The sequence below is a fragment of the Amphiura filiformis genome, chromosome 17 (genome assembly GCF_039555335.1).
Source record: "Amphiura filiformis chromosome 17, Afil_fr2py, whole genome shotgun sequence".
NCBI lineage: Eukaryota > Metazoa > Echinodermata > Ophiuroidea > Amphilepidida > Amphiuridae > Amphiura > Amphiura filiformis.
Window position 1 is genome coordinate 52,295,726 of NC_092644.1, and position 144,179 is coordinate 52,439,904.

The following is a 144,179-nucleotide window of genomic DNA, read 5'->3' on the forward strand; positions in this document are numbered from 1 at the left end:
GTTGTCCGATCATCTGTCCTCAGTGTTCCCAGGATTAAGTTCCCAATAAGATCTTGAACAACTCTGAAAGGTTTTTCTCAAAATTAAAACATAAAAGTAATTGTAGCCAATTTTGTTTGACACAACTTGTCCAATTTACAATGTAACCCATTGTTGCGTTTGGTTCACAGCCGTTTTTGCCAAACGTTTGTCAAACAATTGCCGAGCACAAGCGTTTGTGAAACATTTTAAATGGCGCCCGTAAGCGTTTGTAAGCGTTTTGATCGCTAAATGTTTGTCAAACGTTTGGCGAAAGCAGCTATGTTACACTGGCTCATTGTTTAAGAAAAGATGTAGTATTGAAAGCTTAGGTTCATTCAACTCTCAGACAATACAGTATGCCTGATCACCTGTACATTACATTCTGCATGCCCACTTTGTGAGATTTTACCAAAGTGCAAATACCAAAGTGCAACTTTCAAACTGCATCTTTTCTTAAGTAATGAGCCATTGTGACCAAACGCAATGCGTAACTTTTCCAAATTATTTGAAAATAGTCTTAGGGAAAAACTGTATAACTTTGAAACTAGTGATCGAAATAAGGTGGGCCCTCGGACCCATTTTACTAATAGATGGCACATGTTGCATGTCCTTTACCCATTGTAAGTACAAGCCCTTCATAACGCAGCATATAAATCCTATTGAAGAGTTACTATGGGTTTGGATAGGGGTGAGGTACTCGGTGCAAATGACCATACATGTATGGGTATGTGCCGCAAACATGGGTCTCATTTCCGGCCATTTGGTGTATCAATGACCATGATGACCCCCTTTTCAAGGCCAATTTTGGTATATGGATGGTAGGTTTTCAAAACTTTCCCATTTGTTCTTGAAAAATAGCCCAATTTTGCTTAACTGTGGCCAAAATTTCAAAACTTGCTGAAAATTGCGACAATTTGCATTACATTTGGCCGAAAAATGGACTCAATGGGACCAAATTTCTTGGAAAATAGGTATTTATGGATGGGGCTTCGGTTAAATTCTCAGCGGCACATCCCTACCAACTAAACTTGAGTACATGTACCCCCCTGGGTTTGGACTTGCGATGGGTTTAGATACATCTTGACTATACAGTATGTAAATATGTATAGTTACTGTTCTTTTCACAAGAAGAGTTTACATTTGGAGACCAAAGGGGGCATATACATTTATAGCTTATTTTATGCTCAGTGCCAGAAGTGGGTAAGTGCAATAGCTGCCCTGGGAACATTTGGCAATTTACACACAGTATACAGGGCTGTCAACTCTCACGCATTGGTAGACTGCGCTGCATTCCTTTTTTTTTTTTGATAAACAATTCATACGTTTCCATGCATGAAACCATTTTAAATCTATGACGAAACACATCACATTTCCAGTGACTGCCCTGCCCAGAGAAAAAAGGACTGCGGTAGTTGGATATGACCTGTGTGACCCACCATATCTTAACACATAGACTCAACCTCTTTCATCTCGAATCTGAGATGAATGTTAATGAAGTAAAAATCAATGTGGGTGGTAAATCTTAACCAATAACAGACAGGCAAGCATATATGTTTATGCATTAGCCCAACCCACTGTGTTCACTGAACCTAACCCACGTGGGGTAGCTCTATCTGGGTGAGGTAAAGTTTTATTCAGATTTCATTTGACTGCTTAACCATCGCGTATACGTGCGCGACGTCAAGCGTATACATAGGACCTTGTGCAAATAATATGCGCTGGATGGCTATTCAAACGGCTTAATTTGTAAAAACCACAGGATATGTGCATAAACAGCCAAGACTGCATTTTGAATGAGGTAACATTACACCCACTATAGAGTGCATAGTTCATTGTATATTCGAAATACAGTAGACCAGTTTTCTCATGGATAGGATAGGAATGATGAGTTTTCCATGGTCAGGTCAGAGAGATTAATTTAGGGAATGATAAATTAAACTGGTCTACTACAGTAGACTAATGCATTGGCCGTGAGTCTCACGCATTGGGTCACTTTCTCACGCCAAGGTAGTATAATCTCACGCCTAGGTAGTAAATCTCACGCAAAAAGCTGGAAAATGAGTAAAATCTCACGCATCGTCATGAATAATTTGTTGCTCCTACCATCCCCCCCGCTTTTCACATTCGGCGCCGTGGCTCAAATATTCATGGTACAGAATGAACATTGGAGTCGGCAAATTCCGGTACGCCTCTGTCTCACGCCAATCAATTCCAAAAGTTGACAGCCCTGAGTATATTGTACTTATAAACACATGGCAGCTATAGCACTTATCCCCTTCTGGCACTGAGCAGTTGATACATGATTCTTAGTCAGTGGGAGTGGTCTAGTTCGTAGACACATTTCTGATTGGACAATCGCATGATTTCGGGTGCCGTCTATCAGGCCGTAGAGCGACCCCACGTCATCATGCGTCTTGATAATGCGTAACTGCAGCGTGGAGAGGTCTTGGCGTATGTATCGCGCTGGATCGTGAGACTACTGTGAAATCTGTGAAGCGCTAGCAGTACGCGCAACAGAATACGTGAAGTTGTAAACAAGTTTCGTTCATTTTATAATGAGGGAGTTTTATGGCGGAAACTTAGTTTTTGCTTTAAAAATAGTTTACTTTATTAAAATAATATTTAACTGACTAAGAATGAGAATAAACGATAGGAATTTTATTTTGCCTATCCTCTACCGTGTGATAGACGACAGGCAGGTCCAATATTTGCCTGAGTAGTGGATACCGGCTGCGCCGGCATCCACTACTCAAAATATTGGACCTGCCTGTCGTCTATCACGGGGTGGGGGATAGGCAAAATAAAAATTCCTATCGTTTATTCTCTAAATTTACAACATTGTTCCAATTTGATCAATATTTTTGAAAATAGCACACAGCAGTATGATCGTCAAGACACAAGTCTTATTTCAATCAGAATTACAAGCATGTATGAAATTAGGGGTGTACACAGCAACTATCAACCCTGGCAGGGTGAGTGAGTAAACTAAAATGTATCCCAAATAGGCTGATTTGTCATGCTTTTGTCATAAACCTGGGGGGATTGAGCCCCAAAGCCACCCCATAGGGGACACACCTGAAAGTAGATCCATTCTGCAGAAGGCATGATGTAAAACTTGTTTGATCACAATACCTGCCTAACCTGATATTGTGCGATTTGGCTTCTTAAACTTCCTTTCTAGGGCTTGGAACCAGAACTGCTTATAAAGTGACCCATATCTAAATTGACTTTCCCCAGCTTAGCCCCTAATTCACTGGAGCTCACATTGTGGCTGCACTAAGCTGCAGCCTAGCTGGGGAAGGTGGCGCACTGGTAAATATATAGGTATGGCCCTAAAAGGGAATCTGTTTTGGGTTCACCATTGGCATGGTCACTGCAGTATCATATTATTGTTTTTGTGCTGGGATTTGAATCAAATATTCAAACTCCAAACATCCATTTTGGACAGCTATTTCTGGTTTCAAGCCCTGCATTATTATTTTATTGATTGTTCCTACAACTAGGTGCACACACAGCAAACCAGACTCAAAATTTTGGTATACTTATCAAGTGCTTTTACATACATTAAATTGCACAAAATTCCATTCTATATAAGATGTATAAAAATCTGAACTTTTTTGGAGGCTGTGGATCATGAGGTGCCCCTTTAAGGCCTTTCATACACATGCTTTTATTCTTAAATACTACTTATTTGGATACTTGCAATTTTTGTGAAACAAAACAAACAAAATACAAATTTACCCCCCCAAATAAACATACCACAATAACATAGTGGCTTAAAATTAGAATAGATGCTTCTTCCAACAAGATGTGATTATACTCAGTACATTATTTTGTAGGGGAAAACATTTTATTCATGCATAAATGTTCAGTAGTATTGCTCATTAAGACAGGCATGAGACTGCACTTTCCTAAAAAACTGAAAATACTGAAAATGTGTGTGAAATTGGGCAAAAAGTACCAAAACCAGGCTGAAATTAAATCAAGTTGCTGAAATTCAGTTTTAAACCTGAAAACTCTCATGCTAAATAAGACTTGACCAGGTCCGCCAACAAGGGGCTAAAAAGAGTACCGTAGTCATAGTTAACCCATTTCATAGCATTTTGGATGACTATTAATTGATAAAAATATCATGTGTACTTTGTATGCATTACCTATACAAATGCATTATTTCGATATACATGCCTTGATAAGTTGATATTATTACATGTATTATGCTGACTCGGGCCTGCTGGTCTATTGGCTTTCGACTTACTTCAGACTGGATGAAACATCACCCTAAAGAAATTTTGTTAGTACTTTTGTGATCCTGGCATGCGCTGGTGATCGGCGATCGCGTAGAAGCGATCTCCTCCCATTGTACGCGCCAGAACCCAATGGGTCAACCATCTTGTTATCAAGACCGTTGATCAATCAATCAGCCGATTGTTTATCACTTCTATGCTCAATGCACAGGACAGACCACAAAAGCATTAACAAATTTACTTTAGATCACATGTGCTTTCAAAAAACGTGCATATCATTATTCTCTCAAACCATAAATTCATAATTATAAATTATCTTCTTATATTAAGTTAATTCCTGCTATGTACATATTTTAAAAATCCAGCTGCTATTATCTGATCATAAAATCAGCTCATGTTCTCCCAGGCCTGCTTATGTCTATCCGTCTCATGTCTCCGCAATATCGAAGGCCTCACAAATCCTTTCCCGCAGAGTTTGCAATGGTACGGGTATTGCCCGCTATGTCTGAACATGTGATCACGCAATTGTCTTTGTCTTGAGAAGGCCTGGTTACAAATCTTGCAAGAAAACAGTGGTGTTTGTGCATGGGTTAGTCTGTGTTCTTTAAGTGTGCAATTATACTTATATGAATTTCCGCAGATGTCGCAGGTGAATCGCCCATCTTGGGAGACCATGGGAGGAAAGCCTTCTGACTGGGCGATGCTTGCAGCTGCATGAGCCATGGGTAGTTGTGTCGGATTGGACAGTAAAGAGATCCCTGGGAGTAACCCTGGTAAAGCTTGTTCTAAGACTGATGTGATGTTAGAGTTTGGGTTGAGCAGTGGTCCTGCTGGAGGGAAAGGTAGGGACTGAGATTGGTGTAAACCAAAACTAGTATTATCTAATGCGCTAAAAGGTGGGAAGGACATTGCATGTGGCCCAGATGGCATGAAAGAGCTTTCACTTGTGCCAGGTTGGTCAAATGATTGCGAAGATAGTGGTGGTGGTGTTGGGGATTTCGCTTCTTCTTTTATAAGACTTTCTGATTGCCTGTTAGTGTCTTGTTGTTGATCACTGTTATCACCAACATCATCACTTTCTGGTGGTAACTTTCCAGCAGATTTGTCTGGTGCTTGTGGTTCATCAGATTGCATATGCTTCCTCATCACATGTTCCTCCAGCTGCTCCCCTTCCTCAAACGCCATTCCACAAACTAAACAATGATATTGCTTTGGCTCATGATAGCTGTTGTCTTTGGTTTCTTCTTTCTCTTCTGATGGGGAGCTTGGTTTAAACCGTTTTGCTTCTGTAGGTGACTGCTCGACTGGTCGGCTTGATTTAAGGCTACTTGATGATGTCGGTATTGGTTTTGGTCCTGAAATAGAGCTAGTTTGGGATAGCTGCAGGCGTGGATTGGGTTTGCTATGTACTTGCACATCTGGAGGACTGCTAACCGTATGAACAGGTTCGGATGGAATGGAAGGCGTGCTGTGTGTAAGCTCATGTTGCTTGAGGGCAGCATCGCTATAATAACCCATGCCGCAAACTTTGCACAAGACAGGTGATACGGTAACCGTATCGTGCATTTTCACATGAGCTTGTAGATATTGGGCGAGCTTATAGCTTTGTCCGCATATGTTACAGTAATACCTCATTCCTCTGTTCATACCGTGGAATGTCTGAGCATGTCTGCTCAGAACCTGTATGCTACCAAATGTCTTCTGGCATACACCACATTGATAAGGTCTAATAGAAGGAGACATTGCTGGCATTGGCTGCGAAGACGTCCCAACATCAGGTGAAGTCTTATTTGCTGCTTGGTTCATTGAAGAAGTACTTTTTTCATCAGGTGGTGGGATTTGGGGCTCCCTTTCTTTCTCCATGGTACTACCAGGATTAAAGCTATTTACACTTAGAGAAATCTGTTTGGGCATGGACTCTACTGGCTCTACAGATCCTTCTAATGCACAAGTTGTTTCCTGTGCTTCATCTTTAATATCCTTATCATTAACATCAGTCTCAGGAAGATCATCACTCTTAGAATTCACCCCATTATAAGCTACCTGAGTAGGTAGAAACTGACTATCATCATCATCTCTGTACATCTCCTCTTCCTCATCATCATAGTCATCTGCATCATCCATATCATCTTCCTCTGATAGTTCACCCTTCACTTGAGATTGATGGGTGACACTCTCTTCACTTGTTGATGTAGAGGATCTGATACCACCTGGCAAGGATTCCTTACGATTAGAAGCTGATGCTTTTTGATTACGATGTCCCTCTTCATCACCCTCCTCATCATCACCATCATCACTCGAGTTCTGACTACCTTGGTCAACCATTTTGGTTACAGGTAATCCTGTTTCTCCTGACACTTCCACCTCACTGGTAGACTTCTTCAGCTGGTTGCTGTTATAGGTCTTTTGAAGGGCACCAGTAGCATAGTACTGACACTCAGCTGTATCCTTCACATCATCGAGTTTGATGAGAACTTCACATCCAGTTTGAACTGCAAGTGCATGGGCCTGAAACATTAACAGAAAGCAAATTAGATGGTATTCATTACATCTTTACCATCTCTGCTGCTAATATATCGATTCACTTAATTTCAAATACTGACAGTGCATGTACCTGACACGAATGTGATATTGTATGTCCGTCGTAGAGCGCATGTACCTGACACTGATGTGACATTGTTTGTCCATCGGTCGGACATACAATGTCACACCAGTTTCAAGTACATGTACTGTCAGTATTGAAACTCAATCAAATCGCTTGTAATGTTATATGATTCACATACAAAAAGACACAGGTTTTTGATATCTATCTATCATCATATCACTCATACATAAATTCTTAATTGATCAGTTCATTACCATTTGATATTGTTACATCAACGAACACCATTAACCATTTGATAGTTCCAACAAGGGCATAGCCAGCTTTTTTGGTCTGGGTGCAAAATATAAATTTTGGGGCAAAGACAAAAACAATTGAATACCTGAGTGGAAGAAGGGCCCAACTCCATCAAAATTGTTTTTGAGATATTAAGGAAAAACTTAATAGTTGGAAAAGTTTTATAGGCAGAATGTTTTCATCTTCAGTGGACCTTCAATACATGAATATACAATATTACATACATTCAAAATTAAATATGATGTTTCCATGGCAACGATACAGGTCTTAATACGAACTGGAGTTGGGCCCTTCTTCCACTAATATACTGCAAGTGCCAGTTTCATAAGCAGATGTGTTATAAATAGAATAGAAATTTGGTAATTATCCATTAAGGTGGTTATGGAGGCATTATAAAAGTGCTCTAAGCATGTTTTAAACAGATTAATTGAGTAGAGCAAAGTACACTGATCAATATGCCTTTTGTTTGGAGTCAATCGGACATACGGTTGTCAAAATATATCAATTTATATTTTCTTTGTATCTTATTGTTTTTATCAATAATCAATAAAGTTAATGAGCTAAAATGACTGGAGAAGCTCATTAACATATAATTTTTGCCAATATTTTGCGAAAAATCCATGCATAAATGTTCAGGGTACTTTTATTTTGCATATTTTTTTGCCCTGAAACTTGGTCAAAGTGTTTCTAATATGTTCTAATGTATTATATAGTGAAGCCGCCCCTAATTTGCATATTTGCATAATTAATTAGCATTTATGCAAATTAGCTCATTAATTATGCAAATATGCAAATTAGAGGCTGCTTCATTATATAATACATTAGACATATTAGAAACTTTTGACCAAGTTTCAGGCAAATTATGTAAAATAAAAGTACCTGAACATTTATGCATTGATTTTAGCAGAATATTGGCTAAAATTATATATTCCTGAAACGTGGCAGTAATATTATAAAATTAACGAGATTAATTATTGACTAAACAAGAGGATACAAAGAAAATATAAATTGATGTATTATGGAAACCGTATGTCCGATTTGCGCCAAACAAAAGGCATATTGATCAGTGTACTTTACCCTACTCAATTAATTTGTTTAAAACATGCTCAAAGCATTTTCTAATTTCTAGAAAATGCATCCAATACCACCTTAATTGCACAAGTAGAAGCATGTCAAGAAAGTTTATTGTAGTAAAAAGCAGATTTCATGGATGAACAAAATTCCTGTTTAACCCAATATTTGTGGAAGAAGGTCCCAACTCCATGGAGTTGGGCCTTTCTTCCATGAAAACCATGATTAAGTGTACTTGAAAGACTATTTGGAGAGTTGATTTTGGCTCATCTTTCACACACAAGGAAGAACAATCTGCTGGCAATAAAATGCTGGGTCTAACTCATTTTTGTAAAAAAATTGGAGTTGGGCCCTTCTTCCACTCAGGTATTCAATTCTTGGTTGCATCATTTTGGCCCAGTATTAAATAGGATAAACACTTAAATAGCAAAATGGTTTTGCAAAATGCTCCAAATAACATAGACTCCTGCACAAAAGAAGACTTTATAATGCCATTACTGTTGGGACTCTTAGATTCTTGATCATATTACATGTAGGAAAAAAATAGGTTTTTAATGTTCTCTTTTCTAATTTTGAAAAATGGGAATTATCCACAGTTATTGGAAACAATAACCAATGGCATCCATCGATTTTCCAATTCATGCCATTCATTCGTGTCATTAGTTCAAATCCTCCAGACACGCTCCTGAGAAGACATGCAAATCATGCATGGAGTACATGTACGTACAATGCAATGGAGTACAAAGTTTAACTGGTATTGATGGAAGTAATTCTTTTGTACACTATGCATTTGCATGTCTTGTAGAGCATGTCTGGAAGATGATTTGAACTAATGTGCTACAGGAGTAACTATGGTAGCGGCCATCATTTGGTACACTATGGCAAGATTTTTGCAACATTTTGCTTATTGATCATTTTGATAAGGTATTGATTAAAGGAAGCCCAGAATGCATTGTGGACAAAATACTTTTTGTCACACTATGCATTTTGGGGTTGTGTGAAAATCTTCTTTGGCCTTCCAGCTTCCAAAAAGAACTTTGTTGGAACAATGTGCACTCGTATCACACAAAAATTTGGTATTTTACTCTATTTTGGGCCCATAATCAGGGTGAATTTTGGTCGAAAGCAGGTTACTTGTAAGAGGAGCACTTTTCTCTTTCATTTTTTGTTGGGGGGAGGGCACTCGAAAGTTTGTCCGAAGCACTCCCGGTAAGCAAAATAAACAATTAATGTTGAAGTCTAATTTTATAACCACTACATGTATAAATACAATTCTATAAAATATATAAGTTTAATATTGTATGAATATCTATACCTTTTGGAATATTGCTTTTCGTAGACTCTCTTTCACCCACTCACGGAGCTCTGAGTTTTTAATGAATCGCATGGTGACCAGGGTTGAAGGTGGATGTCCAACCAGATGATGTATCACAAACTTTCAACTGGAGACGCCAAATGACAAATTCCCTAGAAATGAGATAAAATGTTTAATGTCAGATGGTGATATCATGTGATTAATGCAATACAGCAAAATGAATCATTTGTCAAGCAATACCAAAATTCAGTTGTCAATTTCATTATGCCATTTTTAGAGCTTTATGTTGATGAAAATCCCATCACAATTTAACTTGTGGTTTCAGAGTTCATTTTCACAAAGGAAGTTGAATATTATTAATGGTCGCATCATGAATTGGTCATCTTTTGTGCAACATAATGTAAAATGAGAAAAATATCACCAATTTTGATTAATTTCATACATTTTAGACCATTATAAGTACATATTTCTGGAAAGCTTATATTACTTTACAAGGATGCCAAATCAACAAAGTACAAACAAAAATGTATAACATCATAATACTGGGTGGGTAAGAAATATATACAGAGTGGAACAACAACAAAATTAGCATCTTTCTTGTCATGGTGAACCCCATATTTCCTTTTCTGAAAGCTATGTAGCTCATAATAAATATGGATTCAGAAAGAAATTGCAGGGGCCCTTCGAAAAAAAGAGTGAGTATCCTTTGCATTACACACACAGGGTGGTCAAAAATTGTAAAATAGTTTTAAAATTTTTATGACACTAACAACTGAAACTTTTTTCCTCCATTTCTGGCACTAAACACTAGTAGCATTTAAGGGTTTTATTCGATCAAATTTTTTTAAATTGACATATTTCGTGTATTAACATGTGTAGATAATAAATCAGTAAAAAAACAGGGGGTGCCGGACCTCATTTTTGAGCTACAGCCGTTTTAGGTGTACATTTCCAAAAATCTCTGTACACTTCAATGGCAAAATCAGCAATTTTCTCAAAATAGACAACCTTTTGCGTTGTAGAAAAAAATTGTATCGATAAAATTTTATATATAATGTTATGAAAAATAAAAAGCTCTGTAAATCGCGCAAAAAAAAAAAAATTGGGGTACCGGACCTTGTTTTCGCATAAATTGACCAAAATAGGTCAAAAATGCATTTTTTCTGCGACACCATGCGTAGTTAATTGCGTACATGGATATTTTAGTGCGTACCAACGCGCTGGTATACACACGCGATCTGATGCCGGATAAGCGTTCGTTTACGCATATGGCCACAAAAAAGGAATTGTCTGTTTACGCAGGAAAGTTTTCATGTAAAAAAAGTTACCTAAGAAGTTACCATAATAGGATCAATTATTCTAATTTGGTGTATTTTGGTTAAACGGGTGTAAGAAAGACTCCCATTCTGCAATCTGCAAAGATATTGGACCAAAGAGTTATCAAGTTACACAAAGTGAGGAATTTACAGCTTTCACCATGTTCACCTCACTCGATCGACCAAAAAGAGGATTTATTAAACATGTTAAAGCGAAGCGTTTGACACCATGGCGAAAGTGTTTGACTATAACAGGCCTACAATTATTATAGGCATAGGCCTACTTAGCATGCTTAGTGCCGTTTACCGAGAGGACAACTTTTTTGGTCACAAAAACTATATACATGTAATACGGAATTATCTCGAGGTGGATTCATATCACATAGAATTCAATTAAAGCAAAGTTAAACACTGTGTTGCCTATAGCTGTAGAAAAACATTTGGCCTATTAGGCTATGATATTATTTTTGAAATTGAATAGTTTTGATGGTGTTGTCTATATCGCATGCATTATGAATTCAGTGCACGTAGTAGGCCTAGGTCTTTACACAATAACGCAAAATGCTTTAAAGATTTAAATGTTGGATTATAAACTTGCCGTGTGGTACGTTTCATTATGAAACGTTCTACAAACGTATAACCTTTAATAATAGGCCTATAATATACCGGTAGTGGTTACCCAACATTTAGGCCAAAATATTATTAAAACGAATTAACCAATTTATCTAACACTCGTTTAGGCCTAATGTTAAAAAACAAACTTGATTCTGTGTTTGTTGGGTAGGCCTATAACTTCATACCATCTATTGGACCCTACTGTCGTAAGCCTACTTTGGAGGAGGGGTCCAGGTCCATTATCAGTGGAAGCACGCTGGCAAAATTTGGTTTGTACATGTAGGCCTACATGTTATATTTAAGCGGCCACTTTTCTTGCGCTCAGCAAACATTGTTTTCTTTATTTTGTGGCCCTGCTTATCACCGGTGCGCAAAAAATGCATTGACACGCACAACACGCATCGTTCTCTGCGATGTCTGCAACGCAACGCCAAGCACGACGCGGAGTACGCACACGTTGAAAAGAGTCGCAATAGTCGAGTCGAATCGGGTGACGACGGAAAACCCTTAATTGAATTCCTCATCAAATTTCCATAAACGTGTGTACTTTTGAATAAACAGGGTGACTCAGGTAAGATATATAGGACATTTAGAAATGTCGGAGCATTATATGTCATGTGCACATTTTGTACAGTAACTTATAGGGAAAACTGTTGTAATTAGCATCTAATTAGGCAATTTCTTAGTTAAAGTTTCTTAGGTGATCTATTATGAGATAGATAGCTACAATCCAGGATGATATTTGCAATTTGTGGTCCATGCTATTTGCACTTTTAAAGATACAATTAAAGGTTTGAAGTTTGCCATATTTTCAGTATTTTGTGTACAACTCTATGGGCTGTTCCGGTACTGATTCCCCCATTGACATCTCTTATATTGAAGTCTATATCTTACAATACTTAAATCCTATTGACTTGGGAGTTTTTGTATTTGATAAAGGACATAATTATCTACAAAATGACACCAAACTGTCTACAATTTATTATAAACCAAACTTGAAGTGTGAATAAAGCATTTTCATGTAACGATTCCCCCATTTTTTCCTAATGCAGCCTTAATATTAATATGGGCTGTATCTCAAAATCAATATTACTGGTGACAAATGAAAAAAAAAATATGTCGCCCAGCGATCGAGTATAAATTATAGTTGTGTAAATTGTAGTAGTTTGTATGCGAGTCAATGTTCATGATATTCAATCGAAAATAATTAATTAAAAAAATAATTGAAATTGATTGTTTTTAACAATTGTCCAAGGCCAAGCCTATTCCGGTTCTGTATTCACAATAATTTAGCCTTAAAATTTAAATCCCAGGGCTATATTTTGCAGACATAATTTAAAATAACAGAACATCAACATGAAAAATCTGACTGTCATGATGACCGTCCATACTCCATGTCTCTTTAATTACCATACCACAATTTATACTATTATGGTGATCTTTTACTTTTAATCTATAGACCACACTCGCTATATGGACTAAATTATTGCTTTTTCATCAAGGTTTACTTAAATTGCATCAAAGTTAAATAGTTGCCAAAAACTTTGAAGTCAAGGTTTAATGTAGGCCTAGTATTGGAAGGAGGGCAGGGCTTTGATAAATGAGGGAAATTATGGGGTAAATAATAAGGTTAAATTAAAAACAACTTTTTGAAAACGGCTATTTTGTCTCAAGTTTCTGTCTCAAAAAAAAAACAATTTTAAAATTATCGGAAAAGCAAGAAACATACCTTCATAAAATCGACATCACCTCCATCACATAAAAAGATGATCAGATGAGTGGAAAGTGGCAAAGAATTTGTGAAATGAGGAAATTTTTTAAAAAGAAAAATACTGTACATCATGTTTTTCGAGAAATTTAATGCCAAAAGCCACCCAATAAATGCAAAATTGTGCCACACAGTAAAATATTGTCAAACACGCTTGAAAATGCTTGATACGTGAGTGTAAATCATGTCAAACAAGTTAAAAATAAGCGCTCGCTGCTCGAGTGCTACGCAAAAGTTTTAGTTTCAGAGTTTGCTTCACCGATTTTGCATTCAGCTCTTTTACGTCAAAAAATGCGATAAAAATGGATTTTGGAACAAAATAAAACTTGTCCGACGAAATAAAAGGTACCATACTATACATTTGTATAGAACATGTTTAACCTTGTGAACAATGCAAAAGTTTAATTTGATAAATTCGTAATTTTAACATTATTCGCAATTCCAGAATCATGATACGTTGTGGGTAATATTTGCCAATTTTTTTGGAGATAAACACGAGGAGGCTGCAGTGCATTTCCAATGGCGGCGAACTTTGCACTTCCTTCAAAAACATATTTTGTAAAACATTTTTTATTCATTCCTACAAAAGTACATATCGGTAATTAATACAAATTCAGATTTCCTGTGAAGACCAAACTCAAACTGTCAGCGAAATTCCAGTGCAAAACGTTTGTATGCAAACGTCAAAGTACACCCCACTGAAAATGTACAGTAGCCTCGTCGTTATCTCTAATTCTATTTGGCGACTTTGTTTCTGCACATGCGCAGCTGAGTTGTAATTGCGAAAGGGCATGCCATATATGATAGCCTATAGCTCGGCATCAAGTTCTTATCTAGCCAACCGTCTGGCCGTCATTTTACATGGCCAGTTTGCTCCTGGGATGGGCAAAATTAATGCCTTTGACTAGAGTTGGGCGACTAAGTCGCCAATAGTCGTTAGTCGCGACTATTACTGATAGTCGCGACTACGACTATTGAAAACCAAAAGTCGACTAATGCAAGTATATTTTTGTGTTAAAAAATTACTTTAAAAGTGCCAGTTATTCGCACCAAAACCAACCAAATACTAATACATATACATTAAACTGCGAAAAATGTGAAAAAATGTTAGTCATTGTCTTACCAATAGTAACACTAACCAACAAGTAATCATAATGTCCATAAATCATCATTAAATTGGTGTTATTGACTTGTTGTCGAACTACTTTCCCACAAGATAAAAGCCGTTAAAAAACTTAAGTTACTTAGAACTGTCGAACATCTCATTATGATTATAATTTATGCAGCGATAACAGGTGTAGCAGCGTCATAGCGTGCATGTACAGACCCAGGTTGGGTGTTTGTACCAACTACTGAAGGTATGAGATTATTTCAACTTTGGAAAGAAACAGCGAGAACTTCCGAGAAGTGTTTTCCAAAAAGGAAAAATTTAGGAAAATATTATTAGATTAGAAGTACTTTTCACGTAATTTCAAAAAGCTATGCTTATTGTGGTAACAGAATATTTAGAAAGCAACAGGAAAATAAACAAATTAGCTGACAAACAGTCGTAATGTTGCAATGCCACCCCTGTAGCGACAAATGCAGTAGTCTAGATGAGGTCAGGTGGCGTAGGTCGGAGGTGAAAGTTAATCGTACATGCACGATGCAACACGTTCATGAGCATACCATGGAAAATATGCACTGCCGTGCCGGCATGTTTACATATTTTCATGCACAGCAAAACATGGAAACGAACGAAGATCGCTATTGGAATATTGAAGGTTTGAGAAATTATATGAAGTTTCTTGTGCTGTTGCTGGAAAGTGGCAAGTGAATTTAATTGAACAGAAAAGTTAGGCCTATATTACAGCATTTTACAGTCAAATATTTGCATCGCAAACGTGCGATACAGTGTAGCAATTTGTATCGCAACAGTGCTGGTTTGTGTAGCAAACTGTGATGCGATGCCGGCAATCACGGGTCCTGTAATCATGCATTATAAATACTATATGGTCATTTTCACAGTAAAGGGTGTAACTTTTGATTTTTAGGGTCAAAATTTCAAACCACTTAAATATGTTTCTGTTTACTGTAATCATGCATAGAAGCAACTTAAATTCCAGTAAAATAGTGTTTCAAGGCTTAAACCTTTTGATTTCTGATAAAAATTTGACATTTCCATAACATTTTGGTTAAAATCTAAGAAAAATGTATTTTACATAAGCTCAGAAAATTATGACATGAAAGCTGGAATACATGTGAAATCCCATTTCAAAGTAAGTCAACAGATATAAGTTAAATTTTATACCATGTTTTGCTATGTTTGTAATTGCAATTTTGAAAATTTTTAACATCAAGGGTCATTTGCAATGGAAATTTCCCAACCTTAAACATATTTTTTAAGTTTTAATTGGGTTCCTAAAATAATTTAAATGTCTAACTTCATGTACAAATACTACTTGATGAAAGGAACCTCCCAGCCAAGTTTCACAGAAATTGGAGTTATTTTTTAGAATTGGCAATTCAAGCGATTTGTGTTTCGGAGGCTTCAGTTAACAACACAGGTGATCATAAAAGTAAAATATTTGGCTAACTACTACAAGTTGACATGAAAAAATAGGTAAAAAATATCACAATTACCAATTTTCATGCTTTGCTTCTAAGTATTGAATTTCAGTTGTGACAAAAATTAAATTATCACAGCAAGTCAGTTTTTTTGTTTCGGAGGCTTCATGTTTACAATGGTTAAACATGGCAGAAGTAGTTTTTTTGAAAACAACACTGTTGGGATCATCTAAGCTGTTGTTTTCTTGTGTGTATTGAATCAATGATTCTATGCGGCAGATATTGCAGATTTATAACATGATAATTTTTTCACCCATTTGTTAAGTATGGTGTTATTTGCATGTGAAGCCTCCAAGCGGGCTTTCTTGGATATCAGTATATTTTTCAAGCATTAACCATAATATCGATTTTTTTTTAAATTTATGACATTCTGCACATATCATGCAACAATTACAATGCAGATATCAATATGGAACATACCAATTTAGATATGCATAGATGATAATTAAGTTTACTGTTGTTTGGAGGCTTCATTTGTTTGGAGGCTTCAATTGTTAACGGAAAGTTTGTATTGGGTCCCATTTTCAAGCGGTGATATATATCTCCATGATTTAAAAACAAGTGACTTGAGGATCTACTTTGCTACATTTTGATAAATAGATTGGATGAGCTCTTTTATTTATATTTGCCCAAGCTTGCTGAACAGTTTGTTTCGGAGGCTTCAAAAAAGTTAACGGAAAATCGGCTCTTTGAAGTCAAGATTTTATAAAAATTTTAAAAGCTTGCAAATCAACTAATTTTTGTTACCCATTTCAAGTTAAGATATCAACTGTTATGAATCAAGAAGAAGTGAAGAAATAACCAAGAATTATGAACCAAAGCTATACCCACAAAGTTTGTTAACAATTGTTAACGGAAAATGAAGCCTCGAAACGACAAATATCGAAGTCCGGTTCTCAAAAATACAGGGCTGTTCACAATTAAATCTAATGTGGCAGTGTTTACTGAACATATGACCGTACTTTCAGGATAAGAAAAATTATCCATGAACTAACTGAAGAAAACACAGGGTTTTACAAAAATGTTACTGTTTTTTACAGTTTTTCAAAATGGCAATATTAGGTACATTTAAGCCTGCTAAAACTGAGCGCAGTAACTCCGAAGATGATTATGCTACCCAAGGTAGCTGCTAACTAGATGACTTATGTGGCCAAAAATCATGGAATTCTGTGGCTTTATTAGAAAACTACGGATCAAAATGTTAAAAATCCAAAGTTACACCCTTTACCGTGAAAATGACCATATTGCCACCAATCTTTCACCCGATTTTTCAGTCCAATTTTAACCACATATAGTCGCGACTATAGTCGTAGTCGCGACTATTTGCTGCCGACTAGTCGACTAGGAAAAAAGTGATAGTCGCCCAACTCTACCTTTGACAGATGTTATCATAAATTGTATGTTTAGAAAAGCTAATTGCCTAGTAGACCCAAATTATAGAACAATTAAGGCCATCCCTTACCATAAGTCGAGGCTAAATAAGCCTTACCTTAGCCTCAACTTAGCCTCGATATCTTTTGAGGCTAAAAATTAACCTCAACTTAGCCATCGAGGCTAAGAAATTAACCTTATCGGTGACAAGGCTAAGAAATTAACCTCGTCTTAGCCTGAAATGTTTTTGAGGCTAAAAATTAACCTCGTCTTGGCCTGCTTTAATTTTGAGGCTTAAATTAACCTTGACTTTTTTGAGGCTATTATTAGCTTCAAAAATATGGTCACATGATAGGTCAGAGGTCACCAACTGTCAGGGAGCAGACTACTGTATGCTGCTCAGAATTGCCAATAATTTTGAAAAATTAACAGTTTAAAGGGTATTTTTATTATAGGCACAAAATTGGGCAGGGGTGTAGTACCCCCTTAACTAATTTAAATAATTCTAAGGCTAATTTTCAGGCTAAGGTGAGGCTAAGATGAGGCTAAGACAAGGCTAATTATTATGAGGCTAATATTCCGAGGCTAATATTTTGAGGCTAAAAATGTGAGGCTAATTATACGAGGCTAATTATTTGAGGCTAATTATGCTAATTATTTGAGGCTTATCTAATTTAAATAATTAGGCTAATTTTCAGGCTAAGGTGAGGCTAAGACAAGGCTAAGACGAGGCTAAGGATATTAAGGCTATTCACGAGGCTTATTTTCCGAGGTTAAGTTGAGGCTTAGATAAGGCCTCGACCTTTGGTAAGGGATATCAGCACATAGACCTTTTTCTGATGACTTCACCTACAATGTAATCGATATTGGGGTCTCAGATGTAAACAAACAACATGTGCGTTTCCCACGTGCCCACGGTGTGAAAACACCAAATACTGCGTATTTTCTCCTGTTTTGTCATCTTTCACGATAGCTTCCATAAAAGAATTGTTTAAACGGGAACTGTACACTGGTATCTTTATTTCGGCCTGTTTTGATGCTATAAAATACAAAAGATACGGAAAACCTGCGATGCTTTTTGAAATTCAATCTTTGTTTTGTTTCACATTTTTGTTTACATTTACACCGTGGCGAACGAACGCGTACTGCATGCTGGCAATACCGCGCAGGACGCCCAGCGCGGCGCAAAGTTGATCGCGCGCGCCAGCGCGGTATTTGCGTTTGGGTGCTGATGACTCGAATGCTGGACCCTAATATCGATTGATTGGTGACGTCTGAGAAAAAGGTCTATTTGAACTCTTTGAACCCCCCAATGGGCTATAGATGTCTGGTAAATATTTTAAAGGTCAAATTAGGACAGGCAAATTTATTCAAATGACGGGCGTCGGGCAACCCTCAATTTCTAGCTAATTAGGCTAATACCCTGTCGTGTCGGATCGGGCATAAAAGAAAAGATCACCGCTATATTATAAATAGTATAATTAAAGTATTGATTTTTTTCTTGCTGTTTCCGCTTCAAACATGCAATGCCAAATACCATGAATACTAGCATGACTGAGCAATGCATGAATGGCAATGCAATATAATCAATCAATCATGATCAGATGATGGACATTCACTGACTGGTGGGCAAGGCATACAATGTAATGCTCATGTGCACAAGTACAACACAACGGCTACGTGGAATTTTACCTTGTACGTTTTAGTGATATTTACTTTGCTGTCTTATTCTGACTTCTACCTTCTTTTTAGCCCAGTACATTCACGGTTTTCATCACAACAACATCCAGGCAAACAACAGCTCCTTGCAATGACCTCGATGACCTGAGCAATAATTTTGTTTAATTTATAGAAACGCTTGTTGAAAAAAGCACTTGCCCTAAAAATTTTTAAAATTTTAAAATTTTAAAATTCAAATTATGTGATACTTTTTCTTTACGTCGCGTCACTGTGTTTCTTTTTTCTTTAAACAGATTCAATAAAATTTTATTTTTTGGTCAAAATCGTTTGAAATTTTATGATTAAACTGTGTAAATTTTTTGAATAATAGAAACATGTGACCCAACCCCACAGACGAGTACGAGGGAAAACAGGCACAACACGTCTCATCTTTCAGCCAATATTTTGTGTAAATTAGTACTCCAAAACAAGCCTGTGGGTAACATTGAGTAAGTTTTTGGTAAGTTTTGTTGGCGATCCTTTCTTTTAGACAATCATCGCTATCAAGGTTTGTTTAATTTTGCAAGTTAGCCTACTTTCAGTTTCACTCACAGTCTGCTCACAGTCAATACTCATGACACTGAGCTGACTTTTAATTATGCATGACTGCTTTCATGGCTTTCATTATGTTCATCATGCATTGTGCATGCATGGAGATGGAGCCACTGATATGCACAGTGTAATTTACCCATTAAAGTTGTTTTCTTTAAACTTCCGTGGTCCGGGTACGCGCTGGTGAACGTGAATTGCGATCACGTAGAAGTGATAGTGACAAGGTCGCCTACTACTACGCGCCGCACCGAAGACCAAATGGGTCAGCCGGCTTGTTGTCAAGTGCATTGATTCAACGCTGACAAATGCGAAGTTCTCAGAATCTCCAACAAGCGAAGTAACATCTTGGGTGCAACCCCGTACTCAATCCATGGGACTGCACTCCGAACTGTTGATGAGGCAAAGTATCTGGGTGTCACTATCCACCGTAACCTCAGCTGGAAGCCGCATGTTCAGAACATCTGCAACAAAAGCAACAGCACCCTCGGCTTTCTCCGCCGCAATCTGAGGCGGAACTGGCCTACAAGACATATGTTCGTCCCACACTGGAATATTCATCTACGGTGTGGGATCCACATACGCAGGACCTGATTGCCCAGATTGACATGGTCCAACAGGGTGCTGCTAGGTTTGTGACGGCCGACTACAACCAACAGAGCAGCGTAACCCAGATGCTACAAAGTCTACAATGGCAGACACTCTATGAACGTAGGGCCCATAGCAAAATCATCATGCTGTACAGGTCTTGCCGCCATTCCTGCTGCCCCACCATACTTGTTCCCATCTTCATCAGACCAGACTAGAGGCCACAACCAACAGTTCAAACAACAACACTGCAGAATCCTGTCTTATCAACACAGTTTCTTCCCAAGTGCCATCTGTATCTGGAATTCACTACCAATCACTGTGGTGTCAGCTCAGTCACTGGATATTCTCCGGAACCGTCTGGGACCACTCACCCTCCGATAGTCTGCCACAGGGTCATCTTTTTACTTGCACCATGTTTTAAGTTATCTGCACATTTCGTTGAAATTTGTTCCCGTGACCAAGCACCTTTTGCACCCAAGTACGACTATACTCCACTACGGAGGGATGTACTCAATGGAAGAAGAAGATCAGCCAATCAGCGTGATTGTTTATTGCTTTTGCGTTAACGCTCGTGTACGCGATACGCACAGGTACGACCACGGAAGTTTAAAAAAAACAACTTTACCAACTTCAAAGTAATGCGCCATATACATGTATATTGCCTTAGCTCCAAGCTGCAGCACCCATATTTATCCAACAGTCAAATATGTTGTAAAATCACTCATTAACTTTCATGTTCATTTATTTTTCAGATTCAAATTATTGTTAAATTATTCAAATGCTTATATTTACCCAATAATGTATTTGAGATTAAACATTGACTTGTCTTTGTTGTATATTTTACACCCTGCTACGATTGGTACACGCAGTCAGCAGTACTAGTGATTATGCATGCAGCGCGTGCATAGCTGAACCCCGTTCCCACACACACACACACAGCGGCCATGCGAAAGATGGATTTTTATATAAAAAAAATGTCACAAAAAACAAAAGATCTGCCAAATTTGCAACGGATCCGCCTCACAAGCGAACAGCGCATTCAACGCTACGATATATATATATAATACACGATGTTAATTTGAGATAGACAGTGACATTCATAAATAATTACAAAAATTAAATATTTGTAAAAATTAAAAACTTGTGTTTTTGAACGATTCTGAATTTTATCAATGAAAATGCAGCGATGACGTCATTGGGTTAACGATTTTCCAACTGCTGATTGGTTGATTGCGTAACTGTCTGTGATCTGTGCATGCACGGTACGGTCCGTACGGAATGATTTTTCGTATGGGTAAAATACACTGTGCCATGCCCATGGATACACCGTAGAAGTGACATCATAATCGGATTAACTACCATAGCAATAGACAGTCATGTAGATTAGAATTAGATAAATTTATAAATTTTTATAAATTACAATTTTTGAATTTTGAAATTTGAATAGATCGCCCTGCACCTGCAGTGCCTGCACTATACTTATTAGCCAAAATAACAATTTCTCGATCATGAGAGGATGTACCTTCTGCATCAGCGTACTTTTCATAGAATAACACAATCGCGCGACCTGCATTCACCGAACCTTGACCTTGTCCTTGCCTAGCCTAGTCTAGCAACGACCGTGTGATTGGGCAATTCACAAAAGCTGTGTTTGCGCCGTAAGCGCCGGTATTTGCGTAGTACGCTCGGCGCAAATAACTGAGCGTACCCAAGTTGGCTCTCATGATCGAGAATTTAATATTTTGGCTATAGTACACAAGCAGATTGCACTATACAATGTAGGAATTCCAAGTGAATGAACTCAGTTTCAATACAATAGCTAGGCACATACCGATCCTTCGTAGAGGGCGGTGCACTCACTCTCTAGTATTTGTCATTACGCATTTGGACAGGGTCGGCGCCATCTTGGATTTTCGTTTTCTGCACGTATTTCAATGGGCGGATGAATTTATTTTTTATTAGATATTCGGTTCGCCGGATATGCGATTTATCGATATGACCTGACCTAAGATAGTCCATACTTCATTCATAAAAACAGCTCGGGTGCCGGGCTGCCTTGTGCTGCGACGACAGATACAAGTTTCTGTGGCGTGTTACGGTAGTGATTTTTGGTCGCACTTTTCCTCATTTTTCCCGATTTTGAGTTTCCCGCGTTTACAAACTATCAAATCGCGTAAAATATATTGTTTACTGAATCGAATCATGTATAGGCCTAACACATGTTTCTACGTTGCCACTATGTCGAGGTTATCCACATGCCAAAAGATCGTTCTCAAAAATGGGCTGCCGAATTCGGCATGCAGGATTTGTTCACAGTGTATACAGCACACACTGCTATTGATATGCTCACGATTGCAGGTTATTATTTAATATTTTGATTACTTTTCATGCTTAATTCTTTTTAAATTATAATGACATGCTAAATAAATACCAGGTGACCGGGGGGGGGGGGGTTACATGTACATGGTGGGGTGATGGGGGGTCGACACCCCGCTTCTGAAGTTCTGGTACTGTTAAGGGCTGGGGTATGAGCGTTTGGACAGTATTTATTTTGGGACATCAGAGCACATCAGACATATCGAATTGCATTCTGAATACGAAGAATGTCCTTCTGATATCAAATAATTTTGATTTTTGAAATTGCAATTTAATACACATTTTATGGCAAATCATTAAAAATTGATATTTTGATATTTAACAGTACTTGAAGTAAACTTTATAAATCTGATGATTTATACTTAAAGTGTATGTAGGTGGGATGAAAAGCCGACGATCAATTGAAAAGTTTGACCTTTCGTATTGAAGATATGGATTTTTTCCCAAAACACCAAAAAAATTAGGTCTTTTGGAAAAAAATCCATATCTTCAATATGAAAGGTCAAAATTTTCAATTGACCGTCGACTTTTCCTCCTGCTACATACACTTTAAGAATATATCATTAGATTTATATTATTTACTTCGAGGACTGTTATATATCAAACATTTGAAAAGTATTAAATTTTTATAATTTGTCATAAAATTTGTATTATATTGTGATTTTCAAAAATGAAAATTATTTGATATCAGAAAGACATGCTTCGTATTCAGAATGCAATTCGATAGGTCCGAGGTGCTCTCATGTCCCACAAAAATACTGTAAAAGCATAATAAACGCTCATTTTAGATCCCTTAAAATCATTTCTTTGCTCACTCATTAATTTTGAAAGCTTTTATGAGGATTAATTTTTATTTTATTTTTATTTTTTATTTTCGTTGTTTTTATTTTCACAGATTTGTTCTAACCTTTTTTGGGGTGGGGTTTAGGGGGATGGGTGGTTTCCTCCATTCATTAATTAATTGCATTGTTTCCTCCTTACTTAATTTGATGGAAATATATTCACTAGATGTTCGCATGTCATAAGGTGACCAGTGTAATTTGTGTTACATGTTCAAAATTGACAAAAAAAGTATTTTTTGATATGTTGTAATTTACTACCCTCTAATCATTTATACCAAGTTTGAGTTCAAAATGCCTCTCGTTTTGGCTTAATTGACCAATTACCGGTAATGACTAATTAGTGCATAGGCGGCAATGTATCGTCTACAACAATTCATTTTAATTTCCGACATAAAAATGGAACAATAGTACCTTAGTTCATCAAAAACTTGTCTTAATTATTAATTTATTACTGACATTTACCTATTTGGTTTATACAGATGCTGCTAAGGTCAATACATATACGCAGTTGGATGTTCTGAAGTGTCAAAAATGAGGTACATAGATAATTTTGAGTTACGAGAGTGGGTCAAAGACAATCTTCGAAAGACCATCTTCCAAAAGGTAGGTAACTAATTTGTTTAGTTTTGTTTGATTTTACTCCTAGAGCATACACATGGTTTTTAATCATCAATTGTCAAGTTTTGCTTGCCTTTGATCAAGAATAATATTTTGACTCAGTAGTGTGGATTACTTGTGTACAATGATTTTTGTGTTAAGGTGATGAAAAAAACCTCTTTTATGGGTGGATGGACTTTTTAAGCAGGGATTTATTTATTTTTGTCTCAATGCTAAAATGACTCTTTTATTAAAATTTCACAGAAAGCTTGAATAATCTGGCAAAAAATTGATTTTTTTTTTTTTGCATGTAATTTTAAAAATGTTCTGATTTTTTTTTTCAAATATTTTCAGTCAAAATCAACATTTCCTGGTCAAATAATGGCTGATTTTACATGATATTAGCCAAATTAAAATCAAACAAAAAACTAAAAATCAAAATCTGCGTCGATGGAACCTGTTTTTGTTTCTGTTGCCTAACCTATTATTTCACTTCTTCTTTGCCACCTGTTTACTTAGGCCCATGCTCTAAGCATTCAAACAGGGTGTGAGGTTCTCATCAAGTTGAAAGATGATGCAGATGAGCTAGCGGGTCAGCAGTGTTATGCTACAGGCAGTCTACAGAAAGACTATGTCAACAAGGGGCTTAGAAAACATCCAGGTTTGTAGAACACATGAAGAGTTCAGATGTAAAATGTGATAATCGGTATCTCCAAAGGCTGCTTGTTCTTTCTATTGATGGATTAAATATTTTCATCTTTTATTGGGGATTTTTTTTATTATGAAATTTTGTGTTGAATAATTCAATAAAAACAAAACAAAAACAAGGCAGAGATGTATTATCGCTTTTGCATTTGAACTCTTCATAATACACAACAAACCAGGGTCAGAATTTCGGCGAGAATCCACGAATCGATTCTCGCAAAGATTCTTGTAAACAGGTTTGCATGAATCAGAATTGATTCTCGCAAACTTTTGTAGTTTACACAGAAGTTGATCTGCAAGAATCAAATGATTCCCACGAATGTATTCTGTAAGAATCAAGATTGATTCTTGCATCAAGATTGATTCTCGCACTGTGAAACAAAATTCTGACCCTGCGATACACTACATGTACAATGTACATCATGTCAATCCAAGGATATCTACTCACTGTATTAACCTCAATATTAGGGGCTTCTATATGATACATCTACTCTTAAGGGGGTACTACACCCCTGCCCAATTTTAAGCCTATTTTTGCATTTTTCTCAAAAATTATAGCACATTGGTGGCAAGTAAGATATGTACATTATAGGGGCAAGGACTACAACTACTGCACTGGAAATTTTATTTCGACACAGACAACAGTTGTGGAGTTACAGTCAAAAATGAGGGAAAACCAATATTTGATCAATAAATCAATAACTACTTGCCTTGAGTTGCTGAATTTTCAGTGTAGTAGTTGTAGTCCTTGCCCCTATAATATACATATCTTACTTGTCACAAATGCGCTATAATTTTTGAGAAAAATGCAAAAATAGGCACAAAATTGGCCAGGGGTGTAGTACCCCCTTAATGAAGTACTCTTAAAGGTGAACCTCATTGAAAATAAAGTTATATATCAATGAAAAGCTTATGATGTCAGGATAGTAAAAATTATTTTTTCCGATTTTTTTGATGGCCAATAAAGCTGAAAAATGAAAAAAATTAATGAATTTTTGGTCTTTTTTAAGGCGCCCAAAAAGCACCCAAATCAATCGTCTATGACCTTGGGAATGCTCATGGCGTAAGCTCAGGGTTCATGAGTCACGTGATCCTACTCGGAAACACGTAAACAAGACTTGCTTCCTGTACTTTGCAAGCTGCCCGGCAAGTCTGATTTTCACAATAAACATGATAAAGCTTGAAATTAGAGGAATCTTCAAGTTCCTGGTTCCTTCTATATATATTAGAAATAATAGAATTATTGTCAACACATAAATTTTCCGTAAATTTTTGACAAAATCAGTCATAACTGGCTGGGTATAACTGGGTAATTGAGTTTGAATTTCGCGCGGGCGCTGGGATCAATCCCATGCGCAAATGCTTGCTGCTACCGAGTACCGTTCATGTCATGGACTGAATAAACATGATCGAATAACAAATTAAATACTTGTTTGTGACATTCCGTATTCTTGATTCATTTTAAAATATCTGATTTTAAAAAATATCGTCTTGCAGTAATCAAAAAATTAATAAAGAACCGCCGATTTCGTCAAATCCAGCCCATATAAAGGTTTTCATATTTAGCGCATTGCGGTAATACATTCTTTCCACACAATCACGATTGAAAGAAACAGATACTCGGGCAGATACTTTATGATAAAATAAATACAATTTAGGCTTAGTAGACCGTTATTAAATGGAAATCTGAATAAAATTAAAACATTGTCACTTGTGTCACGATTCTTTAATGATAGTACAATCAGTGTACGGTACTGAAAAAGTGAAACATTCATGTTTTATGGATTACCGAACACGATGCGTAAATTGCTGAAGAAATTGTAGGGACGGATATGCACAAACACAGCGACTCGCTTGGGGCTTAAATCCGCCCGGCAGCACTTGCGTTGTGTGTTCCATATATCTGTGGTTTCATGGGGTGTTTCAGCAGATTTGATCAATCGTTCCCTTATATTTGGAACATTTACAGGAATCAATTTTGCTGATGAAGTAACAATAAGTTGGAAATATCAGAATGTGAATATCAAATCGGTCATTTTGTCTGCAAGTACAGTACAGTCGCGGATACTGGACACTCGGCGTAGTGAGACTCAGTCAGTCTGCAGTCACTGAGCTCATCCCGTATGTATCTATACAAGTTCGCCTATCATACATGACCGGCCATGACCGGTTGTAAAGCTAAGAAATAATTAAAAAATCCTGTACATGTACCTTATTCTATTCCTTCATTTTCTCATTGTGTTCATCTCAACTTGGTGTGACGATCTGAACTGGTAGCACTAGCAGTTATTTTTTGCAATCTGTTTTCATTCGCTGAATCTTCGCTCTTCGTGCTTTACTGTAATATTCCCTATGCATATCGTGGATGGCTTGGCCTATCCCAAATCACCCCGCCAGCACTTTTCCCATTTTAAATCCCCACACTTTATTCAGGAACTTCATTCTTGATTTGATCATGATATTTCCTTCATGTAATTCTTATTTTATTGAAGATATTTTTTCATGTAAAGTTGACAATGACTGAATTGGCCCGATGCATGCCACAGTAATACACGGACATTGTGTTTACAATCAAACCCGGAAGTAACTGTGTGTCCCTGGGCTGGCGTCATCAACTAAAGCGCCCAATTTGAACGATTTCGTTTTGTAATTTAGGGGGTGCCAATATCCAATCTTTGCATGGAGATTATGTCTAGCCTGATACGCTATGCAAATAAAAAATATTCTTTTCTGCTTCCTGACATCATAAGCTTTCCATTGATATATAACTTTATTTTCAATGAGGTTCACCTTTAATACTGATTTCTAAAACCAATGATGTCTGTAAGTCTTATTCAGAATTTGAGAAATGCCAACAACCTAGCCGAATGAAATCGCCCGAGGGAAATCGGGACAAATGTTGCCACACATCAACTGACCTGTAACAATGGAGGTCCATAGCTCTTGGTCAATGTAAGCTACAGATCACCTGACATTATGTTATAGAACATGTTATTGGTAGCCTATTCAGCAGAGCCTTATCTGCTTCACTGACCGTGGGCCAATGCAAGCAACCATGGGCCAATGCAAGTAGGATCAATATAGTACATATAACAAAGAAAGTATTAAGTACTTTTCCTTGGGTAAACATAATTATTTACTTTTCATTTATGGTGTTTGGAGGGAAACTTTCTGATCTCTTTTACTCTTTGTATAGTTATATTTTATACTTTAGCTACGTACTTGATTGATATCTTTCTTATTGTTTCCTTTTCATTATAACAGAGGAGTTTTTTGTGTCTGGTGAGACCGGGTTACCGTTGGTAGATCAGGGCATACAGAGTGACGAGACCAGTTTACCTCCTAAAACATCATCAAGAACTAACAGTGCTAGCAGTACACATCAACAAGCAGGTCATGATGATTTAGAAAGTTTTACACAACTTCGGGGACCATTAGGAAAGGGAGGGACTAGATGTGTGTCAGATCAAAGTTTCCAAACAGATGTACTCACAGCATCATCTCAGCACAGTGATACTGAGATGAAGATGAGAGCTGTTAGTCTCTCTCAGAACACAGAATTCCATTCCACAGTAGAGACAGAAGGATATGGTCCATCATGTGCCATGGATCAATCCATGCAAGAAGAGGATGATGGCGGTGGTGGTAGTGGTGATGATGACATCAGAACGTTAGTCAAAATGGAACCAGGCATAGATCTTGACCACATTCCAGCTGCACTTTCTTCCAGTGATACCCCAGCCGGGGTTATAAGTAAAACAGAACACATCTCAGGGAATATTGATGTTGATGCAGAGGATGCACAAGATATGGATGATGCAGATTTGACATCTATGTCGCTCACGGATGCTGCACTATCCCAAGAACTTGATGGCAGTGGTGCTGGAATGTTTAGTGATTTACATGTAACACCATCTCAAGATACTACCAGTAAGCCATTTCAGTGTGCCATATGTCAAAAGGCCTTTAGAAGTGTACAGGTATTACAGAAACATAGCGTGACTTTTCACAGACAAGGACAACAAGGTAAAGCCATCCGGCTTGCAGCTCCCCGTTCAAGAAGTAGAGGTGGTGGAAAACACAGTGGAGGAATGCAGTCCAGAACAAACACACAAACATTTATGTAAGTTTTAAAATATGGATGTTCATGTAATAGCAGGGTACAATGGGCTTAAAAAATTGTAAAATGGTGTTCACACATGGCACATACGCACAGTATGTGCAGCACCTACGCAAAGTGTGACTGACTGCGTGCACACTTTTTTGAAGAAAAAAAAGGAATGCTTGCATCTACTAGGTTTCACATGAAGAAGATTGACCTGCTCATGAACAAAAAACGAATAGTTCCCCCCCGATAACATGTTGAACAAAGTACATAATTGTGGTTAAGTATTGTTCACTGTTGGAATCAAGGCAGTTCAGCTAGCGTCCCACCGAACCACACGATCAGAAGAAATTGTGAAAACATTGATGGCTGGTGGCAAGAATTTTCACACCAAATAAGTCAAAGTTTACTTTTATGAAGGGCAAGCTGTACCAAAGGTGTGACCTGATGTAAAGGGATCAAGTTTTCAATTTCAAATTGTGTTCTTAATGTTTTCTAATTAATTTTGTTGTTTTTATTTCTTCACAGGCACACTTGTACAATTTGCAACCAAAGATTTCCTGAATCCATCCTTCTAAACGACCACATCGTCAAAACCCATCTAAATGTGTCTCAAATGATCCCCTCAGCTCAGAACGCACCAGGCCCATCCCAGTTACAGTATGCTAACACCCAAGGAAGCCCCCAACTGCCCCAGATAACCTCAGTGAGTTCTCTTCAGTACCAACCCCCCATGAACCCCACACCATCTGCAGCATCATCTTATGGTCAAAGCCCAGTAGCACCAAAGCCAAGTACTAGTCAACAAGGACAGGTAAGTGTGACATGAGTTTGAGCTTTTAAGTGTGTTGGGGATGGAATCAATACTCAACCTGCAGGTGTTTTCCTGTTCCGCCCCGTTTTGGGTGGTTCACTTTTTGTGCTGAGTATATTCATGCATACTAGACTAAACACTAATAACCGCCAGTTGATTTGAGCCATCAAAATAACGGGAATGCCGATCTGTTTTTTCATAGTCACAATACATTGTAGCGCATTCTTGATTGATTGATTAATTGATATTTCAAGCCTGAATATTATGGGATGCTGAGTTCAAATTATCATAAGTGAAACTAGAGCTGTATTTAAGCCCAGGAATTAGGGCAGTTTACCAAATGCTCTGTTTAAGTCGGTATGTGAAAACTGTTTCAATCTTAAATCTTAATAAATTACTTATTGAAATCACAGTCGGGTAGAAAATGTAAATGGTCAAATTATGACTTTAAATCCAGACTAGCCACAAGCCTCCTGTTGCAGCCGCCGGAGCACCAGCCATTCTGCTTCAAGAACCCTCTCAAGTTTATTACATACTTTCTGAGGATTGCGAGGATGTCATTTTCCCTATCAGGCACGAGATGGAAGGACCGCCCAATGCCTCATACGAGCCAGTTAGGATCCCAGCTGTAAAGTTGCAGGACATGAGGATAAGATGCTCGACAGCAACCAGCTTCACACGCAATCTACTCAGTTATTTTTTTGACCAGAAGACGAGGGCAACTTCAAATTTTAACGGTAAAGGGAGCGTGATGACGCCCCAAGGATCCATTAATAAACACAAACTTGATAGGAGGATTGTACTGACCATGCTGGACCAAGTTGAGTTGCAGTTCCCCGGATCTACAACAGAGCGCAGTAACTTTTCAAAACTAATTGAAGCTATCAATGACAAGTGCCGTCATTCATACACATAGTCTACTAATGTTCCTACATTTGTATTTCATCTCCTAGACTGTGTGCATCAATTGTTGAATTTTAACTTTTAAGGCCAGCAAAAAAATCCCAAAGCGGTATCAGTAATGATCCAGTATGGTTACTAAATCAGTAAGTGTGAAACGCATTATTTTAAATGGCATTTTGGCCCACCTTTTTCCCACCCGTTTGTGGCCGAATTTCTGATTTTAGCATAGAATAAATGCCAGCGGATTGAGTATTGATTTCATCCTGTATATACTCCATCAACTCAGAAGTACAAAGTAAATAGACCTCGGAAACTGGAGGTATGAGAATAATTATTTCAGTGCAATGCATGTGTAAATTTATGCTTCTTTGGGACACCAACTGCTGCGTGAATTGTACTTGCCGAGTGCACCACGCTCTTTATGTGCAACATTTTTTAACACACAGTGCGTGTGACGCAAAGCATCAACCCCCGGTGCCACGGACTTGGTTTGTACTTCTAGGTTGAAGCAGTAGGCCTATAGAAAATAAGTGCTTCATTTTCATCAGCACATAACCACATAACACATCCCACCAGAATGGCCAACAGCTACATCATTTGAATAATGTTTAGTACCAATCAGTTTTTCATGTTTATTGAAAAGCCTGCCTCTTTAGAATGCAACATTGCATCAATCAACCATTAATTATTATAGCGCCTAACACCAAGAAAACTTGAATGTACTGGAGGTTCCTGTATACATTGATTGAACAATAATCTGCAGTGTCAGAAATAAGGGGAAAATGTAGTTTGTCCTGAGGACAACCTAATAGATTCTACTTGTCCTTAAAATATTTCATTTGCCCCAAAACTGATCTTTTAGGGCATAAATCAAATTTGTTTTGATGTTTTTGGCTCTGGAAAGTCTGTAGCTAAGAAACATGACACTAGCTTCAAAATTCACCAAATCTGATATTATGGATTTTGATCACTGGCACCATCGGTTAACACAGAGAAATGGATAATTAAAATGTTCAGAACATGCTGAGCAAGCAGACATCACAGAATTCAGTATGCTAGTGTGGGGATTGGTACAAATGACATTTAAACATGGCAGCAAGTCAAAACTTTTATTCATAAATCATGATTTTGGAGGTAAAATATAGTGGTTGTTCGTCGGACAAGTGTATGGCTCATCATGGTTGTCCCCAAGGATTTTTGGACAAGCGGACAAGAGAATAGTGTTTATTTCAAACGCTGAATGATATACAAATGAATGGAAGGGAATATATAATAAATGCATGATATCATTCAATAAAGATACATAGTTTCATATAGAAAATTAGTGCTTATTCTAAACGCAGGGGTGTGATCCTTCAGGATTTAACCAGATTTCCTGGATTTTTTGTGGCCAAAATTTATGCAATTTTATTGATTTTCAGCCCAATTTCATGCTGTTTTCAGGCTTTTCTACTCCTTCCTGGATATTTCAAAAGCTTTGAAAATTGAATCACACCCCTGTAAATATCATGTTTTTTAAAGTTTCTTAAAGAATGTCAATGAATGGATCCTGCACTTCCAAATGTGATCAGTCAGCTTGTTACAGATATGAGGGCTCTGTGAATGTTGAGTTCTTTGTTCGATAAATAGCGGTGCTTATGATGTTGGTAGAGCAGACATCTGCGACCACTCCCAATTGGTTCATGGAACATACTTATGATCTTAAATTCAACTCAGCATGTTAAGCTATACATGTAACTATTGTAAGTTAGGTGTATCAACATAACAATGGTGCATTTTGGATAGCAATTTTTTCTTGGAAACTGATGGTGGGTTCCAATGATTTTGATAGCTTGTATGAGTATGAAGAATGTGCAGAAGTTTTTAACTTTCCTCTTTTCAACAATGTTCCCTTCTTATTCTAAGAACTACATGTAACTCTTTTAATCCCAACAGCTTACAACATTTGAAAAAAAACATGAATTTACCCCACATTTATATTGAAATTATAATTTTCAACAGAAATAAAGGGTTTGCAGTAGCGGTATATGCTTTATGGATTCCTTGTGATTCTTGATCGAACAGGTTTGCATTAATATTGTGGCAGCTATTGTTTTAAAGTTCCTCCAACCTCAAATTAAACATTTGTACCATAAAGTGTTTATCACTATACTTTAAGAAATAAAAGTTATAACTGTACAAAAAATATGTGAATGAATCTTGAATGAATGAATCTTTATTTCCATAATAAAAAACAACAAAATACAAAGAAATTCAACATCATATGTTTGGGAAGTTGATGCTTTCTATAGCCTTGCTAATATACAAGAAACACTTTGGTAAGGTATTGTATTCATTAGAGGGGGTCAACCCCTTAGTAAAACATAAAAAAGGCCTCCGATCCTTATTCCAAATACGGGTATTTACACAGATTTTGCAAAAAATAAAAAGGGCTCCTCTTCCTCCTCCCAGCTTCCAGAACCCATTGTGATGGCAGCTCCTGAACCAGGGAAATTCTACTTGGGTTCGGACATGGGGATGGTTCGGGACATTGCAGATTACAAGGCTATGCTACGTATTGTCATGTCTAACAAACGGAACACGGATGAGGAGAATGGGCGTTTTCTTTGTGGGGCATTGCTGCGCTTTGAGTTATCCGAGGAACAATTGGCTACGGTAAACATCACCGGATCATCCCGAGACTCCGAAACAAAGAAAAAAGAAAACTGGAAAAAAATAGATAAGAAACTGCTACATGCCATATACACCCAGGCAAAGTACCAGTTTGCAGGATTTAAGGACCTATACACAGATCATAAGAATAAAACTTTTATATATATCCAAGATAACTGTAAGAAGGCAAGAGCAAAACTTCGCAAGAAACAAAAGCAGAAGAGAGTGACAGAGGTTGATTCCAAAGCGGCCCTGATGCATGGTAATTTGGACATTTTGAGATAAATCCATATCTTGGGTAGTGTGAGGGTGCTCTTTCCATTGGTGGCATCCTCAAATCACCACCGTGCTTCATTTTGAAGATAGCAGAACCTATCTTGACACTTTTTTGTCACTTTTCGTGTATTTAATGTGGTAAACTGAGTTATCTCAAAGTTTTACCACATTAGTCAAGACCATCTAAAAACCCTAAAGCATTGATGATAACACGGCAAAACAACCTATCTCAATATAGATCATTAGGTTTAATAATTTATTTTATTCAAAAAGAAAAACGTCAAGTGTTCAAACTTAAAAGCTCTTTTTCTCAAAACAGCGATTTTCAAGTTAGATCATTTTACCAAATCAGGACCGACAAGCACTTGATAACAATTTCAGTTGTAGGCAGACCTACCTGGTGGACTTACTTGAAGATCAAAGGTTTGTCATGATTGCTATACATTTGGTCACAATAATAGTACACAATTTGCAAACTTTCTGTGTGTTTGTACATTTGCTGCAGTTATCATAATGACCATGATTTCAAGATATTTAAAATTAATGTTGAACATTTTAAATTATCTAATTATGACCAAAGGTCTAGCATAATTGGTTCTAAAGTTTTTTTTTATGTCTATTTTCTTATTATTTTATTGTTTTTTACTCCATATTTTTACCTTTATCTCAGTTTCAAATTTGCCACCTTTGGCCCCCATGGACCAGATCGTGTCACATATGTAGTAAATACTAGATAGGCTCCAACATGTAACTTCATGAACATTGAAAAAATGTCAATGTTCAAATGATTGAAAGCAGGCTGTAGGAGAAACTAGAAAGTTTGAGTAGAAACGATGTAACACTTTGCCATTTTTAGGCGAGGTTTCCAGTAATTGCATACAAACACATTTGCATCAAATGCAATGCTTTGACTCTATATCTTGAATGAACATTTTGGAACATTTTGATGTGTAACTAAATTCCAGGTCTACTGCCAAGGAATTATCACATTTGAGAATGTGTCATAAATGTATCCCACTTGAAGTATGATTTGTGAACATCACCCTATATTATAGGGCCTATAATGTGTCAAAGTTGTGTATTCACTATGTGCGGCCTCTGTTATTAAAAAGCCCATGGTAGAAAGGGATCACTTTCTTCCAAAGAGCCTTTTTCGCTGTGCACCCCAAATGGAATGTGTTTCTGGTTTATAGTTTAAATGACACACCCACTATAAATGTTCTTTATAAATGTAGCAGTCAATTAATTGACGACCAACACTTGCTTTCTGTTGCCACCATGCTTACAAGCAATATTTACTTGATATTTTCCAGATCTACACCTGGCTGTTTAACCCCTCATAAGCAATGATATTGCAGACAGAAAAATAGATGTGAATTTTCTCATTATATCATAGAGTCAAACATTTTGAATTCAACAGTTTCTTTATTTTTCCCCTATGGCTTATGGCATGTGACTTATGGTTTCTATCCTAATGGGGATGGCACACAGACTTGAATTGATACATCCCCAAGATTCATCGGTGCACTTGTTCCAGACCAAATACTGCAAGGGGAAGATACAGGTATGGGACGGTACATCAAATAGTATGTGAAGTTACTCAAGTATGTCAAATCTAGAGCAAATGTGATAGTGACCGATGACTGATTCTGTGCATGACACTTCTAAGAGCAAAATTTTTGCATGAAGAGCTAGCTATGACATTACAGGTTCGTCGCGTGATGTTAACAAAAAAACCTTTTGTTACTTTATTGTCATTTTTAATGAAAAATATAGATTTTTTTTCACAAAATAACAGAACTTCAGTTACTTCACATAGCCACATCTAGGCCTGTAGGCCCACCGTTGATTAATATAATTGATTAGCCATCATAATACTTGCATTTATTCGCTTTTCAATCGTATTCTTTGATTAAAGGCTGAAATACATGTAGCTTCATTGAAGGACGCTTTGGCATTTGAACGAAAACAAGATCGTGACCTGATGAAAAAGATATATAGCTAGCTTCAGCAGATGAGCAGCAATTATGAAGCACCAACTACGAGCAGAGCAACCGCCACACCAGACCAGACGACAAGAAAGCCCGCCACCACGCACACCCGTGACAGAATTGATATAGGCCTACCTGCTACCTCAGTTATACCTGACATTCCCGCCACACCCGCCAAACCAGCCGCGTCCACCAGACCTACTATACCAGTCACGCCTGCCACACCTGTCATGCCAGTCACAACAGAATTGGCTGCACAGAGAAATCCGTTTGAAGCTCGTTACTTCAGTGCAGCATCCGCAGGTCAGCTTTTGCTTGGTGGAGACCAAGGTTTCCCACGAAATGTCACATGGTATAAGGACATACTCCAGCAGGTAAGCTGGAAAAAGAAGACTGTGGATGACGATAATGGACGGCTTCTGTGCATGAAGCTGTTGAGAGCGGAGTTTTCTCAGGAAGAGTTGGCGTCAAAGAATGTCACCGGGGTCACTAGGAGTCGTGAGAATCTCAAACTCATGAGGATTGAACAGCTGGACACGAACATCCTCACAGCCATTTTTCTTCAGGCCAAACATCAATTCCCAGGATTCAATCAATGGTATACCAACACCAAATGTGCGACAGTTAGAGAACTTAATAATATTTGTCAGAAAGCAAGGGTCAAAGCCCATGCAGATCAACGCACAGTGCAAAGCGACAATATGGAATAGGTTCAGATTCGAATGATGACATGAACAGTAACAGAGCCTGATCCATTTTACATGGATGGACATTTTTCTAATTTTGATAGAGAATGCTTGTAAAAATGAATCCATGGACTTTTCATTTAGGTTCAGTACCTCATAGGTTAAAGTGTTCTCTTGTCCATCACTATACGTGGAAAGTTTGAGTCAATGGAAAACAAATTTTTATGCCGTGACAGCTCTTAAAGCAAACAGCCATAATCATGGTAATGTCAATACAATAGATTGATCTTACAATAGTACTTGTTTGTATGTGTAGCCAACTTGTATCGGTAATTTATTTTGCTCAAATAATTTTGTTGATAGATGGTGCGTGGATTAATTTATCTTTCATCAAAAGCACTGCATAATGCATATGCTTGTAGGCAAGGTTTATGGTATATGTAGTAATACAGTTCGATTATGAAGAGTTGAAAATGATGATGAAAAGAAAAGATTGTGTATTGTGTCATCAGTCATATTAAAATTTGAGGTTTTTCAAACCAGTTGGACTTGACTAATCTCAAGCTTTGGTTGTCTTTGCATTTGAGGGTATATGATTTGGGAGAAATTATAATTTTTGAATTATTATGCTGTTATCCTTCTGTAGCTTATATTAAACCATGGTTTTAATGTCTGTGATCTATTTATTATTGTTGCTATAGGGGCCTACTATTATTATTTTAAACATGATTTATTATTATTAGGCTGGTATGCCTACAGTGGAACATGCAAAGAATGAGATGCCACCACACCGTCCGTCTACTCAGCAAATTCCATTAGATGTATATCATCCCAGATGTATTCATTCGCCTACATCAGGGATGTACTACTTAGGAGGTGATACGGGAAAGGAACGAAATATCACAGACTATAAGAAAGTGCTTCACGAGGTAGCGCGGCATCGGAAGGATTCCAATGAAGGCCGTGGTAGACTACTGTGCTCCGCACTTTTACGCCAAGAAGTTTCTGCTGAAGAATTAGCCACTAAGAATGTCACTGGTTTATCGAGAGGAGTCGACAGGAAGCCATTTCCAGTACCCAAAATTGATCAAACAATCATTCATGCCATTTTCAGCCAGGCACGGAAGCAATTTACCGGTTTTACAGACTGGTACACAAATTCATGTTCACAAACTTTAGGTGCGATGAACAATGTATGCAAGAAAGCTCGTCTCAAAAAAATGAAAAAGAACCCTAATCAATCATAAAATTATAACTGGATCTCAAACCAAACCAATAATGTAGGCTGCAATGATCAGGTGACAACCAAAATAATGAGTTTAATAAAGACAAAAATCCTCTATGCTTATATACTGCTGAGTGGCTTTATCGGCCTACTACAAATGTACCATATTCGTTCCAATAAGCGCCCATGCTCCAATAAGCGCCCATCCAGGGTATTTTCAATTTGCTAAAGGGTAACATTAATGTTGAAGTGACAGATAGATGTTGATACAGTGAAATAGCTGCAGGACTACCGGTACAAGTCCTGCGTAAACTTTTCAAGCCTTCTATAACATACGTAAATTCGTCTCGAATGAATGCCCGTTACGAAAAAATTAGGTAAACAAGGTAAAAAAATAAGCGCCCACCCTAAATGACTTTGTTAAGCGCCTTGGGCGCTTATTGGAATGAATACGGTAATTATTATGACATGCTTTATGTGTCGGAAATTGTCATCATTTTGCCAGATCACATCACTTTGTTTGTGATGTGCACTGATTATATTGGAATGTGCTAATTTATTGTCATTTTTTTAATTGTTATTGGAATGTCGGTGTCAGTAAATGAAAATTTAGTTTTGGATGTTTAACATTGAATATTATTTTAACATGCTATCACATTAATTATATGCAATTACATGCATGTACAAGTAGGGCCCAGTGCTATTTTTGTGATTTTTTGATTCAATTGAAAAATCACAAATAATAATTGGGCCACCTTATTTCTATATTTTTGCTTTCAAACTAGAAAATAATTCCTTCAGATTTAACTATAGTGTGTGAGATCAAAGATATTTTTAAGATCATTTAGATGGATTAAACATGTTAAAAAAAGTCAAGCTTTTATATGATCATATTTGCATTAATTTGTAATTTATGTTGACCGCTGAGTGCATGTACACATACGTACGTCGTAGGCTTTTCATTTCAAATATTTTGTACACAAAGTGCATTGAAATTATTGAATGGCCATTTCATTAATTCTTTTTTAACATTAGTTTATTGACCTTTTTGGTAAAAAGCCTTTTCGAGTAGACCTGAGATGTCGTCATTTGACATCAAACCGATGCGCATATTGTTACTGCGCACTTCACAGCTTTGATATGAGCAGCAGCGATGTTCACTTAACAATGTTCGCATCGGCTTCACATCATCTCGGGTCTACTCGTAAAGGCTTATCGGATTTATCAAAAAGGTAAATTACTGTTGTAAACTTATAATATTAGGCTACACAAAAATTATAGGCTATAATGGATGACCATTAGTTTATATTCTTCTGGTTTTTTTAACGTCTTGTTAAAATATCTTTGCACCCAGCGATTGGTGGATTGCTGTAGCTAAGAGTACATATGTAAATCATTTTTACTTGCAATGAATTGTTTTTAAGTTCGAAACGGAAAAGAAAAGAAGATGGTTGAATTATCAATGCAATGCTAAGAAATGAGACAATTCACTTTGTATTATTAAAACTTTATTTGTTGTCTGAATTCATTTGTCATTGTCCTTTATTTTTCTTACTTTACCAGTTTTCGCAAATTTTGTCAAATTCAAACTTGACTTTCAAAGTTCCTTTGAGGTTATGTGGGAAGGTAGCTCATCTAATCCAAAAGTGATCTACCAAAACAGCTAGGAGAGGTGGTAGATACTTGGCTACCAAATTTTCACTGGCATCCCTGTTATTATCCATTATAGTGTTGGGCATCCTGAAGTCATTGAAATTATATTAAGTTCTTGTGAATACAGCATTTACTACTCGACTTACATGTATACCATGGTGCATCTTGATTTGGAAATGGTTTGAAAATAGATTGGGTTATACCAGCATGTGGACAAGAAGTATGGGTGTGTTTATACTCTCTCTACAAGTGAAAGGACCTATAGCAACCTAATAAGGATACAATTTGACATTTTAATAAATAATTTTTCAGTACAGTATTCCTTATAAATATGTCAATTTTCCATTTGAAAAAAATTCTTCCTCAGCTATCAAAGATTTTTCATACCCAGGGATCACTGCATGGTAGTGCCTTTAATTTGAATTTTCACCCCTTTGTCATAACATCAATGACATTTTATACCATTTTACTGTGTTTGCAGTTCTTGTACAAAGGCATTGTAATGCCTAAACTGAAGCCACAACGGAGGAGAGTAGTTCTTAAACTAGAACAGAAGCTTGAGATTATCCAAAAATTGGAGAGTGGTGCTAAGCAAGCTAGAGTGGCAGAAGAGTACAACATAGCGACATCGACCGTATCAGAAATATACAAGCAGAAGGATAGGCTAAGACAGTTTGTTGCCGGTACCACTATGTTTGATGTCTTGGGAACTAGAAAAACGATGCGATCTCCTGACTTTGAAGCCGTGGACACAGCAACATACCAGTGGCTCATACAGCAGCTAGAGCAGAATGAACCTGTCTCCTGGGATCTTGTCTGTGAGATGGCACGGAAGTTCAATGAGATGCTCCTTCATGGTGGGACAGGTGGTAGTGAGGGTTTCAAAGCATCCCAAGGATGGTTGGATAAATTTAAGAAACGCCATGGAATAAAAGCGCTGTCTGGACAAGAATGTGTCGTCTCTTCAGATCCTACACCTGTAGATTTGTTTCAAGTGGATGATAATCAATGATGGGGAAATTTACAATATCACTGAAAACCTTCATCATTCTGATTATGAAGTAACATTTTTCTTCTGATAATAGATTTATTAATACAGATTTGTTGAATGAAATTTTATACTGGAACTAATTTGATTGTTTGCAACTATATATAGCTACTTTGATGATACCATCAAATTTCTTTAGGCAACTATACTTTTCAACAGAACAATGTAAGTGTTCTCCATTAATCAAGGCAAGAGATCAAGCTTCTAGAAAATCATCTAGTTTGTTCTAATATCATTGAATGTAAAAAAAGAATATTTCTACTTTTAAATTAATTTTTTTACAGGTTTCAAAATGGTCACTGATCTGATCATCACTGTGCTTTTCAAGTCCTTAGATCTAAACACAGTCACATATATACTTTTACTTGACCATAACCTGTTTTTTCTTGGTGTATTTTCTCTGTGGGATATTACCATAAATCCAAACCAAGCATCTAATATTGTTTACACACTTGCCGAAACATATGTATTGTTCATTCTGTTTCGTGTACAGAACTGATACTGTACCCACTCCATTCATTTTTTATCCACTTTTGTTTTTAAATATATTTAATATATATCCACTATTTAAAAGAAAATATACATAACAAAGACGTTGTAGTTTCTGTACATTTACAAAGGTAGCTATAGATAACCTAATGCTATTAAATGCATGGCATAAAGAATGTAACATTTCTTTTCAATAAAAGAACAAATACTGAAAGGGAGTGCTTTAACTTTTTTATGTGCAAATTTATTGCGGTCTAGATTTAAGCACATATTCCGATTATCAAGCGGGTCTTGGTAGAAAGTTTGCATTCAGGTTGCATAAAAGAATTGTTTTGGTTCTCGTCTCCATCCACTTCAGAGTGCAGTGACCTTTTTCTTTCCTTTTTTCATTATTATTAGAAAAACATAAAAACTGTTTATGTCCAATGCTGTCTAAGGCCTCTAAGTAACTAATCTTTTACATCTCTCCAGATGAAATATGAATGAAACCGGCTTCGGAAGCGCTAGCCAATGCTAGCAGTCTCGCTCGCTATTTGATATCAATAAATGTTTGAACGCTTTTGTACATGTCAGATACATGTAAATTGCTAAATAACAAGTGGTTATGAGCGATTTTAAATAGTCTCGCATAGAATTCGAAGTAGTGTAAGCTGTCACAGTTAGTTGGCAACACTCAGCAGATGACAACATCAAGAAATTCCAAGGTAAAATTCCTTCTATTCTTAAGATTAGCAATAGTGTTTTAAGGGACTTTCAGAGATCTGTGAAGAACTAGTTTTAAAATGGTTGATAAATTGGGAAAATACTCTTGCACCATTTTCTGTTCAGAAGTATCAAAACAATATGAACAAAACTGAAAAGTTGCATCAGTCTTTGAGGTTCAAGTCCCTCCATTAGATTTGCACCCAGTTCCTTATGCTGGTATACCCATGCATATAGAATTAAGATGGGCCTCTATTGACAAGAAAACACAGTTTCTAGCTTATTCATTGCATGAGCTGGTTACTATATTACTAAATATTCTCTTTCTAAAAGTGACAAAAAAGGCAAGTGGTGAATAGTGTAGTTTGGGATTGCCGGATCTCTGAATATCCTTTTAAAGCTGAACGTTTTTTTGTGTGTGGTAACTTACATGATGATCGATTCAAAGCTTTTGAATGGTGCAGAATTTATGATCCTGAATGTATACTGACCAAATGAATCAGGAAAACAAGTTTAGGATTGAAACCAACTTAAGATCCTGTGACGGACCATGCTGTATACATGAAATAAATGAATAAGGAATTCCCTAGTTGAATATGTATGTGATAGTTGAATATATATTCTTACATTGCTACAGGTATTTTTGATTACAAATGTATCACTTTCATGACATTTTGTAAAAAGTTCCTATAAATTGGTCCCTATTTATCAGCTTTGAGAAATGATGAGCATAAATGGATGGTACGTCTCATTTTGTTGCATGATTTACCATAAATTACAGTCACTTGATGTGTGACCAATGACTGCAATGTGCGACTCTGACTAAATAATAATTAATAATAGAGCAAAGCAAAAACCTCCCTTGCTCATAAATTCATGGAAATCCCTTCAGATGAGAACCAGCAATTGTTTTATGCAGCCTATACTGCTTTAACATGTCTCACTCATATGGTTTGGTTATCATTCATATCTGAAAGTAACCAATAATAATCTTGCACAAGCCTTCATGCTTGCACTGTTGGTAACCCACACTTTCGAAAGGGTGGGTTTGAGAGGTCCACAAAATGCTTAAAAGGGTGGGTTTGAAAAATTTCTGGTTAAAATGTGTGTCCAAATATAAAGGGTGGTCACTGATAAAAAGGGTGGGTTTAGAAGTCACCAATTGCAATCTCAAAGCTTACTTTAATTTCCGACTGAATGACACTAAATGAAACACAAAAAAACATTGAAATCCCATTCTGTAGTGTTTGGTCATCTAAAACTTCAATATGTAATTCTCTTTGGATGCAAATCTGCACCTCCTGGACCACCATAACCACTTATCTATGATTAGTAACCACGCTTAGAAAGGGTGGGTTTTGGAGTTTTGGTATAAAGGGTATAAAATAAAAAGGGTGGGTTTGAAATAAAAAGGGTGGGTTTGTATCACCACTGCTAACTATGGCTTGGCTGCAATCCATGTCCTGATTTTACATGTGTCAAAAATAGTTTTTGTAACTTTTCTTTTCTTTTCCCCTAAACCTTGCTGTTTCAGAAACACCTTATTCCTATTGACCCAAATTATGCCAGTGTGCTGGTGAACCAGTATGAATTTGAAAGTATGCTTACAGAGGCTCCCAGATCTGCCAAGCCACATGAGTTCATTCTTAGAAAAACCATTGATTTGGTTTTCTCTAAGGAGGAGCTCATATCTTCAAGAGGACTGGGTTTGAGGAAAAACAAGGATTCAGAAGGAAAAGAACCTCTTAACAGTGTCAAAGTGCAAGCTGTGAAAGGTATGAAATGTTGACATCTCTTGTTACCTAAAACAATCACTTATTTTAATAATTTTTTTTAAAAAACATAATAAAAATGTCTTTCAAGTCAAATGTGTTTGATATCACCCTGGTTACCATTTAATTTTAATGAAATATTTAAGTTTTCATATTTAAGTTTTGTATGTTTCATTGGTAAAATATATATGTAAATTAGTTTTGAAGTCATGCAAAACCCATTATTAATGACTCTTAAAATTATTAGGACAATTTTTGCGACCAGTATATGGAGTTGAATTCAACCTCGCTCAATATATATATATATATATATAGTTCATAGTGATGGAGCAAATCAAAGTTGACAGCTAAACAAGTATGATCTAGAAAACAAAATTATGTATACCATATTTACGCTATTAAACACCCTGGGGACATTGCAATTTCAAAAAAGGGGTGTTTATTAGAAGTGAATTTTCTCGCAAAATACGACTTTCGGAATTCACAAAATATGACTTCTGGTTTGAAATTCAATATGGCGGCAACCATACAGGAATCACATTGGAAAATACTATCAAATTATTCTAAGTTGAATTTTTATGCAAGAATGCAATTTATTATGTGTACATTCTAAAATAATGACATTCGTCGTTCTGACTAATTTTTGTTCCTGCAGATTTTGTGACGGCATACTGCACAACTCAGAACTGGGTTATACCTGACGAGAAGTTTTTCAGGAAGAGATTTTGCAACAAGGTCACTAATTCTCGGCGCTTAGATACATGTAGATAGATAATTAACTTTCTTTATTGAGGATGAAAACAGCTTCAGTAACAAGCACTGCTTTCAATGCAGGGCCTCATATGAGTTACATATACCTTATTTGTTCCATTTACAGCCCACGTCCGTATTCACCAGCAAAGTGTTATGTGTAATCCGATTATCACTATGTCAACTGGATCACGCTTTTGAGTTCTGCACCACGATCAAAATGATCGCAACACAAATTAAGTCTATGTACTACCAATTCCAAAAGGTGCGTGATCCAGTTACTAAAGAGTTACATAACCACTTCGCTGGTGAATAAGCAGTGGCTTTACAATAAGCAAACTGATATTAGTTTATTAACTGCCCATGCAAATCTGAATCATGGGCTGAAACATATAACACACTGATGATGATAGATGAATATTTTGGGTTCACCCTAAATGATTTTGTTAGGCACCCTGGGCGGAAATGGAATGAATACGATACAAGCATTATAAATAACCAGGCATTGTGAACACCCCAAAATGCACATGATGCAGATTGTGTCACCTCATACTGTACATCTCAGAACTGGGAAATACCAGAGAGAAGCCGAGGTGTGCTGGAGGAACCTTACCTATAAGATTACTAACTCTCTGTGCGGCAAGGCCCTTGAAGATTCATAATGCACATTGGAAAACAAACAAAGAAGATGATTAAGATGATAGACTTGACTTCCACATCACCATGTTAATTGTTATTGCTTGCCAAGAACACTTTGTAGACCTTCAGCTGGATGTTGGTGCCCCTCAGCATCTATGACGTCTCCCAGGCTAGTGAAAGCACTCAAGTATTTTATAAAGTTATTACAATTTTTTAAAAAGTTTTTCATTTCTTTTTAAAATGATGTACTTGCAGGAAATTTGAAGTCACATTAAAGATCATGTAGATTCATATGTAAGACTGAGAGCAATTGGGATTTGTACTCTACCAAATTTTAAAGGTGATTATTATTACTCACCAGGAGGACTTTCGCCTAACCTGGGGTTTTCAGCTGTTGTTGATGCTCTGACCCAATATATTCTAGGTGTAATTACTGTGTGATGATGTCACATGATTAGATGACATCATCATATTCACAGAAGAACTGGCCAAAAAATCCCATTTTTTATGTAGTTACTTTCTTTTAGTTATTTTGGTTCTTGGGTTTTTTGTCTGTCCTGCTTGCTTCTTGGGCATAATTTGTGGGCGGAATTGACTTTGGGCTCGTGTTGTGTTGTTTGATTTCATTTTTTTATTAACCTATGCTTATGTTCTCTCAGCTGGCTTGAAGTTCTTTGGTTCTGCCTGTGTGAATTCATGGTTTGTAGTTTAAGGTTAAGATAGTGTTAAAATATTTTATCATGTTATGACGGTTGATATTTGACTTAATTTTTGATTATTTTTCATTTCACTGTTTAGTGTTTATATTTTTGAATTTGTTTGCTCTCTGTATTGGGAAATTTAGGATCAGTGTTCAAGATAAAGCACTGTATAAATGTTTTATACAATTATTATTTTAAAATGATGTACTTGCTTATTTGAATGTACAGTAAGATCATGTAGATTCATACATACATGTAGTAGTAATAGTAAAATTAAAAATAATTTGCACTACTGAATATGTTTACTCACTGCAATACTTTTGCCAGACCTCAGGTTGTCAGCTTTTGTTGATGCCCTGACTTAATACTCCACTTGCGGAATGCTAAGTCCCCTTGCTGATTGATGATGTTACATGGTCAGATGACTTCAATCAGAACCAAATTGGCTGGGGTAGACCAGACAGGAGCCAAAAGCTTCCCAAGATGGGTCCATGAAGCAATTCACATTCACATTTACATTGTAAGAAGGATGGCCCAAAATCTGTACAGAGACAAATGGCTAGACGTAGACCCATCTGGAACAACTTCGTTACTTCCTGAAGAGGACTCGCCACAAGATATGCAAATTTGATGTCACTTGGTCATGTTGGATATTAGGTCAAAGCATCAACAACACCTGATAAAGTACTCCCAGCAAGTAAAAAATACTCAGTAGTATGTAGTTTGTTCAGCTTAAAATTGGCGGAATTTATTTTATTTGTTTATTGTTACTGCTCACGTCAATTAAGTCTCGCCGTTGATTCACACAAGCGCACCCCAACAGTGCACACACCATTCTTTATCAAACTATAGAAGTCTACATTATTCTCAGTTTCACATTCTAATCTGTACATAAACTACTTTTAAAAATCGTGAATACATTATGTCTTATACCTTTTGTACTTTATTATTATTTTATAAGTCAAGCTGAAAAGCTTTTTAAATATATTAAATACCTAGCATCTGTAATATCAACATTGACCCTTGTTGTTGTTTGATTGTGTGAACTATGTCCTATGTGTTGATACTTATTTAGCTATGAATGCTATAATATTGTTAAACAAAGCACTGTATAAAAAAACTATGATATGACTTTCAACATAAAGGGGCCATCTTAGTACATAATATTTGTGTGCATGAACTTATAAATCATTTCACATTTCGGTTGTTTGACAAAGACATCCTCCGATTTGAAATATCTGTCTGTTGACAAATAAAAATTACAAATGCAAATGCAATGTCTGCAGGGGTAGCACTAGGTTTTAAAACCAGGGGTTCTCAGAACCCCTGAACCCCCTGAAAGTGTTAAAAATATGCGCTCAAATCCTAAAATGAGGGGTTCTCTAGTCAAGTATTGAATGCCCGTTTCAACTGAGACGAATAGGTATATTCGTCTCAGCGTTTCAATATATCAGTATCAGATTTTGTGATTTTGGTTATGATGTGTAAATAGTTAAGGCCTGGCAAAAACGCGATCTCCCTTTCACGCCCGTGATTCTCGCTATTAACCAACTATCTGGCTTTTAAAGAAAGTTCCCACGCAGTGTACTTGCTATAAAAGTGTTGCTTTATGCCATAAAAGTTAGCGAATTCCATAAAATGCAGTTCAACTTGCAAAGTGCAGAATTCAACAGCATTGCAAGTCACATGTCACGAAAGTGAAAAAGCCATGATTTACTCAATAAAAATGACATTTCATTGCAAATGAGTTCAAGTTTAGGCCAAATATCATGATATTTATTGAATTACTGGAGTATTTTGACTATAAAACATAATTCAAGGGCAAATTTTTGTCACTTTTTTCTTCTACGGCCTCAGTAAATTTCACATGCGGGCATATCTCTACACACCACCCTTGAAGCATTTCTTACAGATCCCTAGAATTAGAAATTACCAACTCACGTGACGTGTCGTCATTCAGTACTGCAATAAAACTCATCAGTGATTCTAGACAATATCACAATCTGTGTTAAATTACGCTGGCGGTGTGTATTTTATTTTATTTTTAAATTATGTTACAATGCTACTGGCGACTTCACATCAACATTTATGTTATTGCATTTTATGTTACATAATTTCTGGACAGGTCGTAAATATTGGAGATCGAAGCTTTTATTTTTCTTTCACATGTTTTCATTTTTCTGCGCGCATGAAACCCCCGAACTGGTATGCAAAAATGAATAGATGCGCTCAAACTTAAAAAAATGCGCGTGGCGCGCAAGAACGCAACTTAGCGCGACCCCTGAATGTCTGAATCAAATGCAATGTCCGAATCAAATTTTGCAATATCTATTGAAACAGACCCTAAAAAGAGGATGCTGTAATCACAAAAATGTCCATTTAAGAGGAAAAAGGGTTGGTCTGGTCAATCAATTCTAATAACATAAGATCTGATTTGTATTTATATACTTCATTAATATATTCTTGTTCATTGATTGGTTAAAAGTGGATCACATGACCAAAAATAGTTCTACCATCAGTACTCCTATCCGTAAATAGTACCTCTAAGCCGTAAATAGTATTTTCAATGTCCCGGATGAGCCGTAAATAGTACCTCCAAGCCGTAAATAGTACTTTTGACCATGCATTCCGCGTGCGCGCATTCCATGCGACGGAACAGCTCACGCACGCTTGAAACTGCCATAGCGTCATTTCGGCGCTGCTGTAATTGGTTAGCCTGATTTTAGGCTATTCGATTTTTGAAGGGTAGGTTGTGCTTAAATTGGTCGTGCTGTTCACTCAGGATAGAAGCGGGAGAGTCAAAGCGTCAAATGATTTTCTTTTAACAAATCAATGAACAAAGAACATATTAATGAAGTATATAAAACAAATATATACTGCCTTTATTCGAAGTTCTGGTTAAAACTATGGTCCCTCGTTGAGATCAATTAATACTATTGATCTCACCTCGGGCCCATAGTTTTAACCAGAACTTCTCATGGCAGTATATATTTGTATAATAGCATCTGCAAGCAATTGCAAAATGTTTGCACTGAGGTTTGCGCCAGTTGACAAGTCATGTTAACCTCATACCCATATGTACTGCTCTGGACTGAGATGCTCACTTATGTTATGCCAAATGCTATATAACAAATAAGCTTCTATTAACCCTTCATGAATGGAATGAGATTTCCTGCTTCCCCTTTAATAACCATGCATGAAATGATGTGGAAAATGTATTTACTAATCCTATAGTATATAGTATAGTAAGCAAAAGCAATCACTTCAAGCATGTATAAACTAGGGAAATATTTTATAAATGGGCTAAACAATCATTTGCTTAAATAAGGGATCACAGTCACTTTATTACAAACAATTGATCAGTGCATTTTGTAGGAATCAAATCATTAATACAAGTGATTGATTCTTTTATAGCTCATTAAAATATACACAGCCAATGTGATTGCTTATTTCAGTAATTGAAGCCTTATAAGGCATTGATTGCTAAAAACAAGGCATCAATCAATATTGATCACTTATTAAGCAATCTGTTGCTAAGCGTGTGTACAAAATGTTTCTCAGCTCCCCTTTGTATTCAGGCAATATGAACATAGCATGCAACAAATCCCTTAGGTTAGAAAATATATGATTGTGGAAATTAAATGGTTGCCCCATCCCCATTACAGATATCCAAGAATAATGTTGTCCAATTCGCAAGTCAACTTCAAGAAATCCACCAAAGTATGGCATCAAGCTTGTGTGGAGGAGACACAGGGTGGCACATTAAGGTAGAAACATCGGCTACGGTGTCATGCACAGATTTGGTTTAAAATGATACAGGATGTGTAGTTGGGTGAGAAAAACTTGCCTGCCAAGTTTTAATTTTTGCCAACAAAGCATTTTTGAGTTATGCCATTTTTTATCATTAGAAAGCCCCATTGACTTTGCACATAAAGTGGTTTTGACACTAAGCCTTGTTCACTAAAATTGGTAAAAGTTTGAAAATGGATACTATGTTTAAATATTATTTTTTCTCCTTTCTATCCCATTTATAGAACTGCTTTTTGGATCTTTTTATTACAAAAATGTTACCAAATAATATTAGTGACTTTTTTCCAATATATTGGTCAGTAATATAGGGGATATTTGAAGGTGATGTTAGTACTTGCTCAAATTTTCTTGATTTGATCTAGAAACACTGAATGACCCAATTTCATAATTATTGTCTGAGCTAACCATAGGGCCAATTATAACAAACAAGGTGTCATATGAAAGGTTATTAAATTTAGAAACTTTTCTCGCCAGCTTTTTTTAATAAAGTGTTTCTATTTTAAGTTATGGGTGTTTCTAGATTTCCCTAATTTAAAAATAGAAAAAATGATTTTTCTCAAAAAATAAACACTTTATCCAAAAAATCTGGCGAGAGAATTTAGATATTAGGCTTATTAACCACCCCACAAACTATGGAGACCATATCACATTCCCTCTAGGCTAGCAATAATTATTAGTAGAAAAAATTAGGGAATTTTCAAAAAATAAAGAAAAACATAAGAATTGTTTAAATTTTCATGAAACATTAAAAATCAGTGGAGTAAAGACTTATCTTCAATTGGTTATATATTTGAAATGGATACATAATTCTGATTTGAAATAGTGGCTATTTTCCTGCATGGGTCTATTATCCGATGCTCCTACCTTAAGGAGGAACCTATCAATTCTGACAATGATGATGTAGATACTGATGCTGAGGGCACTGTAGTGTCAATACAAGGTAGGATTTTGTTCATATAGATTTGGTATTGAGAGTTTGGAGAAATATAGATTGACTTAAATGGTAGCTTGCTGTATTTTGGCCTATACTAAATCAAACAATTTGTACTTTAAGAATTGAGATACTGCAATAAAGGGAACAAAATGTATTTACTAGTACGGGTCTGTAATATTAGAGTCATTATCAATCATTGTTTTTGTCAATCACAGATAGAGATGAGGAAACCATGACAACAACAGAGGAGGGAGTGTGTTTGGAGCAACTACTAAGTCATTCAAATCCAGCAGCATCTAGTGAGTTGGTTGAGATACTGAAACATATCAAAACTGCACAGAATAATATGAATGACTCACTCAGAGACTTATCAACAGTGCTAGGAACTCTTACAGCCACCGTTGATGACAATCTCAATAAAACTGAACTGGTGAGAGAAGCTCTGAGACTGCTTAATCAACAGCCTAGGATGGCTCAAAGTTCTACCCATCATGCTCAAGATATTCCTTCAACAAGTGGGGTAGTGCAAGAAGCAGACCATAGAGGCGCATCAACAGGTACCAGTTATCAACAGCAAGTGGGTGAACATGAAACTCCTGAAGCAGCATTATTAGAAGCCTCCACTCCAGATCTTCCTATTCCAACAACAGGTGTGTCATTCACACCTAGGTGCATGGATGGACCAACTCCAAATAGCTTCTATATGGGAGGTGTCAAGGATTTTGTTCGATCAAAGGCAGTTTACTATGAATGTATGAAAGAAATTCAGGGTTATAAAAAGACAAAGACCAAACCTGAAGATTTTGGACGATTGTTGTGTCTGGCTATGCTCAGAAAAGAATTCAGTGCGGAAGATCTCAGAACAAAGAATATTACCGGAAATTCAAAGACCGCTGATAAGAAGAAATTTGTGGTGGGAAAGCTTGATCAAAGAAGGCTTAAGGCCATTTTTGACCAAGCATCGATGCAATTCCCAGAATTTGTGGACCAGGTGATGGACACATCAAGCAAAACTACCCGTGCCATACAAGAGATTTGTAAGAGGGCCCGGAAGCATAACAAGCATCAAAATTTAAAGCTGACTTGAACCATTTATCATACAAATAATTGTTAATTTTTCCATACTACCTTCTCTTGCCTTGTTCAGTAGCATACGTAGAAGTCTGTGTTACTCCCAGTATCACATTAAACGATGAAAATGTTGTAAATCTTTTGCTCCAAGTGCATGTTTTTGTTATTTGATTCTAATCTCTACATAAAATACTTAAATAAAGTAATCTTGAATACATTTTGCATCATACCTTTGTCCTTTATTCATTTTATTTTACAAGTGAAGTTAACAGCATTTTTTTAAAGATATTATCTGGCAGGGCCTCTGATATTATGGGTAATATCGACTGCTCGGTGCCAGAAGTGGGTAAGTGCATGCAATAGCTGCCCTTGATAATTTACACACAGTATATTGTACTCATTTATGCATGGCAGTTACACATGACAGCTATTGCACTTACCTGCTTCTGGCACTGAGCAGTCGATATGTGCAATTGTGTGTAACTCGCAAATGCAATGTCCAAATCAACTGACATTATAAACCCCTCACTGAATGAATTGAGCTGTCCTGCTACCCCATGTATGTCAAATGTTCTTCATTCACAAGATCTGTGGAAAATGTATATACTAATCCTACATAATAGACAAATTGGATTGCCTCAAGAGCAATCACTTCATGTGTATACTGTAGACAAGAAATATTTAATGACTAGCAACCAATTGCTTAAATAAGGCATTGTAGTCACTTGATTACAAATAAGCAATCAGTGCATTTTTTCAGGAATCAAATCATCAATACAAGCAATTGATTCTTGAGCTCATTTAAATATACACAGCTAAGATGATTGCTTATTTGAGTAATTGAAGCCTTATATAGCATTGATTGCTAAATACAAAGTATCAATCAATATTGATCACTGATTTAAGCAATCAATTGCTAAGCTTGTGTACAAAATGTTTCTTGGCTCATGCAGTTGAGTTGCTGAGAAGTAACTGGGAAAACCCATAACTGGTACATGGCATATGCTTGTGCAAAAACCTATATATACTTTTTATTTGAGTGAGGCAATCATAGCATGCAACAAATCTCTTTCTTAGATTAGAAAATATATGACTGTAGAAATTAAATGGTTGCCCCATCACCATTACAGATATCCAAGAATAATGTTGTCCAATTCGCAAGTCAACATCAAGAAATCCACCAAGGCACGACATCGAGCTTGTGTGGAGGAGACACAGAGTGGCACATTAAGGAGGAACCCATCAATTCTGACAATGATAATGTAGATAATGATGCTGAGGGCACTGTAGTGTCAGTACAACTTGTACTACAAGGTAGGATATTGTTCATATAGATTTGTTATCAAGAGATTAGAAGGAAAAAATGAATTATTTTATCACAAATGATTTGCAATGGTATAGCTTGCTGTGTCAATCAATTTCTATTTAAATTCAAGATTCTTCAATAAAGGGAACAAAATGTATAGCTAATACTAATACTGGAAATTTTGGAGTCATTATCAATCATTGTTTTTGTCCATCACAGATAGAGATGAGGAAACCATGACAACAACAGGGGAGGAAGTGTGTTTGGAGCAACTACTAAGTCACACAAATCCAGCAGCATCTAATGAGTTGGTTGACATTCTGAAGGATATCAAGAACGCACAGAGTCACATCTCTTCAACTGTCGGTCACATGAATGACTCACTCGGAGACTTGTCAACAGTGCTAGGAACTCTTCAAGCTACCGTTGATGACAATCTCAATAAAACTGAACTGGTGAGAGAAGCTCTGAAACTGGTGAATCAACAGCCTAGGATGGCTCAAGGCTCTGCCCAACATGCTCAAGATATTCCTTCGACAAGTGGGGTAGTGCAACAAGCAGACCATAGAGGCATAACAACAGGTACCAGTTATCGACAGAAAATAGATGGACATAAAACCATAGCATCATTATTAGGAGCCCCCAATCCAGATCTTTCTATTCCAATATCAGGTGTGTCATTCACACCTAGGTGCATGGATGGACCAACTCCATATAGCTTCTATATGGGAGGTGTCAAGGATTATGTTCGACCAAAGGCAGTTTACTATGAATGTATGAAAGAAATTCAAGTTTATAAAAAGACAAACTTGACAAACACCAAACCTGAAGATTTTGGACGTTTGCTGTGTCTAGCCATCATCAGAAAAGAATTCAGTGCGGATGATCTCGGAACAAAGAATGTTACCGGAGTTTCAAAGACCTCTGATAAAAGAAGGAGAATCGATTTGGAAAAGCTTGATCAGAGAAGGCTTAAGGCCATTTTTGACCAAGCATCGATGCAATTCCCTGAATTTGTGGACCAGGTGACAGACACAGCAAGCAAAACTGTCATTGCCATACAAGACTTGTGTAAGAGGTTCCGGAGAACATATCAAACATCAAAAAAGCTGCCCTGAACCATTTGTCATTCAAATAAAGGTTATTTTGTTTCCATTCTTTTGATTGTAGGTGTGTGAAATTTTTCATGTTGGCAGACAAACAATATTGACAACAAAAGGAGTTTAAAGGCACTATCATTGATTCCCACAAATGAGTAAAAATATTTCTTTTTAAAGTTAAGGACAGGTCCATACAACCCATTCCCTCCACACATTTGACATTTGACTAAAGATTACCTAAGCAGTTGTTAAAAGATGATGTATTGTATAAATTTGATCTAATCTCTGATATGATATACTTGGTCCAAAGGGGAAATTTAACTTTTTTTTTACCATTACTATAACTTGCTCAGTACAATCGCAAGATTTGGGTGCCGTTTATCAGGCCGTAGAGCGACCCCACGTCATCATACGATGCTTGGCGTATGTATTGCGCTGTAATGCGAGACTAGTGCGGAATACGCGACGCCGCTAGCAGTCACGCGCAACAGAATACGTGAAGTTGTAAACAAGTTTCGTTCATTTTATAATGAGGGGAGTTTTTATGACGGTAACTTAGTTTTTGCATTAAATTTTGCATTAAATTTGTTTACAGTTATTAAAATAATATTTAACTGACTAAGAATGAGAATAAGCGATAGGAATTTTTATTTTGCCTATCCTCTACCTATGATAGGCGACAGGCAGGTCCAATATTTTTTATCGTAGTGGATACCGGCGCGCCGGCATCCACTACTCAAAATATTGGACCTGCCTGTCGTCTATCACACGGTAGAGGATAGGCAAAATAAAAATTCCTATCGTTATTCTCTAAATAAAGGCAGTTGATATTGAAATAGGAATTTTCTCTCTTGACTCAAATGATTGAGAATAATATTGTTCATATGATTTATTGTGAGTGGCCTTTTGTTACTTGTTCTTTATTTTCAATTCTTGTTTCTCTCTTTTCTTTCTGTAATAGGCCACCATGGTTTTATACCTTTTAACCAAACTTGAGCATTTTGCTTGAGTCTGGACCTAACAGGACTCAAGTGGGTCTCTGCACAGAGCAACCATTTAAACAAACAAATGATATGTTAAAAACAACGAAACAGGTTTTGTGTAAATTAGTCTGACATAGGATATAATCATGATAATTATTGGGCTTAGGGCTCATATTGAAATACCCTACCACGTTTTCACACAGAAAGAAGGCAGGATTCCCCTCGCTAAGCGTGCGCCTCAGGAAAGCTTGGTCATAAAACGGATGGATGATATGCATCAGTGATACACCCTGCCCAGGATTTTAACAAAAGGCTAGCACAGGAAAGCTGCAGGATGACGCACACCTTCCTGTGTAAGGGAATTTCAATATGAGCCCTTATAAATTGCATGAGGACAATAGGTTGTATTGAAAGGGTAAAGTAATTGTGATTTGGTCACCAAATATTAAATCAAAATATATAATTAGGCAAGAGTGTAAAATATCGGTATTTAAATGAAATGGTACAAGTACATATAGGTAATTTTGACTACTAATGAATGTGACACCTAGGTGGCATATTTATGAACATGTATGTTTTATATGCCAGTAGACAAATGTCAGTCCACATTAACAATGCATGATATTTTTGAATACGAGTTGCTTGATTATATGAGAAATAAACCAGCACACTATGAGATGTGGGGTGTGTTTGTTAAATTGCAGTTACTTGTGAATCGTCTGTCAATTTTGCTTCAATTTGGAGCTTGCAAGCATAATTATTCCGTGTGCACGTTGGAAACTTCATTTCATATCTTCAATAGAGTGGTCAGGGAATAGAAGAGTATCTTTCATTATACATGTAGATGGCAGGCAAGTCATATGTGGCATCCGTATTGAATGATGGTATTTATCCCTAACCCAACTGAGTCTCACTAAAGCTCACTATTAAAACCACTCTGCGTGCATGCATTCCATGTGACCTGATGATGCAATCAGCCCAAGTCAAATATACCCAGGGTATTGCTGCCCAGGGCAGCCAAACCTCGGTAGCTACATGTCGGTGATTGTGTGCGTGGCATGCGAGGGGTACTGGGTTCGAATTCCGGGGTAATAAGTGACTTCTTTCTTCACCTTCTCTCCTTTTTCGTTCCTTCTTTCCCTTCCGATAGCAAAAAAACACGGGTAGGGTTAGGGCTAATATGCATGTTTTTCCTAGATTTAGGCCTTGATCTCTACCGCTTTTCTGATTCTTTTCAAAAAGGGTTAAATCCTAGGATTTGAATATTGTGTGAACTGATGTTATGCTGCAGGATATAGTTATCCCTTACATGGGGAAGGAGTGGTGGTTTTGTGCATTCTTTCAGCTGTGCCAAATAATAATCTGGTTTCACTTTTGGTAGTTGAGGTTTGTACTACACAATGGCACAGAGTGTTGGATCTTCCTGTATGGTGAACAAGGAAAATGGTATTGGCTGGTCACAGTGGTGTCTTTTTTCACATTCTTCATGATGATGATTTGTTGTCATCTGATCCCCGGGATCTGATCATGTCATTCATTTAATTACTATGCTGCATGAAAATATAGTCTACAGGTTGGTGATAGCAATTTGGTTTATCATCCATACTGCAGGTACAAGATATTGTAGCCACAGCCTGTGAGGTGTTGAATTTGACTCCAACCCACCTGCGCATACTTCAAGTACAACACAAGGTTGCAAGCAAGATGCTTGGTGCCCTGATGCAGAGACAGTGGGGCAAATTGACCCTGTCTAACAGCAGTGTCTTTGGGTCTAGGGTTGCTGTTAATAAGAAGGACGCAGGGGCAACTACACGGCTACCACCTGTGGAATTTGGGGCCATAAAAGGTAGTTATTATGGAATGTATACCTTGTAATTTTTTATGTATAGGAGATGAATGCTTTGGACTAGTCTTGGCCTTCAAGTAAATGGTTTAAAGTTAATTCTTCTGTAATTTGGATGATTTATTTTTCTGAAGGACCATAATTCCAAAATATTGCTAGGTTTCATTACTCCAAAGTTGAAAGTTCATAGTTGAAAAGTCAAGGGGATATTTGGAAATACAAACATACTGATGTCATGACTATGTTCTTGAGGCCCCAATGGACATATGAATGTCCTTTGTGCCATCCTTACTTCAAGTTGGCGATGCTTGCTTTGTGCCCATCTGATATTGAAGACATTCTCTTGATCACTAGTGTTATTTCAAAGAAATACAGCAGTTTAGTTCTTGCCTTGTTGCCAGTCATATTCAACCATGTCAGACTATTTTGCTATAAACCTTTTGGATTAAATCATGTTATGTGGTGTTTTATTTTCAGCTCTTGTGGCTTATTTCTTCCCGGATACAAAGGAAACTGAAATGCACAGAGCCGCCAATGCAAAATGTTCAACAGCTCGAAGGAGCTTAAGGAGCTTCCAAACTAACCCAACTGGTTGACACATAAAATACTTTACCTTATAGTTGAAAACTCTATAATTTGCATCTGCCACATGTTAACTTTAAACCTGTTGGATGCACATGGTATGGGTAGGGGTGCCCTATGATAAGTAGCCTACCAATTCCAGGGAAGGCACACAAGGTGTGTGGGAGCCTGTGGGTGTGGAATTTGCTAGAGATAGTATTTATAGAATAGAAAAATTTGCCTTTTGAGAGCCAGGTTTTTATTGTTGTATAGTTTCTTACATGTACATTTAGTTCTTTAGAACCACTGGAAGCTGAACGTTTTCATCAGGACTGTTGTTGAAACATATTAAGTAGGAAAAATTTCATATTTCTAGTCCAATAATGCAGTATACTGACTGAAAGTCTTGCAGACTTCTTTATCAACACTATTGTTGTTTTGTCAATCTCTTGTTTACCGCAGATGGTACTGGTTGCTCTGCAACAGAGTTGCCAGTTCGTTTTTCCAAGAAGATCATCAAATAATACAATCTTAGTCACAGATTTGACATTTACTTGGAAAACAACCTGGCCACCACTGTCAACCAGTATCATCCCCGGGAGTATCATCTGCTGCAGACGTCACAATTACTGGTCTTGAGTAATAGAGTTACAACACTGCACTGCCTGAGTTCAAGACTTCCAGGGCTTTAGTTATTTGGAAAATATTGGCCATCAAGAAATGGGGGTTTAGGGTCCAGATTGATGTGATGTTATGAAGATATACTTAAGCAATTGAATATATGAATACAAAAGCCACCCAAGTCCATACTTTGGCCAAATTGAGTTAAGCATGGGAAAGTGTTGCTATACATAGACCTGTCATATGTGAAAAATAGCATGTATGAAAGAATCAACCCAAGTCCATGATTTGAGTCTTGTAACACATTGATTGAAATCCAGTATGTATAAAAGTCCACTTGTAACATATTCATTGCTGGAGAGTGACTTTTGAAAAAAGAATGGGTTTAATCAAGGAAAGTGTGTGGTTTATATTACATGGCAGAATGCTTATCAATATTATACATAACTGTGTGCTTTATTTTGTATTATCTTACTAGTGGTAATCTCATTCCAACATTATTGTCTTTGTATATGATTCAAAAACCACCCAAGTCCAGAAGTTAAAATGAACCCCGCGAAGTCCCTGAAATGCTAATCGTCATACCTAATACAGTTTATACCCACCCATTTGCACGTACAACTTACCATATTGACCAGGTAAATCTAAATGAAGGAATTAAAATGATACACAGGTTTTTTTCTCAAAATCACGTCCGATGGACTTAGGTGGGTTTTGGATTCATGTATTCAATTGCTCAAATATTATTGGGGAGGCCATTGCTGCCCCACTTGCTAAGGCCCAGATGAAATCACAGTTGGGAATCTCATCCAGTCATGATTGCATATACTTTCAAATATTTTTGGCATGAACTGATACAAACAATTATGCATACATGTTCTGTAAAACACTTAAATTTTGTGGGTACTTTACCAATCAAATATCCTTGCCAAGCTTGTTACTATACTAATAGCAATGGTCCAAATATGAAAGGTTTATTAATTATGCATATCAATAATGGTGAAAAAAAGGCCGAAATTAGTGTAGCTTGTCATTTGCTGAACAAGTAAAGATACCTGCAAGAGTTATGATACTATAATCGGCGAATTCGGTACTGAGACAAATATATACCTCTAGTCACAGATGCTATGTGTCTTAAAAGTGTTTCCTTTCTGTTCTTTCTTGCCTGTTACATTTTGTGCGCTTGTTCTTGTTTCATTTTGTGCTCTTATTGGTTGTAGTTTTGCTTGCACCTAAAGTTTTGTGTTCAATGTGATAACTAAGTGATACACTGCAAGCTGAAAGCATATCAATTTATTATCATCTTCGCAGAAAGCCAGTGCTCGTGACGTTGATGATGATTTCTGGAGAACAAGGCCACAGTTTGCTCCACGTGTGATAACAATGCCAGCATCATCAGGACAGTTTCTTCTGGGAGGCTTTTCAAATTTATCACGGAGCATCAAAGAATATAAACAAGTGCTGAAGAAAGTGTCATTCTACAAGAATCCAAACAACAACGAAAATGGACGACTCTTGTGCATGCAACTTCTGCGACAGGAATACTCCCTTGCCGAACTCGCTACGAAAAACGTGACTGGCTTCTCTCGAGAAAGGACAGGATATCGGAAAATCACAATGCCCAAGTTGGATGAGACTATCTTAGCTGCTATTTTCACGCAGGCAAAACATCAGTTTCCAGGTTTTACAGATTGGTTCACGCATAAAAGATGCAAAACGGTGACGTCTTTGAATGATTGTTGTAAGAAAGTCCGATACAGTTTGAATCCTGATGGGAAAAAGGAATCCTATTATAGTCTTACAAAAGATGATGCTGGGTTTTAGTACTTATGATTGATAAAAGAGACAAAGTTGCATATATATTCGAATAGGATTCATTAGATGCTTACTCGGACAGCTCATACAAAAGAAGTTAAATGCTGAAGTTGGTTTTGAGATACTAAAGTTAAAGTTGACACATTTCTTTGCTTTTAATTGCTTTGTTTGTTATTTTGATTAGTTTTTAATTATGAAATTATCTTATTTTCGGAATTACTGCATGTCACTTCAGTTTTGATGAAAATTTCCAACTATTTTTGCTTGAACAAAATTGTTTAGATTGAGAGAAATTTGTTCAATAAATCATTCATTTTGCTTGATGGCTTAATGTTTTTGCTTCTCCATAAATATAGAACATAGGTTTCTAGCCTGTTGCCACCCCAAATGTTGTCACAACCCTGAACAAAGTTACAAACAACCCTGAACAAAGTTACAAAATAATAAAACATGATATAGGGGTTCAAAGACTGCAATTTAATTTAAAATAAAGTATAATCTGTATTGGGACATGTGACACAATTTGACATTGGGTTGGAAGATATCTATATTCTAACTTCCAACTCCTGTATAGGATTTACAGATGCTATGTTAACCAAAGAATTAGAATGCAGAATACATGTTCCACTAAGGTTGCAATGGTTCAGAGTGGGTAAAATTATGTTCCTCTTGATGTAGTGTGTGCATGTGCAAATTCAAGCTCATAATTTGTGCTGACAATAAACTTATCTACAGGATGAGTATGTTTTGTTATAACCAAAGTAATAGAATCATGATGAAGAATTATATGTATACTCCACCAAGAAACTGAGGCAAGAGTCCATGTTCCTCAAGAGCTCTAGGGTAAAGTAGTGTTTCTTCTGCTGATGTACATGAAGTACAGTGGAAACTCATTAACACAAAGTTGTGCGGAATTCAAATTTTACTTCTTGTTATCAGGAGTTCGTGTTATCCAGTTCTAATAACATGTGAAATGTATGCTTGGGAATATAAAACATACTTCTTGTTATCAGGAACTTCATGTTAAGAGGGTTCGTGTTAACAGGTTGCCACTGTATATACATTTGTGTTGATGAAAGCTGCAAATACTATAAGGGAATATGCAAACTGTGGCACCTCTTTATATTTTCTTAGATATGTGTTCTTATATACATCAGACTGATCAGATTTTATTTCTTGTAAATATTGTGTCTTTGCATGGAGCAGATAACCAGCAAATACAACACTGGGAACCAATCAAGTACCGGTACTCCATCCACAGCAGATGTCTTCACACCACGTATCATAAGCATGCCAGAACCAGGAAATATTTCCTGGGTGGAAACGATTCTTTTGTCAGAAATATCAAGGATTATATAATGCTGTTAAAGAAAGTTGCAGTGTTAAGATCATATGCTGATAATGCAGAACGTGGCCGGAAACTGTGTGGACTTCTTTTGAGACAAGAATTCAGTAAAGAAGAGCTTGCTTCAAGTAATGTCACTGGGTTCTCTCGAGATCAAAACAAGAGAACCATACCTATAGCTAAATTGGATCCAGTAGTTGTAACAGCTATATTTAGTCAAGCCCAACACCAGTTTCCAGGTTTCACAGACAGATATCTGATGGAAGGAGTTAACAAAACGTTTAAATATTTGAATGATATATGTAAAAAAACAAGGCAAGAGATTGGGAGATCATATACTAATTCACTGAAATTGAAGTCACTTGAAAATTAGTTTGTAGCTCACAAACTGAAAACAGCTCTAAGGCTGATTATGGTTTACTTCTACGAATGATGCATCATTGATGCTATTAAGGTTTATGGTGTGTATTGGTCTACTGTGATCAGATAATTACAGTTAAGTGTGCTGAGGCTTGTGGATGCATTTCGCATTATTAATTACTGCTTTTTTTATCAAGTGCATACAAGTTGATTATCAGGATTTGAACAAGATTATATAATATGGCCCCGTATTTGGAGTGATAATGCTGTAGGGCTTTTATGGTGCAAGTATTTTGCTAGTCTTTGATGCAGCATGAAAAACACTGTCTAACCCAGATACATTATTACATACAAGTTGTGGGTGCATGTGGTCCAGAGAGAGTTAAATATAGTGCCCCTGCTGAATGCAAATTGTACAAGCTTATTTAATTCATTTTTGCTGATGATAAAAGCTGAAATTACCTTTTTTAAAGCCATATTGTAACATTTGAGTATAACACCCTCAACGTTTTTCAAAATTCTGATTTAACATGATTGTAAACTAACATACCCAACCAAAATCAAGGCTTTAGGTGTTGATAGTTGTGACAAAATCTGAGATTTTGAATAAAATAACAGTGTATGTTGTTGAATTACCACAACTGAAATATTAGTCAAATGGGTACACTACTACATACATGGTGTGCTGGAAGGTCATAACACAAAAGATGCCGATTTCAGTTATGATGAACATAGTGACACGCATTTGCGACACAAATGTTCGTGTATGCGCTTGTATTAAATACTGATTTTCTGTGTTTTGTCTCACTGTTCACATCAAAATTAAAAGGAGACATATCTGACAGTGAAAACTAACATTTTGTTGAAAAGAAATGCAATTCTATGCCTTATGGAAATATTACAATATGGCTTTAAGCATAAATAGAAATGTGCTACACTTTCAACATATTAGTGATTCTATTCAAAATACACACTACCCCTGTGGAAGATTTGGGAAATACCTTCCACAGGGGGAGTATGAATTTTAAATGTAAGGGTCATTATTCACAATTTTCAAAGTGTATCAATGTTGACGGAAGTAAATGAATTTTGATGATACATATACTTAAATGTATGGAATGATTCTGTGGTCAGAGGAAATTTAGGGTGGTGCTTGTATTGAAGATGGGGACAAATTTGGGCAACGAGGGAAGTTGGCTCATGATTGATTTACATGTAGGGTGCCCGAACTGATTTGATCAATTCCCTCACATTATTCAAGGCCTTCGTTTATGGGACCCTATTGGAAATAAGCTTACACAGGTAGCCATGCTTTATGGGTCATCTTGCCATCACAGTTAGTTTGATGTATGTAACAATGGGATATATTTTTATGTTGTGTGGCATTGAGGAAAATTATTATAATATTTTTTTGTGTTGTGTGGCATTAAGGAAAATTTATAAGCCTTTTCTAGTGTTTTGTGGTTTTTTTTCTTTTCTATTTCACATGTATACTCATTTATCTTTGTATCAGTTAATACCGAAAAATAAAATATATATCTAGATATCAATGTGTCAAAGATTTTCTCTGGTCTCATTATTTGAGATAAATATTACACAAACTAAATTTGAGTTGTTCTTTATGTCAGCTATTAGCCATTCATAGTACATACATGCATGCACACGTATGTATGTAATCAGATAAATCAGAATGATAATATATTATTTCTTGTAAATATTGTGTCTTTGCATGGAGCAGATAATCAGCAACTACAAAACCTGGAACCAATCAAGTACTCCAGATGCCTTCATACCACGTATCATAAGCATGCCAGAAACAGGGAAATATTTCCTGGGTGGAAACGAGTCTCTCAGCAGAAATATCAGGGATTACCAAATGCTCTTAGAGAAAGTTGCAGTGTTGAGATCATGTGATACTGATGCAGAACGTGGCAGGAAACTCTGTGGAATGCTTCTGAGAGAGGAGTTCAACAAGGAAGTTCTTGCTGTAAACAATATCACTGGAGTCTCTCGAGATACCAATAAACGTTACATAACAAGAACTAAATTGGATCCAGTTGTAGTTGCAGCCATATTTATTCAAGCACAGCATCAGTTTCCAGGTTTCAAGGACAGGTATCCGATGGAAGGCAGAAAGTCAAATAAAACAATTGAATATTTGAATGATATATGTAAAAAAGTAAGGTATGAAATAAGACCATCTTCTAATTCATGAAGTAAATATCCAAATTGGATCCAATATAGTAGTAGCAGCATTCAAGCCCAGCATCAGTATGCAGGTTTCAAGGACAGATGTTCTGCTGAATGCTGAAAGCAGAAATTCAAATAAAACAATTGAATACTTGAATGATATATGTAAAAAATAAATACAAAATTGGTAGACCATCTCCAAATTCATTGAAAATGAAGTAACTTGAATTATCCAAATTGGATCTAATATAGTAGTAGCAGCCATATTTAGTGAGGCACATCATCAGTTGCTGGTTTCAAGAACAGATATCTTATGAAAGACAGGAAGTTGAACAAAGCAATTAAATATTTCGGCACCAGAACCAAATTTGTTTGATCTTAGGATCGACCATCGATGCTTGTTATTATTGAACTAACAACTAATTAATGAGAATTAATGATAACTTTATATTGGTCAATATATCAATGCATGCAGAAGATTCATATGTTATCACAATTAGCAATAGTAAATGAATTGGATTTTATCAATAATAAGAATCAATCAAGCGTCGATGGAAAGATCAAACTCATTTGCCTTTATATTGCCTTTACTGATATGTAGAAAAGAAAGGTACAAAATTGATAGACTATCTTCAAGTTCATTGAAAATGAAATAGCCTGGGGGGAAAGAACTTTTTGAGTAAACAACTTAGCTAGGCACAAGAGGGTTAGCACCTACCTGTATAAAGAGCTCTGTCCTTCCTTGAATGGGTTACCTTGTAGTTGCACTTATATGTATATTGCACACATTTGGAGTTCTGATCGTTCATAAAACTTCCAGGGCTGATTTTCTGTTGCAAATTTGCTCTGAAAATGACAAATTCTGTGACTTTGTGGAACATTGTCTCACCATTCTGGGTATCATATTGATCTTGTCTAACCGGATTGAACTATACTCACCACACATTGCTAGTGCTGTATTATCCTTAAATGTGTCTATGATCAAGAAGAATGGGTCACATGTCGACTTGGTTTTATGTTTCTAAAGAAACTGAAAATCCCATGTTGATTTGACTTCTTTGTGAAGTTTTGTCAATTAATCAATCGCTGAAAATATAAGATAAAATGATTTGAACACTTTCTTTGTGAATATCTCAAAATTATTTCTGAACACAAGTCAATTTAGCTGGTTGCAAAACACCAGTAAAGCAGTCCCCCAATCATTTTGGTCATGATCAAATGATGGGAAAATTTAGTAAAGCAAGTTTATTTAGTAATCATTATTAATTAATTAATTATGTTGGTTGAAAATATTATCAGCATGGACTGATGAGACTTTGCAAAAGACTAGTTCTGTCATAAGCAAATGAGAAGCAAAATCTCACTAATGTCACTGGACTTTTCAGACAAAACATGCCTTATAGGGTGTTTGTGGCATTCAAGCCCAACACTTGCACATATACTAATTTCTTTTTATGCACTTAAATTTGTGGCATCATATTTGATATGTATAATTTTATAGTAATCCTTGTACTTTTTGTTACTGATATTAATTCAACACAATACAGTACTAATCATTACCATTAGATCATAGAGCAATGTGAATAACCAGTTTTATGATATACACGTCAGAAGCTGTACCAGAAATGTACAAGAAATGTTAACTTCAAGATTTCAAAGGCACCTCACTGATACATCTTCGAGGCAAGATTCTGTGAATAAGTTTATTCCAATTTGTCCCTGTTTTTTATTATTTGCCCAAGACCCCTATTGTATGTGACTCCATTGGAAATAGGCTTACACCTTACACATGTAGCCAGGCTTTAAGGCATCACATGTACTAGTCTTTCATGGTGGTATATTTTTATGTGTTAATTGTGTGACATTTAGATAGGTAATAAACACTACCATCGTTGTTTTGTTTTGGTTTTTCTTTTCTATTTTACATGTAAATATTTATCTTTTATATCTGGTAATGGAAAAGAATAAAACAAAAAAATGTAGATATAAATTTTTGAAAGATTTGGGCTCTTTCTACGAAAACTTCTTCATCTCTGGTGTCATTGTTTGTTAGATAAACAAAACTATCTTGTATTAGTTGTTCATGATGTCAGCTATTCACGGTAGATACAAAAATTAAATGTGTTTGTAATCAGGTCTACAATACACAAGACTGATATTATTTCTTGTAAATATTGTGTCTTTACTTGGAGCAGATAACAAGCAAATGCAACAGTGGGAACCAATCAAGTACTCCGCCATCCGCAGCAGATCCCTACGCGCCACGTATCATAAGCATACCAGAACCAGGGAAATATTTCCTGGGTGGAAACGAGTCTCTCATCAGAAATATCAAGGATTACCAAATGGTCTTAAACAAAGTTGCAGTGTCCTGGGCTGCAGTGCACAGATCATGTGTTGATGATGCAGAACGTGGCAGGAGACTCTGTGGACATCTTCTGAGAGAGGAGTTCAACAAGGAAGAGCTTGCTGCAAATTACATCACTGGGTTCTCTAGAGATCCTACAAGTAAATGTATCATAACAAAATCTAAATTGGATCCAGTAGTAGTTGCAGCTATATTTAGTCAAGCCCAGCACCAGTTTCCAGGTTTCAAAGACATATATCCTGTGAAAGGCAGCAAGTCGAACAAAACAATTGTATATTTGAATGATTTATGTAAAAAAGTAAGGTACGAAATTGGTAGACCATCTTCTAATTCATTGAAAATGAAGTAACTTGAAATATCCAGTGAATTAGATCCAATATAGTACTTATAGTAGTAACAGCCATATTTGGTCAAGCACATCAGTTTCTGGGTTGCCAGAACAGTTATCCTGTGAAAGGCAGGAAGTTGAACAACACAATCAAATATTTGAATGTAAAAAGAAAAGGTATGAAATTAGTAGATTCGTTGAGAATGAAGTAACTTAGAAAAATTAGTTAGGAGCAAACAACTACAAAGCAGCATCATGGATACTGATATTGGACTCTGTCATTCTTGACATTTGCTTAAAAAATTACCTTTTTTCTTGGTTAGCAGCGACATAGCTTGCGACATCATCATGGCGTCTTCATTCAGCATAGTGTTTACGTAAACACTACGCTGAAAGAAGATGGTGTCGTAAGCTACATCGCTGCTAACCAAGATTCTGAAAAAGCTAACTTTTTAAACAAACTTCAAAGCAGAGTAGCTTGGCAATGTAGGCTTCTGACCTTACTGTGTCCCTGAATGGGTTGTCTTGTAATACACCAGGCACAAAAAGAAACTCGTCAGTTATATTCATCCTTGCTGTTCAATGACTTGATTATAATTTTGGATTATTCTGAAATATACATTTTGTTAATTGGACTTTTCTTTCTCATTTGACACCCTGTTCGTGAACATTGAGCAAGAATTGACCAAGATATGCGCCTCCAAACTCTCAAACCCTAAAATGAAAAGTTGCAATTTTAACGATTCAATTGTGCCTGTTACACTGTGTGCTTTATTGATTGGCCCGTGGTGCTTGTGTGCAATACAACGATGCGTTCCCATTGAAAATCGTTGAAAATGCAACTTTTGATTTTGGGGTTTGAGGCTTTTGAGGCGCATATCTTGGTCAATTCTTGTTCGCTTTTTCACGAACAGGGTGTCAAATGAGAAAGCAAAGTCCAATTAACAAAATGTATATTTCAGAATAATCCAAAATTATCAAGTTATTGAACAGCAAGGATGAATATAACTGACAAGTTTCTTTTTGTGCCTGGTGTAGTTGCGCTTACACATAGGTTACACACATTTGGAGCTCTGGTTAATTGGCCAATCTTTCTGGTCCATAAATCTTTTCCTGTCTGGAACTTTATATCATCTGAAAATTGACCGTTCATAGACTCAGAGGACTGATTTTTTGATGCAATCAAGCTGTATTTGATCTTAAAATGATAATTTCTATGAATACTGGAACATCATTTCACATTTCGCAGGGCTGTCAACTTTTTGGAATTGCTTGGCGTGAGACAGAGGCATACCGGGATTTGCCGACTCAAATGTTCATTTTGCAATATGATTATTTGAGCCACAGCGCTCGAGATTTGTTAAAAGCGGGGGGTGGGGGGGGGGGGTGGTAGGAACAACAAATTCGTGACATTTACTACCCAGGCGTGAGATTATACTACCTTGGCGTGAGACTGTGAGAAAATGACCCAATGCGTGAGAGTTGACAGCCCTGCATTCTACTGTGTATGTCTACATTAGCAAAGTATCATGTTGATTTCACTCGACCTTACTCGTCACATGTGGCTAGTGCTGTAATATCCTGAAGTGTTCTCATCTTTAATATTGATCAATCAAACAATAATGCCAAATCTATCTTACTCCATGCAGAAAAAAACTGTTGTGTTACAACTAATGCTGCTTGCAGAGTTGCCATGGATGTGTATTAAAACTTATTCAGCAGAACTTGACCATTTGTTGTACAAAACTACCTTAATGCTCTTTTATCAAACAGTATCTCATATTCCTTCTTTACTATCAAACAGTGGTGCTATCACTGCTATGCAGTAAGGAAACTTAAGTGGTCCAACTATGTAGCCTTGGGGAATTCCAAAAGGGGCAGTCACTGGATGCGAAAGTTATTTGACACATTGACATTTGCTTATTCATCCCTTTAAATGAGTTGAGAGGCATGTGGGATTAAGTAGGACATAGTAAGTTGGAAATGGACACATTTGAATATGTTGTTAACAATTTAGGGTGTGTGTACTCTTGAGTCCATATTGGTTCTGTGTTGTCATTGCGTTTGCTGGATGATTTAAATTATTTGTGAACACAAGTCAATTTAGCTGGTTTCAAAACACCACAAATGAAGGATGTGACAATTTTAAATTTTGATACAAGTGTAATCTTTATCATGTGCATTATCGGTATGGACTTTGCAAATAAGACTAGTCATGTCAATTGAAACTAACAAGAGAAGCATTGTGCAACTCACTTTTAAGTCACTGGACATATCAGACAAAACATTGTGACATTCGAGCCCAGTTGACATTTCTTTTAATGCACTTTAATTTGTGACATCGTATTTCCTATGTATAATTTTGTAGTAATCTTTGTAATTGCTGTTACTGATATCAGGACAGTACTAATCATTAATATTAGATCACATAACAACATAAATAAACAGTCATGTACACATCAGATGCTGTTCAAGTATAGTTACCTTTAAAACTTAAGTCAAAAGGCACCTCCATGATACATCATTGAGGCAAGATTTTGTCTAAGTTTATTTCCAATTTTTTTCTGTTTTTTTTTCTTTGTCCAAGGCCTCCATTGTATGAGATCCCATTGGAAATAAGCTTACACATGTAGCCAGGCCCCGGGAGCCAGGCTTTATGTTATGGGTCTTCCTTGCATCACAACTAGTTTGATGTGTGATATAGTGTTTTTGTGTTGTGTGGCATAGTTTTGTATATTTCTTTTCTATTTCACATGTAAATATTTATCTTTTGTATCTGCTAATACCAAAGAATAACAAACAAACAAGCTAATGTAGATATCAATTTTTGAAAGATTTGGTATGGGCTCTTATTACACAAAACTGCTTCTGGTCTCATTGTTTGTATTAGTTGTTCTTGATGTTTGCTATTCAAGTACAAACCAAAAAAATGTGTTTATACATCGTGTAATCACATCTACATGAGAATGATAATATATTATTTCTTGTAAATCTTGTGTCTTTACTTGGAGCAGAACACCAGCAAAAACAACACTGGGAACCAATCAAGTACCCCACCATCCACAGCAGATCCTTACACGCCACGTATCATAAGCATGCCAGAACCAGGGAAATATTTCCTAGGTGGAAACGAATCTTTCATCAGAAATATCAAGGATTACCAAATGCTCTTAAAGAGAGTTGCAGTGTATAGATCATCTGGTCATGATGGAGAACGTGGCAAGAAACTCTGTGGGCTGCTAATGAGACAAGAGTTCAGCAAGGAAGAGATTGCTACAACTAATATCACTGGCAACACTCGAGATCCTACCAGTAGACGTATCGTTACAAAATCCAAATTGGATCCAGTAGTAGTTACAGCCATATTTAGTCAAGCTCAGCATCAGTTTCCAGGTTTCAAGGACAAATATCCTGGGAAAGGCCGCAACAAAACAATTGATTTTTTGAATGAAATATGTAAAAAAGCAAAACAAGATATTCGCAAACCAATTCATCAAAAATGAAGTAACTTGGTAACACAATTATGTTGTAGTTTGCAAAGAAACTGAGAATAGATATCAGGATTTGAACAATATTTGCAATGACAATGCTGCAGAGCTTTTGTGATAAAGTATTTTGCTGGGTTTTGATGCAGCATAAAAACGTTGTCCAAGCAGAATGTGGACATTAAATGTATTACACTGTGTTATTTTCATAGTTTTATTATGTTCAGTAGTAGGTACTATCATTAGAAGTAGAGAGAGGGTCTGAAAAGTTTAAACATTCAACCTTGATTATGAAGAAAATATTCTACAGGTCGTATGAGAAATGTAACAGATGAACATTGACACTTGCCCAATGAGTATACATGTATATAGTTGTAGCATATTGACATAGAAAATATGTGTGCTATTTTCAAATAGTTTAATACCACAAACGTAGTACGTCTTTGACATTAGGGACCGTTCACAAACCTGTAACGAGGGGGGGGGGCTGATGATGCTAAAAGAAAAATTCAGTTTAAAATCATGCTTCTGCACATTCCCACCCAAACCCAAAGTTTTAACCCCCTGGGCTCATGGAGTGAAACTGTCTCTCCCATCTCTGGTTTCATTATTTGATAGATCGGCTATTCATGGTACAGATACACATTATGACTCCATATTTGCAATGACACTGCTGCAGAATTTCTGTGATAAATATTGCTGAATCTTAGTGCAGCATGACAAATATCATCCAACCAGGATGTGGACTATATATAGGGATACATTTGTTGTGTTGTGATTATTTTGATAGTGGTTCAGAACACATTGCATGAACCAGTTGACCTGCAAGGATCAATTTTGATGTCACACTACGACGGCAAATTTGACTGGCTTTGGGGTTGTCTTGGTAGTCAACTGAAAAATCAGAGTTGGTCTGACTATATGTTCTCTGAGTGTTGCCTACCAGTACTAGTAGTGTGTTCAAGTGAAGAAATGATAATCAATTTGATGAAGACAAGTTGTCGGGTGCATTACATACTGACGGATGTTAAACCCAAGGTGTATTACATAGTGACAGATGTTGATCGCAAATTTATCAAAAAATGAACATCGGGAAAACATTGAGTACATGTACAGTGTAGGTAAATTGTATTGGGCATAGATTATAAACTTGCCATTAATGTTCAGCAATTCATGTGTCTATTAAAAAGAGACCTTTGAAAGACATTTTCAAAACTTTAAAATGTAGTAAAATTGTACATCTCATATTTATAATAGATTGTCAAAGTTATTCCTCACTATGTCTTGCGCATTTTTTTGAGAACTCAACATCTGTTACTATGTATTTTACCGTAAAATGCAGATCTGTCAATATGTAATGCACTGACGAAGTAATCAGTAAATTTTTATAAACAATAAACTGTGAAACCAATAACAATTTAGACATGCCTGTTAAGAAATAAGTTACCAACTACCATAATAGACTAATAAGCACCATGGGTGCTTAAGTCAGTCATTTTCAGGTGCCACTTACTAAAATTACTTAGTTACTTACTAAAAAAAGCTCCAAATTACAAGCATAAATATTCAAAATATAGTCATCAATGCTAAACTGGAAGGGTTAGAAGATACTGACATTTAATAGACTTGAGTTGTACAGGTAGCAGGTGCATTGAAAAGGGAGACACTTACACAGTTGTCATTCAAAACAATTCTGTAGGGGGGGCACTTGTTAGGGGAGTGATGCTAATTAGGGTGAATACAATAATGTATGCATGTTTGGTACATGAAAACACAAAACATAGACTGATATGATTACTATTATGTCTTTGCATGGGGCAGATCACCAGGAAGTACCAATCAGGGAACCAATTAACCAAGCTTTCACGACCCGATGCCTTCATACCACGCATCATAAGCATGCCAGAAGCAGGGAAATATCATCTTGGTGGAAATATATCCTTTGTGAGAAATATGAAGGATTACATAACTGTGCTACAGAAAGTTGCTACATTTAACCGTGACGACGATCCTGAATGCGGAAGGATGCTGTGTGGAGTATTGCTCAGACAGGAGTTCAGTAAAAATGAGCTTGCTACACAAAATGTTAGAGGATTATCTCGAGATTCTGCACATAAACAAGTCAAAATACCTCGATTGGATCCAGTAGTAGTAGCCGCCATATTTAATCAAGCACATCATCAGTTTCCAGGGTTCACAGATAAGTATGTGTTGGACAGCCGCCAAAGTAATAAAACAATAGACCACTTGAATGATATATGTAAGAGAACAAGACAGGAGATTGCAAGAACAGTTTCCAAATTGTTGATGGAAAGTGGATTATAATTGGAAATAAATTTAACAGTTGCAATGGGGAGCAAACAATCTGAAATAATCATGTGGATGGATTCAGAATTTCAACAGGACCTTGTTGTATGGCTTGATAGGTGCAGGGCACTGTCATCATTGAAAATGCTGGGCTATCAAGGTTTGAACTAGTACCAGCTTGGGAGTTGGGACATATCGTAATTGCTGGTGGAGTATTTTGGTTTTGCTTGACAGATACTAAAGAACAGTGGCATATAGCTAGGGACAAGGGGGTGCAGCTCCACCTCTATCTACCAAAGTCTCCCTCCTCTCTGTGTTGCTAGCCGCCTTTTACGATCTTTAGGCCTTTGTTCTTTTTAGCCCATTTTTGTCAAATTGCTGCTGAAGAAGTGTGACATGTGTTGCCAAAACAAGGTTCTACCTGCATGTAGGCCTATATGTTATCACCCAGATGGTTGGCTGCCTGGCTGTTTAGCTGTCCGTCTGGGCAAAAGCAAAACCATTTATTTACTGTGTATAGTTTAAAATGCAATAACTGATCATTCATCAACTTCAAACTTGGCATGGTGATAGTATATGATGGTCTGATGTGCTGTATAGTTTTGTGTCATGTTATTTGCATATTTATGAATATTATTGAGCTTATTTACACATTTTGCAATTGTACAATGTATATTCTTTGTATAATTTTTAAATTATAACCTTTGGTGTGGGGGCCACTTTAATTATGAATCAGATAATTCTAGTTGTAGCGGGGTAATAGAACTAATGCATTAGAATGTCACTCATCAAAAGTTAAAAAATTGTGTAATTCTAAACTGGTTAGTTTAGTTAGCTGAATCCAATAAATATTACTCACGGAACTGAGCTTTCGCCATCTTTTTGGCTGATGGCTTGATCACAGATGAACTTGTCCACTGCTTTTCCTTCGAATCTTGAAATCAGAAAAAAGGGCAAGAACTCACTCAACCGCGACTAGGGTGCATACTATCATGTATATGACCCACTGCTTAATAAATCAACAACTCTTCCGGACAGCCAAGTGATCAAGCCATCAGCCAAGATGGTGAAAGCTCAGTTCCGTGAGTAATATTTATTGGATTGGGCTAACAAAACTAACCAGTTTATGATATGTACAATCCTACCAAATGAATCTCTTTGCTTGTGTAATTCTAGTTTTTTACTTATAGAAATAAATGCATAGAATGTCAAGTTAAAAAAACCATGTGTGGAGCAAATGTTAAAGGATAGGGTTTGCAATATTATTGCTGACAGCTGAGCTTGAACTATCCCATTTGTCTATGCAGTACCATAATAGAACTGCGGGAGAACTGCACGTGCCGTAGACAATGTGCACAAAATCTCTCACTTCAACTTTTTAAATCAGCTATAGGCAGGCATCCTTAGACCCCCCCATTGTAATGGGTTCTCAATATAAGCAGCTCTTACATATATCTTGTATACATTGCTATGGAGCAAGCAGATACAATGCAATGCATGATGGGATAGTCCATGCAGCTGCTTTGAGAGAAGATACTATTTCACTGGGTTAATTTTTTTAATTGTTTTGAACAGTCATGTGTCACAGTTTGAAACAGCCACATTTTGAAGCCTAAATGTATTAAAAATATTTTGTAGGGGGTTTAAATTCGCAATTGCCTGTAAAATGTGCTGTTATCATACAGCAGCATTCGCTGGCAAAGTGCACATTAGAATAATTATGACCGTTGCTAGATCAATTCGCTCACACTTTCCCCGGGAGTGGACGCTTTCTTTGTTATGAACAACTGATTGAAATGATCACAACACTAAGCCTATATGGCATATCATATTAATTTGGAATAAGTTTATAAGCCTAGGCTTGAACAACCAATAGATACTAACATGCACTATATCAGGGAATATTTTGACATTTCAGGTGTCATGCATTCATTCAAACCATATCATAACTGGTATGTTTTCTAACAGTTATACAGAATGATATTGACCTTGGCAAGAAAGTAATCTATGTATTATATTGCTCTCTTTTTGGTGATATTCAAATATAGCAAAATGTAAATGGAGTGTTACACACTAAGGGCTGTAAGCAGAGAAGATTTTTAAGCAGTCCCATGATACAACTGAAACATCCGGGTACTTGAGAACCAGTCTACTAGAAATTTCAATTGAATGAATACAGCCGTCAACAGCTTGAGGATTCTCTGCGTACACTGTGTGATGAACGCCCGTATGTGCGTAACACGGAAGTGAATCCAACCTTGCCAACTTTATTTTAGTATACCGATTTCTTGTACTTTCAGACTTTTATTGCTCATTCATACGTGGGTCGATAGTAACAAAAAAGAGCTCATTTGAACAGGGTACCGATGTTCTTCTCAGGGATCATCTCAAAACGCTTATCGACCCAAGTTTTTGACATATTTTGAGTGTTTGAAAATAGAGTCTTTGGAACGAGAATCAACAGTATAGGCAATTGTGTGAAACTCTGTGATTACTAGACTGGTTCTCAAGTACAACCCGGATGTTTCAGTTGTATCATGGTACTACTTATAAATCTTCTCTGGGCTGTAAGAGGATCAATCTTTCCAATTTGTTGTTACTTTCTTTAAGACTATTTTTGCACCAAGTGCTGTTGATGTTAGCTGTTCATATGACAGGCATGGGCATAACATTGAGCTTGTCCCCATTTTTTGAGAGTCCTAAAAAGGAAAAAATATTCTTTATTCAGTTAATATAAAAATAAAAATTTTGAGTCAATAACACAGGGAACACCTTCTTCTTCTCCCACCCCATGCCATTACAGTGGTCCCATGTAGCAATGCAACTATTATTGTCTTTATCTGTACCCAGAGGTGTAGCAAGAGCATTGGGGCCATGGACAAGGAGCAGTGCAGGGCTGCTTATTACATATTTTATTTTCACTTTTGCTTGGGGCCCCTGGACTTCATCCACCTTGTCCACCCACTTTCTACGCCTGTCTGTGGGCTGCCTCTTTCAAACATTTCTAGATGTGCAGCTGCATATGGTACATGAAAAAAGATACATGAGATTGATATGAATACTGTTATGTCTTAATTTTTGCATGGGGCAGATCACCAGCATTTACCAATCAGGGAACCAATTCACCAAGCCTTCACGACCCGATGCCTTCATACCACGCATCATAAGCATGCCAGAAGCAGGGAAGTATAATCTTGGTGGAAATATTTCCTTAGTGAGAAATATGAAGGATTACATAACTGTGCTACAGAAAGTTGCCGCATATAATCGTTATGACGATCCTGAATGCGGAAGGATGCTCTGTGGAGTATTGCTCAGACAGGAGTTTAGTAAGGATGAGCTTGCTACACAAAATGTTCGAGGATTATCTCGAGATTCTACAGGTAGACACATAAAAATAGCCAAATTGGATCCAGTAGTGGTAGCCGCCATATTTGATCAAGCACATCATCAGTTTCCAGGGTTCACAGATAAGTATGTATTGGACGGCCCCAACAAAACAATACACCACTTGAATGGTATATGTAAAAAAGCAAGGCAAGATTTTCAAAAAACATTTTCTAAATTGATGGTGGAAAGTGGATTGTAATTGGAAATAAATTAAAATGGATGCAATGGAGAGCAAACAATTGACCTTTTCAGTAAATCCCATAAGCCTTTGCGAGTACACCTGAAATGTCATCATTTGACATCACGATAATTTGCAATGCGCAGTAACGATGTTCGCTAAATGATGTGCGCATTGGCGCAGATCGGCGTGACGTCATACTACGACATCTCAGGTGTACTCGCAAAGGCTTATGGGATTTACCGAAAAAGGTAAATCTGAAAATAATCATGAATCATGTGGATTGACCAAACAGAATTTAAACAGAACCTCTTTGGTGCAAGGAAGGGTTATCATTGAAAATGCTGGGCTATCAGAGTTTGAACCTAAACTAATGTATTTCTTGGTTCTTAATTGCTTGTGTGGTATTTGGCTTTCCCAGATACTGAAGTGCAAGAAGGCTACTTCCATGTAAGCACTTACCATAAACTTGTAGGTTGGTGTTAGGGTTATTGGAGTTTAGGGATTATAGGGTAATGTTTAGTATTAGGGTTATCGTGTGCGTGCCAGAGGGGGTTGCTCGGGTTGCAGACTTTGACTTGATAATAATTGCAGCATCTGCCCAATTTTGAATTTTAAATTTGAGAGATGCAGGTGCTTAGAAATTAGCTGTTTGGGAGCATTGAAGCTGTACTAGGACATATCTTGGAATTTTAAATTATGGGACAGATGGAATTGCACAAATTAGTTTAGGCCCTAACGATTCGGAGAAAGAGGCTCGAAATACCGGGATAAAATTGATCCAAATTTGCAATGTGCATATTCCTTTTGGCCTGCTTCATGCCTAAATTAAGCTTGTTTTGGCATTAAAATTTGATGTTTGTTTTTGATGTTTTGTTAGCGTCTGTATAAAATTAGAGCAGCTCTGTGTATTATTTAACTTAAACAGGAAAAAAAACACCTTTAACATGTTATTTTTAATTATGATTCATAAAGCTTGGTTAGACTGACAAATAAATAATCAATGAGAGAACAAAAAATATGGAATGGATTTAGTAAACTAACAATGGTGGATATTTCTGTAACATAACATAAGATAACATAATGGGGCTACGGCTGCTATGTGAAGTCCTTGAGAAGAGAAGAGATGTGATGAGACAAGGGCCCTGTTCAGTGTTCAATCCTTGGTAAATGTAAGCTGTATTCTATTTTGGAAATAAGTGTTTATTTAAGCATCTAGCAGCAAGTTCATGTAAAAGCTGGCAACCAAATTATTTTGGTTTAATAATTCGATTATGCTGAATTCAAACATTTTGTCTGCCAAGCTATATTGGAACCATGTGACCCTCAAAAACTACCCCCAACCCCCTACAAACTCATATAGGGGCAAAAATTAAACATGCTCCAAATTCACTAAAACGTCAAATTATTTGTCTGGGTCTAAGTAAAAAAAATTAAGACAAAAATGTAACATATGTGCACATAGGACTAGTTACCAAGTTATGGGGCTTGATAGGTCCAAGGTCAATTTGCATGCTATACAGGGGTGAAAAATTAAAGTTGCTCTGATTTTCATAAAAATGGATGCAAACTGTTCCTCAAGTTCAATTGCTTCAGGAAAAGAATAGTTTTTACTATATGCGATGTCAAATTCAGAAGATAGATGATAAATAAATACAAATTCCATTGAATCCTATAAAATCCTAGATATTTTTTGACTCTTTACTGTGTTTACAACATGCTAATAGACATCGCAGATAATGCAAACTTCTTTTTCTGAAACCTTCGCGAACAATTTGGTTCAACTTTTACGAAAATTGGAGCAACTTTGACATTTGACCCATACACAACAAGCAAATTAACTTGTGACCTTTTGTGCCCCATAACTTCTTAACGATAGGTCGTATATGCACAAACATTATATTTGTGGGATCCGTGGGCACAGACACATAATTTGGCATGTGTGAAAGTGTTATTGGAATAAAATTAATTTTTGCCCCTTTAGGATCCTATGGGGTCTTTCGTGGGTCTCAAAATATTGCTTGGCAGACAACAGATTTGAGTTTAGCATACCCAAATTAACAAAAATAAGCTGGTTGCCATTGCCAACTTTTATGCAAACTTGCCGCTATGAACACAATTTTTACCAACATACAACCAGTTTTATAATATGTTTAAGCTATGGTGACACCTTGTGATGCCACACTGGCCAAATTCCATCAGAGGTTGGTGGAACGGGGTGAGTTCAAATATTTGTGCTATCAAATAGGCTCTAATGTAAATATTTTGAGCAATGATTTGAAATTCCAATCCTACTAACATTGTAAAACAAAATATTGTATATGCTAGCTGGTTTTTGCAGTTAGTGCAAAAATTTGTAGGATCACATTGTGCCGTCATAATGGTTCAGTCTGATGGTACAATGTTCCTTTACAAAAAAAAAGTATTTTAATAATTTTGTGAAATTTGTTATTTCATTTGATATAATAATCATGCTAGTTGATCAATAAGCGAGTGGCAAGAATATTTTATACTTGATGAATTAAGTTATGACTGTGTCACATACTTGTGTCACTTTTATTTGAATTGGACCTGTTCTTTTTGGACATTTGTGGCATGCAGTTGGCAAGCTGCATGGTTAATGTAAGAAGCTTCTAACAGCCAGGATGTTTGTACCAGAAGTGCTGGATTTCCCAAATTATGTGTTTATGTGTATTTGTCTTGTTTGCTTGTTTTCAAAATAATCTTGAACTGCTCACACCTGTGTAGCTCACAACTGAAAGCTTTCAAACTTGTGACATTTATAGGTACATTTGAGACATGTCTGTAATTTAAGACATAATGTTACAGACTATAAAATACCACTATTTTCACCATCAGCCAAAGTCTCCATGCTTTGTATACTGTGAATTCTTAAGTGTTCATGAAGGCTGTTTGTTCTCCATAAAACTATATGGGTGGGGTCGAGAACCAAAAAAAAGTTTTTTATACTGCCTACTAGCATGTTTTCATGTCTTGTATAATTATGTAAATTATTATTTCAATACTTAAGATTATGTAAATGTACTATTCATCACAGAACAAAATATGGTCACATAGGCCTCATGGATGTCAAACAATCTTGGAGGTTTCGGAAAAGGTTAAAGATCATTGGATCGGGTCGAAATTGGGAAATTGTATTAACATTTAAGTATTATTGATAATTGATCTCTTCTTGCCTACACAATGGAACTACTCCATAGTGTGGAATTTGAGGCATTCTATTGATAAATAACACATTAAAAAACAGCCATAGAAAGGGGGGGAATGGTGTCGGTATTAATTTGTACAGTAACAATTTTGCAACATTTGGGTCAGTCGGGTTAGGGCAAACAGTTTTTTCACCTTTAATTGAAACCTACTATATAGTACTTGTGATGAATATATACACCAGGCACAAAAAGAAACTCGTCAGTTCTATTCATCCTTGCTGTTCAATAACTTGATAATTTTGGATTATTCTGAAATATACATTTTGTTAATTGGACTTTTCTTTCACATTTGACACCCTGTTCGTGAAAAACGAACAAGAATTGACCAAGATATGCGCCTCCAAAGCCTCAAACCCCAAAATCAAAAGTTGCATTTGCAACAATTTTCAATGGGAACGCATCGTTGTATTGCACACAAGCACCACAGGCCAATCAATAAAGCACACAGTGTAACAGGCACAATTGAATCGTTAAAATTGCAACTTTTCATTTTGGGGTTTGAGAGTTTGGAGGCGCATATCTTGGTCAATTTTTGCTCAATGTTCACAAACAGGGTGTCGAATGAGAAAGAAAAGTCCAATTAACAAAATGTATATTTCAGAATAATCCAAAATTTTCAAGTTATTGAACAGCAAGGATGAATATAACTGACGAGTTTCTTTTTGTGCCTGGTGTATATACATTACCATGTGGCATAAACCATCAGTAAAAATTTGTAAAATATTGTACCTATTTGATTTTGTGTATATATAGCTTTTGTTGTTGTCATTTTCAGGGAATAATATCATGATATATATTGTATGTAATTTTTTTTTAAAGTTTGTAATAAAACAAGGATAAGTAAACTGAATAATCATGTATTGTATCATTTTTACATTAACTATTGTATCTTATTGAGGGGGGCAAAATTTCCAAATTGTGCTGCTGACCCGCAACTAAAATTACTTCACTGGGACAAATGCATGCAAAGCATGCAGAAATTTACAATTTTAACGTTAAAAGTGGGTCATAATCAGGACAAGTGTGGCATAAAACTGCGAGTGAACCCCACAGGAAAACCTATGTGAAATCCCATAGAAAAATTGCTGATAAATGGCTTGTGCCTCCCCCCATTCAGGACCGGTGCCCCACAATCATGGCCAGTGCCCACATAGAATGCCTATATGAGAAGTCCAAAATATTGTAAAAAAAGTGGTCACTCCATGCTGAGACACGCTTATTTGGTCCTAATGGGACCATGCGGGCTCCAAACAAAATCCTTTATCCAGACATTGCCCTCGCCTGTCCATGTATGTGATGCATACACCTACCTATATTATCCATGGGAGAGAAACTATTGGGTACCACAAAACTCGCAGAAACCAAATTGGTTAGTACTTGCTACTAAAGCAGCCCAATGTTGCAGCTCCACTGCTCTGTTCCGCAACTTGTGGCTTCATCATTCATCCCCCCATTGCAAGTAGTTGGCAAAGACTTGTATTTAACAAGCTACTCGTGATCATAATGCTAGAATAGAAATGACTGTGAATGAGTTGATGTGATTGTTTGTCATGACTCAAAAAACTTGTATATTTTTAACTTTTAAAGGGAGAATCATCCGGCCTAACTTCAGGACCATTGATGCCACGAGTCGTCAGCATCCCACAACCTGGAATGTATCTACTTGGAGGAAACGAAAAGTTCAAGAGAACCATCAAAAGTTACAAGGCTATTCTTGAGAGGTGTCGCAAACTGGATGATGATAGCAATGGCAGACAGTTGTGTTTGACTTTAGTAAGAGAAGAATTCAGTGAAGAAGACTTGGTGACCAAGAATGTCTTTGGGATGACACGTGATGCGGAACTGAAACATGTTGCGATTGAAAAGCTGGATACGGAATTATTGGAAGCCATCTTTATGCAGGCCAAACATCAATTTTCAGGATTTGAGGGTTGTCATTATAGCGCAAAATGTAAAACAGTACAGGCAATTAATGGTTTGTGTCAAAAAATAAGAAAAGCAAAAAGCAAGAAAATATTGGAAAAGGGAATGCAAATTTCTTCATAGAAACACTGAAGTCTCTTAAGGGATCTGGAATGAGCGTTTCGACAGTATTTTTTGTGGGACATGAGAGCACATCAGACATATCGAATTGCATTCTGAATACGAAGAATGTATTTCTGATATCAAATAATTTTCATTTTTTGAAATTCACGATATAATTCACATTTTATGACAAATTATTAAAATTTGATATTTTTTACATTTTTGATATATAACAGTTCTTGAAGTACATTTTATAAATCTAATGATATATTCTTAAAGTGTATGTAGCTGGGAGGCAAAGCCGATGATCAATTGAAAATTTTGACCTTTCATATTGAAGATATGGATTTTTTCCCCAAAAAGACCTAATTTTTTTTTGGGTTTTTTTGGAAAAAAATCCATATCTTCAATACGAAAGGTCAAAATTTTCAATTGATTGTCGGCTTTTCATCCCACCTACATACACGTTAAATATAAATCATCAGATTGATAAAGTTTACTTCGAGTACTGTTAAATATCAAAAATGTAAAAAATATCAAATTTTAATCATTTGCCATAAAATTTGTATTATATCGTGAATTTCAAAAAATGAAAATTATTTGATATCAGAAAGGCCATTCTTCATGTTCAGAATGTAATTTCGATATGTCTGATGTGCTCTAATGTCCCACAATAAATACTGTCCAAATGTTCATACCCCACCCCTTAATATGACCAAAAATAACTTGAGATAAAATGTGTATTGCAATTCATAAGTTAAGGGATCTAGAATGAGCGTTTATTGCGTTTCGACAGTATTTTTTGTGGGATATGAGAGCACCTCAGACCTATCGAATTGCATTCTGAATACGAAGCATGTCTTTCTGATATCAAATAATTTTCATTTTTTGAAAATCACAATATAATACAAATTTTATGACAAATTATAAAAATTTGGTATTTTTCAAATTTTTGATATATAACAGTCCTCGAAGTAAATTATATAAATCTAATGATATATTTTTAAAGTGTATGTAGCTGGGAGCAAAAGCCGACGGTCAATTGAAAATTTTGACTTTTCATATTGAAGATATGGATTTTTTTCCCAAAAAGACCTAATTTTGTGTGTGTGTTTTTGGAAAAAATCAATATATTCAATCTGAAAGGTCAAAATTTTCAATTGATCGTCGGCTTTTCATCCCACCTACATACACTTTAAGTATAAATCATCAGATTTATAAAGTTTACTTCAGTACTGTTAAATATCAAAAATATCAATTTTAATGATTTGCCATAAAATGTGTATTAAATTGCGAATTTCAAAAAATCAAAATTATTTGATATGGCCGTGTGTCCTGAACTCGCCACCCTTAGCGTTACATGACAAATATTATGAATTTTTACACCAACCGGGTTTCTAATTAGATTATCTCGACAATCATCAACCCTAAATTAGCAAAAGTATACATTTTTGGAAAGCTGAAGGCATAAGCAATTAAAATATATACATTTCAACTCATTATACAGGGTGACCTGCAAGTTATACAGGGTGGAATAAAAAGATTTTTATAAAAAAATGGGTCGCTCAATGCATTGCTTATTACCAACTTACAGTAATAAACTGGAAGTAAACAACATTCATTTGGTTAGAGGATATGGAGAGCCAACTGACTTTGGAAGAAACCAAAATCACAGCTGTTTGGTAATCTCGAAATATAGGGTGTCCCAAAGTATGTTAGATTTTTTTACAATTCAACATATTTTGAACCTAAACATTTTCCCCAACCCAAACAGAAAAAATATGTCCATATTTAGATTCCCCGTCAAATTTCCCTTCAGAAAATCTATACTTTGACTATGATAGGATAAGTAATTAAAATTTTACAGTAACTTTTAGATTTTGAAGACATCAGCATTACTTACTACAGTGTTTAATATGACAACGGGTAGTTTTGTATGGAAAAGTTTGTATTTTCTAGACTAAACCAATCATAAATGATTAAAAACAATTAGTAGAATTGTTTAGCTGTAAGGCCATGAGTCTTTTAGATGCTAAATAGAGTCCAAATCCAATTTACAGCCTTTACAGAAGCAGATTACGCACTAAAAATACAAATCCCATAGAGTTTGTGTGTACCACATCCCCCACCACCACATCCCCCACCACCGCCACCCTGCCCATTCTGAATTCTATGAAGCACAGTGTCAGTATTAAAAAAGTTCAAGTATTTCTTTTTACAGGGTTGAAAGTGCATTTTATTTAGCAATAAAATGAGGCCACAAGCATGACAATAACTTCTTGCTTGACAGAGATATAATCATTTGTTTTGAGTCGACTTTGGCAAAATGTAACGTCGCCACCTTTTTTTGGTGGCGAGCTCAAGACACACGACCATATCAGAAGGACATTCTTTGTATTCATAATGCAATTCGATATGTCTGATGTGCTCTAATGTCCCAAAATAAATACTGTCCAAACGTTCATACCCCAGCCCTTAAGGGTAGACAACATTTTTTTGGTCGAAGCAGCCAAAAAATTGACTTTCATTATCTAAATCAATATATTACTGCAAAAGTTCATTCTATAAATCATATACTTTAAAAACTTGGCTTGATTTATTGTTGTGAATGAGTTTTGTACGTTTTACAAAAGTGTTGTTGTTTCAGCCCTCTTTACAACATAACTCCAGAACCACAGGACCTACAAAAGTATATCTGTGATATTTGAATTCTTCATCACACTCGTTATGAAATGATCAATGCAATTTTTGCCAAAGCTCACTAGTCACTACCATTCACAAGATACTGTGAACTACCAAATCACAACAGGTTAGAATAGTTGCTATATAACCTTAGGCCAAAAAAAATTGTTTGCTTGTGTCCATAGATCACTTTCAGAAGTTGGGTCGGTCGGGATTCTTTTTTTTTTTTTCTTATATCATTTTTTTTTCTAGTACCAAAAGTATAATGTGAAGAACTTGTTTGTATGTTAAACACTCACTGACCAAAGTATTTGCACCAGAGACAAAACAAGGTAAACACTACCTTATTGGGCATGTACATGTCTGGCAGTTCAACAGTGTTTTACTTGTGCAGACGCTGATATTAATAATACCAAATATCAAAATCCTCAGCCATGGACAACTGGACAGGGGAAACATGCAGCACATGGTATTTTACAACATTTTTCTTTATATCTTCAGTTTTTCAGACGAAAAATTAATGTCTTTTTTGGAAAAATATTTTAAAAAGTTATACGGTCGGGACTGCCGAGACGGTCGGTCGGACGAGGACAAGCAAACAACTTTTTATATCTTGGCCTTAAGGGTTTTACATGTTGTTTCCTTTCTTCATGCACTTCCTTGGTATGGTGTTCATTGTTTTAATAATAATTGTTCTAGGGGTTATTTGTTTTACTTTTGTAATTGGATCTGCTCCAGTTCTTTGAGCCTCAAACTCTGACAATTGTAGCTCTTTAAGCTCAAATTTGGAAATAATTTAGTAATTTTTAGCTCAACAGCCTATAATTTGGCCCTAATTTCAGTTCTTCAAGCCCCTATTTTGCCCGAAAATCAGTTCTTAGTTCCCAAAGTTTGGCACTCCGCGCCGCACACCCCTACCAAAATTTAAGTTGAGTGCCCCCCCCCCGGGCCAATTGTCCATGGCCTTGACCTACCTTGACCTATGCCGTTCACTCCAACTGGGGGTTGAGTGGTGGCATCCGCATCACAATGTCCCGCCAAACTGTTCTGTCATCTGCTGTACGGCTGGCATTTACTATGGAGTTTAGGTCGGTTCTTTTGCAGTCAGCTAGCAGGCAGTCTCTCCACCTCTTTGGCGGTCTGACTCCCTGGATGTGACATTCAAAGGCCATCTTTGGAAGGCGTGAGGGAGGCATTCTCTGGACGTGGCCAAAATAATGCAGTCTCTTCCGGGTTATTCTGTCCAAGATGGAAAATTCAACACCCAGGGTTTTGCGGATGATGGTGTTTCTGATCCTGTCTCTCCGTGTTACTCCCATTATTTTCCTAAGGCACATCATCTCGAAAGTGAGCAGTCGATTCTCATCCTCTCTTTTCAATGTCCAGGTTTCTGCTCCGTATAGCAATATTGACAAAACAAGGACCTTGTAAAGCTCAATCTTGGTGTTGGTTTGGATGTCCTTAGCACTCCAGATACTCTGTAGTCTCTGCACAGCTCCTAGGGCTTTGCCTATTCGAAGTTTAATATCTTCTGAGCAGGATCCTTTTTGGGTGATCTTTCCTCCCAGGTATGTGAACTCCTCTACCTGCAGAAGCTGGGTATTGTCAATTGTGATGTTCAGATGGGTGTCTTCTTTGCATATGGCCTGGACTTCTGTTTTAGCGATATTTATTTTGAGTCCAAAAGCTGAGCTGCTTTGATGAATGAGGCTAACCAGTGTCTGGAGGTCTTCTTCACTGTTAGCAATTAGTGCAATGTCGTCTGCAAATCGTAAGTTGTTCACCACTTGTCCTTGGATGTTTACTCCTATGTTGGTATCGTGCAGGGCATACAACATAGTCATCTCCAGTAGGATGTTAAAAAGTTGGGGTGAGATTACACATCCTTGGCGAACTCCAACCAGGGTTGTAAACCAGTCTGTTAGTTCCCCATTTACTCTGACAGTACTTGCAGATTTATTGTAGAGAGCTTTCAGGAGACAGGTGATTTTGTTTGGGAAACCAAAGAAGCCAAGTGCCTTCCAAAGTCCTTCCTGCCACACTGAGTCGAAGGCTTTTTCAAGTCGATGTAGCAACAGAAAAGGGCCTTCCTCATTTCAAGATGCTTCTCAACTATTTGCCTGAGGGTGAAGAGTTGGTCTATGGTTGAACGTCCTGGTCTAAATCCTGCTTGGGACTCTGATAGAATTTCTTCAGTTCTTTTCATGATTCTGCGTTGTAGAATAAGTGTAATTACTTTGCATGCATGGCTAAGCAAGCTGATCCTCGGTAGTTGCCGCAATCAAGCTTGTCTTTCTTCTTGTAAATTGGTGTGATGATAGCCCTCCCCCAGTCATCTGGGAAGATTTCGCTGTCCCATATTTTGGTGCATAACATATGTAGGATTTCGATCCCTGTGCTCCCAGCTGCTTTGAGTTCTTCAGCTGTGATATTGTCATATCCCGGGCTTTGCCATCTGACATCTTTTTAACAGCACTTTCAATTTCCTCTCGTAGGATGGCTGGTTCTATCTTGCAGCTGGGCATCTGGGGAACACTTATGCGTTAGCTCCTCATCTGTTGGGTTCTTTTTATTATATAGTTCTTGAAAGCTTTCTTTCCACCTATCCTTTACTTCCTCTGATTCAGTAAGAATCTGTCCATCTTTACTTTTGACGGTTTGCATTCTGATAGAGGCTTTTCTTGTAATTTTCTTGATGGTTGAGTACACTTCTTTTGACTTTGCTGCCTGATGTGCATTGTCAACTTTTTTGCAAAGGTCTTTGAGCCACTGATCTCGGCATCCCTTGACTTTTCTTTTTATTTCACGACTTAAGAAGTTGTATCTACTTCTCTTGGTTGGGTCCTTTATTTTTTCTTGCTTTGCTCTACTTCGTTCGTTTGCCAGTTGGATGACTTCCTCGCTAATCCATGGCTTTTCTTTGTGTCCTTTTTTGTAGCCAAGGACTTTTTTGGATGTTTCATTGAATGCTGTCTTGATTCCTTCCCACATAGTTTCAGTATCTGTGTCTGGTTGCTCCAGCAGTGGGGCAAATCTACCCCTATTTCCACCTCATAGTTTTTCCTGTGTTCTGGGCTTTTTAGCCTGAAGATATCATATTGTTTCGGTAATTTGGTTTCTTTTTGGCATGGAATTTCAAGCGTAGATTTGTTATCACGAGTTGATGATCTGATCCTACATCTGCGCTAGGAAGCTCCTCGCATTGGTTACAGAGGTCTTCCATCGGTTGCTGATAATAATGTAGTCTATTTTGTTGTGGGTCTTTTGGTCTGGCGACTCTCATTTCCACTGTCGGCTGTCCTTCTTTTGCTTGAACATTGTGTTGGTTATAAAAGGTTGTTTACTGCACAGAAGTTGAGCAGCTTTTCTCCTCTGTCGTTCCTTTGCCCATAACCATGGTTTCCTATAACGTTCTCCCATTGTGTGCAATCACATCCAACTTTTGCGTTTAGGTCTCCCATAACAAGTAGGATGTCATTTTTTGGAGTCTTATTGATAGTAGTTTGTAGTAGGTCGTAGAATTCTTCTACCATCTCTTCTGAGTCGGCTGTATTGGGTGCATAAACCTGTAATACAGTCATGGCACCATTTTGGGTCTGGAATCTAGCTGATAAGAGTCTTGCAGAAATTGGGTTGTACCCTAAGAGGGCATTTTGTGCCTTCTTGTTAAGTAGAATTGCAACTCCGCACGATGTATGGAGTCGTTTCCGAGCACAGAATTTTGAATCCTTTTGAAATGAATTCTCCAGAATCAATCCAGTGAGTTTCAGCGATTCCCAGTATTTCCCATTTGTACTTCTCTATCTGGTTCAATAGAATTTGAAAGTTGCCAGTCTGGTACAAAGTTCGAACATTCCATGTTCCAATACCTATAGTTTCTTTGGCAGATAGTAGTGCCGCCGTTCCCAATGGTTTATCAACACCAGCCCGGCTAATTTTTTTGTCCATGGACCTGTTGGCAAATAAGAGACTCTTGGAATATATCACAACAGGACCAAATAAAAGTTGTTATATCAACTTTCTATTTTGCTTTAAAAAAACATAACTGTAATGGTAACCCACAGATATGTGTTCCAATATCTTAATTTCTAATCATTAGTTGTGGTTATAAACCTTAATCGCTAATCATATTCCTTACCAGAAAATCCTAACACGATCTGATACATAATTGAACAAGAAAAGATTGTGTGATGAGGCAATAAACCAACCAGAATGGTAATGGAATTGAAATGGCAGCCATGTTGGAGGCAGTCCGTAGATGCCAGGAAAAATGGTCTCCAGTTCGATCCCACAACCATTCATACTTACCACCTGTTGTATTGTATTATAGGAAATAACCTTGTGGAGGCCTCCTGGTGGACATAATTTGTGACACGATCTGGTCCAAAAAAAGGCGGCAAATTTGAAACTGAGATAAAGGCAAAAAATATGGAGTAAAATGCAATGAAATACATAAGAAAATCGACATCAAAAACTTCATAACTTTAGAACCAACTATTCTAGACCACTTTTTCAAAATCAGCCCCCCCCCCTGAAAAAAATAAATCCAGGTTACGGGCCTTACACTCCAACCCACTCCCCCTAAAAAGTGGTCATCGGAGATAATGCTGTGGTCATGTTTTGATTTTATTACTCAAACACTGTAAGTATCAGTTTCTTTCTATAATCCTTGTTTAAAAAAAATAAAAATGTAGATATTTATATAGCGCTTTATGCCGTAAACAGCCTCAAAGCGCTTTACATTTATTCCGCCGTTATTAGAATATGTCGGAACCACGTTTGCTGCCTACCAGGCCCGTACGCAGGATTTTTTTTGGGGGGGTGCTGATTTTGAAAAAGTGGACCTTTTTTTCCCAAATTATGTTTGGTTTGATACTCTATAAATGCCAGTGATTATAGTGGAGATGGATACATGGCAATTAATGCTCTGTGGCATGACCTGTTAAGAGAAGACAATTTTCATGTTCTCTATTGTCGATATTCAAAAATTCAACCAATTTGTAAATCATATGAATATCCAAAGCTGCCATCTGCTAAAAATAATGATGGGCTCAAAATAGCCAATTGGCTGAAGTGCCCAACTTTTTCTTTGCTTGGAAATCCATTGATGGCAGCAAATCTCAATTTTTTCAACATGGTCAGCAGAAAAGTGAGAGAAAAGTGATATACTGAAAGGGAATAATTTTATGTGTCGTACAAATATAGACGAAATGAGATAATTTGATCTGATAGAATGATACTTTCTAATATTGTGAAAATTAACATCCATTAATGCTGTTAGATTTTGATACTTTTGCATAGCAAGATTAAAACAAATTACCAGTAAACTATTGTAATGATTTGTTATTCATATCTATGTGTGAAATTGAGCTTCAAGTTTTACCGAATTTGGATACATTTATAAAATTACTTCTACATAATGCTGATCTGCACATCTCAAACATATTTTTGGTTGTAGTTAATGGAGTAGTGTGGGTTTTGCAGAGGGTGGGGTAAGTTAATCCCTGAAATGATTTGGTTTAAGCAAGTAATGGTAATAATGGAAAGTTTCACTGGAGATCACAAACATCTGATCTCCATTGTGAAAAGAAGACAGCTAGCTCCAGTGGTTTGGCCATGTGATCAGGTGGAAGAACAGCCTAGCACACACTATTCTGCAGGGAGGTACAGATGGGGGAAGGAAGAGAGGAAGATCAAAGAAGACGTGGATTAATAACATCAAAGACTGGACTGGATTGAACTTTGATCAGCTCACAAACAGCTGAGGACAACAAACTTTGGAAATTGTGCATCTCTAAAGTTATCACTACTTCGCCCCAACAGCCTCCTAGCTATGGGACATAGATAGATAGGATGCTGGAGACCAACATATAATTAGCTACTGTTCCACATGTCCATGTAAGATGATGTTTCTCTGTCCCTGGATGACCAAGTAATACTAGAGACCTTGCGAAATGAAGTTAGAAACCACAAACTTTAACGTATAGAGGATTATAGAGGATTATGTATTCAAAACCACTCTGCCATTAAAGCCGCTTGAAGTTAAAGTTGACGCGAGAATCAATAGTGTTCCGTAAATTATGATGAAAATACGTCATAATTAAGAACAATAGTTTGGATGTTTCCTCATAGACTACATAATTACCACTTATGTATTATCTAGTTAATAGACCAATTATTGGAAATCTAATTTGGTTTGGGTAAAAAACATGCCATATGTTGCTGAAAATTACTGATTGAATTAGATCAAAATATTTTTTGTTCCAAATGTCACACTTGGTATATGCTTTTGTGCGTGCTCATGACGTACACCAAATCAGCTTATGGAACCAAGTTTTGGCTTCGACTTCAACGCCTAAGGGGATTAAGTTCCAGTAAAATGGCCTGATTTTACGGGACCCAGCAGTGTACTGAACTTCTGAATTGCAGCTACTGTGAACATTTTTTACAACGTTATGCGTGTCTTATAATTACACCTCTATATAACCAAATATGCTTGTACTGTTCAGGTATTTTATTTAATTATTCATTTTATTCATTTAGGCCTACATTATGTACCCCAATTCAGCAGAAAGCTGGTCTAACATGTGCCACGCTATACGCTGACACTCTTTAAACACACTCATCAAACATAAGTTATACATTGGGGCATATAGGCCTATGGGTATTGTATGTCAAATTATTCATTATTAAAAGAGGAGGCCTATATGTTACAAAAAATAAGAATGTCAGAAAAGGAGCATCCAGAAATATGTTGGTTGAAATTCAAAATTCTGGGAGTTTTTAAAGAACAAAATGAGGATCATTTGGGGAGATATATTTTATTCGATCAGAATGCAAAGATGAGTCCTTGCCCTCCTAAAAGAAAACTCCTGGCAACGCCACTGGGGAGTGATAGATGAATAAATGGAGGGAGGGGAGGATATGGAGAGGTGGTGGTGGTGGGGGGAGGTTGGGGGCTAGGGAGAGCAAACAGATAAAATGGGCTTGTGTCCTGATGGAAATATAAAATTGACAAAGCTAACGTTTACTGGAATAATAATTGAGCTTTTATTATAATAATCCGGGACAATAATATAGGCATATCACAAGAATATTTAATTGAAACATGTTTAGAAGTATAATATTAGCGTATAACTCATAACATAGGCCTAATTCCCATTGCATTGGTCATCGCCTAGAGATGTAATCCATATTTACACGTGACCAGTCCAACGGGTCAGTTGCCTGATGAAGTCTGGTGGTTCCAGACGCAACGTCGCAATAGTTGCAAAAAGTAAGTTCCAGTATTAGATTTAATTCCAAAACTCTGTTTGAAACTACTGGATGACTAAGAACATTCACTCATTTGTAATCCATGTTTATTCAAACTAAGCGCCTATTTTAATAAGTGATACCAACAAACCACTTCAGCAAACAAAAGGGAGAAATTTGTTGCAGTGCTTTTACATACCCTTCTTTTGATCACCCATTGATACACTTCCCCTAGTTTAAACAACAAGACGCTGTTGGTACAGAAACCAATCTGATGTTCGCGTTGAAGTGAAGTTGAGCAAGAAATCAAATTGATATTTTTGAAGTTGCCATTAAAGTTCCAGTAACTTCATTCCGCAAAGTCTCTACTTACTGCTGTTATACCCCCGGGTTATACCCTTCCACACAAAGCACATTTTTCATAGTACATTTTTTTAGTCCCTGGATATAACCAACATTATAATTAACTGATGTTTAAACCATCCACATGATCACATCAGTACTTTTGTTGTTCCCGGTTGACCAACCAAACTACACTTGCAACTGTTCCATCTGTCTGCTTAAAGTACATTTTCCTGACTATGGATTACCAGCTATTAGTTCCGATGGTACTGACATTTGCATTCGAATATTTTTTCAATTCAGACTATTGTAGTCCCGAATGATGGTAAATTTTTGCTCATTGATAGACCAGTCTGTGTGAAGCATGGGGCAATTATTGCTTTATTTTTTCAGCTTGGATTTTCTCCACTGCCTGATTCTAAATACAAATGAATATGCACATGACTATCTGTGCACTGCCATAATATCGAAGTGCCCCCCTCTCACCCCTGCAGAATACCCCAGTTCAACAAGTTTCTGTAATGTGAAGACTTCCCACTCCAGTACACAGTATCATCAATTGGACAGAGGACTAATGTGGTATAGGTTTTATTTTGGTCTCTGATATGAAAATGAGAAAAAAAAGTTGTGGAATTTGTTGAATCAACCAGGTACATGATAAGAAAACACAACTTTCAAGACTCTTATTTTTATGGGTGTAAATGTAGTGAAAATGATAATAGAACTTGTATTCCTTGGTACTAGAAAATGGATAAAATATGCCTATTATAGACATATAATATGTGTAATAGTCATGTTTTTTTTTAAAGAATAACTTAACCAAGGTGCAATCCATTTCTTTTTTCATTATGCAGCAGAGGTCACATCATTCATCCACACAGCCAAGTTCAGCAGAAGGAAGTCACATGGTGAGTTGAACCCAGTTAATCTACTAATTTGAGTTCAACCAAGTTAATCTACCAATTTGAGTTAAACCCAGTTAATCTACTTATTTACCTACATGTAGCACATAAACATTACTTTATGTAAAATTGGCTGAAGGTTGGCTATGTTTCATTTCAATTGACAAAACAGGATTATTAACCAAAAAAAATTAGAGCCATATTTATCTTATACTATAGCTGAGTATTTACTTTGAGAAATTCCATATTTCCTTTTCAGTGTTCAAATCTTGTATATGATATTCAATTATATAATCTGTGTAATGAAATTCTCATCACAAAACTTTTTCATCTTGCAGGTACAACTTGTAACAGATCCCCAAAACCCCCATCTGTACCAGAATGTCATGGTGGACTCCTACAAGCTAGCAAAGGTAGAGAGGAGGGCTCACAATACCGATCTGAAAAAGAGCCGCCCATCTATTGTGCTGCTAAACGGCCTCATTCAAATAGTGTTTACACAAGAAGAACTGGGCGTATCAAATGGTCTTGGGCTGAGAACGGCAAAACATGGGCGTGGCCATCGGGTCTTGTCACAGGAAAAAGTGTTGGCTGTCAAAGGTGAGATCTTGTTTGCAACATCAGTTAGGCTAAAAAATTGTGTTTTTAGTTGGCCTGAAAAGCTGAAATAAAAATGGAAAATGTAGTTTTTTTTAGAGTCAGAATTCATGGTAACATATATGCCTCAAATTACTTATATTAATTGTCAAATCAGATATGAAAGTTTATAGTTTTAAGAAACTTTCATTGGATATTTTGTGATTTCATATTTTTTTGGTGATGTCCGCTATCCCTAAGGACCGCTATCTGCAAGGTTGGCCATCTGTATGGTTTGCTATCACAAACATGGAAATCCAATGGGGATAAAATGTCCATTATTTTTAAAACAGAAAAAAGTTTTTGCTATACCTAAAATAGGATCTGCTACTTCTAAGGTTCAGTATCAGTAATTAGGATAAGGTTCATTAGTTCTAAGGTTTGACATCACTTATGGTTCGATATGACTAATTTCAAATAAGGTTCACCATTTGCTGTTGTTTGGCAAGTTCAACAGAAAGAATACCATTTAGTGTGTTTCAACTGAAAATGTTGTGGCACCATCTAGTATTAGCTAAAAATTTCAATATTTTTTACCTTTCAATTCCAGAATACTTGCGTGAGAGAGTGGCGGATTACGGCTGGGATGCACCAACTAGCAGGGAAATAAATTTACGGTTCACCAATAAGATCTCACGTGCTAAGACAAATATGGCAAAAGCAAAAGGAACATGAGTCAACTTATCAAGATATTTATTGAATTCAGGAGATACTTTTCAGGAAATCAGTTTTCATCTGAAGGCATTGAACATTTTGTGTAGTAGTAAAATTTAAAATAGTTTAACAGCTACAATATCAATTTTACTTGAAAGGGTGGCCTACCCATCAAACACACAAATGTGTTACAACGTTTTCAATGTGTTATAATGTTATAAATGCTTATGAGAAATGTTTTTAACACAAGTCGCCACATACATAAATGATAGCCAGTGAAAAAAAAATCACTGACATCCAGGATTTGAACCTGGGACCTTCAGGTAAAAAGATTATAAACACGTTATGGATGTGGTCACAATGTTTTAATAACATTTAAATATTTGGTTATATTAAGGTCATGAAAACGTTTTTTAAATGTTGATAATGAAAAAAAAATACTGCAACAACTTTTTTAAATGTTGCCAAAATGTTTTTGCACAATGATTTTTGGCAAACATTTTTGCAAAATATTTAGTCAACTCTTTAATATCATTGTTTTAGAATGTTTTGCATGACGTTTTCAAAAGTGTTTTGTGAATGTTATTAAAACATACCAGTTATATAATCTGACATTTAAACGTTTTCTGTAAAATGTCTTGTGTTTGCTTGATAGCTATAGACCCTTCCTATAGGACACATACCTTGCTCACAGCCTCAGTTGCCAGAGAGATTAGTAGGAAATGGAAATGTTACATTTTCATGATCCACAGCCTCATCTTCCCCCTTTTCTCACAAAAAAAAAGAGGTGAAATTTGGCTATATAATGTTTATGTCCAAAACATATCTTGCAGATTCATTCGTGTGGCAAAAATATCATCAAATTTGTATCAAAAAGAAATTACAAATGGTCCATGCAGGGCGTATGTAACATCACAACTAATACTAATACTAGAACCAAAACTCACAAAACGAGCGACGTGGGTGATAAACGCCCAAATAAAGGTCACATAGTTCTCCCCTATATCAAAGGCACTTCTGAAGCCATTAGAAGGACTTTTAGCAACTACGGTGTTAGCGTTTTCTTCAAACCGACCCGCACACTAAGACAAATCCTTGTGTCACCCAAGGACAAGACAGATAAGAAGGACATTACAGGTCCGGACAGTACAAAGAAGCCTATATTGGCGAAACTGAACGCTCTCTGAAAACACGTTTTAATGAACACAGGAGACCAGTAGTACAGCATCAGAGGTCTCAAACCACATTCACATTGAGTCTCCGGGACATTTTGTGGACTTGGACAAAGTCCGCATACTTGACAGAGACAGCAGGTGGTTCCAACGTGGAGTCAAAGAAGCAGTTCACATCAAAGCCAACCTACCATCTCTCAACAAAGACGGGGGCCTGTTCAAGTTTTCAGGAGTCTACGAGTCTGTTATCAGGTCAAAGGTCAAGAAAATCACGACCTGATACAGTCACTCACTCGCTGATGAAAGATGGAGTTCCATCTGAAAATTCCGAGGTAGGAATTAATTCCTTGTGTTTGGATCAAAAGTTTAAATCAAAATCACAACTAATACTTATCTCTGTCCCACCCATCCACCGAAAGTACTTTTTCCTGTCCCTGGGTGACCAATGTATAATTACCACTGTCCCAACCACATAAAGAGGTTTTTCCTGTCCCTGGATGACCAACTAATACTTACCACTGTCCCACCCGTCCACACAAAGTACTTTTACCTGTCCCTGGATGTATAATGTATGTCCAATGTATAATTACTGCTGTTCCACCCACACAAAGAGCTTTTTCCTGTCCCTGGATGACCAACTGATAATAACCACTGTCCCACCCCTTCACACAAAGTACTTTTTCCTGTCCCTGGATGACTAACTAATACTTACTGCTGTCCCACCTGTCCACACAAAGTACTTTCACCTGTCCCTGGATGATTAATACTTTTCTGGTGCCCCACCAATCCACACAAAATACTTTTACCTGTCCCTGGATGACTAACTAATACTTACTACTGTCCCACACATCCACACGATCTTTTTCCTGTCCCTGGATGACCAACTAATACTTATCGCTGCCCTACCCGTCCACACAAAATACTTTTACCTGTCCCTGGATGACTAACTAATACTTACCACTGTCCCACCCATCCACACAAAGTACTTTTTCCTGTCCCTGGATGACCAATGTATAATTGCCGCTGTGCCACCCACACAACAACCTCTTTCCTGTCCCTGGATGACCAACTAATACTTACCGCTGCCCTACCCATCCACACAAAATACTTCTACCTGTTCCTGGATGACTAACTAATACTTACTACTGTCCCACCCACCCACCCGTCCGTCAACACAAAGTACTTTACCTGTCCCTGGATGACCAACTAATACTTGCCGCTGTCCCACCCGTCCACACAGAGTACTTTACCTGTCCCTGGATCAGGGGAGTAAACAATACTTACCGCTGTCCCACCCGTCCACACAAAGAACTTTTTCCTGTCCCTGGATGTATAATTTATGTCCAATGTATAATTACCACTGTTCCACCCACACAAAGAGCTTTTTCCTGTCCCTGGATGACTAACTAATACTTACCGCTGTCCCGTCCGTCTACACAAAGTACTTTACCTATCCCTGGATGACCAACTAATACTTACCGCTGTCCCACCCGTCCACACAAAGTACTTTACCTGTCCCTGGATCAGGGGAGTAAACAATACTTACCGCTGTCCCACCCGTCCACACAAAGAACCTTTTCCTGTCCCTGGATGTATAATTTATGTCCAATGTATAATTACCACTGTTCCACCCACATGAAGAGCTTTTTCCTGTCCCTGGATGACCAACTAATACATACCGCTGTCCCACCCGTCCACACAAAGTACTGATACGATAGAGCCCATCACAGATGATCTCACGATTGAGGTTGGTCCTTTTAGCCATGAAGAATATACAAAGGCAAAGACGTAGACAGCAATAGCAGAAGGAAAGAGTAGTGGAGAAGACGGCATCCCACCAGAAGTCTTAAAGAGATGTGACCTGGATGACCTGGTGCTAGGAATTTGCAACTATGCATTGCTGAAAGAAAGAATGCCTGATCAGTGGTCTATTCTTAACATAATCCCAATACCAAAGTCAGGAGACCTAAGTCAAGGAGGTAATTACCGTGGCATCAGCCTATCCTCAATAGTGGCCAAAACCTTTAATAGGTTGATACTCAACAGGATAAGACCCAAAGTTGATGGACTTCTGAGAAACAGCCAGAATGGCATCAGAGTGGGAAGAACTACTGTCAGCCACATACTGGCTCTTAGAAGGATAATAGAAGGAGTGAAGGCCAACAATCTACCAGCCATTATAACATTCATTGACTTCCAAAAAGCCTTCGACACTATCCACCGAGGCAAGATGCTACAAATCCTCAGAGCTTATGGGATACCAAACAACTTGTGGATGCTATTAGAAGGACATACCAGAAAACCAGAGCCAAAGTGATCTCCCTTGACGGAGAAACTGAGCTGTTTGACATTAGCCGGTGTTCTACAAGGAGATACCCTTGCCCCGTATCTGTTTGTGATAGTGCTTTATATGCCTTGAGGATGGCTATAGATGGCAAGGAAGAAGCACTAGGATTCCAGCTAGAAAGGAGAAGGAGCAGAAAAGTTGGGCCAGAAGTGGTAACAGACCTAGACTTCGCTGATGACATTGCCCTACTATCAGAAGAAATCAAACAAGCTCAAAGACAAAGTTTATGTCTTTTAACCAAGATCAGCAAGTTAACATCAGCACAAATAATAGTACAAAGCTAGATGAGGTGAAAGACTTCAAATATCTAGGAGCATGGATGGCTAGCACAGAGCATGATGTCAAAACACCCGATGCAGGACAGGAGGATATGGAGAGCTGTCGTGGTTAGGGAAAACCACCCGAAATAAGCAAGTAAGCAAGCTGGATGACCAATGTATAATTGCCTTACTAATACTTACCGCTGCCCTACCCTCCACACAAAATACTTTTACCTGTCCCTGGATGACTAACTAATACTTACTACTGTCCCACACATCCACACAAAGTACTTTTTCCTGTCCCTGGATGACCAATGTATAATTTCCACTGTTCCACCCACACAACGAGCTTTTCCCTGTCCCTGGATGACCAACTAATACTTACTGCTGTCCCACCCGTCCACACAAAGTACTTTTACCTGTCCCTGGATGACCAATGTATAATTTCCGCTGTTCCACCCACACGAAGAGCTTTTTCCTGTCCTTTGATGACCAACTAATACTTACCGCTGTCCTACCCGTCCACACAAAGTACTTTTACCTGTCCCTGGATGACTAACTAATACTTACTGCTGTCCAGTCCGTCCACACAAAGTATTTTTACCTGTTCCTTGGTAACTAACTGCTGTCCCACCCATCAACACAAAGTATTTTTTGCTGTCCCTGGATGACCAATGTATAATTACCGCTGTTCCAACTACACAAAGAGGTTTTCCCTGTCCCTGGATGACCAACTAACATGACTAATACATTACTGTTGTCCCACCCATCCACACAAAATACTTTCACCTGTCCGTGGATGACTAATATTTACCGCTGCCCCACCCGTCCGCACAAAGGACTTTTACCTGTCACTGGATGACTAATAGTATACTTACCGCTGTCCCACCCACACAACGAGCTTTTTGCTGTCCCTGGATGACCAATGTATAATTTCCGCTGTACCACCCACACAAAGAGCTTTTTCCTGTCCCTGGATATTTAACTAATACCTACCGCTGTACCACCCACACAAAGAGCTTTTTCCTGTCCCTGGATATTTAACTAATACCTACCGCTGTCCCACCCACACAACGAGCTTTTTGCTGTCCCTGGATGACCAATGTATAATTTCCGCTGTACCACCCACACAAAGAGCTTTTTCCTGTCCCTTGATATTTAACTAATACCTACCGCTGTACCACCCACACAAAGAGCTTTTTCCTGTCCCTGGATATTTAACTAATACCTACCGCTGTACCACCCACACAAAGAGCTTTTTCCTGTCCCTGGATGACCAATGTATAATTTCCGCTGTACCACCCACACAAAGAGCTTTTTCCTGTCCCTGGATATTTAACTAATACCTACCGCTGTCCCACCCACACAAAAAGCTTTTTCCTGTCCCTGGATGACCAATGTATAATTTCCGCTGTACCACCCACACAAAGAGCTTTTTCCTGTCCCTGGATATTTAACTAATACCTACCGCTGTGCCACCCACACAAAAAGCTTTATCCTGTCCCTGGATATTTAACTAATACCTACCGCTGTACCACCCACACAAAGAGCTTTTTCCTGTCCCTGGATGACCAATGTATAATTTCCGCTGTACCACCCACACAAAGAGCTTTTTCCTGTCCCTGGATATTTAACTAATACCTACCGCTGTCCCACCCACACAAAAAGCTTTTTCCTGTCCCTGGATGACCAATGTATAATTTCCGCTGTACCACCCACACAAAGAGCTTTTTCCTGTCCCTGGATATTTAACTAATACCTACCGCTGTACCACCCACACAAAGAGCTTTTTCCTGTCCCTGGATATTTAACTAATACCTACCGCTGTACCACCCACACAAAGAGCTTTTTCCTGTCCCTGGATGACCAATGTATAATTTCCGCTGTACCACCCACACAAAGAGCTTTTTCCTGTCCCTGGATATTTAACTAATACCTACCGCTGTCCCACCCACACAAAAAGCTTTTTCCTGTCCCTGGATGACCAATGTATAATTTCCGCTGTACCACCCACACAAAGAGCTTTTTCCTGTCCCTGGATATTTAACTAATACCTACCGCTGTGCCACCCACACAAAAAGCTTTATCCTGTCCCTGGATGACCAACTAATACTTACCGCTGTCCCACCCGACCAAGTACTTTTACGTTTTTACATATCCCTGAATGACTAACTAGTACTTACTGCTGTCTCACCCGTCCACAGAAAGTACTTTTCTCTGTCCCTGGATGATCAACATAAATATTTACTGCTCTTCTACCCACACAAAATGCTCGTCACTGGATTGCCAACTAATATTTACCACTATCCCAACCAGCCAGAGTACCTTTTCCGATCCCTAAGCTACATGCTGCATGGTAATACATTGATCTTAAAAGAAATGAGTCAAGAAAGCCACTGGTCACATGTATATTTCCATAAATTATGTATTGCAGTTAATGAGTTATGACATGTGACAAATAACAAGCCAAAACAAGTTTTTGCTATTCCCCCTCCAATCATGCATATAGGGGAAAACAAAACACATTACTATCATGACTATTAAATAGCCCATACCTTTCCCTGCGAATGTGGGCTTTATTTTTCTCAACATTTGAGCAGAAACACTTCCAGCTTGAAAAAAACCAATTAAACAATGGAGGTAAAGCCGGGAGGTAAAGCTGGAGGACCAATGATCCCTTTATAGACTGGTTCCATTTTGGAAAAATCGCTTTCCTAGCGGCAAGTTTGCGTAAAAGTTGGCAACCAGCTTTTAATTTGCGCGTGCTGAACTCGAATCTGCTGTCAGCCAAGCAATATTTTGAAACCGTGACCCTCAAAAAGACCCCACATTTTTTACACACACACACCAATCCCTGGGCCATTTAAAGGTACTTGAAAATTAATTTTTGGGTACTTGAAAGTCCTTGAATTTGAAATAGAGGTGGCTGCACGCACCCAGGATATCTTTCATCTTCTCTGTGGAGGAACATTCATTCCCAGTAAGGGAGCGCAGCATTCAACATGTTCAACCTCAGTCACATTTATGGCCATTGGATCCAGAACAATTTTAGAAACGCTACATCTTCTAGAAACACCACCAGCGTGACTTATGACTATAGACGAATCCAATTTCACGCATTCCTGCACCTCAATGGCGGCCATATAGCCGCGACGGGGACCCAGCAATATCACCTAAAATGTGAAATGATGCAGCCTTGAAGAGTAGGCCCTATTTTAAACTGCATTCTATTACCCGTGTTACACGTAGACAAAAGAATGATGACAGTATACAACACAAAAGAATCTAACATCGAATTTTAAGCGGGTTTAATCCACCCAATTGGGCACTCACAACACCTGTTTGGTGCATGCAGGGTCCCAATAATGGCCGACCAAATCCTGACCATGACTTGGCTCGTTGGATTCGACTATAGGAAACCAGGCAAGTAGGTTTCGAAACGTCTAGTCTCCATATATGTGAGTGGACACTACGAATGAGCCGTAAACTCGGCAAATTGTATTCTGAGATACAGGTGTCTCAATTAGGTGCGACATGTTTCTCATTTGATAGCGTTTAAACCAATCAATATAATCCTATTGCTGAAGAGGATAATATTCTTCTACATAATCATTAAATAGCTCTAGTCTTTGTTTGCTTTGGCTAAATCCTGTTCAAGTGGTGGGTTACAATTGCCAGTGGCGGATTTTTAAAAGCTGTCAGCAAGTCAGCAAGTGCTGACAAGGCCCCCTGTTATTTTGCCCCCCCCTGCTTTTTTTTTTTTGCTTTAATTGTTTTCTGCAAGGTTCAAAGGTCCGGTGTGCAGAATAGTACTGCAAAGGTTATATATGCCCGTGCAAGGAAGAGGACATTCTATTTATGCCTGCATTTATGATTCTTGGAAAAGTTTCATGAAATTTTGCCCGTTTTAGCCACAGCAAGAGATCAAAAGTCAAGGGCCCTAGCTGCCCAAATTTATTATTTGGGAATATAATTTCTATAGAATCAGGACTACGAATTGGTGCATTCACATTCTCAAAATACAAGTAGGTCATCTAGTATGGGTCCAGGGCCCCCAATGTTTAGATATATTAAGCGTATAATCAAAGATGGCTCTAAAACTACAAAGGACCCCGTATGTGGACCGTGATGCACTTAAGCCTGAAGGTCTTTCCCCTTAGATCTGAATTTTGGCCCGGATACCCAAGATCAAGAGTTCCCGGGAGCCCAAATGTCAATACAAAGGGCCTGTCGTTTCTCAATTACTATTCATGAGTTCCAAAGGTCAAATATTATAGGTCCCTGGGGCCTAAAATGTTTATAACTCATTTATGTTAAGTACAAACTTGTGAATGTGTTTTTCATTTTAAGTAAATGTCATCAAAACATGTATACCAAGAAATGAACTAAGTACTCAGCATATAAATTTGTGCCCTCCTTGTGGGTTTTTAAGACAAAATAAAGTAAACAAACAATACAAACTTTATCTGCTTGCATTCTCCTTTTTACAGTGTCGTTAGCTCATTTTTAAGCCTGATGTCCTCCCAGTGAATGTGAAATCCAACATTTTTTCTTCAATCACTGCGCCGTCTTTTTTAAAGTCATTTCTTGTTAAAAAGTAATTTAAAGCAATAACAGTTCATGGTTCAGCACTTGGGCAATAAGGTAAAATTGCATAATTTTGCCCGCGCGAAGCGCGCACTGGCCCTATATTTAACAAAATTCACCTTCATTTTTTTCCGTGCTTCACCCGCAAATGTCATAGTAAAATCGAAAACAAAATATGCCCGACTCTCTCTAAATTGTTATGCTTCTGCCGCAATCTTATACGTAAATCAAATTAAACTAAGCGTGTGCATATATGCCTTCCTTACAGTGAGTTTGGGGCCCTCCAAATTTGGCCGGGCCAGGGCCCCAAAAAGGCAAATCCGACCCTAAGGTGCATAGGCGTAGATCCGGGGGTGTGGGGATGGGGATAAATCTCTCCTTTTGCACCGTATTTTAACAGTTTAGTTTCAAAATGGCAACATCTTTCGCGCGCATTTTGTGTCATAAACTAAACTTTATTTGTCGCCAAAAAGTTCTGGATTTAAGATGTTTTTCCAACCCCATCCCCCCTAAAGTCAAAATTCACGCGTACCAACGTATTGGCTTCGTATTCCTTGAGATCAGATTATGACCATTAATCTGGGATTTTGCTTGCTTCTTGACTATCAAGCAAAAACAGAAAAGGAAATATTCCTTGTTCTTTAGTACCGTTTAAACACTCACAAATCTGATAAACCCTCAAATTGAGTATAGAATAGTGTGAAATTGCAAATTTTCGCGAGAAATTTACCGAAATAATATAGGCCTACATCTATACTTCAATGAAATGGAATGAATGTTTGCGAACTATACGCGCACGTAGCTCGTAACATTGGGCCGAACTAATGATCACTATCAAATTTTGTTCTTACTCTCTTCCCGACAAAAATTCAGGTACGTTCCTGATTTCAACTCTTTACCATTGGGCCCCCAGGATATTTTGCTGACAGGGCCCTTTTCCTTAAATCCGCCTCTGACAATTGCATTGTATTTGGTCTAGGTATGTATATAACCAACAATAACAATGATATGAGAGGACATTCCTGAACCTCGTTGACTTGGGGATAGCTGGGGATGATTTGAAATGACCGCCAATTATGACTTTATTACCAACAATGTGGAAAGAGACACATGTAGAACCGAAAAAGGGAAGGAGCAGAGTTCAACAAACCATAACCCCTCTTCTGGATATCGTTTGAAATCAAATGATATACAATTTTAAAGCTTATGATATATATTTTCTAAACACGAAATAACACAACATTTCGTAGTGTCCAGTAGTTACATATTGTGAGCGCATTTGTTCATGGATATGTTTTATAGAACTTACTAATTGAACACATTGAACTACCCAAATAAACCTCCCCGCAAACCTCTTCTAGAATGAGAGACATACTATATAGCAAAATGTAGTGACCATGGTAGTGGCACAAACACAATGTACAGTACATCAGCAAAACCCCATTCCTACCTAACACTGATACATGTAGTAATAATTAGGGACCGTTCACAAACACTTGTTAGGGGGTCCTGATGCAAAAAGGGGTGGGGGGCTGAAAGATTTTGATCCTCCTAAGGGGGCCCTGAAAAAAATGACCACAAATTTCCTGGAAAAATTAAGTTTATATGCTTTTCTATGGGGTTGTCCCATAGTTTTCATGTCAAAAAGGGGGGCCTGAAAGTTTTGAGGTCTGTAAAGGGGGCCCCCGAAAAAATGTTTCCTTTTTTTTGCACCAGGCCCCCCTTACAAGTGTTTGTGAACGGTCCCTTAACAACACACGCATATTGTACTCCTAAAAAGTTTTTTATTACATGTATCTTGAATTATCAGGCAAACTAGTTCAGTATTGTCATGCATCTGTACCCTATAATTTCCATACGCATAGCAGGGTGTCCCTCGAATGTTAAAATCATGACTCGGAAATACCGGGTGATGACTTGATTGATGACATTTTCTACCACAGTTCCTTGATCAGTGTTGGCACTTAAAGTCTGCAAATAAATATAAAAAATGTCAATACCAGCTGTAAATCGTAAGATGTAGGCCTAATGCTTTGATATAATTAAAACGTTTCATTCTTATTTAAGATTAATTAGTGAAATATTGATTATAGTATATATAGAGTAGTTGGGCATCGTCTTACTATAATAGGGATATGTTGTTTGTTGCTGATTATGTTCATCAAAATGTTTTTGTAGGCCTACTCTGACATAAATAGAACGAAACATACACGAAAGCATAGATTACGGGAGTAACAAACTATATTTGGTTGAAATTGGTAAAAAAAAAACCCGGTGAAAATGTGAAAATGCTATGAAAATTAGGTTGGTCAACTTTCCTTGTTACTATGATTTCCCAACCAAACGCGTACACGCGACGGGACATGCACGACACCCGCCCCCGGGGAGGGGTGCACATCATAAATTTTGGTGGGTATGCTCCCCCGGAATTTTAAGGCCGGAGCTGATCGACTGCATACCGGTAAAAAGGGGGGGGGGGGTCTTTTGGAGCTGCGAACAAGTAAAAGGGGACTGGAGCTGCGAAGAGTCCAAATCCCAGGGGGTCCAAATCAAGGGTCTTTCCAGAAATGTGAGGAATGAGTAATTATTTAGGTGTCTTCTAAAAGTTGAAATTATCAAAATCCCACGATGCATCCAGTTTGCTTAACATGCGGATATGTTCAATCTCAGCCTCGTTTTCCTTTGAACAACTAAAATATTTTTAAACATCAGACTGTATGCAGCAGGCCAATGTGCACCTTATATAAAACAATGATAAAGTAGGAAAAGGTAAACTGTTCTTACCACAACATCATTTGACAATGTGTAATCTTTCAAGGCATTGACATCTGTCCCATATTTAACCTGGAATGTTATTATCCATTGACCAATTGAAGTAGCTCCTTGAGTCTTAATGCCAGTAATGACAACAGGTGTTAAGAAGTCAACTTGCAGCCAGCAAGGTAGTGAGCCCGTTGAGGCAGCCCAGAATTTATTATTGTTGAGTCTTCCTTTGGAAGGTGGCAAGGCCAAATAGTAGCTAGATGCAGTGAATTGATTGTCAGTAACAGAGCCATCCTCTAGACCAAGTGGTCCAGGAATTCCAGACAGAACTGTTAACAATTGGTATTGATATATCATATGATTATTATGTGAAAGATTATAGATATTCGTTGTACAAATAATGATGTAACAGGATTAATTACGATAGCGATAGGTATTACCATACACGAGACTGTAACTGTAACAGATCATCAAAAAATAGGCATAAGACCGGGATTGTAATTCTATGGAAATTTCACATTATGCAGAGTCCATCATATCCATGTACTTTTCACTCTTACCTGTACGATTAGTTTCTTCGAAAAGAGCGTTGTGTTTAATCTATGTTTGCACACATACGGATAATTTATGACATGTGATGAGTGCAGCCTATATCGCAAGGCAATACACACAAAAACTGTCATTCAAAAAACTTTACCTATATCGCTATGGTAATTAATCCTGTTACATCACTACTTCTTTGGCGAAGACGCCTAGACTAGCTGATAAAAACTTTGTGTTGATGGTGAAAAAGCCATTATTGTTCCATAAGGGGCACAGGAAATAGTGTGATGCCAGCAATCTGATCGTTGATGTTCTGATCTTTCTTGAACGCATACCTAGTATGGATACATATTCTGTAAGGGAGGAGTTACTGTTTTGATTTGCTCCACGAGGGGAGCATGGGAAAGAGTGACACATTCTCTAGTAGTCCTGCAAATAAGCAATCTGAAATTGGAAGCCTGGATTGGAAAAACAGGACCAGGAAAAGGATAAAAGTTAGAAAGGAATGTTCGCTTGCATGCAAAGAGTGAACTATTATGAGTGTTTTAATATTTAAAAAAAAGTGGTCCCTTTTTCTTCCTTATTAATTTGTACATTCTTGGATACTTTGACCCTGTTTTACTCTGAAAAGTGGACTTTTTATGGGATTTTTTATAAGGGACGTTTTTGGTTGGTGCAGCCTTGCCTATGTTTTATGGTAGGATGGGCGTCAAAATAAAATTGACACTGAACTTGTACAGATGGTACAAAACACACATGTATACTCAGATTAGGGTTTGAGTTAGGATTATGCCATAGCCAATAGACTTGATAGAAATGTCCAGGCCGACAAAAAAACTTCATTGGTTATGTCATGATGTTATTTGAATAAGACATTGATTTTGATATATCTGATCAGGAAGATCACTTTTGTGTGTTTTTTGTGTATCTATTTGTTCTTTACATATTTATTCAATTACTTAATTATTAAATAATTTCTTCCAGCATTGTTGTTTTCATACCTGATTCACATATTGCACCTGTGTAACATGGTGAGCATGTACAGGTATCAGGTGCTGTGCAGGTCCCATCATTCTGACAGTCTTGAGTACATATTGCTGAAGGGAAGAAGACCACAAAGAGTACAATCAGGTAAGAGCGGATGGGGACTTAATTTCAAAGGTTTTATAATTATAAGTTCATAGAAAAAACTCCCATGTTATTCGGTCCTTAGTTTGTAATTGCTACCAAGTTTGTAATTGCTAGCAGCTATCTTTAGAGACATGTTAATAATGAGGCCCAGGGGATCACCTTGAGAGGGGGCAAAGATTTTTTGGTAGGCTGGGGGAGCATTTATGGCACACATTTACGAGGCATCTTTTAAATAACACGTTCTAAAAAGCTTGGGAAAACACTACAGAAACGTTCAAATACGCATATGCAAGCGGGGGGGTCAAAGCAATTTGAAAATTATTAGACAGCCGCTAACAAGTGTTTACTGTTCTTCTTACGTTGCGATACTTGAGCCAATTACTTAATCACACTCCCGATCACACTTGTTCCAAGCGGGGTTCCAAGAGATCACATATGTATCGTTTGCTCATGAAGAGTGTCACTTAAGTTGACTCAATCATCCCTTGCCATGCATGCCTTGATTGCAGGTGGCTTTGTACATCATGTATCTGATTTCTTGTAAAATTGACTCAGCACAAGACTACATACGTGTTTCACAGTGTACACCTTGATATCCAGTAACACAGCTACAACCATAGCCATTCACTTGATCCACACATGCACCGCCATTCTGACATGGGCCAGATGAGCACTCGTCAGTATCTGAAATTAAACATAAAAATATATAATATGCACAAATGTAAATTCACTTACATGCATTGTTATTCACACCCTATTTTCGCATCCTTCATGACTAAATGTGCTCTTTATGCCTGATGCCCATTAAAAGGCATTCTGATATCAATAAAACAACATTCACAAAACAATCTTGATCATGTTTCGACAGGAAAATATGTTTACACCTCAACCGGTGTGGTTCCCGCATTTATTTTGTTGACAGAATAAATTACTTCCCCTTTAGTGCATGATTACCAAGTGAAAGCTTTTTTAATGTTTCAAAAATTGCTGCGTGTGACGAAGGGAAAAAATGGAATGGAAAAATCCCTTCATACACTGTTCAACTTGAAAATCCGGAGTATTCACCATTTGTTGAAAGTTTGCCAATTTATGACCTCACACATTCCGAAAGTGGAAATAACAGTTGTCTCATTTGTTTGTTGCAGTGTGTCACAATTGTGGTTATGGAATATGCATATATATTATTTACAATGAAGACTGATTTATGACCTTGTGAATTTTACTAACCTGTTTCACAATGTACACCAACATATCCAGCTATACAGCTACAGGTGTAACCATTTACTCTATCCACACATGTACCTCCATTCTGACAGGGGTTTGAAGCGCACTCATTTATATCTGCAATGATACGCATTTTTTTATCACAATTTGAGCAAGTTAGAAATTTGTGTGCAAACCTTGCTGACCTTTTCATCAAAAACTCCCAACGTTTTGAAATGAAGGCATTTAAGTACAATGCCGATTGAAACGGTACCAAGAAACTATTGGTCCTAATTTTTCCGACATGGGTCAGAGTTTTAAAAAAGGCAACATTTATTACTAATCATTATGCAACACCCATGCTTCTTCTAATCCCAATTGCAACTGTTAAGTAATAATAATTTTGGTACATTTGGATTACTGTCCATGAAACCATTTGGTAGTTATAATATTGCTCAGCTGTAGACATTGGTAGATGAAACAGAGGTTGCAATTTCCAAAGGCCGTAATCGTACGCCAATCTATTCAAATTCACCATCCTGCGAAGCGAGGTCGCGTATTTAGTCAGTTTTTAAGATTTTGCACGTACGAAATGAACGTGGAGATAACGTTGAAAATGCATAAAATCTGTCCATTTAACATTAACAATATGTTAAATGCAATCAAGGATAATGAACCTACGAAGGACGTTCTAACTATTAATATGATCCTTTTTGTTACGAAATCATTATAATGAAGTAGCAATGAGGTGTAAAAATTTGACTTTATTCATACGCGCGGTTTATAATACAGATTATCCATTGAAATATGTCAGAGATCAGCGTATAAAAAGACATAACCGATAGCCTTTTTGAAACAAACGCACGATGAACGTTGAAATTTACATTTTGTACGGCATCACGACGCACAGTGGGCCAGAATCGCCTCAAAGTGTGCCAAAATTATAAACAGACATTCAAACGCATAAAAAACCGGTAAAATGACTATATTAGGGGTTTTTGAGGCTGCAGAATTCAATGGAGGCATTTTCAAAAATGTATGACGTCATCAAAATGCTGAACGGTGATTGGTCGATTATTTTTACAACAGTATTTCAAATGACATATGTAAAAATTTTAATTGAAAAAGCAAAATAGGGGTTCCAAGGGGTTCCAAGGGGTGCGAAATTCAGTGATGACATTTTGGAAAGCGTATGACGTCATTAATATGCTGATATGTGATTGGTCAATTATTCCTCCCACAGTTATTCAAATGCCTGTGTGATAATTATTATAAAAACTTTCAAATCGGGGGTTTTAAGGACTGTGGAATCCAATAGAGCCATTTTCCAAGGCATATGACGTCATTAAAATACCGAACCGTGATTGGCTAATTACTCTTACAACAGTAATTCAAATGTCCGATTGGAAAAGTATTAGCAAATAGCATATTCAAGGTTATACGGACTGCAAAATTAACTGACGGCATTTTCAAATACCTATGACATCAATAAAATGCGGACATTTTAATTGTCTAATATAAGCAAGCAAACAAACAACCAACCAGACTCGATGTTGGGGTGGTTTCTCTTCCAAAATTTGTACGTGATTCTTCCTGTCGGACTCCAAAACGTCGCCATTATCTTAAACGTAATTTTGGCCTTAATTTTCAACCCATCACTATATACCAATTTCCTTGAAAAAGCAACCAATTTTGCCCAAATTGGGTACTTTTACCAACATGTTTCTAGAAATACACAATGTAGGCCTACTGGGCGCTTTCGTCTGTAGTGAAAACCCACCCATCGCTTTACAAAAATGGCGAAAAGCACCCCAAAAGGCAAGTCATACCCCACCCCGGATGTTAAAACTTATTAATTTAATTCACGAATTTAATATTTAATTAACGAATCTAATATAATATATAATTCGCCGAATATTAAATTCGTAGATTTAATATTTAATTTATTTAATATTAAATTCACAGATATAACATTGAATTAGCAGATTTGAAATTTAATTCATGAAATTTATATTAAATTCATGGATTTTATATTTAATTCGCAGATTTGATATTTAATTTACAAATGTTATATTTAATTCTTGAATTTAATATTAAATTCGCAGATTTGATATTAAATCTGCGAATTATATATTTCATCTGCAAATTTAATATTTGCGAATTAAATATTCAATTAGCGAATTAAATATTAAATCTGCGAATTAAATATTAAATCTGCGAATTAAATATTAAATTCAAGAATTAAATATTAAATTCAAGAATTAAATATGAAAATTTCGAATTAAATATAACATTTGCAAAATAAATTTTAAATATGCCAATTTAATATTAAATCTGTGAATTAATTAATTATAAATTTAAAATTCGCAGATTTGATATTTAATTCGCAGATTTAATATTAAATCGGTGAATTCAATGTTAAATTATAGGCCTACTATTGTATTTAAAAGTTTGTTAAACTTTATCCATCTCTATACGGAGGTTGTACGGAAATTTGTCTCCCATCAAGCTATTAATAGAACACTGTGCATCTCCAGATGTTTGTACACGCTGCAGCGCGGTACATCTGTTTTCACCTGAATTTACGCTTTTGTGGCCAGTTTTACTGGCACAGGGCCTCATAAAACTGACTCCACTGCAGAAGACTGCAACAAGCTGCAACTGAATTTGGTACCACCACAAAGATGAAACTTTTCTGAATGTGCCTGTATAAGTTTTAAGGCGGGAATCGACGGGAATCTAATCTTTCGAGATCAAATTTGTTAAAATGTAATATTTCCTTAGTTTCGAGGACGTTTAAGCCAAAATATTTAATTCCTTGAAGGTTTTCACATTCTTCATATCCTATTGTTATATTCTACAAATAGTTTCTCAAATAGCTGTGAAAGCACAAATGAATCAGAAATGTCAAAACAAAATTATAGAATTTTACCCCCAAATCATGATTTTTCTAATAAGAAGCAGATTGTGGCGATTTCGCGTGATTGTTATAAAAAATACCACCTTTAAGAACAAACCAGTGGTGAAATATTTTCAGAAAATATTCTTAGGTTCATTATCTTTCCAAATCACATAAAAAAAATTCAAACATTGAAAGTCACTAAAGTAGGGTTTTGGCACACTTTGACTTTGACCTGGCCCACTGTGCGACGGTTCATGCAATGCGATTAATTTTCACCACTAAAAAGTATCATTTTGAATAATAAAATCATAATATACTGTGCATGTAGCACAGCGACAACGCCGGGTAAATAATTATATTGTACAGGTAGGGAAACTAAATCAACATCCGGAATCAATAAACGTGTATCTGCTATGCAGGATTTGATATTCAGAAGATAAATCTTTGGATACCGGGTAGAAAATGATGAATATCTCTCGTAATTTTTGCTTTTTATAGAAACCAATTGTAAGGCTGGCACTTGAATATATGTGTTGAAAGAATATGATAGTCGTTAGCGAGCGTATTGACGACAAACAACCGTGCGTTTTGAAATCAAAAACTTACAAATATTCAGATTTTGTATGTGCAGAACAAACAAAAATGACAGCTGCCCTCATTCGTAAACACTCGGGTTACGAACATAATATGGTACTATAGCGCAGTGGGATCACTGACTGGTGGAGGCAGTCTAAAGCAGATGTCAATAGCCGGATGTCCCTCGGCCCATTATGCTTCACAAAACTATTAAACAAAATGGCGATGCGTAGATGTTGAAGAACAAGTGGATTTGATCTACCATCATGGCGATTTTTGTCATGAAGATATCGGGGCGATGACACTGTATAGTCTACCAATATGTTTGTTTTTTGGCAACCATAATATTTGGGAAGCACTGAAATACAATTAATTTTAAGCAGCATGTTAACCTTGATGTTTAGTCAAAATCAACAGCATGCTGAATTAAAGTAGCCATAAGGCACGGAGACCATTTTTAGTGTTTCTCCCTCGTGTGACCAGATCAGATGTTGGTTTTTGTTTCAGCCTCCTTCATGTCCTTGTGCTTCTTTGTGACGAAAGAGCGTAATCCATCTTGGAACCGAGACTAGTAAACGCACGGTCCACACAGAACGTATGGATCATCGCAATCTCTCTAACAAGTACACAATCTCAGATATACATTGTATGGATAGTCAAACTTCGCACATTTCTGTTCTCTTCAGGCATTATTATACGAATTAATTAGTCATAAAATCATCATTTATTTCAAACATGCTTACTCAATTGGCAGGTAGGACCTTCATATCCAGCCATACATATACACCTATAATCGAATAGCTCATCAACACAAGTGGCTCCATTGTGACACAAATTAGGCTTGCATTCATCAGCATCTGAAACAAATCATTTGTGTATTCATAAAATATGACATACACAGTTATAGAGCCAAAATCGTTCCTTATTATATTATTATGAAATATGAAATAAGTGACTGCTGTTAATTGTGATATCATTCAACTGTTATATGTAATGTATTATTAACCATTCTTAAACACTTGAGAAAGTCCCTGCAATCCTATCGGGTCGTATCCGTGTTATATATATGATACGATATATAACATGGTTTAGCGCGTGCGAGTCGACGCAGTAACATTACCTGTGGTTAATTAGTCAAGAGTTCATAAATGTCAAGCATCGAAGCAGTATCGATGATTGATCCCAAGACCGACATATTTGGCAGCTGTGCCTTAGTTTAATGTTTTGCCAAATCTATTTTTTTTTCAGTTACAATTTAGTTTGTTGAATAGACATTGAAGCCATTTATTTACATACCTGTATAAGGGCAATTGATTAAGTATTTCAACTTCTCTGTATTCCACACAAGTCGTTTAGTCAATAAACCAGGGGTGTCAGTAAACCAAGTTCTGTTGTGCTGTGCAATGCTCTGCTTACACATATCTACTAGAAGTGGTTGTACGTATAAGGTTGGTTTGGCCAGAAATTTTGTGCAGTTGCATCTCAGATCTTTGTATAGAAGTAAACCCCATCTCAGTTGGCCAGATTGTGACAGATCTGGTCTTAAATCTATGAAGCATGTTTGTTCTGCTGTAATTGTGGTGATGGTTTGGAGCAAGACTGTAGAAGTTAAAGTTAATCCATAGCTTTATTAGTCCTACTAATATCCTTTTTACTACATACCGAAAATGAATAACACAAAAAAGGTATGGATTCTTGCTAGTTATTGGTTCTCGAGTGACATTGGTTTTCGGAGGCCGCAGTATTAAAAAGAGATCTATCTGCCAGTAAATGTAGTAGAGCTACAGTTTTATCAAGATTGCATCAAGTAGTTGTATTTACACAGAAACATATGAAATAGGGTTAATAGATTTAATTTGAATAAAACTAACAAAACATTCTGAAGTTATAAATATGCAATTTTACCCATTATTAAATTTGGCTCCATCTTCGACCCCTCCTGGGAAGTATAGGGGCAAAGAAAAAAATGGAACCAATTCTAGTATTATCCCCGGGGGTCACTCCCATTGTGGCCTGTACACCATCGGCGATAATCAACATTTGAAATGCACCCTAAACAAGGATTTAACCCTTGGCTAAAACGATACCCTAAACAGGAATTTTATTCCTTGCATCAAATTTCATACCCTGAATTTCATTTCCGCGTATTAGCAATTTGTAATTTTGCTACCCTTTTTTTCCAATTTTTCATGTTTTTGACACCCTATCGCGTATCGTGCCTACCCACGAAAAACTACCCTTTTTACGCGTTTTTATTATCGCAGATGGTGTACAGGCCACAATGGGAGTGACCCCCGGGGTTTTATCCCATATGTAAAGGTTTAGCTACAAAAACGATTTTCTTATAAATGCATCATAAACATTGGTTTCACTAATGTAGGAAAACTAGATGCTAACTCACAAATCACCCAATAGCGCCCTGTATTATATAGTGTGCGATTAATAATAAAGTCTTTAAATGAACCACGGTGGCGCAGCGGTACGGGCTCTATTTTGCAATCGGTGGTTTGCGAGTTCGAGCCCCCGCGGTGTCATCATGTTGTGCTCGTGGCCAAGACGCTTTACCTTACAAAACTCTTTTATGACATATTTTTAATCTTTAATACATGTGCACATCCACATGATATATGTGCACATGTACAAACACACCCCACCAACATCCAACCCCAACAAATGCCACGTTATATATTTATTCCTCCCGAAAACTTTCAAAAATATACTTACTGCTATAAGAACCAAGTAAACGAACCAAGTATAACCGCAATATTTCCATGTTGGGTTTGTTAGATTTGCAAACTCATCATGGTCATGTTTGTACGCAATTTTATAACTTAACGTGATGTAGCATTTTTCGGAAATACTTTGATGACGCCCAAGTTTCAACCGCAGCTGCGAATGATCACTGACTGAACAACGTTGAAACATACAAAATAAGTACTCAAACCTGTGCACAAAGCACCAAATTCAAAAGTATTTAATATCGTGGGTATTAGGTATTATAGTTGCTTGAAAAGGCAACCTGGACGACGTTTTAATAATAATAATAATAATAATAACTTTATTTATACATGGTAAAAATGTTCAATAAAATATTGATCTTCCACATGTCCGTGTGGATATTAAAATATTACTAACATACAAAAGTTTGTTTAAAAGATATTTACAATGCAAAAAATGTTCATAGACAAATTACATACAAGCTACTACCGACTCACCCTCATACTAAACATACACACATCCACACCCCAACTCGATCACTATGCACAATGTTATACCCAGTAATCTAAGGTTATACCATTTCACCCTCCACTAAACAGACATCATCAATACATCTTCTCACAATAAAACATTATTATACGATTTATATACAAGTTATATTCACAATATTTAGTGCACCACTTCATTAAGTTGTGCTACTCTGAGTTTCACGCCAGCCCACGCTGGTTATATTTAAATATTATTATTAAAAACTTGCAAAACTAAAAACCTAAAAACTTTGTTGCCAAAAACATCATTAAAAAATGCATCAATTGTTTTGCACAAATTAATAACTGTATATACAGGGTGTCCCATAAAAATTGAACGTAAGTCGAGAAGTAGACATCAGAATCACAATATTTAAAATGTAACGCATAGCCTATTTTATTGTGCATCACGTACGAAAATTTTATTTGATTCAGTTGAATGGTTGCGAAGAAATTAATGATTACATAATGCGTACATCAATGCACTGCATTATAAGTTTGATCACAGGCGCTTTTTTTCATACTCGCTCACCGCTTCCTAAAATGTGTGTATCTCATTAAATTTAGCCCACATTATCTATTTTATAATAACAGTTTGCCCGATAAAACTTTGATTTCTGCAATTGGAAGCTTTCCAACTTTAATTCTTTAGGTTGTGCAAATATGTTATATTTAAACTTTCCAAAGAACATTTGAGCCAAGAATGACAATGATCAAGTGCTTACAGCTTACGTGTGATTTTTGATACCATACAACATTAATGTTGAAGTTTTAAAAGAATTTATCTTTGCATTACAATTTCTACGAAATATTCCAAACACTTACATGTATGTGAGAAAGTTTTTAAGCCAGCTGGAATTCTTTCATGCAATGATTCTTTGATTCTTTATGCAACATTTATATCAACATTAACGAAAAAAGATATTTACAAGTACCGAGCATCATCTTACATGAAAGCTTTCATTATTTTTCAATATCGTGCAGGTTTCAAATGTTTTACAAGAAACAGATTGTTTAAAAAGAATGACAAAGGATTTCACAGAACAAAGCATGAAGCTCATTGACAGTTAACCACTACAGTGCGCATTGTGTTGAATGATCTTTCTTTCAAACTTGGAATGAAGTGAATTGATGCATGGGTTATAAAATCGCTCATTTCTTCGCGATCAGTCAACCGAATCCAGTAAAATTGACGTATAAGATGCAGAATAAGATGGGCTACACACTGATGTTTCAATTTTTGGATTCTAATGGCTATTTCTCGACTTACGTCCAAATTCATTCGCTCGGTAATTTTTTCTGGGACACCCTGTATTTTTCAACATTACATTTGATTTTGATTATTAATGCCACCTTTCACAATTACAAACATCACATGAAAGACCACAATTTCTACCTGTATCATTTACATGGTTTCTACCTGTGTCATTTACATGGTCATTAATATCCTGTTGCTTGAAAAGGCAACCTGGATGACGTTTATCATGCATACCTTAATTTTCTATTCCAATAATAAGATCGGGTAGTCAATTAGCGTTTTTATTTACCCATGCATCAGCCAGTATTATAAAAACGTGTGTGCAGTTAACGGTGAAAGTTGTTTTTTTCAGAGCCACATAAAAAAATTTCAAGTAATAATTTTTTTAAATCAACTTTCAAAAACTAGATGTAACTTGATATCATATCTAGAAACGCTTGTTTATTCAATTTTTGAATTTTGATCAACTTCACCAAAAATTGTCGAAATATGGGCTTTTTTGTGATGTTAAAAATTGAACATTATGTCAACCCTTTTAATGAACATTTACCAGTTGGGCGAAGCCCTGAATATCTATATAGTTTCGTTTTTAAACATTTATAAGGAACTTACACATTGCATAGTTTTCCAATCCAAGACGATAGTCAAATGGCCATTCACAGTCAGCTACACTCAATACAGTGTTGCTCACTACGCAGCCTTTCCGCACAAGGTTAGAACTACCAGAGCGTGAGCTGCTATATTGAAAGAGGATTGTCTTACCCCATCCCCGCCTTATAGATGCCATGGAGATGGGTTGAAATCAATCAAAAGGACGAGCTTTTCCATAGTTAAACTGTAGTGTGCCCAAACAGTATTCTGCTAACGCTGTTTCGTATGATTCAGGATGCAAGTAGAAATGCAATGAATAAAGTTTGAAATGCAATAAAACAATATTTTGTCAACTTACGTTGCTCGAAAATTTTTTTTATTATTTCCAATTTTTTTTCCAAAAAGTATTTTTGCCAAAGTTTTCTCCAAAGTATTTTTATCGGATTTATCAAGTCTTTGCCATTCTAGATATGTTACTTACTCATAACAGCTATGAGGCCCAAAGGTTTCCATAATTCTAGGGTTGAAACGAACTTTAAAGCAGTATGCAGAATATTAGACATACAATATTGTATTTAACATATCTACGTTATTTAATCGATTGCCATTCTATTTCCAGTAATGTTTAAGTTCTAACGAATGTTTGATGACGTAAAATCGATAATATATTACTACCAGATATTATACGTGACATATTATCGATTTTACGTCATCAAACATTCGTTAAAACCTAAACATTACTGGAAATAGAATGGCAATAGATTAAATAACGTTTTAATCATGGAAATAATGGAGGCTACTCATTAAGAAAGGTGAAGTACATAGTATGTACAACTCCAAGACCAATACTTCAGTAAACAAACGGGTAAAAGTAAATGAGAACAGGAGTCTACGAGACTGTGACCAGGTTTGATGATCAACATCGCAGTCTGTCTGGATATTTATATATATTAAACAAATAACAAGATTGATTGAAATGAACGACACCAAAAGGAAAATAAAAACCAATTATAGTAGTAATACTAGAACACGTCATTAGTTAAAATCTCTGTTTTTATTGGTTATCAACTCGGGAGGAATGAACATTTGCTTGAATGCAGAATCCAGAAGCTAATTACATTGTTCTGTTAACAGAACGCAGAATAAAAATTTAAAATATCAAAGTCAACATTTCTTCCATGGACAACGAAATCCGCTGGTAAGATTAGACATATAATGGGCAATGGTTTTAGATGACATACAAATCTTGGCAAGTTTGGAATAAATGCTGTGGATCACGAATTCTCACGAAATGAGAAATCTGAAGTGGTCAACAATGTGATCTCAATTATGTTTGGAGTGGAAATGTTAGAATAGACAATTCATGTCAGGTAAGTAACTTTAATGACAAGCACGAATGCCTGCAAGTTTAAATTAGAAACATGTATGCCAATAATAGTTTTTGAACAGACAGAGGAGTCAGGGAAGCATGAATGATGTTGGCAGTAATAAAATATTTTTCCGCCATGGCGGGTTAACCCTGAATTTACACTTCATTTGGGTGTAATTTGCCTTGGGTCCAATCTCTAGTATGGATAGTTTGTTATATCTTTATAAATATAATGGTTGTGTGTACTAGATTTGGGGTTTTTTTGGCATCTCATATAGACCAAAACTGGGTGCTATGATGTACGAGATTGGGCTACGAGTATAGAATTTATTAAGTTGGCAATAAGGATCTGCTTGATTTTGCATATAGGCCTACATGATTCGCTTGTGATGACCTTCAAGATGTGTCTATTTTCAGAAAAAGATATGAGGTTGTTTGAAGTTTAGGCAGGTAGGAAATGTTCTGGATCAACGAAATTTGGCGAATTACTTATTATCAGTTCAAATTGACACCCAACATATTCAAATTGGTTGACGAAAATATGGCATTTTCTTTTGAATTAATACTTGTCTAACTATCAAACAAATGGCAATGAAATTCCTATAGACAAGTTATCTAAATGCACATAGCCCGGGGCACATAGTCTCCTTCGCAGCCTCTTTCTGTCGTGAGTGTTTGCGACTAGGTCTTTTGCAGGCTGCGCAAATTATCTGGCTTTGACTGTAACAATGTAAATATTAGCAAGGTTGCGATGTTGGCACCCTACCAGCTAGTATTGATAGCTACAGAAGTAATTGAATCTGATACTAGACGCTTATTTTGTAAACAGATAATACTCTGTGATAATTTATGGATGAAAACTAAGGAAAATGCTAACAATGAAATAAAGGTCATTTCAGGTCGCCTAAGTTTATATTGTTGGGTTGTCATAGTGTTCAAAGTCGTATCAAGTCATTTGATGTGATAGACCACATCATCCTCATTGAGAAATTTATCTACCTGGGAGTCCGCAGATCCGTCGTTTCCTGGTTGTGTGACTTTGTCAGCAACCGTATGCAATGTGTCCGCTACAATCAATTTCAAAGTTCTCAATGGTGCTCTCCCACAGGGGACTAAAATTGGCTTCAAGGTTATCATTAATGATGCAATTCAGACCAAAGATGCAAGCATCAACTGTTGGAAGTACGTGGATGACCTAACACTTGCTGAAAATCGTCCGTATTCCCAACCAAGCAAGCTTCAAGATACACTGAACGAGTTCACTGCGTAGACAAACAAAAACAAGCTTAGCTTGAACCATATCAAGTGTCAGGCCATCTCAAATCTAGGTCTGTTTCATCTGTTTCAAAAATGAACCACCGCCCCCTATTGAACTTTTGAGATAGCTGGTAAGCCCCTAAACTATGTAACTGAGGCTAAGATACCTTCAAAATGACTTGAAATGGGTCAAAAATGTTAATGAAATAAGAATTTGGTTTCAACGATGAAGAACTAATTACTGTGTACAAAGGTTATGTGCGCCCTATTCTTGAGTACGCAGATGTCACCTGGCACTCCTCGTTAACAACAAATCAGAAAAAAAGTTTACCTCACATGATGAGGCGGTGCAAGATCGTAGTGGATACTGGCTGCGCCGGCATCCACAACTCAAAATATTGGCCAGCCCATCCATTATGACACGATATTGGATTGGCAAAAGACAAAATCCTATCTTTTATTCTCTAAATACAATATTAATCAAAATCTTTCATGTTAAGGTGGTATATGAGGATATATTTGGAAATTAGGATTAATTGAGTATTGCTGCCCATTCTTAGGAATGGACAGCATAACCCTAGAATTGCTAACCTATTTGAGTTTTGCTGGGCTATTCCTTAGTTTGGGGAGCAAAACCTAAGAATAGGCTTACGAAACCCGAGTATAGCGACCGATTCTTGGGTTTTGCTCAAAATGATACACTTATGCTTCCATACACGTGACCCATGGGCGCCACCATACCAAGACCACCAAGTGAGCAGTAGATGTGCTATAATGCTAAGAGATATAAATTTTTCAGACAAATATCATCAAAATTGCTGGAAATGTATAAGGCAACTTAATTATACATTGGGGGATTTTGTTTTTTTAGTAAAAGTACTAAATTTTGAAAGTTTTTACCGACGGAAAAAAGTTATCGACAGAAACTCTTAAAAAATGACAAATTTGCTAGAAAATTTGGACAAGCATCCGGCGTTTCCAATTGAAATACACAGAAAGACCACCCGCTGTGCAAAATTGGTATAAAAATTCATCATGCAACACTGACGAAAGCTACTATATTTAGAGGAAGTGCTTACGTTCCCTTATTGAGTAATTATTATATATATAAAACGTGGGCACACTGGAAATTTAATGTTTTCATTAATTTGTTCATCTTCGGGTACCTATACACGAAAGAGTAGATCTCTTGTGCTGCTTTTCGTAGTCATTTCCGCCCCATATTTTTCTCGGGGAGGTGTGGAACGTCGAAAACTTTCGTTTTGATATAGCATAGATACTAAAAATATTATTTTTAGTATCTATGGATATAGGGTGTCGGGCCTATTGTTTGCCTTAACTCAAGAACCGCGAGAGATATGGCAATATAAATACGATTATTGATTTCCTTGACTTATTTTCTATAACATGTATAAGATTAATGTATTAATATTAAAAAGTACATTGCAGTTTATTTGAACCAAAACTTGGCAACCAAGGGGTAAAAAAAGCATGACTGTTGCTTAATATAAGCGATATAAAGTTCGCGAAATATGCACAGAAGCAATTAAACACTTGAAGTAACTGTTATGCAGAGTGCATGCAAATTCAGCGGAAAATCAGTTTAAAATATATTATTTCAAGAGCAAGTGATGTATATTTCCGAGACAAAATGTCGAAATTAAATTTCTTTTTCTTTCTTTCTTTCTTTCTTTCTTTCTTTTTCTTTCTTTCTTTCTTTCTTTCTTTCTTTCTTTCTTTCTTTCTTTCTTTCTTTCTTTCTTTCTTTCTTTCTTTCTTTCTTTCTTTCTTTCTTTTTCTTTCTTTCTTTCTTTCTTTCTTTCTTTCTTTCATTCTTTCTTTCTCTCTTTCTTTCTTTCTTTCTTTCTTTCTTTCTTTCTTTCTTTCTTTCTTTCTTTCTTTCTTTCTTTCTTTCTTTCTTTCTTTCTTTCTTTCTTTCTTTCATTCTTTGTTTGTTTGTTTGTTTGTTTGTTTCTTTCTTTCTTTCTTCCTTTCTTTCATTCTTCTGTCCTTTCTTTCGTCCTTTCGTCCTTTCTTTCGTCTTTTTTTTTTAATGAATTTTATTGATTGATTGTTATTAAAAGGTTTCATTATCTTGAAAATTTCATGAGGCACAACGTCCAGGCAAACTGGTTCTCCATTGACTTCCAACTTAGATGCATCTGTATCCTATAACTTCCATACGCATAGCAGGGTGCCCATTGAATGTTAAAATCATGACTCGGAAATACCGGGCGATGACTTGATTGATGACATTTTCTACAACAGTTGCCTGATCAGTGTTGGCATTTAAAGTCTGCAAATAAATAAATATATCAATCCCACCGTTAAATCATAATTTAAGAAATATGCATTTATGTATTAGAATATTGAATACTGATACAGGCTGTATCAAAATGTTACGAACCCATCAGTTTTGATGGTCATTAAAAAGCCTGCTTCTTCCAAATGCAACATATGGTTTTCTTGAAATGATTATTATTTATAGTTGACCGAAGAGGTTCATCAGGTCTTACAGGTATGTTGATTAAACAGCTATTTAAAGTTCTTTGTCAAGACCACGGTGTTGTCTGCTCTCTTCGAATCCATACTGATTCTTTGATCCATCTTGGCCTGCGGTTTTCTTCCCTATCGATGATAGATGAGCTGTCCCATATGTGTCAAGGAATCAGTATGGATTCGCAACAGAGGAGACAACATCATGAACAGAGACGAGAGGACATTCGTTCTAAGTCACATCTTCGATCCTCCGCTCCAAGCAGATGGGTCAATACTAATAGCAATCGCTTTGAAAAAGACAGGTTTTGGTGGAACTGTCAGCAGAAAAACGGGTTTACTTTGGTCTTGACAAAGAACTTTAAATAGGCGCTAATTTATAGTTATATGAATGCTTATGACATTAATCAACCAATTATGTTGATCCAATGTTACATTTAGATCCTATGTCCATTTTACGGGATATTGACGGATATCAATCACTTTGATACAGCCTGTATAATTAGGGAAATGTTGCTGACTATGTTCATCATCATTATGATTACTGTTTTAATATAACAAAACATACACGACAAGAGACGCGCAGGGGATGCAATGCGAGACCGGGATGAAAAAGAAGAAATACGTACTTGATGGTAAAGATCCATGTTACTGTAGTGCGTACTCGAAACTTTTAATACTTAAAAGTATGTCGACCACATTATATTGGACCAAGCTCTATAGAACAGATCTAATCACCTTATTCAAAACAAAGATAAGAGGTCAATTGTTCTTACCACAACAACATTTGACAATGTGTAATCTTTCAAGGCATTAACGTCTGTCCCAAATTTGAGCTGAAATGTGTTTATCCAATGACCAATTGTGGTAGCTCCTTGAGTTTTTGTTTGTTTGTTTTATTTCTTCTTTAACCTGGGACACTCAATCAGTTGAAAACACAATTAATCATCTGTTCTTCCTTGAGGCCCAGGGAATGCCAGTAATGACAATGAGTCTTAATGCCAGTAATGACAACAGGTGTTAAGAAGTCAACCTGTAGCCAGCAAGGTAGTGCGTGCGATGCGGCAGCCCAGAATCCATCATTGTTGAGTCTTCCCTTGTAAGGTGCTATGTCTCCAGCGGCATAGGTGCTAGATGCAGTGAATCGATTATCAGTAACAGAACCATCCTTTAGACCTAGTGGTCCAGGAATCCCAGACAGAACTGTTAAAAATTGGTATTGATATATTATATTATTATTATGAGAAAGATACTCGTTGTAGAAGTTGTGATGTTACAGGGATAATTAAAGTCATAATGTACGATCTTATAATATGAAATTTGTGTAATTTTTCAAAACTGATTTTTTGGCATATTTGGAATGTTTACACATGTCCCAACTTGCACCTAAATGGAATCAGCCAAATTTGCTGTGTTTGTAGGTCAACAGAGCAAAGTTCGACATAATGTCATAATTTAAGAATTATGACATTATGTCCTCCTATAGAACTGCGTGTTAAACGGCCAAAATAACCAGCAGTGTTTCTTTTACTTTACCTTGTTATTTCAGCTCAAAATGGACAGAAACCCTTCCCGATAATTATTACTAGTATTATTTCAGCATTTTGAGTATATAATAACAAATCTAAAATTCGAAGGAAATCGTACAATATAGCGATAGGTGAAAACAATTTTTTGAATGTATTGCCCTGCAATAGACGTACACTGTAACTCTGCATTGCATCATCGATTATCAAACATAGGCATACAGGCCTGGATCATGATAATGGATACCACAGTATGCAGAGTCTATGAACGTTTCCTTGTACCTGTACGATTAGTGTCTTTGAAAAGAGCGGTATTGGTTCAATCTATGATTACACACGTACACATACACAGATATGACCGGTGATGAGCGCAGCCTATAGCGCAAGGCAATATATTCAAAAACTGTATTCACCTGTCGCTATGTGTTGATGGTGAAAAGGCGATTATTGTTCCCGGGAAGTAGTGTGATACAAGCACAAGAATTCGGCATACAATCAAACAGGCAATCTGATCGTTGTTGTTCTGATATTTCCTGAAGGCGTACCTAGTATGGATACATATTCTGTAAGGGAGGAGCTGGTGTTTTGATGAATTGCTCCATGAGGGGCGAAAATAGTGACACCTAGGAATATCACTTTTCTGTCTTTATATTACTGATCAGCGTGAATATTTATATTGTTTCATATTCATTTACATTGTTTCATATTCATTTTATTACTTCCAGTATTGCTGTCTTCATACCTGATTCACATATTGCACTTGTGTAACATGGTGAGCATGTGCAGGTATCAGGTGTTGTGCAGGTCCCATTATTCTGACAGTCTTGGGTACATATTGCTGAGGGGAGAAGATCACACAAATAGTACAATCAGCTATAAGGAAGGGAGACTTAACTTCAAAATTATATACATTTCAGGCACACCCTGTATTCATATATGGATGATTCTGGTGTACCCTGGTTAAGGGTTAGGTTAGGGTTAGTGTTATACTTGTGCGCAGGATATATAATTTATAATCAAGTTCATAGAACTTGCGATAAATCCAAATTGGATATTAGTTTATCTTTATAACATTATTTGCCAATTCAAACATGAACAAACTCATAGATGTTAAGGGCCTGTGCAATAATTATGAGCCCTGGGGGAGGGTAAATTGGGAAGGGGTAAAGATATTTTGGCAGGCGGGGGGTTAAGATATTTTGGCACACATCTACGGGCACATTTTAAGAGCAACACGCTTTAAAAAACGTAGGAAAATACTGATAATATGCAAAATTTAATGCTCGCTACGGTCGCATCATATATCTGGACCATAAATTTGCAAATCGGGGGCTCATACTGCCTATAATTATTGGGTGTCTATAGAAAAGTTGTAAAATCCTACAACATTCATACTCAATTAGACAATTACTTTATGACACTTGTTCCAAGAAACAAAATGACAAATATGTATCATTTGCTCACGTAGAATCAATTTGGATGACTTAATAATCCATCGCCTTGTTTGCAGGCTCCTTTGTGGTTAAAGACCACTAATAGGCCTGGGCGATACATTGAAATACGATGAGGAACTATTTGTTTTCATGGCATTCGAAAAGACTGCATTAAAATCGCTGAAATTGATCAAGTTATATAGCCAAAAAGTACTTTTTAGAGTTTGATGCTTCAAAATGGTACATTTTCTCTCATTATATGACATTTTTGATGTAATAGTACCAAAATTCATACGCACGGCTTCGGTTTTTAGTAAATAGTCGCCTTATCATATTGTAACTTTCAGCTTCGAGGGCGCACTGTCATTTTAAGGTGTTTACGGTTCAGTGCGTTAAAACAAGAAAAGTCTCAGGTCAACCTATGTTGAATTTTTGATCATTTGGCATCTAAATCATATAGTTTCACCTGATAGTGGTGGCATTGAACTGTGAGAGTTCTGAATATGAGAAAATTCCACCCGAAATTAGGCATTTTCCCATTGAAACACGTGTAATACATAATTAGTGGTATTTAACCTATAGAAACACTGAATTCTATGGATCTGATATTCGTCATGGAGACTTTTCTGGCTATTTTTTGCTTACATTTCTCAATATTTAACTGTATTTGCCCTGGCAAGAAAACGTGCATCTTCTTCGACTACTAAGGTATGTTTTTAGAACCCGTTGAGGTAGTAACGGGTTGAGGGGGGGACTTTGTTTCATTAGTATTGGGTTTACGGCTGGTTTCTGTGATTTCAGGGCTTTTAATTCAACAACCTTCGCTTCCCTGCGTATACATATAGAAAGCTTAATGATGATGAAAATCAATGTTGATGATCATATAGACATGCCACTTTGTTAATTAGACCCACATGCACATTTTGTTGGTGATTTCCTTGCCCTAAATAACGTACATAGGCCTATACGTGTAAATACAGTATAGGCCTAGGCTAGGCATTTTGCTTCAGCTTTAAGGCGCATGTAAGGCCTATAGTCACGTGTAAAATAAAACCTAGTCTTTGTGTACACGTTGTCTATGGGCCTCTACAGCATCCTGTGTGGCCTCACTCTATCCTAACTCAAGCCGTATCTCTATCCCTATCCATGAGCCTAGCCCTATAAAAACCCTATTCCTAATGCGAACCTGACCCTAATCAACAATTCTAACACTAAACAGCAAGCCTATATCAGAACACTAACCCTAAATCAATCTTAATCTGATCTGATCGTGCTAGGACAGGCTACAGATACGAATCTCCAGATATAGTCCTAGGTTGAAGCAAAAACAGCGAAACAGTCATCATACAGGGTGTCCGAAAATCATTGATATTTTACTCGTCATGCTGTTTTCCAGAAATTTTCTTGTTAAAACATGTATTGCAAATGTCAATGTTTACATTCATGTCATTTTACCCGAGATTGGAGCACCTTTGTGCTTATATAGGTTAAAGACCACTAATAGGCCTGGGCGATACATTGAAATACGATGAGGAACTATTTGTTTTCATGGCATTCGAAAAGACTGCATTAAAATCGCTGAAATTGATCAAGTTATATAGCCAAAAAGTACTTTTTAGAGTTTGATGCTTCAAAATGGTACATTTTCTCTCATTATATGACATTTTTGATGTAATAGTACCAAAATTCATACGCACGGCTTCGGTTTTTAGTAAATAGTCGCCTTATCATATTGTAACTTTCAGCTTCGAGGGCGCACTGTCATTTTAAGGTGTTTACGGTTCAGTGCGTTAAAACAAGAAAAGTCTCAGGTCAACCTATGTTGAATTTTTTGATCATTTGGCATCTAAATCATATAGTTTCACCTGATAGTGGTGGCATTGAACTGTGAGAGTTCTGAATATGAGAAAATTCCACCCGAAATTAGGCATTTTCCCATTGAAACACGTGTAATACATAATTAGTGGTATTTAACCTTGTGCATCATTAATCTGATTTTGTATAAAATTGACTCACTACAAGATTACATACGTGTTTCACAGTATACACCTTGATATCCAGTAACACAGCTACAACCATAGCCATTCACTTGATCCACACATGCACCTCCATTCTGACATGGGCCTGACGAGCACTCGTCAGTATCTGGAATTAAACACACATGATATGCACAAAATGTAAATTTATAGCACATGCCGCTATCGGGTGATTTTGAGTCAGCATCTAGTTTTTTACATTAGCGGAACTAATGTTTTTTGGCATCCTTATCTTACTATAAATAGGGGAATGTTGTATCTATGTATGTATCTATGTATGTATGTATCTATCTATCTATGTATGCCTATAAAGGCTCCGTCAGTTTCGATCCAAATGTCGCCAAATTCATACGGGAGATCGATGAATATACGGGGACGTGTTTAAACTTTATTTGGTTGAAAACGGTCAAGAATTGGCTGCAAAACAGTGAAAATATGGGTAAAAACGGGTTTTTTGTTATGAAAATCGGTTGTCAGCATACGCGTCACTGCAGCTGGCCGGCAGCGCGTGCGTAATGCGCACTACGCCAATGGGCGCGTAAACGGCGCAGAGCCACGCGACTGCGAGCCAGAGACCAGTGGACATGATATTGATAATATGGAAAGACGGAAAAATAAAGGACAAAAAGGTACATGGACGGGTCACGGGATTATGATAACGGGTGAACACGTCCGCAGTCACGCTATCAGAGGACGTAATAAATACGGGAAAAAGATGTTTGTTGTATAAACAACATGAAGCGGTACTATAAAGAAAAATTAAATTAAAATGAGGACAAAAAAGTACGAGTTATAATAGGCCAACGGGTTAAAGTAACTAAATGAAACGGGAACGAAACAAAGAAGGAAAGAAACTAATCAGGAAATGTAAGAAAAAAGAAGCTAAAATAATGAGAACAGAATTAAATAAAAAACATGGAAACGGGAAATCACAAGCAGCAAATAAACAAAGAAGCTAAAGGGAAAGGACAGACTTAGAAAATAATGGGAACGAGGTTAAATAAATAAATAACATGGAAGTGGAAAATCACAAGATAAGCAAAAGAAACTAAAAAAGAAAGTGTAAGAAGAGACAGGTTTAGAAAAATAAAATGTACCTTTTCAATGATTCTACCTGTTCAGTAATTATTCCTGTTATGGTGAACGCTCCCATCTAGCGGGGACCCGCGCGAAGCGCGGGTATCCCGCTAGTATCACTAATGATAAAACTAGAATTTTTTATGCCTCCTTATGCTTGGTCGAAGGTGATAATAGGACCAAAATTTAAAATTGATTCTATCATGTTGTAATATACCTCAAATTGTTCCTCTCATTGCTTAGAATAGAAAAAGTCAACTGCCATTCTGTACTAGAATACTTAGTTCGGGAGTTATAGATTAAATTAGGTCAAATGTCAAATATCTCATGCACAGAGGCCACATTGTCAAAATGCACCGATTCAATCGCAAATTGTCTGAAATTACTCATCTCACCAAACGAAATAGAAAAATAATTTTTGTTTGATATGCTACATACTACTACAACATAAATGATCAAGCGCTTTTTCAGTAAAGTTACAAAACGACCGTAAGCAAAAACACAAAAGGTATAAAAATTATAAGAGACGTATGATAATAATAAAAAAAAAACAAATATGAGAGATGTATAACCTCAGAATCGATGAATTGATCAATGCAATTTTTGCCAAAGCTCTTTACCATTCGCAAGATGATGTGAACTACCAAATCAAAACAGTTCAAAATAGTTGCTAACAATAACGCGGCTGTGTATTCTAGACGTTGTTTCTTTCGAGAAATGTACTTTGTTATGTTTTTATAAATATTTGTAAACTCCAACTGCACTATTTTATGTATTTTATTTCACTATTTCACTCGTTTTTGCAATTTAAAAGGAAAGAAAATCTTTGTTGTTTTTTTAAGTTCTTTCCCCCGATCTAAATATCAAGTTATGAATGGATTTCGCTAAAACTTCTCAAGGGGCTATGGATTTATTCGACGAAATGCAAGATGTTACCACTTTAAACTTCAACGGCCATTATTTCAATGTTCATTTTCTGCAGTGGGTAATTATGACGACTTAGGTACACGGTAACTCAATAAATATAGCATCTATAGGTAAGCAACTACGCTCATCGTAAAAAGCATGGTCGAAACCGTTTCCTCATTTGTTTTATTTTGGCCTATTTCCGATTTTAGGGATCATTTTGTACAAATAGATATGATAAAAAAAAATCATTATGATGCCTTATATGGTCAATATATGAAAAAATAAGGCCAATATAATTTTTTTTAAACCAAAAAAACTCTTTTGGAATGGAGCCTCAAGATTAAGAAAAAAACAAAACTAAACTTTTTTGGGTGTTTTTTGTTGTTGTTATGATGTACCAAAAATAAATTGTCATCATAATTTTTGTTTTTTTTACACCAAACCTGTATTTATATATATAATTATAAAGATTCATTGATGTCTTTGCCTTGTATAAAATGTATAAAATGTATAAAATGTATAAAATGTATAAAATGTATACTTGTGTGAATTATTACAAAGTTATGGCACTTTTACTAGAGAGTACACATATGCCTTAAGTATAGGTTCCACAACTTATAAGCTCCCCTAAATACTTTTTAAAATATATCGAAAAATATTTGACAAAATGCAAACGTGTAAAAATGTTTGAGTAGCCGTATTTATTTTACACATATGGACCAAATTATAGCGTCACACGCCATTGCGTTCGGTCACAGTGGTTCATTAGAGAGATTGCGAAATTTACGTGAAACGTGACACGGGAACGCGAACGGCAAGCTACATTAGTCGAAAATCGGTTATTATGCCCTCTAGAGGGTGAAATCTATTGTTAATTGGTCAATCGTGGAATTACCGTAAGGCGATTACGTTGCGGTTGGTAGCAAAAATGACGTTCCAAAATGACAAAAAAAAACCGGATTATAAAATGCAGAAAAATGTTATGTTTATCATGTTATGAAACGAATCAAAGTATCCTAAGAGAACAAGTAGAGTCCGACATGTAATAAAATCCATTTTGGGGGTTAAAATTTGATCTCGTATAGACAAGAAGAAGTGAACAAATTTCGATTTTTTTTTCGACGCGAATTCGAACGGGCAGATTGCCTATTCATTTGTGTGTAAAAAATGCCGTCCAAAAATCAGCTTCCGAAGAGGCGTTTTAGGCAAGATTGTGTCGTGTTACGGCATAAATGCGGTATAATTGTCTGTTTGGGACGGGGAACAGAAGTTCGTGCAACGCTATTTTTCGCCTTGCTTTTTCGTTGTGCATTAAACAGCTGTCAAAGTGTTTTGCTTATGGATACTATTCAGCAAACTCCAAAATGTTTTTAAAACATGATAATGCATGTGTTTTTGGTTTTAGTTAAAACGTTTTGATAACATATCGATGTATGTTTATATAAAAATCATGAAAACTCGTGTTATACTGAAAAAATAATACAACATTTTAAGCCAAAATTCGAAATGCTATAGTAAAATATCATTTGGCAAACATATTTAAGTGTCTATTGTGTTAGAACGTTTATCAGCAAGTTTAGAACAAAGGGTTTTTTGAATGTTATTAAAACCTTTAATGCCCTTGACCCTCACATAACCTTTAACCCGACATTTAACGTTTTCTGTAATATATTTGTGTTTGCTGGGTAGTAATCGAACTAGGCATATTAGATTATCTATTTTCATTTTGCTTTAGAAAGTAAACAGGGTATTATTTATATGATAATGGAGTTTGTTTCTTGTTATTAGTATAATAGGCCCCATGTCACAGGGGAAGTTGCTCAACTTCGTCCAAAATTGTCAAAAATGACCAAAGTTGCACAAAGTTGCCTTAAGTTGCCTAAATATTTTGCAAAGTTGCGCAAAGTCGCTTTAAGTTGCTTAAATATTTTGCAAAGTTGCATTAAGTTGCCTAAATATTTTGCAAAGTTGCGCAAAGTTGCTTTAAGTTGCCTAAATATTTTGCAAAGTTGTCCAAAATTGCATTATGTTGCCTAAACATTTTGCAAAGTTGCGCAAAGTTGCATTAAGTTGCCGAAACATTTTACAAAGTTGCGGAAAGTTGCATTAAGTTTCCTAAACATTTTGTAAAGTTGCGCAAAGCTGCCCATATTTATGCAAAGTTGCCCAAAGTTGTGTAAACTTCTCATACAATTACGTCAAGTTGCTGCTGGTTTTGCTGACTCACCCCAGAAGATTTTAAACCCCTAAAACCAACCCAAAAACCCCCCCCCCTACCTGCCTACATAGGCTATGCAATATAAATATGTCAAATGGCGTCCTCGAAATGTATAAATGGCCCCCTGACTTGCATCACTGTTATTGGAGACTCAACTCTCATGTCAATTGGGATATTCCAGATAATAAAAGACCCCCCCCCCCTTATAGAGGGCAAATGGTTGTTTTTTTAAATCTGGGATTCCAAATTTGTTTTGCAAAAAATATCTGGAATTCCAGACCAAATCTCCACAAAAAGTATGGAATTCCCGGCACCTTCCACCAAAACCCTATAGAGGGCAAACTATTTTAAAAAAAAAAAGTCTGGAATTCCAAATTCATTTTGGAAAAAATATCTGGAATTTCAGACCCAATCTCCAGAAAAAGTATGGAATTCCGGGCATATTCCACCAGAACCCCTATTGAGGGCAAACTTATTTTTGGGGAAAAGTCTGGAATTCCAAATTCATTTTAAAGTAATTTATTTTAATTTTATTTTAATATGTTTATTGCCCGGGTTTATTGCACAAGAAACAAATAAACAAACATCGACAAGATGTGTTGTGCAAAAAAGGCATATAAGGCCCACGGTTGGACCTTTTAATACACATCAGGGAAGTATACTAGTATTATAGGCCTACAATTGCGAGACAAACACATTTGCAAATAAGAAATAGGTTATGTTCAAATTGACAAATTTCGTAAACCAGAAATTTAGGCTATTCGTACATCAAACATACTATTTGAAATTGTGTCCTATCAACTTTTATAAAACGAGCAGGATTTTTCACTGTTTTATGGAAAATTGTATACGCATTGTATAAGCTATATACACCTAGTATTATAAATATTGAATAATATATTAACAATATAAAACTAAAAGATGATGAACACAACCTTTTTAAACATGTTTAAACAGATCTTATGGCTGATTTTTTGGTACTAAACTTATGAATGATTGATTTTGCCACTTGTTGCATTTATTTTAATAGTATTAAAGACTACTCTAGTATTTTAATCATGTAAATAATTCAAATACATTGTACATACAGAAGGCCTATGTTTAAGACTCATATTTATTCACTGCTATTATCTTATCAAAAACACTATAAGAATGTGTTTAATATACTCCAACCAGGCCAGTGAGCCTTTAATCATGTTAATCACAGTACAAGAATGCTCCAAATGCCATAAAGCATGTTACCTCTTGCCCCTAGCTCGCCCTATTTGACCTTTATAATATAGTGGTAGGTTTGAATTCACTGTGGTTTGAATTGGTAATAGCTTTACTTGCCATATTTGCTCTGGTATTTATACAGTATAACCAAAATACGTATTTACTGAATGGAATATTTTAAATAAACTTAAACATGAATAAAAGTGTCATAACAAATACTCATATTTTATAAATGAAATAATTAGGCCTTATTTGATAAGTATAAAAGTAATATACAAATCTACAAAGAACCTAGTGATATAATACTAATTACTATATGGTACACTCAGTGAATTAGAAATACATGCATGTACTTCTAAAATATTAGAACTAAGCCTAAGACAGTAGTTACGTACATCATTATAATAAAATATTTGTGTACATTATATAACACTTTTCAAACACTTTAGCAAATTAGCACATGAAAGTATGAGTAATGAGTTGCTTTTTAATGAGAAAATTATTAATGTTAAGGGAACTGGAATGATGAGCGTTTCGACAGCATTTTTGTGGGACATGAGAGCACATCAGACCTATCGAATTGCATTCGGAATACGAAGAATGTCTTTCTGATATCAAATAATTTTCAGTTTATGAAATTCACGATATAATACTAATTTTATGACAAATTATTAAAATTTGATATTTTTCACATTTTGGAGATATAACAGTCCTCGAAGTAAATTTTATAAATTTAATGATATAGTCTTAAAGTGTATGTAGCTGGGAGGAAAGGCCGACGATCAATTGAAAATGTTGACCTTTCATATTGAAGATATGGATTTTTTCAAATTTTCAATTGATCGTCGGCTTTTCATCCCACCTGCATACACTTTAGGTAGAAATCATCAGATTTATAAAGTTTACTTCGAGTACTGTTAAATATCAAAATATCAATTTTAATGATTTGCCATAAAATGTGTATTACATTGCGAATTTCAAAAATCAAAATTATTTGATATCAGAAGGCCATTCTTCGTATTCGGAATGCAATTCGATATGTTTGATGTGCTCTAATGTCCCACAATAAATACTGTCCAAACGTTCATACCCCTTCCCTTAATTTTAATACTTTAGTGTTGTTGTGTTGTGACTGACTTCCTGCAAAGTGCCATTTGCTGTTTAGTTTTCGTTGTTTTTGGTATTAATCTTGGTAGGCCTATTATGAGTGTAGGCTATATTGGTCGCCTATAAACTTTTCTTATTTGCAGACATATTCAAATTAGGATATAAATGCATTTCAGACTAAAATTTTACGGCGACAATTTAGGCCTACATGTTTAATATTTATCTCAATAGAATTTTTTAGTATTTAACAGAATGCAGGAAGAATCACTTTATTTGGGCAGTTTTTGAATTAATATTAATCACCATCTCTTCAAAAGTAACAAGGTTAACATACCGGCATGAGCTGTCATGATAGTATTAAAAAGACAAAGATAAATGCAATCAGATTTTGGAAAAATCATGTGCCTAGTTTTTGTTTGAAAAATAATTTTCAGCGCTTTTAGACCTTCTTAGCGGGCCTGAATAGCCCCTGAAAATGTGGTTCATTTTCCAACAAACAAACAAAAATTACCATAATATTGTGTAATTGAACTGAAGTTGAGCTTGAGCCTGTAAAAGTTAATGAAGGCCAGGGCCATTATACATACACAGATTTTTTTTTGGGAGGGTGCAGGAATTCCAAAACCGGACTTTCAAATGATAGGCCTAACTGTACTTGGGCAGATTTGTGTACCCAAATCCCTCTACAAATTGCCCTTGTCTGTGTAGATGCCTTATCCCCTTTTTTCACGGCAGTGAAATGATGCCACTTTCCCCACATCTCATATGCACAGTTTATCCCTTACATATCCTGTGTCATGAATAGGTATTGTAGCCCACCAGCCCTGTGGTTATTAGTCTAGGAAATAATTCCTAATATCTCATACCCTTGTTTGTATGCCTTTATCTAATCTTGCCACACATGACAACTTACTAATTAGCCCTAACCCGGAAAAGAGTCTGTCCAGGAGTAGGAATTTTTAGCCTTTTTTAGAAACATGTTTGTAATTGGCTTATAGCCATCACATGCTGACAATACACATAACTGATCGATTAATCAAAACTAGCAGGTTCATGGCCAGGCCTGATTACAAAGTAAACATCATTCTGTATAGAAAACTGTGCAGCAAGCGATTTACTTCAGAATTTTACTATATTGCACAAAACTAAGTCTATATCTATACTCTATAGTTAATTGAATGTTAGCTAATGTTTATTGACTCTTGTAATAACCCATGTGCGGGCCCATGTGTAGGCCTATAGGCCTAAACCTGTATAATATTGGTGTTCATACATATCCCTGACCCTGACAAAAGCTAACAAGAGCAAGCTGTGTAATTATTTTGTTTACTTGTGATAAGATACAATTTTCTTCGTACTGTCTGTTCAATTAGCTTAGATTCTTGAATTTTTAAGATATTTGAAAAAATAAAAAATTTTGGTCAAAGTCATCAAAGAAAAGTGTTAGCACAGCCTTAGACCTAACATGATTTATACTTTTCAAATTCTAAAGTTCAATTTAAAACCCTATTTCTTTTCAATTTTGGTCTTTTCCCGCGATATTTTTATAAAAAGCCGTAGAACGTCGGGTACCATAAACTTTTTTGAATCAATCCATTTAGAGCAATGGGGACGAATGTCACAATGCGCAGAGATAGTATTTATTCGACCATCCGCATCAGGAAGTATTGTCCAGCAAAATATTTGCCAGTATGCCTAGTTTGTGTTGAAACCCTACTGTTGAAACAATACGTTATTATTTATGAACTAAGGTTTTCTAAAATAGGCACAGCTTATATAAATACATTCCTTGCGTATTTATCTATTTATTTATTTATTTATTTATTTATTTATTTATTTATTTATTTATTTATTTATTTATTTATTTATTTATTTATTTATTTATTTATTTATTTATTTATTGTGCGTATGGGTCTGAGAATGGGTCTGAGAAGGTGTAGGCCAATAGGCCTATTATAAAACTACACATTTATTTTCAACTTGTTATTTCGTTTTGTTCAAGTTGAATACAAACTGAAGAAACAGTGAAACAAAACAACTTTTGTACAAGAAAATATTATTTAAAACAATTCTTGTAACGTCACTGTATCTGAAAATGGCAAGCGAATGCTGATATTCTTGGGAAGGAATGGTGATATTAAACAAAACTCAATTTACATTGTAAACCAGTTGAAGAACGAAATCCATAATTTTAATGTAATTGTTTAGGGGAAAATAATACTCAGAATAATGTTATGCATAAAACGTAATCGCGCCATATAATTTCGTGTAACAAAAACCGGTGGACCATCACCACCTATAGAACCTATCCAATAACCGGAACGGTTTAACAATTGAAATGGCAGGACAGATTGGTGGACAGATTGTTTTGCTAAATTGGATAGGGTCTATGCCCTAAGTTGAGAATGGACCGTCCCACTCGATTTGTAAAAAGGTCGCGAACCCTTTCGGTGGACCCAAGTAACTGCCTAAAATTAGGCAAAATTGAAAAGAAATGGGGTTTTAAATTGAACTTGGGAATTTGAAAAGTATAAATCACGTTAGGTCTAAGGCTGTGCTAACACTTTTCTTTGATGACTTTGGCCACAAGTTTGTATTTTTTCAAATATCTTAAAAATTCAAGAATCTAAGCTAATTGAACAGACAGTAGTAATATAGCCAAATTTGTTTCCTAGTAGGTGACTTAATAAAAATTCCTCTAAAAAGGAATGGGCGCCCAATGTGAGCTTGGTCGTGATGTGGTAAATTTCATGGTGTTTAGATTTGGTATTATTATCTCTGGCAAACCCGGTGACACCTCAATATAGAAATCAGACCTGACAATAGGTTGTAAGAGGGAATAGCCTTTTCCAGGCACGAATTGGGTCATATATAAAGAAAGTTTTGCTACTTTGCAACACAATAAAAACCTAAATGCAAAACGAGATCCTGTAGGTGGCTCCCGAGGTGGCTTAAAAAAACTAAATGCAAAATGAGGTTTTTAAAAAATATTGTTTTCCACAGTCAAGACGCATGTATCATTATTAAGCATCATATCACTTATTTATTGTCGAATAAGTGCAGAGCTAGAGTTGGTTAGATATGAATATTGAATGTTAGACCAAAGTAGCTCAAAGTACATGTGCTATACACCTGATCCGTGAACTTGTCTTTTTTAAAGACAAATTCTTGTTAAAATTTGTTCTCCCACATTTGGACCTTTTTATTGGAAAAATAGCAAAACCGGACCCTTTTGGGCAGGCGGCGGATGACATGATCGAGCCGGCAACTTGTGAAACCGCCCGGCCGTATGGCATTTTCCAATATACTCGGTTAGTTTTGTGGGGTTCATTATCGAACCCCAACGGTTTTAGCTTGTATTTATATTATTTATCAACATAGGCCTATTTGTTTGTGATATTTCAAGCGTTTTAAAATTTCAAAATAATCCCATTCAATTACACGGTTGACGATGGAAATTTACTGAATTTAGAGAATGCACGTCGTGCTTTTGGGGGTGGTGCTGCCGCTCCCTGTACGGACTTGACGAAGGCCAAAGATACTAATTTAAAACTTAATGTGTTATTTGCACCACAGCGACGCCTTCAATCAGGGCGCAGCCTTTTACTGTGGAGGAGCAAAGCCAAATTTTTGTCCCCGTTTGTCCATTTTTGTCCCATTTTTAGTCATTTTAATGACACATTACTCTTTGCCGTCCCCATTTTTTCTGTTGCCACCATACCCCCAGCTCTATTTGCGATAATTATAAGCGCTGGAATGAAATAGCAATTTTCTCTGTAAAAAGTGCTTTACCTCATTTGTTAATTTTGTTAATTAAATGGGGACATAATGTGATCAATGAAAACTAACATTTTGTGGAAAACAAATATTAAGAATCTACTCTTTGTTGAAATCGCACATTATTGCTTTAAAAATGTAGTTTATTTTTAGCACTGTATTTATCCCAGAAAGTGAAAATATGACCATAACTTTTGAATACATTATCCTGTTTTGCCAAATAAATCATAGCCAAATCACCTACCAATTCATTATGTTGAATCTTTGTTTTCCATATACCATGTATACATTTCTTAAAAGCTCTTTTGTTACTTTTGAAGAGATGGTGCCCGTAACTGGTAACTACTAATTCAAAAACTGCTCAATATATACGTGACCCTTCCTGCATGCTTATAAATACTGTAATTTATAAAACATTTGAAAAAAAATGAAGCTACCGGTTATATTAAGAAATAGAGTCTGAAAGGCTTTTAATATTTATTGAATTAAATACCGTAAAACCCCGTCTACAAGCATATATGGGTTTTTTTATGAAAGCTTAACTAATACTAATTTGGCGTATATATACCAATACAACATATTGGTCTTACAATAATACTTGTTTTTATCCGGGGGGGCACTCAACACAAATCACCATACTGGTATGCTCGCCCAGCATGACCCCCCTTTTTGGGTTTCGCAGCTCCGAAAGACTCCCTATATTTGACCAAAATAAAGCTCCGAAAGACCCTTGATTTTGATAATTTCAGCTCTAAAAGACCCAAAATTGCTCATTCCTCGTATTTCTTGTTTTTCAGGCGATTGTCAACCAAAAAGCCAAGAAAGACCCTTGATTTGGACTTTTCGCAGCTCCAAAAGACCCCAGTTTACTTGTTCACAGCCCGGTTCGCAGCTCCGAAAGACCCCTTTTACCGGTACGCCGTCCGCTCCCAAAGACCCACCACCTCAAAATTCCGGGGGAACAAAAAAACAAAAAATTTTTGATGTGCCCCCCCCCCCCGGGGTTTTATATGCTTGAATCTGTAATTTATTTGTTCAAACTCCATAATGGCGCCTGGAATAAATTAGCTTTCATCAGAAGCACTCTATATGCTTGTAGACGGGGTTTTACGGTATGTCGGTCAGCAGACAAGAAATATTATTGCCCAATACACATTGATAGGCCTATATATAGCATGTCCAAAACATATTTTCGCGTGCCAAACAGTATACTGCACTTGTTGTTTGGGCTCTAATATATATTTTAAGCTATTTTAGGAGAAGCAGGGTATGATTTCAAAGTCAAATAATTATAACCACCATACTATGTTCTTTATATAGATTTTGTACCCGGATTTTGTATTTACATCATCAGATAATTTATTATAAATTTATTATTTACAGTGTACAGGGTGTATCAAAATGATTGGTACCGACGACTTTTCATTTTTTGCCGAATTATTTTACTATTTTGTGTACCAGTTTGGGGTTAAGTGTTTAAATATTTGTGATTATAATAGTTTTATCTTCTCTAAGAATTTTAGATCATAAAGATAGCACATTCTTGTCAGAAGTTACGTGATTCTAAAGGAAAGTAGGTGTTTTTACACTTTTCATCGCAACGCTGGATCAGTAGCGCACCATTTTCAAAGCTCTATTTTGCTACAGATACATTGAGTGAATGATAATGTTGAAAATCATGGAAATGCTTTTTCCCTTACCTATTTCTTCATTCATAATATTATATAAATGTTCTAATCATTGGTTGAGAGTAATATTATTGACTTGAATAATTTAGTGGGGTAAAAGAAGTTTGTGTATCAACGGCTTCCAGGGCGGTAATTTAAATTGTAGTATTGAGGTTACTAAGTAGATGGTGTGGCAGAATGGCTATAGACTGTAGACAGTGTAGGTTATGTTAGACCTGGTAAAAGTTATTGGAATGACTCCACAGTATTCCACACTTCAGGATGCTTTCATAGTAAAGAATCACTGGTTGACACGAAGCTATGGATGAGTGCAGAGCCGGGGTGCAGAGAAGATTTAGAAGACAGTTTCCAAGAGCAAGGAGTATCCCATGCAAACTTGCTATAATTTGCAATGTTTCAAAATTTGATATGGGCAGTTACAGAATGGATCCATCCCAGGTGTTAAGTTCATTCAAGATAGAGCTTCACCTCACACTGCCAGAGTCGTAAGGCAGGGTCCTCAGGAATTATCTTTCTAAAAGCATATGTAAAGCAATTTTATGTTATGTAGACTAAGATATTGAAGAGCATGAATGCAATAAATTGTTCAAGCAGTGAACCTATTCATTTGTGCTGTGTAAGTAAAACCATGATTACGTCGATCTTCGTTTAATTGACAATAGCGCACAGATGCATCAACCTATCATCTTCATATTATTAGATCGATAAGTTAACATATGGTCCTTTCTATTTATTGTAAAAAAACTATATTAATTAGCAATTTTATATTTTTGATATATTTTTGAAAATGTCACATAGCCCGGTACCAATCATTTTGATACACCCTGTATGTGTAAATGTGTAGGCTATATACTCACTATACTGTAGGTCCTATAGTATGGCTAACATGCTAATACTAGTAGCAAGTACACAGCCAGTTTGAATTTCCCACTTTTTACTACAAAAGATCAATTAGGGGTAACATGATAATGGAATGTGTGTGCACACTGTCATTAAAGGTGGGGGTTAATTTTGGTCAGAAACCTATATACAGGCGTCACCATCCCCCTATGATAATTTTTCCGGTTTTAGTTATCCCCATCCCCCGAGATCTACGCCTATAACTCATTTAGCTAAAAATTACCATTTGGAGTTATTACTCATTGGAGTCATAGTGTTACACCCAAATTGTGAAGTGCACACATTTTGTTGATTTGAAGCTTGAGAGTACACAATTGAATACTTAAAAGTTAGGAATGTACATGCCTTCTCGAACATTTTACCCCTGACTTTTACCCTTAAATTCTTTTGATACCCCCGTATTAAGGACTGATTTTTTATCCCCTTTTTAGGACCCAAATTTTTTTGAGCCCCCACCATATTTTCCAATCCCCCACCGAAGTATTTATGAACACTCCCTTAAAGGGGAAAGAAGAAGAATTTTAAATGGATACTGGGGTTAAACAGTAAGCATATAGCTGCATGGTAAGAAGCTGTAACACTGAGAGTTTGTGATACAGTTATACAGCCAGTTGCCAGTGGCGGCGCCATTAATTTTGTCGGGGGGGGCATTGAGGGGGCAAAGTGAATTTCAGGGTGGGGGGCAAAATCAACAAATTTTGTGCAAAATTACGGCAAAAAGTGAAAATTTTGGGGTTTTATTGGGGGCCCCAGGGGGGGCAAGAGTTCTGACTGGATGGGGGGCATTTTCCCCCATGCCCCCCCCCGTGGGGCCGCCACTGCCAGTTGCAAATCTGAGTATATGAGACCACATTTATGCCATTATTATTTGAGGCCTAGCTACACTGAAGTCTGAATTGAATCCTGTAATATTTATGCCAAACCTTTAAATAGCCTCACCCAGCACACGCTGAACCCCAAATGATTCTCTCAGAACTCAGCATTTGAAGAGCAGTAGAGCTGGGGTATGCTCCGGGGAGGGGGCTTCAATATGAAATGGATATAGGTGTAGGGCTGGCACTCACACAGTAAGGGGCATTCAGTGAGAGCAAAATATAAAACAATATGGGGTCATTGGGTGAGAGCATCATTTTATCGGTGAGAGCAAATTGTATGAAATATATCATCTGTCACCATTGGGTGAGAGATGAACCGTTTGGATCTAAATTAGGGGGCAGTGGCTGGCTGAGAATATGACCTCTTTTAAAATAGGGTCTTTGGGTGAGAGCCAGAAAAAGCCTAAAGTAATAATGTGTGATATCGTCAGCCTGCTACGCTAATTGCCTAAAGTCATTTTTGTAATTTTAAGAACAAAGAACAACATGTGGTTCAAGCATACATCAGTTATCTAATATTCCTAATTATTTGGGATTATTCCCTTTCATTTCATTATCATTTGTAGGCCCTACTTGTACAAATATTGGTGAATAAATATGTTTAAATGCATGCTTGAACCATTAGTATTTTGTACTTTGTTCTCAAAATTACAAAAAATGACTTGGGTAATTAGCGTAGCAGGCTGACAATATGCTCTAGCAAAGATCAGTAATAGAAGGGTCAGTGCTTTGTGTGGGTAGACCCTATCACAGATCATGAAGCTGAAGTCGGTCTACTGTTCTGTGAGAGGCACGCGCCTACCCCCATTGGGAGTTTCATCATTAGGTCAGCCATAGCACAGATCCTGGAATCCTGGCCACTACATGTAGCAACTAGCTTCAGCTGTAGCTTGTAATAGGCCTATACCACAGGCCCATACGCAGGATTTTTTTTTGGGGGGGCGTTTTTTTGAAAAGTGGACTTTCTTTCAAAAATTTGGACCTTTTTTGACGAAAAACATGACTTTTTTTTTGCTCGCTACGCTCGCAAATTCTGAAATTTTGGGACTTTCTGTACACTTTGGCAAATTTTGGTGTGGGGTGAGCCTCTTCAAAACCCAAAAGTTTTGCGCGCTTGGGTTGGTCTAAGAAATACTGGCATTTTTTATCATAGAATTTTAGATCTCTTCAAAGTAGGCTACAAATATGATTATGTACCAATCTGATCAAAATACAACTAAATCAAGAAAATATTGAAAATAAATAGGATTTCTTTGCACGTAAACTGCACACTTCAGTTTACTATTTCTCATTGCAAAATTATTTTGTACACATATAAGGCCCATGGGTAGATTTACCATAGGGCAGAGTGGGCACAGGCCCAGGTAATGGGGCCAAAACTGATCACATTGTACCTGTGTACATTTGCGTGACCAAATTAATCTCATATTTGACCATTTTAGCTTTTTGCATTAATTAGTTCAAATTTTAACAATATTTGGCCAAATTTTTTGCGCGGTTCGTGCGCATTTGTACTATCATAGCCACGGATCCAAATTATCTATTTCATTTATCCCTGTAAAATCAGATAAACACCCTGATTTGGGACAAATCTAAATTAAGTATAAAATGAAAATTTCCTTGTGCTTGTATTTCATGCGCAATTGTCCCACCGGGAATGTTTCAAACATTTGCCTCCCAGATACCACACCACTGGAAACAACACTATTAAGTATGTTTGTTATTCTATTTTAAGTGCTTATGTTCTGTACCTTGTATTAGTAAGGTTTTGAACATTAAGAATCTTGAATCTTGATAAAGGGGTCAAAAAGTTTTGTCTGTCAAAAGAGGGGTCAAAAAAACAAAAAAGTTTAGCGGTCTATGGGGGGGTCAAAAGTTTAAGGAAAAATTTAAGGAAGACCAGCCCCCTACCAAAGTATTAATGAACACTCCCTATCTCCGGATTGTTCCGATTAATTTTGATAACTCCAAATTGTTCTGACTAATTTCAACTAACTGCGGATTGTTCCAAATAATATCGATAACTCGGAATAACTACAAATAAATATTGCAATTCCGATAACTCCAATATCGGACCCTGAAATCGGAATTAATACCCTGTCGTGGGGCCTAATATTGGATCCAAAACATAATAATGATAAAATTGGATACTTTATGCCCAATATTTATTGGTCGAGCTATGAGTTTTAACTCGAGTACGCCTCGTCCAATAATAAAACTCATAGCTTGACCAATAAATGTGGGCTCAATCGATCTAATTTTATATCAAAGTTGCACAAAGTTCTGCAAAGTCACGTAAAATTTTGCAAAGTTGCACACAGTTCCTCAAAGATGCCTAAACATTTTGCAAAGTTGCACAAAGTTCCGCAAAGTTGCATAAAATTTTGCAAAGTTGCTCAAAGTTTTGCAAAGTTACATAACATTTTGCAAAGATGCTCAAAGTTGCGTAAAATTTTGCAAAGTTGCTCAAAGTTACGTAAAATTTTGCAAAAGCTACACAAAATTGTACAAAGTTGCGCAAAGTTCCCCAATGTTAATGTAAAGTTGCATAAAGTTGCACAAAGTTACTCAATGTTAATGCAAAGTTGCACAAAATTGTCAAAAATTTTGCAAAGTCAAATGACAACTTTGAGCAGTTTTACACAATTTTGCGCAACTTTGGTCATTTTTGACAATTTTGGACGAATTTGGGCAACTTCCCCTGTGACATGGGGCCTTATAATATACACCAAGACTTCCTAGGCATCCAACACCAAACTCTGTTTAGATTATTTAGACAAATAGCCCCGTGTGAACATAGGCCTATACTCATTTTCCAATAGCCCGCAAAACTCAAATATCGCTAATCTGGACTGAATGCTCAGAGCATTATAGATACAGCCAGTCGTATTTGCATATCAATACCGAGGAAAGTAGTTCGATGAAAGAAGATAATCTTCTCTGGTTCGATGCACCCAAGGTGAATCAATTACCTTTAGATTATTTGTCTCAGCATAGCGCCATCATGATTGCAATTGCGTTTACACGTAGTCTTGGTTCAGACTCTATGCGGCTATCACGAACATACTAGGAACGACGAGCGTTAGGACCGACACAAACTGGCTGTGTAGGAGGCTAGTTTGGATGTGAACGGGAATATGACGTTCTGCCGCAAAATGCAGAAATCCGTATGGCGTTTGCAGTGAACGCCTCTCCGCAATCTCTCTATTATGTAAAATAGAGACCGTTTTATTAAACAGTGTTAAAAGTTGCATCTGAGTCTATAGGAGTCAGCTCTCAAACAATACAGTAGGCCAGGTCTATTCATATGTTTGTTAAAGAAAACCTGATTGCTATGGAATGGCCTCTTTTCTTACACCAGGTGTGACTGAACGCAATGACTTGATACGCTATAAATTGATCCACATGTGTAAAACAAATAGGGCTATACATATATTTTTACATTTTTACATTTCGTAAAGTATGTTTTGACTTATTCTAAAAAGTATAGGGGGAAGTTGTGGGCCGTATATAATGTTTCAGATTTCCTATGTAGGGGAGCAATTTGAGACTAGTTTAAATGAAATCGGACCATTTTTAAGGACCTATCCGACCTTATAACTCCTGAACTAAGCACCGTAGAATATGACATTGATTTATTCCCTGCGATGAGATACATTACAACACGATCGGACTTCTTAAAGTTTTGGACCCACTGTGACCTTCGACCCCTCGCAGGAACAACTAACAACAGGGGGCATGAAAATGAAACCAATTCAAATTTGTTTTATTATTTCAGGTACCCAAAAAACTTTTATTTTTATTTTGGCGAGTTAATGTTACATCTATAATAAAGGTTTGATGTTAGTTTTTTTAAATCCAATTTCTTATTGTATAGCTATGTTTTCCTATGTTTTGTATTAGAAAATACTTAATTTGCCATGAATGATTCTACAAATTAGTATGATCATTAGGCTAATGAAAAACCTTTTGTTTAGCTTAAGTTAGCGCAATCGGCACGGCGTCAAAACTCCGATGCATAACGCTGACGACACTTCGCCTGGTCGGGTTGTTTTTACAGGACATCCAAGTGTAGCCAACAATCCGGCTTATTACTCTGATTGGAGCCACGAGGAGAGCGGAATTAGATGTTTCGGGTCCTCCGGGGAATTGAACCCGGTACCTCTTGCACCAAAGGCATAGACCTTAACCATTGCCACGCTGCTTTTAGAAACCATAGTCAAAACCTGCCATTTAAACTTACCAACGGATCTTGGTATGTGATTGGGATACTTACTACTACCTCCCTTCATCCATGTTTCTAACCAATTGAACAGTATGAACAAACTATTTTAAAAACTTTAAAAAAATATATCTGAAATGTGATGAGAAAACAAATCTGGAATTTCAAAAATCAAGGCAGGTATTTTTTTTTATCCAGCTTTTTCATGTTTCCAAAATTGGTGCGTGCGGTTGAGGGCAATCAAAAACATTCCCAAAGTAGGAATGTCAGTTGTTTACATGTATCTCATTTGTTTGTTTTGGTGTGTCACATTTGTGGTTGTGGAATATGTATATTATTTTCAATGAATGATGGTTATGTACTTTACTTTTGTATTTACTAACTTGTTTCACAATGTACGCCAACATATCCAGCAAGACAGCTACAGCCGTAGCCATTTACACTATCTGCACATGTACCTCCTCGGCGGTCTTGCTTTTCTTTGATCTCAGTTTTTCAGCATCTTTGGTTTTGTTTTGCATTTGATTTTTTACTTTGTCCATAGCCCAATCTGGGTAGCCACAATTTTTCAAGGCTGCACGCATTCGCTCTTCTTCTTGTGTTCTGTCTTCCGTTTCTGTTACGGAATTCATGCGATCAAATAGCGTTCTAATCACACCCATTTTTTGGTGGAGAGGGTGTTCTGATTTAAAATTGAGATACTGATCAGTGTGCGTAGGTTTACGGTACACTAAAAGCTTGATTGATCCGTCTGATTTTCTGAC

At 36.7% G+C, this 144,179-nt stretch overlaps 2 protein-coding genes across 6 annotated transcripts; one reads left to right on the plus strand and one right to left on the minus strand.

Annotated features, from left to right (window-relative positions):
- Nucleotides 1-2,853: 2,853 nt before the first annotated feature.
- On the minus strand, nt 2,854-19,036 carry LOC140137952 (uncharacterized). Its single transcript, XM_072159763.1, has 3 exons — nt 18,920-19,036; nt 9,551-9,702; nt 2,854-6,773 (listed from the first exon to the last, which is right to left on the minus strand). Exons 2-3 carry the CDS (start codon nt 9,620-9,622, stop codon nt 4,653-4,655), a joined length of 2,193 nt encoding a protein of 730 aa, XP_072015864.1. The 5' UTR covers nt 9,623-9,702; nt 18,920-19,036; the 3' UTR covers nt 2,854-4,652.
- A 262-nt stretch (nt 19,037-19,298) lies between these two features.
- LOC140137955 (uncharacterized) lies at nt 19,299-92,882 on the plus strand. Of its 5 annotated transcripts, none has more exons than XM_072159770.1 (8): nt 19,299-19,406; nt 23,784-23,907; nt 24,421-24,562; nt 27,871-28,729; nt 29,240-29,525; nt 91,395-91,448; nt 91,781-92,042; nt 92,629-92,882. In XM_072159770.1, the coding sequence occupies exons 2-8, from the start codon at nt 23,836-23,838 to the stop codon at nt 92,751-92,753; spliced, it is 1,800 nt and encodes a 599-aa protein (XP_072015871.1). In that variant the 5' UTR covers nt 19,299-19,406; nt 23,784-23,835; the 3' UTR covers nt 92,754-92,882. The 5 variants fall into 5 exon arrangements, with proteins under 5 accessions (XP_072015871.1, XP_072015872.1, XP_072015868.1 ...); XM_072159771.1 differs by having other exon boundaries at nt 91,398-91,448; XM_072159767.1 differs by lacking the exons at nt 91,395-91,448; nt 91,781-92,042; nt 92,629-92,882 and adding exons at nt 48,678-48,779; nt 49,693-49,762; nt 49,972-50,934.
- Nucleotides 92,883-144,179: the final 51,297 nt, after the last annotated feature.

Coding starts and splice junctions, on each gene's coding strand:
- LOC140137955 (XM_072159767.1), top strand. CDS start 23,836: ATGAGGTACATAGATAATTTTGAGTTACGAGAGTGGGTCAAAGACAAT. Junction 48,780..49,692: donor ACACAGGGTGGCACATTAAG/GTAGAAACATCG, acceptor TCCTACCTTAAG/GAGGAACCTATCAATTCTGA. Junction 49,763..49,971: donor CACTGTAGTGTCAATACAAG/GTAGGATTTTGT, acceptor TGTCAATCACAG/ATAGAGATGAGGAAACCATG.
- LOC140137952 (XM_072159763.1), bottom strand. CDS start 9,622: ATGCGATTCATTAAAAACTCAGAGCTCCGTGAGTGGGTGAAAGAGAGT. Junction 6,774..9,550: donor GAAAAGCAATATTCCAAAAG/GTATAGATATTC, acceptor TTAATGTTTCAG/GCCCATGCACTTGCAGTTCA.